Source organism: Eurosta solidaginis, chromosome 2, assembly GCF_040869045.1.
Source record: "Eurosta solidaginis isolate ZX-2024a chromosome 2, ASM4086904v1, whole genome shotgun sequence".
Classification (NCBI taxonomy): Eukaryota; Metazoa; Arthropoda; class Insecta; order Diptera; family Tephritidae; genus Eurosta; species Eurosta solidaginis.
This window is the reverse complement of record NC_090320.1, coordinates 188,617,463-188,761,641: the sequence shown is the minus strand read 5'-3', so window position 1 is coordinate 188,761,641 and position 144,179 is coordinate 188,617,463. Positions and strand designations below refer to the sequence as shown.

Here is a 144,179-nt window from a genome sequence, read left to right as displayed (position 1 = left end):
GGGCAAATACGTCCAAGGACTTCGACATCGACATGTTGTTTTTGACCTGCAAACATATAAAAAACAATCATCATCAAGCCTTCTACGTTTCTTAACAAGTTTTACTTACATTTTTGTTAAAATTCTGTTATAAATTAATAAAAAATAAAAAGAAAATATTTTTCCGCCAACTAATTTGCAACTTAGAAAAAGGGAACTACGATCGAAATGCAGAATACAAAAAATCGAACGATTCGAAGTTGGATCGAAAGAGATTGGAACACAGAATACCAAAATTGCCAAATCGAAAAAATTCCAATCCAAGTCGAATTGCAGAATAGGGCTGTATGTCTTTCAACAACCAAACGTTGTGAACCTAGTTTTGGTTGATTGTAATGAAATAAAATGTATAGCACAGTTAGGTTTTATTAAGAAAGAGTTCAAAGAATTGCGTTGTGGAACACTCAGTAAATCGTAAATAAAATTAAACAATTATGTTAATGCCATTTTTATAGATGCTTAGTTTTTCCCTAAAAGTTTAGACTTCATACCGGAGCCTATATTCTGTAAGTGTGAGTGTAAAACTCACATTTACTGAATCTACCCCGAGGAATCTGATTAAAAATCATGCGTCTTAAAAGCATTGTGAATCAAACTAAGTGTGATATCTTCTGCATAGACGTCAAAATTCCAAAGTGACTGGATCACCCGATTTGCAATTTACTATCGCTGTCTCATTCTGTATCTCTTTCTATCACCTGCTGAAGATAGCCTGCCCTATGCGCCACAATATTGAACACCCTATCAAAACGCTAATAAGTACCCACAAATCACACACAGAAGATTGTGCATTCACTAGTTCAAAATTGCTTCGTTCTGCGCAACTACGTCACACTTGACTGCTTTAGCGGATGAAAGAAAGAGAGAAAAAAAAAGAGCTGAAAGAAAATGACGTAAAAATTGCCCATAAAAACAGCGGAGCTAATGTTTACAAGTGCAATGCCCCACCTTCTATATTTCCATCATGATAAGTAGCCATATTGAACATACTGTCAGGCAGTTGACAGATAAGACGTCATACTTAGTTTGATTCACAACGGACAGGATGTTCAATATGGCTACATATTAGCGTTTTGACAGGGTGTTCAATATATATAGGGCCGGCTATCTTCAGCGGGTGATAGAAAGAGATACAGAATGAGACAGCGATAGTCAATTACAAATCAGGTGATCCAATCACTTTGGAATTCTGACGTCGATGCAGAAGATATCACACATAGTTTGATTCACAATGACAACAACAACGCTGTCATCCTGATATATATCTGGAACAATTTCGGATCAACAGAGTGGCTCTGTTGATTTGCTTTTTGTGGAAAATTTTTGACAGCATACCCCCTATACTTGGTAGCACTTGCATCCGATATTTAATTTATTTTTTCCCTTCGACATCTCATAAATTTTAACTTAAATCCTGAAAAAAGTTACTAAGGCCCCAAAATAAGTACTTCAGATTCATTTTAAATCGATATAATAACTACACATTTGAACCACAACATAATGTGCAATTGATTTTTGCACAAAGGTCCTCACAGAAGTAAAATTTTTAATATCAGCTTTGTGACGATAGTTATATAATTCAAAAAATCTCTTTTGGTACCCCTCCCGACATTTGTGGACGTATTTTAACTGCCGACCTTTTGTTAAGCATTAGTAGGTACTCTAGCTTTTAATAATTGCAAAATCCCATACAATTTTATATGAAAAATATGTCGCACTTGTGGCATGGTTTAAAGAACTATCAATACTAGTTATTTGTTTGTTAATTTGTTTTAACTTTTTAAGTAAAGTTTTATGGAGCGATTCGGGAAAAAAGCTTGAAAAAAAGGTACCATATTATGTGTCCACATTCGTTGAGGGCTGCCAACTTTCACATAATTGATCCTGATCGTTCCGTGTTTGCCCAAAGATCCAACACTTCTCTTCTTAATGCCTCCCCTATATTATCTCCTAGGTGAAATGTCATTGTCCATTTATTGACTGAGCAATTTCTGTGGTAAGAATTCCATTGAAGTAATTTGAAAATTATGCGTGGGTTAACGAATTTGCGAGCAGTATTTTGAATTTTCGCCTCAGTGAAAAAGAAAGGAAAGTACCAAAATCGTAGCTACTGCCTGAAAAGGACAAAAATTGAAAAAAAAATGGACCAGGGGGTCAATTCCCTAACAGTGAAAAACTGAAAATTGTACACTCATTGAAAACTCATTTGCACACACAATTTACACTTTAAATTTCATGCGATTCTGTAAATTATTGTGCACATTGTTTTGCTGAATGAGCGCTGAATGTAAACGTCTTATGCCAGTGAGAAAATATTCATCAAACGCCATGAAAACATAAGTCATTCTGCAACAGTGCGTATGAGTTTTAAATGTCGCAATAGCAACTTTGGCAATAGTGTACACTGGGATGACAACAAAACTCACGAAGTTTTTATCATTGTGAATGATAACTGAGTGTGATATCTTATCTGTCAACTGCCTGACAGGATGTTCAATATGGCTACTTTTTATCGTTTTGACAGGGTGTTCAATATGGCGGCGCCTATCTTCAGCGGGTTATAGAAAGAGATACAGAATGAGACAGCGATAGTAATTACAAATCAGGTGATCCAATCACTTTGGAATTTTAACGTCTATGCAGAAGATATCACACTTAGTTATCATTCACCATGGTTTTTATCAGTGAGTTTTTTTGTTCACAGTTTTGCTTTACAGGGGGCCAATTCCCTAACTGTGAAAAACTGAAAAATGTACACTCATTGAAAACTCATTTGCACACACAATTTACACTTTAAATTTTCATGCGATTCTGTAAATTATTGTGTACATTGTTTTGCTGAATGAGCGCTGAATGTAAAAGTCTTATGTCAGTGAGAAAATATTCATCAAACACCATGAAAACAAAAAAGTCATTCTGCAACTGTGCGTATGAGTTTTGAATGTCAGAATAGTGTACACTGGCTGTCAAGAAAACTCACGAAGTTTTTATCAGTGAGTTTTGTTGTACATAGTTTTGCTTTACAGAATCAGAATTTCAAAGTTTACACAATTTCTTGTGTGCACTTTAAAACTCACACCATTTTTGTTCGAAATGGACCAAAGTGGCAACCGTGGTCATAACATCATATTTGTCATGAATAAAAAAAGATATAAAATTTTACAATAATGCAGTGCATAGTATAATATTAAAATACCTTTATTCACAAAAGCCGTAACAAAGTTTTACATGATAAAAAAACCTAAAGGGATAACCGTTTTTGACATAATTAACGTTTTTCCGTAATGAAATAACTTTAAAATTTTTCTCAACTGCACACACACAAATTTTACTTTTTTCTCAAACAAAAACAAATTTGAATATTGTCACGGATATTACCATCACTAAGTTATCCCATCACTAAGGCGATGCTAAGGCCATGCCAAGCAGTATTTACGTTAATAATCAAATCAAGTATACACATATATAAGGCAGCCCAGAGAGATGTCACACACAGATGCATTTACTTATACGCCTATGTGCGCGCGAGAGACTGTAAACTACAAACATTCACATCAATAATTCAATCTTTATGTATCTACATAAACGAAGAAATAATTGCGTCTACACATATGTACCATGTACGATGTACGAATATAAGCAGCGGAGAGTCAATGCGCAAACACATGCATATATCTGAGAAGTTTCAGAGCTACTGGACTAGTAGATTCTGGAAGCGCCTAAAAGATGTATAAAATTGTGCAATTTTAGTTATAGCTGAGAAGTTTGAGAGCGCATGGACAATGCTAGTACATTCTGGAAAAATGCCAACGAGGAAACCAAAGGGTATAAAAGGCAACAGATGAAGAGGCGCAGTAATTCAGTTTGATTTGAGATTTCGATTAAGCGCTATCTAGCGAGCTATAGCAGAATTATTTTGAATAGTAGAGTTTCATTTGAGCTATCAATCAGTTTGGTTATTAAGCTTGCTATTCGTTGCAAAGTATAAGTGTTATTGTGAAGTACTGTAATAAAGGCCATTTTTAAATTATTCAATATTGGAGTTATTTATTCAATAAATAAAAAATTTAAAAGAAGGTAATTTAAAATTTTGCAAGCTGTAATTTAGCAGTCGTTGAAGATATCATGATAAAATTTGGCAGTATATAAGTAAATTATGTCAACATTCAACTCCAATAATGATATGGTGCAACAAAATACAAAAATAAAAGAAAATTTCAAAATGGGCGTGGCTCCGCCCTTTTTCATTTAATTTGTCTAGGATACTTTTAACGCCATAAGTCGAACAAAAATTAACCAATCCTTTTGAAATTTGGTAGGGGCATAGACTTTATGACGTTAACTGTTTTCTGTGGGCGAAATCGGTTGATGCCACGCCCAGTTTTTATACACAGTCGTCCGACTGTCCTTCCGCATGGCCGATAACACGATAACTTGAACAAAAATCAACATATCTTTAATGAACTTAGTTCACGTGCTTACTTGAACTCACTTTATCTTGGTATGAAAAATGAACGAAATCCGACTATGACCACGCCCACTTTTTCGATATCGAAAATTACGAAAAATGAAAAAAATGCCATAATTCTATACCAAATACGAAAAAAGGGATGAAACATGGTAATGTAATTGGATTGTTTTATTGACGCGAAATATAACTTTAGAAAAAACTTTATAAAATGGTTGTGACACCTACCATATTAAGTAGAAGAAAATGAAAAAGTTCTGCAGGGCGAAATAAAAAACCCTTAAAATCTTGGCAGGTATTACATATATAAATAAATTAGCGGTATCCAACAGATGATGTTCTGGGTCACCCTGGTCCACATTTTGGTCGATATCTGGAAAACGCCTTCACACCACTCCCTTTTAAAACTCTCATTAATACCTTTAATTTGATACCCATATCGTACAAACACATTATAGAGTCACCCCTGGTGCACCTTTATGGCGATATCTCGAAATGGCGTCCACCTATAGAACTAAGGTCCACTCCCTTTTAAAATACTCATTAACACCTTTCATTTGATACCCATATCGTACAAACAAATTCTAGAGTCACCCCTGGCCCACCTTTAAGGCGATATCTCGAAAAGGCGACCACCTATACAACAACCACCACTTCCTTTTAAAACCCTCATTAATACCTTTAATTTGATACCCATATCGTTCAAACACATTCTAGAGTCACCACTGGTCCACCTTTATGGCGATATTTCGAAACGGCGTCCACCTATAGAACTAAGCCCCACGCCCTTTTAAAATACTCATTAACACCTTTCATTTGATACCCATATCGTACAAACATAATCTAAAGTCACCCCTGGTCCACCTTTATGGCGATATCTCGAAAAGACGAACACCTATAGAACGAAGGTCCACTACCTTTTAAAAATACTCATTAGCACCTTTCATTTGATACCCATATCGTATAAACAAATTCTAGAGTCCCCCTGGTCCACCTTTATTGCGATACCTCGAAAAGGCGTCCACCTATAGAACTAAGGCCCACTCCCTTTTAAAATACTCATTAACTCCTTTCGTTTGATACCCATATGGCACAAGCGAATTCTAGAATCACCCCTGGCCCACCTTTATGGCGATATCTCGAAACGGCGTCCACTATGGAACTAAGGATTACTCCCTTTTAAAATACTCATTAACACCTTTATTTTGATACTCATATTGTACAAACAAATTCTAGGGCCACCCCTGCTCCACCTTTATGGCGATATCTCGAAACGGCGTCCACCTATGGAACTAAGGATTACTCCCTTTTAAAATACTCACTAACACCTTTCTTTTGATACCCATATTGTACAAACAAATTCTAGGGTCACCCCTGCTCCACCTTTATGGTGATATCGAAAATACGACCACCTATACAACAACCACCACTCCCTTTTAAAACCCTCATTAATACCTTTAATTTGATACCCATATTGTACAAACAAATTCTAGAGTCACCCCTGGGCCACCTTTATGGCGATATTTCGAAACGGCGTCCACCTATAGAACTAAGGCCCACTCCCTTTTAAAATACTCATTATCACCTTTCGTTTGATGCCCATATTGTACAAACAAATTCTAGGGTCACCCCTGGACCACCTTTATGGCGATATCTCGAAACGGCGTCCACCTATGGAACTAAGGATTACTCCCTTTTAAAATACTCATTAACACCTTTCATTTGATACCCATATCGTACAAACGCATTCTAGAGTCACCCCTGGTCCACCTTTATGGCGATATCTAGAAAAGGCGTCCACCTATAGAACTAAGGCCCACTCCCTTTTAAAATACTCATTAACACCTTTCATTTGATACCCATATTGTACAAACGCATTCTAGAGTCACCCCTAGTCCACCTTTATGGCGATATCTCGAAAAGGCGTCCACCTATAGAACTAAGGCCAACTCCCTTTTAAAATACGCATTAACACCTTTCATTTGATACCCATATTGTACAAACGCATTCTAGAGCCACCCCTGGTCCACCTTTATGGCGATATCTCGAAAAGACGTCCACCCATAGAACTAAGGCCCACGCCCTTTTAAAATACTCATTAACACCCTTCATTTGATACCCATATCGTACAAACAAATTCTAGAGTCACCCCTGGTCCACCTTTATGTGTTTGTACAATATGGGTATCAAATGAAAGGTGTTAATGAGTATTTTAAAAGGGGTGGGCCTTAGTTCTATAGGTGGACGCCTTTTCGAGATATCGCCATAAAGGTGGACCAGGGGTGACTCTAGAATTTGTTTGTACGATATGGGTATCAAACGAAAGGTGTTACTGAGAATTTTAAGAGGGAGTGGGCATTAGGTCTATAGGTGGATGCCTTTTCGAGATATCGCCATTAGGGTGGGCCAGGGGTGACTCTAGAATGTTTGTACGATATGGGTATCAAACGAAAGGTGTTACTGAGCATTTTAAGAGGGAGTTGGCAATAGGTCTATAGGTGGACGCCTTTTCGAGATATCGCCATTAGGGTGGGCCAGGGGTGACTCTAGAATGCGTTTGTACAATATGGGTATCAAACGAAAGGTGTTAATGAGTATTTTAAAAGGGAGTGGGCTTAGTTCTATAGGTGGACGCCTTTTCGAGATATCGCCATAAAGGTGGACCAGGGTTCACTCTAGAAAGCGTTTGTAGAACATGGGTATCAAACGAAAGGTGTTAATGCGTATTTTAAAATGGCAGGGGCCTTAGTTCTATAGGTGGACGCCTTTTCGAGAAATCGCCATAAAGGTGCACCAGGGATTACTCTGGAATTTGATTGTACGATATGGGTATCAAATTAAAGGTATTAATGAGGGTTTTAAAAGGCAGTGGCACTTAGTAGTATATGTGAAGGCGTTTTCGAGATATCGACCAAAATGTGGACGGGGTAACCCAGAACATCATCTGTCGGATACCGCTAATTTATTTATATATATAATACCACGAACAGTATTCCTGCCAAGATTCCAAGGGCTTTTGATTTCGCCCTGCAGAACTTTTTCATTTTCTTCTACTTAATATGGTAGGTGTCACACCCATTTTACAAAGTTTTTTTCTAAAGTTATACTTTGCGTCAATAACCCAATCCAATTACCATGTTTCATCCCTTTTTTCGTATTTGGTATAGAATTATGGCATTTTTACATTTTTCGTAATTTTCGATATCGAAAAAGTGGGCGTGGTCATAGTCGGACTTCGACCATTTTTTTATACCAATACAAAGTGGGATCAGATAAGGGAACGTACCCAAACTACGTGACCCATTTTGTACAACTTTTTATCCCTCTCCCTCCTCTGGGTGACCATCGGTATTATATTTTAAGACCCCCCACCTTTAGCTTTCACGTAGTAGTTCATAAGTATGATTTTAAATTATTTTTTGCTAACTTAAAAAAAATTTTATTTGATTTATATTCGTTTCTATTAATTCGGCACCCGCCGCGTTACGCGAAGCGTGCGTGCATACATATAATTACAAGTTAATAATATTAAGAGGAAAAAATGTATTTAAAAACATATTCGAACAACAACTTAATTTATAAAGTCTTTTTCCTTTTTATTTCTTTTCATCTAATTCAACTTTATAAAGAATACGCTTCCAACATCAAGCCACTGGGATACATCGTAAATTATGGGAGCAGTAGCATCAGCAGTTTCCTCAGACGTGATTATTTTTTCCTCGTTGACAGCCTCGATGTCTATCCACTCCGCGCTTCGCCCCGCGATACATAAGATCTCTTTTGGTCTCCTGGAGAGGACATGCAGAGGCCGCACGCGAGACACGTCGTCCACTGCATTACCGTGCACGTTTTTCTTATAATTTTCCATGGAAATTTTTGACGCGAAATAAATTCCACAAAAAAATTGGAAGATTTTCTAGAGATTATTGACTACGTGATTATTGACTACGGCGACTTTCTTTTTATACCCAGATGTACTTGTACACAGGGTATTATAACTTTGATTGGATAACGGTTGGTTGTACAGGTATAAAGGAATCGAGATAGATATAGACTTCCATATATCAAAATCATCAGTGTCGAAAAAAAATTTGATTGAGCCATGTCCGTCCGTCCGTCCGTCTGTCCGTTAACACGATAACTTGAGTATATTTTGAGATATCTTCACCAAATTTGGTACACGAGCTTATCTGGACCCAGAATAGATTGGTATTGAAAATAAGCGAAATCGGATGATAATATATATATAATAATTTATATATATATAATAATTTATATATATAACATAAACACAAGAAACCTGATTATTTAGTAAATAATACACCTAGAATGTCGAAATTTGACGTGTGAACTGATATTGAGACTCTTGATAAAAATGTGACAAATTTTTTTAAAATGGGCGTGGCATCGTCCACTTGTGTTAAAATCAATTTTACAAATATTATTAATCATAAATCAAAAATCGTTAAACCTATCGTAACAAATTTCGGCAGAGGTTGCCTTTACTATAAGGAATGCTTTGAAGAAAACTTTACGAAATCGGTTAAGGACCACGCCCACTTTTATATAAAAGATTTTTAAACGGGTCGTAGACGAAGAATGGTATTTCATTTCCCAAGTGGATTTATAACAATAAATAGGAAAAACTTAAAATAATGGGCGTGGCACCGCCCCTTTTATTACTAAGCAATTTTCTATGTTTCAGGAGCCATAACTCGAAGAAAAATTATTTCAGAATAGAACCATATGTAAGTTAACACGCTGCGGCACCCAACATATTCCATTCCCACACTCTACCTGTACACGTGCCGCTGTATCAGCATAATTGCAGTCATACCATTTTGCAACCCAACACCCTAATTCAAGGCCAATGATATTTCACCATATACACCTGTGGGAAACTATGTTCATGATTAGTACCACGTACTAATGGTTACGCAATAAGAATCATACCAACAGAGCCAGACAGTAGCGTCAGCAAATTATGTTTCACACGATTGTGAAATACTTGCACATGCCCTCAGTGCATGTCAACCGTGAGAAGCTAGGGTCTAAGCCAGCGTACCAAATACTACGCACCCCAAGGCAGCAGAGCAACAAGTCTATAAAAGGAAGCAGCGCGCATCAAAGTGGCAGTTGCATCGTGGACTACTAATCCGCTTGTTCTATTTCAATAAATTACTGTAAATCTAAATTTTCTGTGTTTCATTGCAGGGCAAGTTGCCCTTTAATTTTTTTTTATTGTTCAAAGACCTTCAGTCCTTTACTGACGCCCGAGCAGGGACCAGTAGTGAAGTGAATTGGAGTGAAGGAAAACCAAGTAAAAAAATTAGCTAAATTAAAGCTATATTTAAAAAAGGAATTAAAAGTCAATAAGTGGAAAAAAATATTAGCTAAATAAAGGCTATAAATTAGAGTGAACAATTAAATGCTAATCCTGGTTACGTGAGTAATATTTCTTGTTGTTTCCATATTTCTTCTCTTTCGTCTTCCAGGATGGATTTACTCCAGGTTACAGTTACAAATTTGACAGGTGCCGTGAATGCACTTATGGACCAAATAAATGGTCTGAAGAGGCGTGTATCGTGCTTGGACACACTCCAAAGCAAAATCGCTTCGATAGAAGCTGCTACCCCGGAGCGAGAAACGGTAGAAGCTCCAGTTCAACCCCGAGCTCCAGCAACTGAGGTGGAATTAAAGGATATCTCGAGGCTTCCGGACTCCGTAAAAGAGTTACAAATTTTTAATGGTAAGGTAATCCAACGATGTTTGTGTCGTGGGTACACGCTGTCGAAAGCATCCTTAAGGATTTGGAGCCAGTGAAGAATAAGCCCATCTATCGGGCAGTTTTACAACACGTTCGCCAAAAGACACGAGGGCCCGCCGATACTGCCCTCGTATCCTATAGTATTTTTGACACTGACTGGGCCGCCATGAAAGAATGTCTATCACTCCATTATGCGGACAAACGTGACATCTGCACCTTCGAGTACCAACTCCACCAACTCTCTCAAAAGGATTCACGGCTCGATGACTTCTTCGGAGTCGTTAATCACCAATTTGCTCTAATAATTAATAAACTTAAAACTGAGAAATAATATCCGGAGACAGTGCGGGTACTTATAGACACATACAGGAACCGCGTGCTGGATGTGTTCATCCGCGGGTTGAATGGGGATCTCTCGAAGATGCTCCTGGTTCAGCGTCCAAATACTCTACCAGAGGCATATTCAAGGTGCCTCGAATTACAAAATACAAACTTAAGAAATTACACGGTGCATACTATATCAACATTCAAGTTGATATTTTAAAAAACTTTTATTTTTGTTTGTAATATAAAATTTATTTTTGTTTATTTTTGAGTTTAGATATTTTCAAACTAATTAGAATTTTCTTTTTTTGAAGTTATTCAAAATTTTAAGTTAACACGAAAACTCAATTAAAATTATTTTAAAAATTAAAGTAAAGAGTACAAAGTAGTTAACACTATATTTACTCCCCCTCCAAGAAAATTTGAAACAAACAAATTATTAATTAATATTAAATGTAACCTTTTTTTGTTTTTTGTTGTTTAATGTATTTGTATTTAAATTAGTGTTAATAAGTATGTTTGCTGGTTTAAGTAAATCAATTGAAATATTTTTAATAGTATTATTGTATTGAATTGTAAATGTTTTATGTTTCTTAGATATAACTTTAAAAGGTCCTTCATAAGGTGATTCTAAATTAGATTTACGAAGAACTTTAACAAAAACATACTCACAATTTTCTAATTGTTTAGGAACGAAAACATTTTCTTTGTTATGATGAAAAACTTTAGAACGAACAAGTGAAAAATATTCTCTTATTTTATGAAGAGCGTCATTAGAAAAATCATGTTCTTTATTACTATTTGAAATAATTAATTCACCAGGTATTCTAAGTGTTTGGCCATAAACAAGTTCAGCAGATGAACATTTTAAATCTTCTTTAATAGAAGTTCGTAAACCAAGTAGAATGAATGGTAAAATGTCAGACCAATGAACCGAGTCGTTTGATGCTATAATTGCTGCTTTTAAAGTTCGATGAAATCTCTCTATCATGCCATTTGCTTGGGGATGGTAAGGAGATGTATGAATTTTATGAGAACCTAAAAGTTTAGTTAATTCTGTAAAAAATTTTGAGGTGAATTGTGAACCTTGATCTACTGTAATATTTAATGGTATACCAAATCGTGGTATATAATTTTGAATAAAAGTTTTTACTATAGTATTTGTTGAAATATCTTTAAGCGGATAAGCTTCAGGCCAACGTGAAAATCTGTCAATAATTGTTAAAATATAACAATTTCCATTTGAAACTGGAAGAGGTCCAACAATATCCATATGAATATGTTCAAAACGACCTGATGGTATTTGAATTTTTTGAATAGGAGATTTAGTATGTCTTGAAATTTTGGATTTTTGACAATTGATGCAAGATGAAGTCCAATCGTTAATTTCTTTACGCATGTTAGGCCAATAATATTTATTTTGAATTAATTTTCTAGTTGTTCTTATACTTGGATGAGATAATGAGTGAATTTTGTCAAATATAATTCTTCTCATAGAATGTGGAACATAAGGTCGAAAAGGTTGTAGAGAAACATCACACCATATATTTAAATTAATAATTGGAATATGAATTTCCTTTAAATTATTTTTAGAATTTTGATCAGAAATGGTTTTTTGTAAAAATGTATCAGTTTGTTGTTCTTTATATAAAGTTTCTAAATTTATATCTTGAGTTGAAATTGCATTTATTTCTGGAATACGGGAAAGTGTGTCGGCAACTATGTTGTCTTTTCCACGTATATATTGAATATCATTTGTAAATTGAGCAATATATTCAAGATGACGTAGTTGACGAGGAGATCTATCTACTTTAGAATTTAGAACATGAATTAAAGGTTTATGATCAGTATAAATTGTAAAAGTTCTACCTTCAAGAAAATGTTTAAAATGTTTAATTGAATTATAAATTGCCAAAAGTTCACGATCAAATGTTGAATATTTAGTTTCTGTTGTAGTTAATTTTCTTGAAAAATAAGCTAAGGGTTCTAGTATATTATTGCTAGTTTGTTGAAGAACTGCTCCAATAGCAACATTTGATGCATCTACTGCTAATGATAAAGTACCGTTTTTGTCGAAATGTGTAAGTAAAGTATTTTTAGCAAAAAGTTTTTTAACATTTTCGAAAGCTGTTGTGGTTTCATTTGTCCAATTTAATTGTTTGAGTTTGTTTTTAATTGCATGTGTTAACATTTCATGCAGAGGACTAAGTTCTGTTGCTAACATTTTAATATATCTGTGATAGTAATTTATCATACCTAAAAATTTTTGTAATTTATTTATAGAAATTGGTTTTTCAAAATTTGTTATGATTTCAATTCTATCGAAAGATGGTTTAATACCTTCGCCTGAAATTTCGTAACTTAAAAAATTTAATTTATTTACACCGAGAGTACATTTTGAAGGTTTGATATTTAAATTATATTCTTCAAGTCTTTTGAAAACTGATTTTAAATGATTTATATGTTGATCTTCATTATCACTGGCAATAAGAATGTCATCAATGTATGTAAATACAAAATCGAAATCAGAAAATACTTCATTAATAAAGCGTTGGAAAGTTTGAGCACTGTTTCGTAAACCGAAAGGCATTCTTACGAATTCAAACATTCCAAAAGGGGTAGTTATTGCAGTTTTATGAATGTCTTCTTCTGCCATTGGAATTTGGTGGTAAGCACGCACAAGATCAATTTTGGAAAAAAATTGTTTGTTTTTTAAATCAATTGTTAAATCGTGAATATGTGGTAAAGGATACCGATCTGGTGTAGTAATAAAATTAAGTCTTCGATAGTCTCCGCAAGGTCTCCAATCATTTGGTTCTTTTTTAGGAACGAGATGAAGTGGAGATGCAATAGGAGAATTTGAGGGTCTGCATATACCCGTTTTAACTAAAAATTCAAATTCAGCTTTAGCAATTTTAAGTTTGATTGGATCAAGACGTCTGGGTTTCGAAAATGGTAAAATACCTTTTGTTTCTATCCTGTGAACCGTATGGTGTTTAACTTTTTTAGTATAATCTGGTTCACAGGTAATAGACGGAAATTCATTAAGTAATTTTGAAAACTTATTTTCGACAATAGGAATTTTGAGTGAGAAAATATCAGAAAATCCAGAAGATCCAGCAACTTTAATTTTTGTAGTAGAATCAATTATTTCTTTATTTTTAATATTGACAATAATTCCGAATTTTTCTAAAAAGTTTGCTCCTAAAATTGGTGTATCAATATTCGCAATAATGAATGGAAATTCAAAATCTCTTCTTAAACCTAAATCAATTTTAAGTAGTTTTGTACCGAAAGTTTCAATTGAAGAACCGTTTGCTGCAGTCAAAGTAAGATCCGAATTTCTTTTATAAATTTTAAATTTAGAAAAAGGAATAACTGATACAACTGCGCCGGTATCGATAAGAAAATTAAGTTTATTGAATTTATCAAATATGAATAGGCGACGAGTAGGTTTAATAATAGTTCCATTATCCGTCACCGTCATAATGGATCGTTTCAGTTTAAATTTTGTTCGTAATTTGAATTATGATTTTGATTAAAATTGCATGGGGGTATACATTTGAGAGCGTTATTCTTAATTTTTTTGTGATACCAACAAATAGTTGTTTGTGAATTAAAATTATGATTGTTTGAAAAATTTCTTGATCCTGAAAAATTTCGAGATTTAGATCTATTTCTATCTTTAGATCTTGAACGGATTTGTAATTGATTAATATCATTCGAAATTTTATTTAAATTTTGATAAATAGCCGTAGTTAATTCAGTTAAATTTTTAACGCATTGTTCTAAAATATTATTATTTATACTTGAGACTACAGGAGATTTGGAAGAATGAGGTTTATTGATTAAATCAAAAAGTTTGTCAGCTAAAATAATAATTTCATCTCTGTTTTGATTATTATTGGAAGTCAAATGAATTTGTATTTCTTGTGGTAATTTACGAATCCACAATTTAAAGAGTAATTCTTGGCTAACTATGGAGGCAGAACCTATAAGTGATTTCATAAATCTGAATAATTCAGATGGTGAACGATCACCAAGTTCAGTTTTTGAAAATAATTGTTCTAATCGTTTTTCTTCGCTAAGAGAAAATCTTTCACATAGAATTTCTTTGATTGTATCATATTTATTAAAAAGAGGAGGAGGGTTAATAACATCTAAAATTTTAGATATAGTATCTCGTTGAAGAGTAATTAGAATATTTTGAAATTTTAAATTATCATCATTGATATTATTAATTTCAAATTGTCCTTCAACAAGTAAAAACCAGGCATCAGGAGAATCTTGCCAAAATTGTGGTAATTTAATAGATTTAGTAGAAGAAAAATTTGTAAAGTTATCTTGTCTTGAAGTATCTTGTGTTATATTAGAGATGATGTTTTGTGTTGTATTAATGTTAGAATTTTGAGTTGTATTGTGAGTCATGATGTTATTTGTATGGTTGATATTTTGATTTTCTGAATTTGTAAATTTACGAGTTCGTATTGGTGAACGTAGAACCATATGAAAAGAAATTTAAATGAAAAATTAGAAATTAAGAAAATATTTAAGATTTTTTTTTGGAAAGGGAGTTAACAATTTAAATAAAATATTTAATTTTATATAAAAAATAAGTAAATTTAAATAACTATATTAAAATTGTTAAAATATAAAAATAATCTTAAAATAAATTTAAAAGTTTAAAAGGTTTAAAATTTTAATTTAAATTATAATTGGAAAATTTGTAATATGATATTAAAATAAAAATTATACTTACATAAAATTAAATTAGTAAAAAAATATTCAAATTAATAAGTATTTGATTGATGATTGTAGAAATTTTGAGGGAATAAATGGCGTTTTTTGGGCGTGATAACAATTAAATTCATTGTTGTTGCTGTTTATGCAATGGCTTTGTTGTTTTCTTTATGAATCTCATCATTTTCATCGTGATGTCTTATACTTTAAATCCGTTCTTGTGTGTATTTTGCGTAAAATTGTTGTAATAGCTCTTGTTGTAGTGAAGTGGAAAACTTAACTATTGTTTTAAGCGTAGTATATTGTTTTTTAGAGTTCTTTATTAATTAACGATTCGTAGAAAAATTTTATTTTTATGTATGTTGCATAAAATTTATAGCATGTCTACTAGTAAATTTCTGCTATAAGTACTTTATGTTTTATTTGATTGTCCGCACTTATTTTTTGTTTTTGTTTCGTATATAGAATTTACAGCGACTGTTATATGCAATATGCACAAAATATTGTTTATTAATTGAAGTATATTTAAGTTTCATTTTTTTTTTAAATCGATGTGCGATTTACAATTATGGTACTGATTTAACTTTTTAATTTTTTTATTGTTTCTTTAAAAGTTTTAACAATTGGTTAAACTATTTTGTTCATCAAATCTGCTAAAATTTGATTTCCGTTTTCGGGTGTTTCCACACAGTCCATCTACGAATGTCTATGGACTTTCACTTATTTTCACAATAGTAAATGTTTTAAGCACTTTCAAAACGAAATATTTTTAAAGTTAATTATAGCTTCGTATTATAATCACTAAATTCATAATTTTTTGTTGATGGCGAATGTATTTCCAAATTGGATTTTAAGTAAACAAACTGATGGCTGTTCGTTTAGTCTGTTTCGCACAACTATTTAAATCGTTGTAAATATGACGGAGTAGTTACTTTAAAATTGCGAAATTTTTTGTTCAAAAATCATTTATCACAAGCACGAGGTATATATATACAAGCACGGACAGATATAGATTTAGATAATAAATGCATTTTAATTAAAAATTAGCGAATGGAAATTTTCGTAATCATTACAGTCATTAATGAAATAAAATATTTGCGCAGGATCGTTGGTAGGATCGCCAATATATCAACATTCAAGTTGATATTTTAAAAAACTTTTATTTTTGTTTGTAATATAAAATTTATTTTTGTTTATTTTTGAGTTTAGATATTTTCAAACTAATTAGAATTTTCTTTTTTTGAAGTTATTCAAAATTTTAAGTTAACACGAAAACTCAATTAAAATTATTTTAAAAATTAAAGTAAAGAGTACAAAGTAGTTAACACTATACATACTACGCGATTCAATAATCGCATCATCGAACCAATGAACACCATGCCAGAACGCATGCATGGCCTAGAGGGCAACAAGACACCTCCGCTACCACCTAGGACGACATGTCGTCGCCAGGAGCGTCGATATCCCTATGAAAAACGAGGTGGATACACGGTACCAAAACGAGATCCTCCAACAACCTCTCAGCCACCCATCGAGAAAATGGACGTACACCAATCTACCCAGTCCCGTAAGGTAAATTACATGAATAGACCAATAGAGTACGTACTCCCTGACGGCCGCATCCTAGATTTTCTCATCGAAACCGGTGCCAATAAAAATTTCATCAGCCAAACGGTCTTAAAGCAAGGTAATCCGGTCGAAAACCCTTTCTCCGTAAAATCAGCTGGCGGAAATATTCTCATAAAAGAAAAAATTAATTTAAACCTATTTAAAGACATAGGTAATGACTATGGGACAACATTCTTTGTCCTCCCAGGATTGACGTCATTTGACGGGATCATAGGAAACGACACACTTAGGGATATAGGCGCTATAGCTGATAGGAAATCGAACATTATGAAAGTAAACAAATAAAAAATTCCATTAAAAACTCGCACATCTATGAATTATACGTATTCCAAAGATCTCCCTCCTAAGACAGAAGGAAAATTGTGTAACCTTATTGATAAATTTAGCGATATTTTCTTACCCCTTAACGGGACGGAATTAGAAGACACTTGCGTACGAGCTGAAATCAAGACAACAACCTCCGAACCCATTTATAGCAAAAGCTATCATTATCCTTCTTGTATGAGGGAAGAGGTCGACCGACAAGTGTACGAGTTGTTAGAAAATGGAGTTATCCGACAATCCAAGAGCCCATATAACTATATTTGGGTGGTTCCTAAGAAACCTAAGCCCAATGGGGAGAAACAGTACCGAATGGTGATAAATTACAAAAGGCTTAACGCTGTAACGATCCCTGACACCTACCCTATTCCGGATATAAACGCCACCTTGTGTAGTCTTGGCAACTCTCGCTACTTCACAACCATTGATTTGACTTCTGGGTGCCATCAAATCCCCTTGAAGGAATCCGACATACCAAAAACTGCTTTCTCAACGATGAACGGAAATTATGAGTTTTTGAGATTGCCTTTCGGCCTTAAAAATGCACCGGACATTTTTCAACACATGAGCAACGACGTATTTAAACAATATATCGGCAAAATCTGCTATGTTTACATAGACGATATCATTGTGTTTGGTAAGGACGTTGAAGATTATTTGAAGAATGTCGAAATGGTATTTTCTCAATTGCTACGATCCAATCTTAAAGTGAATTTAGAAAAAACACATTTCCTGCAGACTGAGGTTGAATTTTTAGGGTACATCATCACTTCCGAAGGAGTTCGTCCCGATCCAAAAAAGGTCGAGGCCATGAACTCAATTTTGCCACCATGCAATTTGAAGGATCTAAAAAGATTTTTGGGAATGACTTCCTACTATCGGAAGTTCATTCGGGACTTTGCCAAAATAGCTAAGCCATTAACAAACCTAACGCGTGGGCATAATGCATAAATAAAGGCCAGTGCATCGAGGAAGGTAGCAATACAACTTGACAGCGCTGCTTTTCAAGCTTTTACTGACCTGAAGCGTGTGCTGATCTCCGCCGATATTCTGCCATTTCCTGATTTCTGCAAGCCTTTTTCCCTAACAACTGATGCATCGAACTACGCAATTGTGCCAGTTCTATCACAGGGGATATAGGTACGGATAAACCAATTGCATATATTTCTCGTTCCCCAAACCAGACTGAAGAAAACTACGCCGCCAACGAAAAGGAGATATTGGCTATTGTAGGGGCATTACACAATTTGTGATTGTATTTTTACGGTGCAACAAGATAAGGATATATACCGATCATCAACCTTTAACCTTCTCCTTAAGCTGCCGCAATTATAATGCGAAATTAAAAAGGTGGAAGGCACGAATCGAGGAGTATAATTGCGAAATAATTTATAAGACAGGGAGGGCTAATGTGGTTGCCGATGCTCTTTCACGTCTGAAGACCGAAGTAAACGCTTTAACGGATTCTTTGGTGGCTCAACCGTCAGGAAGCGAAATTGGAAACAATGATGAGGATGCTGCATCAGAAGCACTCCGCTGAACAAGATAATTCCGATCTGGTACCGCATGTAGAGGTACCCATAAACGTCTTTAGGAATCAGTTGATATTTAGGGTAGGTCAAGAATATCGATGCCATGAGCAACCGCATCACGGTTACAGCAGATATTTTATTTCTTTACCAAACATCGATAGATCGAACCTCATTCCAATTCTTAAGGAATGCCTTAATCCTAATGTCATAAAAAATAAATAAATATAAGGCGCGATAACCTCCGAAGAGATCTAAGACCGAGCTTCTCTTCCAATTTGCGTCGTGCTCCCCTTAATTTTCCCTACAAATTGGCCGGATGGGACCTACATGATTTTATGCCGACTCCGAACGGCATCTGCAAGGCAGATGAGTTTTCACTGAGAGCTTTTCATGGCAGAAATACACCCGGAGCGCTTGCCAAACACTGCCGAGGGGCGACCCCGCTTAGAAAAATTTTCTTCTAATTGAAAAACCTTATTTCTAAAAATTTTGATGTTGCTTTGCCCGGGGTCATAAATGGTATAAAAATCCCTGAGGGATTTATCCAACTGTTGCAAAACGTGTATACGGATAATTTCCACAGGTATAAAATCAGGATAACTCAGCGCCTATTGGAAGATGTAACTATCCCTGACAGAATTTTCAATATAATCCAGGAAGAGCATCGCAGAGCACACAGGAATCCGAAAGAAAATCGGGAACAGGTTTTAGAAAACTACTCCTTCCCAGGTACATCAAAACAAATTAGGGATTACGTTAAGCAGTGCGAAGCCTGCAAGCTTAACAAATATGACAGGCATCCGGCTAAGCCTCATCTCCAACCGACACCGATTCCCAGCTACCCATGTGAGATCTTCCGCATGGATATTTTTGAAATCGAAAAACCAAAATTCCTTAGTTGTATAGACAAATTTTCGAAATTTGCCAAACTGTTCCCTATCAAGAATAAGTCGTCCATTTATATCCGAAAGAAACTTACCGATGTTTTACATTATTTTTCCGTGCCAAAAACCTTGGTCATGGACAACGAGAGGGGATTCCTAACACCACTCGTTCTCAATTACATTAGGTCTGTCGGCATTGAAATCTACCAGACGCCTACACAACGGAGCGAGAGCAATGGCCAGGTGGAAAGGCTACATTCAACCATGATAGAAATTTATCGATGCTTGCCTAATGATCTTCCCAGAATGACTCCCAAGGAGAGGGTGGCGATTTTTGTAGATAGATACAACAATACTATCGACTCTATAACAAAAAGAAAACCGGTGGCTGTATTCTTTAATAGAACAGCTAGAATAAACTATCAAGGCCTAAGAGACTTTAGGGACCAAACGCACGCAAATATCAAGGCTCTCTTATTCCACGCACAAGAGAGTAGAAATGCAAGGAAAAATATAAGCCGCTCGCCCTCAGAACTTTAATAGTGGTGATGAATTATTTATCGCCAACAAACAAATAAAAGGCAAACAAAAGGCACTCTATAAAAAAGAAGCCGTCGCCGAGAACAGAAATGTGACCATTACCACGGAAAGTGGAAAAAAAATTCCACAAAGTGGATGTAAAGAACGTATAAGATAACATTGGTCAAGAGGTTAATGAGAAGCTTAAGATCATCAGAATCCGGAGGTCCGGATGCGAGTGTTAACGCGCCTGTAGCCGTTGAAGTTAAAGTGGTTCAATTCCTTTTTCCTCACTGGTGTGGGATAACTGATTCGGAGGGGTTCAATTCCCCCAAAAATGATCTTCTGCTTGCTTGCGTGAGTAGGTCGTTTGCAATTATAAACGCTTACGAATAAAAGGGATCAGCGCGGACCCATAGTCAAGTTAACACCTATATTCCAATGCAAATGAAAAAATATGCGTCACAAAATATAAATTGCAAAAAAAATTCAAGTATAAGCTGCGAAAAAGGCGGCAAACATGCGTAAAAAGAAACGCAAAAAAAAAATATTATAAAACAAAAAAAGGAATGTAGATTCTCTCTCAAAAAAGAAAGGAAAGACAAAGGAAAAGAAAAAAATTCTTTTGCACGAAATTTACTAACAAATTAACAATTCTAAATTTTTCCATAACCAATAACACTAGTCTAATTAGAAACTTGCAACTAATATAACCAACTACTTCACTACTGGGTTCCCAACTAATGGAAATAGAAAAAGCTTCTTAACCTAATAGACTTCACCAGCTTTTACTAATTCACCTTCCACTATGCAACTCGAATTAGGATAAGTTCCTAGAATATTCTTAAGAAATTTATTGTATGAATGAATGACTGTTTGAAATTTCATAGACCAGCTGAGCAAAATAGACACTAAGATGATTCAATTTTTATTAACATTACTATGATTCATAGCATCTGCCTCTACGCAACCGCGCACTCTTATGAGATATTTAAAATAGACTCACCATTGGCTTCTATACGAGATGGGTACGGTTGGATCATCAATGGACACTTTAAGCTCATTCACATAATAGATCTGGAGCGCCATGACTTGGCAACGGCTCAACTGGAATGTTCATTAATCAACCTCAATGAAACAACAACAACAACAACGGAGGTTCTACTGTTCCAACTAAATAGAATTCACATGCACTTAAACGAGCTAAGAGGGCACAACTTTGCGAGATCGAAGCGATCCATTAATTGGATAGGTTCTGCCTGGAAATGGGTAGCTGGATCACCAGATGCCACTGACTGGGATAAAGTCCTCAGCAACGAGAACTCCCTTAATCAAAATAATAACAGACAATACAAGGTAAACAACACAATCTTGAAGAAAACTAACGAATTATTCCAGAAGCTAAACACCATTGTGACGATAACAAATGACGTCGTTGAGCGGAGAACTAGGGAAAGGCTCGAACAGGATGTCCAAAACAAAATAACCATTCTGAAGGAAGATATAAACGAGCTGATACGCGCCTGCCAAATGGCCAAGGCTGGCATCGTCAACAGCAATCTTTTAAGCAAGGAAGAAGTTAACCAGCTTGTTGGCGAGATCGACATCCTTCCATACAGTAATGCCATCGAAGCCATCGAGTATAGTAAACCCTCGATCTACAATAACAACACGCTATTGCTATATGTTTTATCTCTGCCTTAAGTCACAGAAGAAAGATTCAACCATCTCATCACACGAGCTAATATTCGGAGGGGCCATCGGATAGAATTGGCCTACAAAACTATCCTTATAAGCAAACGGGAGACATATGGCATAAAGGGAGATTGTTTGCACCTATCCTCTGCATTGGTATGCGAAAGGAAATCCTTGGAATTGTTACCGGAGGCCGGTTGTTTGGCGCGCCTCCTCAAGGGCGGAGAAACAAGTTGCCCTTAATTAACAAGCAACGCATCCACCATCGAAATAATCAAAGAGGATACAATTTTCCTGCACAATTTCGTTGGCACCATAAGTTCAGGTAAAACCACTGCTAATCTTAACGGATCCTATATTCTCCAGGTAGACAATGAGACGGTAGTGAGCAACAACCAGATATATTCAAGCATTACCACCTCAGGAGTTCAGGTGCTCCCACCAATCCTAACTAGTGTCACGAACCACACCATATCTTTCAACTTTGGTACATGAAATGGCAATAGACAACTTGAAAATATTGAAACCCCTTAAGTCTGAGACGAATTGGTTCATGCTATCCGAGGGATCAGGACTACTACTACTTAAGATATTAATTTGGTTTATCTGCGAGAAACTCACAGCAAGGATCCACTTACCCCAAATAAAAATCGAGAACCGACTTAGTCGAAGGATCGAGAAACCCCTTTGCCATGTAATCTGCAGGACGCAGATATTTAAAGGGGCAGGAGTTAACACGCTGCGGCACCCAACATATTCCATTCCTACACTCTACCTGTACACGTGCCGCTGTATCAGCATAATTGCAGTCATACAATTTTGCAACCCAACACCCTAATTCAAGGCCAATGATATTTCACCATATACACCTGTGGGAAACCAAGTTCATGATTAGTACCACGTACTAATGGTTACGCAATAAGAATCATACCAACAGAGCCAGACAGTAGCGTCTGCAAATTATGTTTTACACGATTGTGAAATACTTGCACATGCCCTCAGTGCATGTCAACCGTGAGAAGCTAGGGCCTAAGCCAGCGTACCAAATACTGCGCACCCCAAGGCAGTAGAGCAACAAGTCTATAAAAGGAAGCAGCGCGCATCAAAGTGGAAGTTGCATCGTGGACTACTAACCCGCTTGTTCTATTTCAATAAATTACTGTAAATCTAACTTTTCTGTGTTTCATTGCAGGGCAAGTTGGCCCTTTCTTTTATTGTTCAAGGACCTTCAGTCCTTTACTTGTATATATATTATTGCGCAGCATTGTAACACTATTAAGCACGCAAAACAAACAACAACAGCATTTCAAGTGTATCGGCAAGGTTCGGTTTCACCCGAGCTTAGACTTCCTTACTTGTTGTATAATCGGAATATTTTTCTGGAGAACGTTTTGCCTTTTTGGCCATCGGTAAAAATCACATAAAATATTGAAGTAAAATCCCCCCACCACTGGAATCGAGATAGATATAGACTTGCATATATCAAAATCATCAGTATCGAAAAAAAATTTGATTGAGCCATGTCCGTCCGTCCGTCAGTCCGTTAACACGATAACTTGAGTAAATATCGAGATATCTTCACCAAATTTGGTACACGAGCTTACCTGTACCCAGAATAGATTGGTATTGAAAATGAGCGAAATTGGGTGATAACCACGCCTACTTTTGATATATATAACATTTTGGAAAACACAAAAAACATGATTATTTAGTAAATAATACACATAGTGTGTTGAAATTTGACGTGTGAACTGATATTGAGACTATTGATAAAAATTTGAAAACAAGTTTTAAAATGGGCGTGGCACCGCCCACTTGTGATAAAATCAATTTTACAAATATTATTAATGATAAATCAAAAATATTTAAACCTCTCGTAATAAAATTCGGCAGAGAGGTTGCCTTTGGTATAAGCAATGCTTTGAAGAAAAATTAACGAAATCGGACCACGCCCACTTTTATATAAAAGATTTTTAAAGTCATCGTGGACGAATAAAATAAGCTATATATTTGCAAAAAGAGCTTTATATCAATGTAATTTCATTTCCTAAGTGTATTTATAACAATAAATAGGAAAAACTTCAAATGTTAAGAAATGGGATGGCACCGCCCCTTTTGTGACTAAGCAATTTTCTATGCCTCGGTAGCCATAACTCGAAGAAAAATTAACGGATCGTAAGAAAGTTTGGCACACAAATTTTCCCTATAGCAGGAACTATTACTAGAAAAAATGGACGAGATCGGTTAAAGACCACGCCCACTTTTATAAAAAACATTTTTAAAAGAGTCGTAGACGAAAATAATAAGCTATATCTTTGCGAAAAAAAGCTATGTATCAATAGAATTTTAATTTCTAAATTGAATTATAACATTAAATTGGAAAACACTAAAATTTTTTAAAATGGGTGTGGCACCGCCCCTTTTATGTCAAATAATTTTTCTGTTTCGGGAGCCATAACTCGATGAAAAATGAACATATCTTAATGAAGTTGTGTACACATATTTTCCCTATAGCAGAAAATATTTCTAGTAAAAATGGACGGGATCGGTTAAAGACCACGCAACTTAGATATAAAACAAGCTTAAAAGGGTCGTAGACTAGATTAATAAGCTATAATTTAGAAGAAAAAAAATAGTTTTGAATCAATGACATTTCACTTGTTAAGTTTTATTGTAAGCGGAAATGGGGAGACATTTATTTTTTAAACGGGCGGTGCCACGAGTTATGTAGAAAAGTAATTTATCTGAAATGAAATGTACAATTTAAGCTCACGCTGAGTATATAATGTTCGGTTACACCCGAACTTAGACACCTTTACTTGGTTTTCAAACATTCGCCACTTGTATACACTCACAGTAGTTATGTGCATTGTGATTTCATACAAGTGGCGAATGTTTGATAATAACGTTCACAATAGTAAACTGCCTTGATCACTTGTTCAATCGCTGTTCGATTACTCAAATCATTTGCTCAATAGTGTTTTTTAAACCGTTTTGTAGAAAAGCTGATTTGAAACACAAATGAGCAATTCATGGCACTTCAATTTAATAACCGCGAGCGAAAAACAAACCTTTCTCCCATTCTCTGGCCATTCGCGACAGCCGTTCTCCCTGTCAGCTATTATTTGACAGGTAGGTATGGCAATGGAGGAATAGAAAGATTTTTCACTTGTATGAATTCACAATGGGTATGTCCAAGAGAAAAGTGTAAACAAAAGTCAGCAGCTTGGCCAGCTTTCGTCCATTCACAATATATTATTCCGATTTGTTCTACGAAATATTCATAATAATGGATTTAACCGGCGGTTGGTCACCCTGTGTTGGTGAAAATGAAAATTTTAAATGAAGCTATCTGTTAGATTTTTATTGTTCTCCAGGTAAAAACTAACTTAACTGGAGATGGTGAAAACGGCTCGTAATGTGGATATAACTACGCGTCTTTGGATACCCCATTCTAAGGGTCGTTTTCTCGAGCAAAGTACGCAAGGCATTTACGACTCGGGAGTATATAACAAAATAGGAACTCACTTCTATTGTTAGTATTGTCCTCTAAACATTGTTGTGCACATTTACAATAGTGCCCATGACGAGCTGTCCTTTGCCCCCCTTTCATCCACCAGCGGCTTTTCCATATGTGGTCTTCGATGCTAGGCTTTTAGTGCTGAAATTATACACCGTAAATGAGAGGAGATTTAGGCCGAGCTTGTTTTCCAATTTGCGTGGAACCATTGTTTTAATGTTTTCCTGCAAATTCGCAGGCCAGAACCTATAGGCTTGATGTCGTCATAAACGGTATCTGCAATGCAGAAGCATTTTTGTTTAGAAGCATTTTACTGCAGAAATACACTCGGAGCGTTGTGTTGAAGGGTTGTATGTAAATCTTTCAGCATAATTGAGCTGTTGTCCCCTCCAACATCTCCGTCATTGCGCCTTCGTCTTCATTCTGTGCAAAAAAATTAAAAATAATGTATTTTTTGTTCAAAAATTATTTAAATTTATTCAGCTTTTAATATTTTTTTTTAACTAATTACATACTTTTACTTGGCGGTTTTTAAGAACGCAATAACATCTGCTCGTTCTTCGGCTTTTTTTAGTCCGGCAAACACCATTTTTGTGCCCGGTATATATTTTTTTGGATTCTCTAAATATTCAAAGAGTGTATCATCTGACCAAACTATGTTTTTTTTCTTATTTGCATCTGTATATTTGTAATCACTTAGAGATCCTATTTTTCTTCCAATTAAACCATAAAGATTTGGGCCAACTTTATGTCGTGCCCCCTTCTCAATTGGATGACATTGAGCACATCTCTGCATAAAAATTTTTTTTCCATTATCTACACTACCTGCTGGAACTCCCATAGTTGTATCTTGTGTCCGTTATTCAAGGTTTTGAGATTCTGTAAGGAAAAATAAGTATATTATTAAGCTTTTATCATCATAAGGTTCGATCCAGAACTTCGTTCTCTTTCGGGATATAACGCTTCTGCTACTATTTGCTTACAAATTTTTAAAATAATAAGTGAGGGTTGTCTTAGTTCAGGTGTTACAGGAATTATTTACTCAACTGTGAGCTTCTGTCGTGCATTTAATTTGGCTTCAATTGTTTGACACACTGTTAAAAATTTGAGCCAACATTTTAAACCCTTCATCGGCTTACAATTTTTTCAAGTTATGAAAAAATGTGAATTTACTTCTGCGTTTTTAAATATAATTCGGTCTAAATTTGAAACGCTACTGACCAAAAAGTCCAAACAATTTTTCCGTCATTTCAACTTTAGCGGCCGAAGGGCAAAGTTAAAGTGTAGTCAACTTTAAGGGCCAATTAATGGTGACTTATAACCATAACCAGATAAAACAGCTGATCGAACCTACCTTATGGAAATCAATGTAATCGATTAATGATGCCATACCACAACGCTAACGCCATAACCATACCATAGCCAACCAATTGGTTTTTGGTTTCTCGCCATATCCATAACCTAAAAATATGAGTTGGTGAATTTAATAACTTATTGTAGATTTTGTTCATTGTTTTGGATACGTTATGACTAAGAGACTTATTTTTTGTGGAATATGTTTGTAATTTTTTGCGTTTTCTTCATTTTTATGAAATTTTCACGACTCTAGGTTAAGGCACCATTAATCGATCACATTGGAATTGGTTATGGATATGGGGTATGGTTACGACTATGGCGTTAGGGTTAAGGAAGTTTAATTAGCCCTTTGTTAATCATCAGCATGGCTTTCGAAAATCATTGGGGGTGGGGAGGGCGAGGTAGCCTAGGTTTAATGTGGTTATATTGTGGCAAATTTTAGCATCACCATGTTAGTAAATAAAGGTGCAACAACAATAAAGCAAGCTGACACACTTGTATACATGAACACATCAATTTAATCATCATTTACACACATACATGGAAGGCGACGAGAAGTACATGCACAAACATAACCAGAAGCTCGAAGTGAAGAGATATCTCTCACACACACACATGCAATCATCAGCCGAATTTCTTACTCACACATACACACGTATATAGCTGGTAACCAAGCCGAAGATTCTAGAAGGTGAAACGTCTAGACCTTTGGAGAAATATGCGGACAAGGCAACAGAGAGTATGAAAGCAGTGCAAGCTGAGGAATCACTAATCAGTTTTATTTAAACACGCTGTTGTGAAGTACGTGATATTAAGTATAATTGTACTACCCCAAGTAGACTAAATAAAGACCATATTGCAATACAGAATATTGGAGTTATTTATTCAACCGTTCAGCTATTCGAACGTTAGCAGAAGGTTTCTAATAAGCGGAATTTCCCAAAATTCGTTACAATTGGTGTCAGAAGTGGGATTGTTGAATAAATTCCAGAGTTGCAGAGCACAACAAGGACATGGCAAAGTTGAGTGAAGTGAAGATCCAGCAACTGAAGGAGTTGGAGAGCCGTGATTAAATACAACCGGCAATAAATCTGAACTTCAGGCACGACTAGGAGAGTTTATGGAATCGGAAGGAATCGACGTTGATGAACACACTTTTCATCCTGAGGAGAAGATAGAGACTCCAAATCCATTGGCAAGTGTAGACACTAACGCGATACTAGCAGTGCTTGAGCAAATGTCGTCACAAATAGCAACCGATATGTCGGCACAGCTCGAAGTACAGAAAACGTATTTGTCATCTCAACTGGAGGAAAGGAAAACATACATGACATCACAAATGGCATCCCAATTGGATGAACAGAAAACACACATGGCGTAACAAATTGCAGAACAAATAAAAGAATAAGAGGCACGCATAACATTACAACTCGAAGCGCAAGAAGAGCGTATCTCAACGAAGCTGGAGCCACAGGAAAACAAAAGTCTCATCGATAAGCTGGAGGCTTTTAGCGAACGACAAGATAAAATGGAGGCAGAGATGGATGCTTTGAAAGATCGGATTCAGGAGTTACAACTGTACCGTCCAATCACTTCAACGTCTACTCTGAAGGTAAAATCTCCAACGTTTGATGGTTCTGTTCCTTTCCAGGTATTTAAGCTCCAATTTGAGAAGACATCAGCAGCGAACAACTGCCGAAGATAAAGTTGCGGCATTGTTCGTTGCTTTAAAAGGACCCGCTGCTGAGATCTTACAGATCATCCCAGAGTACGAACGTAACAGTTATGAAGCATTGATGGCTGCTGTAGAACGAAGGCACGGAAGCGAAAACAGGAAACAGATCTACCGAATAGAATTGCAAAACCTCTATAAAAAAGCTAACGAGACTTGGCAGGAGTTTGCCTCGGATGTTGAAAGATTTGCTCATCTACACCGAGAGGGTAAAAATCCAGAGCTTTATAAATGGCATACGGGGCGTAGAAACGAAGCGAGCTATATACGCAACCCAAAGCCACCATTTGCTGAAACAGTATCCCATGCACCGACTCAGGAAACTACCTCATTATTGATTAAATCAGCGTACAAAGCCCATCATGTGGAAGTGGAAAGGCCAGATTGGGTAGACACAATTTTGGAAGCACTGAAGGGATTACAACAGAAAAGTGTCGGAGTTATGAAATGTTTTAGGTGCGGCATCCCAGGCCATATTGCACGTCATTGCAGCACCTGTTCTAATAGTTCCAACAACGTGGGTGGCCGTAAATGCAGAGCTGAAGGGGATGAGCAAATCTCCAAGTCCACTCAATCGTTGAACTAAAGCGAGTCAGCCGCAAGGGGCAACAGCTGGCTCCGTCAATTGAATGCCCCATAATCTCTATCCCGCAAATTGGAAGAAGGTCAAATAATCTTACTGTCGGAGGACATGTGGATGGAAAGGAACGTTTACTGACTGTATATACGGGTGCATCTCATTCCATCATTCGATCGGATTTAGTCAACAAGAAGATAAGGCCATTGCATGGAGCAAGATTGCCTACAGCCACTGGAGAGGACACCCAGGTATTTGGAGAAGTAGCATGTGAAGTAGCAATTGGGAACGTCATGGTACTACACAATTTTATAGTGGCAGAGATTGTTGATGAAATCATAATTGGAGTGGACTTCTTAATCGACCAAGGCATCAAGATCGACATGCAAAGCAAGACGATGCGATATAAGAACATGGATGTGCCACTTAATTTCTGTTACGAGAGAGGCTACAGCAATAAACGAGTGCTGGTGGTGGAGAATCAACAAATACCACCAAAATCGGAGGCAGTCATCTGGGCAAAGGTTGGTGGAGATTTTGGGACACACAAATTGTGGCTTGTTGAAGCAGCAAACAAATCAACACCGAACGTACTTGTAGGAAAAACCCTGGCTATGACAAAACAGGATGGACGTGTTCCGGTAAGAGTACTCAATGAGTTCAAGTCATCACTCAAACTGACCAAAGGTGCTATATTGGGAAGATGGCAAGAGCTGAAGTAGTTATTAACTGTGAACAGCTCCAGGAACACGTACGCAAACATATTTGACCAGGATGGTTTCGCACCAATGTTGTGAAACATCAAATAGACACTGGTGAAGCGAGGCCGATTCGCCAAGCTCCTCGTAGTGTTCCGCTGGCGAAGCGGGAAGTTGTGAGTCAAATCATACAAGAAATAAGCGCCATCGAACCGTCAGCTAGTCCGTGGAGCTCACCGGTAGTACATGTAAAGAAGGATGAAAAAACGAGGTTTGGCATGGACTACCGCAAGTTCATCGACGTCAGTAAAAAGATAGCTACCCATTGCCAAGAATTGACGACACGGTACAAAATGGTTTTCCACACTGGCAAGTGGAGGTGAAGGAGGAAGACAAGGAGAAAACAGCCTTCAGTGTCGGAGATGGTCTTTGGCAGTTTACAGTAATGCCCTTTGGACTATGTAATGCACCAGCTACTTTTGAAAGACTCATGGATCAGGTACTGAAAGGACTACATTCGAAAGCATGCTTAGTGTACCTAGAAGACATCGACGTATTGGGAAAGAACTTCGAAGAACATCTGAAAAACTTGGAGGAAGTTTTCCCCGAATGAAACGATAGAAGCAGTAAAGGATTGGCCAAGACCACAGAATATTCATGAGCTAAGAAGTTTCCTTGGGCTGTTCATATATTACCGCCGATTTTTTACCAAAATTTGACAGCGTAGCCCATAGCCTCCACGAGCTTACAAGAAAAATTAATGCTTTTGAATGGAAGAAGGATCAGGACGTGGCTTTCCAAACATTGAAAGAGCGTTTGTGCACTGCCCCAATGTTGGCATAACCGATTCCAGGAGCAACGTTTATTCTAGATACAGATGCGAGCGAAGGAGGAGAAGGTAGTTGCATATTACAGCCGATCAATTGGAAAACCAGAGAGGAACTATTGCGTTACACGGAGAGAGCTGTTGACATTGGTAGAGTGCATTAAACATTTTCACAAATACATCTACGGGCAGCGATTCCGCGTCAGGACATATCACGCAGCATTGAAATGGCTCCTGCAGTTCCGTAATCCAGAAGGTCAATTGCCACGGTGGATCGAGCGACTACAAAGCTATGACTTTTGAACAATGGCGGATACAGGGGGGGGGCGATGGGGCGATCGCCCCCCCCCCCCCCCAGACCTACCTGAATAAATATTGGGCGTGCTTAATTTGCCAGAAATTGAAATGAATTTTTTAGATTTCCGTAAAATTGAGATTGAATGAAATATTTCTTATCTTCTTTTGTCTGCTTGTCTAGCGAAAAAGGGTAAATAATAAATAAGTGAGTTTTGCTTTTTCCGCTTATTGCCGCAGATATGCCATGGTTTGTGAATAAAATAGTTGAAACATGGTGACCTTGCAAAACATAAAAAAATTCTTCATATCACACACCAACTTCATTTTTTTTTATAAAAGTTCCGGAACACACCTAATATGTCGTTTCATTTATGCAATATCAGAGCCACTGATGACCTGATACGAAACTTATATTCTCTCTCATTTCGTTTCCAGGAATGGGGCTCGAAATCAGCTGTCTGTTCATTCAATTGTAAACAAAAGTTCATTCGTTGTAAACAAAAGTTCATTCGTTTCCAAGAATGGGGTCTGAAGTCAAATTATTCATCTCTTTTTTTCCTTTTTTGATTGCTGCAATAGATATAGATTCAAAATAACCCACTTAGTTAAAGCCACAAGTGAAACTCTCTTATCAGAAAGAACTAGCTTCTACCTTTGAGCTGTATAAAATCATTTCTTGATTGTTTTTTGTTCGAATTCTTTCAATTAGTTGAGCTAATTTGAGTGCTTAAAGATAAATTCGATACGTTTATTTGTAATTATGTCAAAATTATGTTCTGAAGTTAATCATTAATTTATATTACTGATTTCCATGGCAAAAATTGATTTTGAGCTTTCGGCCATGATCGCCCCCCCCTCATCTGGAGACCTGTATCCGCCCCTGCTTTTGAATTGAGCATCGAAAAGGTAGTACCCATGGAAATACTGATGCAATGTCACGAAAACCATGAAGTTTGGAATGCAAACACTGTTCAAAAGCTGAGGCTAAGGAAGACATTATAAATGTACGGCTAATGACTATAACGTGTAAAGACGAATGGAACAAGGAACAATTAAGGACGTGTCAGCTAGAAGATACAGATCTGTCACATGTTATGCAAGGCTCGAACGAAACGAAAGACCAAATAGAGAGGATATGTCAGCAGAAATTCCTATTGCGAAGTCATATTGGGCACAGTGGAACAGTTTAGAATTGATATCCGGTTGCTTGCATGGAGTATGGGAGAGTGAGGATGGTCAATGTTAGAGGAAACTGATAGTTTTTCCAAGGAAAACGATTCCTGACTTTCTCAACGAGCTACATAATGGTCCAAGTGGATGTCATCTGGGAATCACGAAGACGATCGAGAAAATTAAGCAGATATTATATTGGGTTGGTTGTCGTCAGTCGGTCAATGAGTGGATTGCCAACTGCGAGGTTTGCAGCAGAGCGAAAGGGCTCAAAACCCGAAGTCATGGCCAGATGAAGCAATATAACTCAGGTGCGCCATTTGAAAGGATCGCTATGGATGTCGCAAGTCCATTTCCTACTAGCAACCGCGGAAACAAATATGTACTGGTGGTTATGGATTATTTCAACAAATGACCAGAGGTATATCCAATCCCAAATCAAGAAGCGCAAACAGTAGCAGAAGTGTTCATATACAATTGGGTTGCAAGGTATGGTGTACCAGTGGAGTTACATTCTGACCAAGGCAGGAATTTTGAATTAGCTGTGTTCCAAGAAATGTGTAAGACATTGGGCATTCGAAAAACACGGACAACTGCATTGCATCCTCAGTCCGATGGTATGGTGGAAGATTCAATAGAACCTTCGAGGAGCACTTAAGGAAAGTAGTAGACAAGTACCATAAGGAGTGGGATACACACATATCATTTTTCTTGATGGTTTACCGATCGGCAGTGCATGAGACAACGGGCCAAACTCCCGCAAAGGTAATTTTTGGCAATGAAATTCGACTGCCAGCTGATTTGAAGTTTGGGATAAATGCCGATGCGGAAGGAAATGCCAAGAAGTGTCTTGGAGGAAGAGATGAGGGAAATACACAATCTTGCAAGACAACGAACCAAGATTATTAGCAACAAGATGAAAGCCAGATATGATAAAGCAATTAATTCAGAAGGTTTTCGGGAAGGAGATTTGGTGCTGCTATACAACCTACAACGGAAAAAGGCTTGCCCCCGAAATTGCAGTGTAATTGGGAAGGCCAAGACAAAGTTGTGAAACGGATCAACGATGTAGTTTACCGCATACTAACTAATGGCAAAGCACGAAACAATATGAAAGTGGTTCATTTGGAAAAGCTGGCAGCGTGTAGATCGGAAAAATTGTCTGATCGGGATGATCCGAATTACATGGAGGGCAGTGTGGCGAACTTTAGCATCACTATGTTGTTAGTAATTAAAGGCACAACAACAATAAAGCAAGCTGCCACTCTTGTGTACATGAACACATCAATTTAATCAACATTTACACACATACATGGAAGGCGACGAGAAGTACATACTCACACTTACACTCGCATATATCTGGTAACCAAGCAGAAGATTCTAGAATGTGAAACGTCAAGACCTTTGGAGAAATACGCAGACAAGGCTACAGAGAGTATAAAAGCAGTGTAAGCTGAGGAATGACCAATCAGTTTGATTTAAACACGCTGTTATGAAGTACGTGATATTGAAGTTTAACTTACTACTCCCAAGTATACTAAATAAAGACCATATTGCAATACAGAATATTAGAGTTATTTATTTGACGGTTCAGCGATTCGAACGTTAGCCGAAGTTTCAAATAAGCGGAATTTTCCACAATTCGTTACAATATTAATCGTTCCCGAGATGGTCGGGCTTGTACCTTAATGGTGCTTTCTTACCGGAACGTACAGGATCTGTATCCGGCAAAGGACCATTAACATCGATGACACTCCACAAAGCCTTCGGTAGTGTCTTTATCGTTAATACAACAACAACAACAACAGAGAAACGCTGATAGCTACTTAGAAAGCAATAGGTGAGCAGCTTGTGTTCTACTCGTCTCCGAAATAGTCGCCGAGCTTAACACTGCAGACCTGTAAAAAATACCGCGTTTAGAACTGCCACTAGATGTCTTCTGTCTGTGTTGGAGGAACTTTTTCAGAAAAAAGAAGACTAGATGGCAAGAAAAAAGCCAAATATACATTTTTAGTGCTAAAACATGCTAGCTCTTTTATTCATAAAAAATGAAAAAAGTTTATCCAGCTCTTATAATTAAAAATGTGTATGGAAATGTCATTTTAAAACGCTTTATAATCCTTTTTTATTTTTTATGAATAAGGTGGTAAAAGTTTAAAGCAACTTTTAAAGCGATTAATGTACAATTTTTTTTCACAAAGAACATAACAGCATACAAGTTTCATATATTCAGTAAAAAATTTATTATTGGGGTGTTCCATCGTCACGGGTGGAACAATTGTACGCAATATTTCATTTTTGCTGAAGCATTCTGATAAAACCCTCCATAGATTTCAGGTTCTAATGTATACGTTGAGACACTTAACATTAAAGCAGTATTGTTATAAAAAAAAAACACAATATCTTAGTATACATGCAAATTAAAATAAGTTTTATAACTTTTGCTGTGGGTGGGGCAAGAAAAAAAACTATCCACTTGTGAAGTTATGTATTAAAAAAACCTACGAATATATAGAAAAAGTTTGTTTAGATGTACGAACGTTTGGGGAATCGAATAGCGTAAAAGTAAGTAATTTTTCTTAAATTTGTTATGATGTAAAATGCAAGTGTCACCGGTGGGACATATTCGAATTAAAAGCCTTCGATGAACTTATTAATAGTAAATAAAGTATTCCAAAGGTTCAAAAATGGTTTACGTAATGGAATCATTTCATGGACTTAACAAATTTAAGTAAGGGAAAATTTTAAGACTGACTCAGATTCAGGACCATGAAAAGACCCCTTTCATAGATGTCGTATTTTGATTAAAATGTCTACTGGACGTAATTAGTTACATAAGGTTTATAAGGCATATTAGCAATGCCTACCCATTTCTATTAACTGTTTCTGCGTACTTCTCTAGGGCATTTTTGAATAATTCCTTAACAACTTCTAGGAGGTCCAAACTGGATCGTTGGATATATTTGAAACGAGTTTCTAACAACTTAAAAAAATATGAAATAAGAGCACGACTTGCAAAATGAAGAAGAACAATTTGCGACTTTTTTGTTACGGGTGGGACAGAGCTAAAACTTTTCGATACATCTTTTAATTAGAATGAATATATGGCTTATATGTGTCTAAATCAGCTTTATTAAATACTGTAGTTATTTATCTTATTAATCACTCGAATGGTAAATCGCAAACTGCTTGACAACTTTTTCAAAGCAAGCTGTTTCAACCTTATTGAAAAAAGGTGTAAGAAATACATTTAAAAACTAACTTTAATATTTTTAGGTTGATTGAAGGTTTTTACAACATAAGTGGTAGGTCATATTGCCTCCAGTTTTATAAGAACAATTATCTCCGCACCAAGGTTCACTTTTTCATGGAAACTCCCTATTATTTTTTATTCCAATTTAATAAAACATAAACGTGACCCGGCCTATGAAAAAGTAGCTTATGGGTCAAAAAAGCCAATGCAAAAGAAAAACTACTAAGAAACTGAAGAAATGCATTGTTTATCTTTAACAGCTGTTTCTTTTTTGAGTCATAAGCCACCTTTTCATAGGCCGGGTCACAAATAAAGAAATTTACAAATGCAATCAACTTTTTTTTTTAAATAAAGCATTTGGCTACTACCCTACTAGGATAACTTTTTAAGTGTCCTTCAAATATTTCAATATTACAGTGTTCTTCATTATATGATGAGTTAGAATCAATATTTGAATACATAGTTCAATGACATCGTTTGTTGTAGTAAAGCCGTGGCAGTACTTTTTCCCCTTCTTTATTCCGTATCCTACATAAAAATTTAATTGAATACTTTTGAATGAATTATACTAAGCTGCTTCATTTTTACATTGTTCGTATATGCAATTTTTTGTCTATCGTATTTGTTTCATTATTTGGTTTTACAGCACTCAGTGCTTTTTAAACGGTTTTATTTAGGTTGAGTTGACTGGCACGAATTTTGTAATTGAAATTTAAGTAACTTCCCGATAAGCTACAAGTTTGAAACTAGGACTATAGTTCAGAACCCGATGACATTGCAATAATAAGAAACAATCGCCGCTAGGTGGCGCAAGGATCGAGATATTCACAAAAATCGTATTTGTGGCCCGATTTGGCTCATATTTGGAACACATAATACATACAAGAAAAGAAAGCGGCCTATGGCAAAGAATCGACGCTAGGTGGCGCAGAGATCGAGATATTCAAAAAAATCGTGTTTGTGGTCCCATTTGGTCCATACTTGGAACACATAATACATATATGAATAGAAAGCAACCTATGATTTCCGATTTGGCTCATATTTGGAACAAATATTACACAGTCCTGTAGAAGTGACATCAAAATATTTTGGAGTTGGAGGAGGGACAAGCATAGGTGGCGCAGAGTCGAGTAAAGTCTTTGGAAGGATTATGTATTCAGGACTTAGATTGTAACAAATTGTCAGCAGAGTCCTTGTAATAATAGCCGTGTTTTTTTATACACGTGTATACGTTTACGTTTGCGCGTAAAAGAAAAACGCCTATCCTCGCTTAGATAATGCTTAGGAGACCCATCTAGCGGTAGTGGTTAAATCACTAACTACAGGCACAGGGTGTACCGAAAAGCGGAGACACAACCCTCTGATGGCCATAGAGTATAACATATAGCTAAATCAGTTGCGATGAATTGTGGACACACATAGAATACATAGAATTAGTGTAGAGGGTGAAACAAAAATACATATTTCAGTTACATCTGAGTATAATACGTATTGAAATTTAGTAGTACACATTTTATGCGCAGCAATTTCAGAGGTGTATTTAAAGTTTGACGCTAGCAGTCCATATAAAGTTTAAGCGTATAGACGTTTACGTGTAAAAAAAAAACACGGCTAATGAGTCACTAAATGAACTAAATAGAATGAGAAATAATAGGCAATTAAATAAAGACTAAAAACTTGAAAATAAAATAATTAAAAAAAAAATGTTTAAGTTAAACGGTTTTATTGAAAACAATACTTACATGAAGTAATAATAATATTACAGATAGAAAATAATTAGGTAGGTCCTAGGTAGTAGTCATCACACTCATCAATATAGGGCGTTGATCAGACAATTAAATGACCCCTTTACTTTGAAAGTGGTATAAGTCATTTCATGTCGTTTAAGTTCAGGGTAATTTGTTGGTATCTTTCCTCGCCTCCTGTTTGTTAGAGTCCAATAGCCAAAAGATGCAATTCTTATTATTAGTATATAATTGTAGAACCATCTATATATGAGTTCGTTGAGAAATAACAATGCGTTTAAGACCATGAGTTGGAAATGATTTATACCACTTTCAAAATAAAGGGCTCAAATAAAAGCGTTGGACGCATCAAATTTCTATTGATAGTCTTATATAAGACCAACTGAACCTCAATAAGGTTATGCTACGCCTCACACTTTTGGAAATTTCAAGTGCCCAACGCTTTTATTTAATTGTCTGATCAACGCCCAATATTGATGAGGAGTGTGATGACTAGTACCTAGTAGAGGTTTACGCCGATCACTTTATCGGCGACGGCGGCGGCGTGGGTGGCGCGCCGGCGTACGCCAGTGTTCTTACTTTAAAAACCTTGATTCCTTCGTCGACGCCACTTTCCTAGAAGCTTTAGGTGTAGCTCCAAAAACTTTCTAGCGGATGGTTTTGCTGCGCTATGCTACCGAGCTACACCAGAGAAACACCTTGAAATGTTAGGGAATGACTATTCGGCCAAGGATGCCGCCCTCTAAATAATAACTAAGTGGATATCATTGCGTAACTCATGGGTGAAAGTCGTATAATCCTCGGCGCATCTACATAATTAAAATTTTACAAGGACCCTGGATAAAATTTTTAAAATGTGGGCCAAAATTTGCAGACGGTTGTGTTCACAACATTGATTTCAATAGTCTTCGTTAAATCAAAACGAATATTTTAGAGCAAAAGTCGAGCGATTTTAAGTTGAAATATGTTAACTGCTGTTTTCCGGCCTTATGATATAAGAGCTCATTATGGATTACCGCGTGACTTCAGTTTTCAGAGTTCGACTGTCCACTACGTTAGGGTAGTAGCACACACGGTCATTAGTTCGATTGTCTTGGGAAAGCTTTTGCTTCACCACTTTGAGTGTTCTTGCGAAGGAACAAAGCCTCACCTGATAAATATATGTGCCTACATATTCACATTTGTAAAAGGAGTCGTAACGTGTAGGTGTGTGATTCACTCCAAGGGACTAGTTTTGGTTAGGGCTGCCAACTTTAGGAAATGTCAAACCGGGAGACTTGGGTGTTGAAGGATGAACTGCGAAAATCAAAATTAACATTTCAGACGCTTTGTATAGCTTCCCAAATAAACAACAGATGTTTGAATGTAAGTCCAAGTGATTTTTCAAACCCTTCTCATACGAGAATATATGTTCCTCAACTTAAGTATGAGGTAAGAATCCATTCAAAGAAGTGTTTATGCCCCTAGAACGTACTAAAGGATTTTGTATCACTGAATGCGCTTATTCTTACAGCCAATCGCAAAATAAAATTTTTAAAAAATCGGCACCTTTTTTGGGTAATTTGTTTTTTTTTTAAGAATTTGAGGACAATTTGAAAACATGTTCGCCTTGAATTCATTGCTCATTATTAATTTTTTGAAAAAAATATGCAAAGTGAGATATAAATTTATTATATAACTTTTCTTTTAGTGTTTTGTTTTAATAAATTGGTGAATTAGGTGATGCAAAGTCCGCCTTAAGCTGACATCGAAAGCGCCTGTTTTTTTTAAATAACTTTTGAACAGTTAGAAAGAGTTAAATTTCGCAATTAGTTTCTTATAACTGGCGGTGATGCGCATCCGTTGATACCACTTTCCACGATATCCGACCAATTTTTGACATGAACAGTAAACGGCCTAAACAGTCTTAAACGAGTAGAAAATATAGTAACGCGCCGGACGCCGCCGCCGCCACCGCGCCGATATTTTTGACATTCGGCGGCGGCGTGCGAAAAACGACAATAATCGGCGGCGGCGGAGCTTATCCGCGGCGTATATCTCTAGTACCTAGGACCTACCTAATTATTTTCTTGTTTTTATACTCAGTTGAGCAGAGCTCAGAGAGTATATTAACTTTGATTGGATAACGTTTCGTTGTATAGGTATAAAGGAATCGAGATATATATAGACTTCCATATATCAAAATCATCAGGATCGAAAACAAAAATTTGATTGAGCCATGTCCGTCCGTTAACACGATAACTTGAGTAAATTTTGAGGTATCTGGATGAAATTTGGTATGTAGGTTCCTGAGCAATCATCTCAGATCGCTATTTAAAATAAACGATATTGGACCATAACTACGTCCACTTTTTCGATATCGAAAATTTCGAAAAAACGAAAAAGTGCGATAATTCATTACCAAAGACGGATAAAGCGATGAAACTTGGTAGGTGAGTTGAAATTATGACGCAGAATAGAAAATTAGTAAAACTTTGGACATTGGGCGTGGCACCGCCCACTTTTAAAAGAAGGTAATTTAAAAGTTTTGCAGGCTGTAATTTTGCATTCGTTGAAAATATCATGATGAAATTTGGCAGGGACGTTACTACTATTACTATACATGTGCTATATAAAAATTAGAAAAATCGGATGAAGAACACGCACACTTTCAAAAAAAAATTTTTTTAAAAGTCAAATTTTAACAAAAAAATTTAATATCTTTACTGTATATAAGTAAATTATGTCAGCATTCAACTCCAGTAATGATATGGTGCAACAAAATACAAAAATAAAAGAAATTTTCAAAATGGGCGTGGCTCCGCCCTTTTTTGTTTAATTTGTCTAGGATACTTTTAATGCTACATGTCGAACAAAACATTACCAATCCTTGTGAAATTTGGTAGAGGCTTAGATTCTAGGACGATAACTGTTTTCTGTGAAAAAGGGCGAAATCGGTTGAAGCCACGCCCAGTTTTTATACCCATTCGACCGTCTGTCCTTCCGCTCGGCCGTTACCACGATGACGTGAGCAAAAATCGATATATCTTTACTAAACTCAGTTCACGTACTTATCTGAACTCACTTTATATTGGTGTAAAAAATGGCCGAAATCCAAATATGACCACGCCCACTTTTTCGATATCGAAAATTACTAAAAATGAAAAAATGCCATAATAATATACCAAATACGAAAAAGGGGATTAAACATGGTATTTGGATTGGTCTATTGACGCAAAATATATCTTTAGAAAAAACTTTGTAAAATGGGTGTGACACCTACCATATTAAGTAGAAGAAAATGAAAGTTTTGCAGGGCGAAATCAAAAGCCCTTGGAATCTTGGAAGGAATACTGTTCGTGGTATTCATATATAAATAAATTAGCGGTACCCGACAGATGATGTTCTGGGTCACCCTGGTCCACATTTTGGTCAATATCTCGAAAACGCCTTCACATATACAACTACCACCACGCCCTTTTAAAACCCTCATTAATACCTTTAATTTGATACCCATATCGTACAAACACATTATAGAGTCACCCCTGGTCCACCTTTATGGCGATATCTCGAAAAGGCGTCCACCTATAGAACTAAGGCACACTCCCTTTTAAAATACTTATTAACACCTTTCATTTGATACCCATATCGTACAAACAAATTCTAGAGTCAGCCTTGGTCCCCCTTTATGGCGATATCTCGAAAAGGCGTCCACCCATAGAACTAAGGCCCACTCCGTTTTAAAATACCAATCAACACCTTTCGTTTGATATCCATATTGTACAAACGCATTCTAGAGTCACCCCTAGTCCACGTTTATCGCGATATCTCGAAAAGGCGTCCACTTATAGATTTAAGGCCCACTCCCTTTTAAAATACTCATTAACACCTTTCATTTGATACCCATATCGTACAAACAAAACCTATAGTCACCCCTGGTCCAACTTTATGGCGATATCTCGAAAAGGCGTCCACCTATAGAACTAATACTGTTTTCACACAGAAACTTAATGATCTCATTTCACCTGCTAATGAAATCGTACATTTTTTGCTTTCACACAGAAGTAACTGCTCGATTAGTATGAAGGATGAGACAGACAATCATGGCGGAACGATACAAGGTGGGAGCATGGTGACATATCTACAAACAAAAAAAATTCCATGTACTTGTAAATTCGATGGACAAATGTCAAAATCGTACTGCGCCGGTAGTTGATGTATCAAATCAAATAAAAAAGGTTATAATCAGCTGTTCGATGCGGCCACCTTGTATCGTTCCGCCATGCAGACAATGACATTTGCTTTGAAAACTAAGAAACGGAAACGGAAGCGGAACGCTGCCAAAAGAGTTGCATTGTGCTTTTGACTTCATTAGGCATTCGATTAGCTACTAATGAAATAATAATAGATTCGAATTTTGTAGGGAAGATTGAGCTCAATAAGCGTCTTAATGTAGAAAATTGCCTTTATTATTCAATAAGCCGTCTGTGTGAAATTAGTATAAGGCCCACTCCCTTTTAAAATACTCATTAACACTTTTCATTTGATATCCATATTGTACAAACGCATTCTAGAGTCACCCCTGGTCCACGTTTATGTTGATATCCCGAAAAGGCGTCCACGAATAGAACAAAGGCCCATTTCCTTTTAAAATACTTATTAACGCCTTTCGTTTGATACCCATATTGTACAAAAGCATTCTAGAGTCACCCCTGGTCCACCTTTATGGCAATATCTCGAAAAGGCGTCCACCTATAGAACTAAGGCCCACGCTCTTTTAAAATACTCATTAGCACCTTTCATTTGATACCCATATTGTACAAACGCATTCTAGAGTCACCCCTGGTCCACGTTTACGGCGATATCCCGAAAAGGCGTCCACCCATAGAACTAAGGCCCATTCCCTTTTAAAATACTTATTAACACCTTTCGTTTGATACCCACATTGTACAAAAGCATTCTAGAGTCAACCCTGGTTCACCTTTATAACGATATTCCGAAAAGGCGTCCACATATAGAATTAAGGCCCACTCCCTTTTAAAATACTCATTAACACTTTTAATTTGATACCCATATAGTACAAACAAATTCTAGAGTCAATCCTGGTCCACCTTTATGGCGATATCTTGAAAAGGCGTCCACCTATAGAACTAAGGCCCACGCCCTTTTGAAATACTCATTAACACCTTTCATTTGATACCCATATCGTACAAACAAATTCTAGAGTCACCCCTGGTCCACCTTTATGGCGATATATTAAAAAGGCGTCCACATATAGAACTAAGACCCACTCCCTTTTAAAATACTCATTAACACCTTTCATTTGATACCCATATCGTACAAACAAATTCTGGAGTCATCCCTGGTCCACCTTTATGGCGATATCTTGAAAAGGCGTCCACCCATAGAACTAAGGCCCACTCCCTTTTAAAATACTCATTAACGCCTTTCGTTTGATACCCATATCGTACAAATAAATTCTAGTCACCCCTGGTCCAACTTTATGGCGATATCTCGAAAGGCGTCCTCCTATAGAACTTAGGCCCACTACCTTTTAAAATACTCATTAACACTTTCATTTGATACCCATGTCGTACAAACAATCTCTAGAGTCAGCCCTGGTCCACCGTTATGGCGATATCCCTAAATGGCGTCCATCTATTGAACTATGGCCCGCTCCCACTTAAAATTCTCTTTAATACATTCCATTTGATACACATGTCATACAAACATATTCCAGGGCAGGCATGCTTAACCAACGAACCGATATCATTTCGTTACGATAATTAACTTTAATAAACGAAACAAAGTCATTTCGTTTCGTTTATTAACGTTAAGAACGTCAAATTAAAGAAATGATTTCGTTTCGTTTTCTGCCATATCAAAACGAAGTCAAATCGTTTATGTTGATTATTAATTTCAAACTATGCTGGTAAAGCTGATTGATTGCGGAGTCATTAAAGGTGAAAGCATTAGCCAAGCTGATTGCAACTTTTCTCATGAATTTTGACAGTACGAACATTTCTCAGAGTATTTTTGACATTACCACCAACGAATTACACAAACAAATTACATGGAGTTTGTGTGTGTAATGCCGCTCGCTGTTACCACGTTACGGTTTCAACATGACTATAGCATTGCCAGCACAATTCAAACATAAAGTATCACGTTTTTGTTAATGTTTTTAACGTTAACGAAAGCTTTTCGTTTCGGTTAAAAACGAGATACAATTTATCTTGATAATTTCTTTATCGATAATATTTCGAAGTGTTTCAACGGAAACTGTGGAAATTTTTTGATAAACGATTAGCTTAACGTTAAGGTGCGTCCCTGTTCCAGGGGGACGCTAGGTTCATTTTACTACGAGGTGATTTTCCCTTATTTTGTCTCCATAGCTCTCAACTGAGTATGTAATGTTCGGTTACACCCGAACTTAGCCTTCCTTACTTGTTAGTATTATTATTACTTCATGTAAGTATTGTTTTCAATAAAACCGTTTAACTTAAATTTGTTTTCATTATTTTATTAAATAGAAATAATAAGCATTTGTTTTTATTAAAAAACTACCAATTACATGCTAACAGATCTGCACCACCTGAGGGGTACCGGTGCGTATACGCAACAATTTTTTTTGTTTCTTGTTACATACATAAAAATTTACAAGCGAAGCTAATATAAAAGTCATTGTGAATTCATACAAGTGAAAAATCTTTCTATTCCTCCATTGCCATACCTACCTGTCAAATAATTGCTGACAAGGAGAACGGCTGTCGCGAATGGCCAGAGAACGGAATAAAGGTTTGTTTTTCGCTCGCGGTTATTAAATTGAAGTGCCATGAATTGCCCATTTGTGTTTCAAATCAGCTTTTCTCTTAAATGTGAATACAAAAATTAGACTACATATTAATATTCATTTCCAAAATCTAGTTAATAAATTTATTTTGAGCAGCCAGCTAAGCAAACATCTTAAAACATGTAAATAACGCAATATACCAGTCGTCTACAAAACGGTTTAAAAAATAATATTGAGCAAATGATTTACGTAATCGCACAGCGATTGAACAGGTGATCGAGGCTGTTGTCAATTATTATTTGACAGGTAGGTATGGCAATGGAGGAATAGAAAGATTTTTCACTTGTATGAATTCACAATGGTTGCTCTATTAATTTAATAGAAAAACTTCTGCTTACTACGTATGTAGGTTTGATACAAAACTGTTTCTGCTTTCTGAAATTTTGACAACAAAGCTAAAAGATTTCTGAAAAATGAAAAATAGAAATTTTTCAAGCTAAGTGGAGAAAAAATATCTAAATCTAGGGTGAAAAAGCTAAAATGGTAACACTAAACGTAACACGAATGTCAACAAAGAATCCAGACAGCAAAGAGCTCCAAAATTACAGAGAGCTTTAAAAAGCTAAAAACTCAATATAAGGAGGGTAACAAAACAAAAGGAGAAACAGATACATATGTACAGATGCATGCACGGTTTGGGACCAAAATTCACGGAAAAAAAGGACCAAATCTCAAAAAAAAGGACCAAATTTTTGTTTTATTTTATTGGTATATAAGGAGGTCGTATTCGTTGTAAAATACAAAACTTTAGGATGTTTCCATGGTTTCCTATATAAAATTTTACTGGACATAATAAATACTTTGCTTAAATTCAAGGAACAAACAAAAATAAAATGTAGTTCATGGTATTATATTTTCACATTTCTAGAATAGGTGTATGTCGTTCACCAACCTAACGTTGTGAACCTAGATTTGCTCACAAAGCTTTTAGTTCCAGCATTATATTGTTGGTTGCAATGAAATAAAATGTATAGCGCAGTTAAGTTTTAGTAAGGAAGGGTTCAAAAATTTGCGTTCTGGTCGAACTATGTGTAAAACTCAGTAGAGCATAAATGAAACTAAGCAATTTTGTTAGTTCTATTTCTATAGATGCTTACTTTTTCTCTTAACGTTTAAACTTTACATCATAGCCTAAATTCAGTAAGTGTGGCATCAGGGTTAATGCTAGCACCTACGGGGATAATTTTACACACAATATTTCTTCCAAAATCAAATCTCTTTTGCATTTGCTTCAAAAGCTGAATAAAAAAATAAATTTTTTTAATCGCATTCGTTGTGCATTTATAAAGTTAATGCCTTCAAGAAGTATTTCTGCCTTCCAGTTAAAATATTTCTTGTGCTGGGTGAAAAAGATTTAAATATCGACGTGCCTTCACAAACTCTCAATATTCCTCGCTAGGCTTGAAGTAAGTAAGTGGCAAGTACACTTAATACAAAAGAAATTAGTTTAATTCTATTACTTAGTTTTCAATTCATTAAACTCCACGCTTCATCAGTTGCAAGCCTTGTCAAATTTCTTAGAGGCGCAAGTGCATTTGAAATACATACTTTTAGCTCTACTAGTGACAAAAATCTTTCACGAAGTGTTTAATAACCGATGGAAATATTTAGTCATTATTATTATAAATATTAAACAAGCGTTTTTTTCATAAGTCGGCTGTGTCATCAACAATTAACGACAGTGTGTTTGCCAACACTTTTCTTTTTAATGAATGCCTCGCCTAAATTATTTCCTTGGTGAAATGTCACTGTTTTCGTACATTTTTATTGACTGAGCAATTTTTTGTGGTGAGAAATCCATTCAAGTAAATACAAAATTATACGTGGGTTAACGAATGTGCTGCACATTTTTTGGGCAATATTGTGAATTTTTACCTGAGTGAAAAAGAAAGAAAAGTACCAAAATCGTGGCAACTGCCTAAAAAGGACCAAAATTGAAGATAATGGACCAGGGGGTCAATTCTCTAACTGTGAAAAACTGAAAAATGTACACTCATTGAAAACTCATTTACACACACAATTTACACTTTAAATTTTCATGTGATTCTGTAAATTATTGTGCACATTGTTTTGCTGAATGAGCGCTGAAAAGTCTTATGTATGTCAGTGAAAAAATATTCATCAAACGCCATGAAAACAAAAAAGTCATTCTGCAACAGTGCGTATGAGTTTTGAATGTCACAATAGTGTACACTGGCTACCAAGAAAACTCACGAAGTTTTTATCAGTGAGTTTTTTTGGGGAAAATTTTAGAATAGCACCCCCCGAGTTCGGGGTAATACTTGGTATCAAATGAAAGAGGGAGTTGTTCCGATCACAAATATATATATATATATTTTAATTTAAGTTCTTTGTTGTTAAAGCTTGCAAATTTAGCAAATTTCTATAGCACTTTAAATTACAATTTACATATCTTTCAAAACCTTAATCCACATACATATCTATATAAATTGGCAACGATAAACTTAAATTGCATTTTTTTATATTTCATATTTCATTTTTGCATTGTTTTTACTTATTATAAATGTTTTTATTAAATCAATCGCGCTTTTGTAGCAACATGCACATTTATATATATATATATTTTATTGATGACATTACAAAGCTGTGCTGCCACATTAACAAAAAAAAAAACAAATATAAATATTACCTTACCACCTTTCAGTTAATAAAGAAAAAGGAAAATATATATTTTTACTACTCATTTTGAGAAGTTGGAACACCTTTTCGCGTAGGCGGCCTTCGGCCGCGCTTGTAAAAAATAACCCTGGGCTACGCCATGCCAAGTCCGGATGTGTGGTATAACCGTGGCTACCGCCACGGTGATGTCCTTCTGCGTAGTACAACCTTCTGCCTTCTGTTTGCCACGGTTATACCACACATTCGGACTTGGCATGGCGTAGCCCAGGGTTATTTTTTATAAGCGCGGCCGAATGCCGCCTATGCAGAAAGGTGTCTACGCAGAATTACTGTGCATGGCGTAGCCGGTGTTGGATCGGCTAACATAACAATAAACAAATTTTCGGTAAATAAAGACTAGAAAAGTTACAAGATATATGTATATACATCAGATGAAAGGTATTTTTATAAGTTATTTTTACATTCTGCACTTGTTCCGTTTTTTAGATGTGGCAGCACAGATTTGTAACGTCATAAAATATATATACGTATACACATATAAAAGTTGTATAGAAATTTGCAAACTTTAACAACAAATAACTTTTAAATTATAAGTTTGCGCACTTTAAAATATATATTTGTGATCGGGAGAACTTTGCTTTACAGAATCAGAATCTCAAAGTTTATACAATTTCTTATGCACACTTTAAAACTCACAGTTAGCGAATAGGGCCCCAGTGGACCAAATGGGGTTGGAAGGGACCATTTTTGGTCCAAATGGACCTAAAGTGGCAACCATGGGTGCATGTATCTGACGAGAGCACGTTGTCTACCTTGGAGGAGAATGAGGGCAAACAATCAATCGTAATACATGCGTACATACTTATTACGTTATTGCTGTTGTTAAAGTTTAGCTGTTGCAACTGCCTCAGACTTAAGTTTTCCAATTCATAACTAGAAAAAAAATGTTTGTATATTTATTTGCTTTTGTCACAATTGAATCTTTGTTTCGTTTGTTTTGTCAATGTTTGGTGGCTTTCCAGTTGTATATGTATGTATATGTAGCAATACTCACGTTTCTCTATTTTGAGTATCTCCGAGTATGGTTGGAAATTTGTGGAACTCTTACCGACCGTCGTCAGCTCATTCAGTCAGCTGACGCAGTTTGAATTGATTGTTCGCGCTAGATTTCCAATTAGCGATTATATGCTTTTGCTGATGTTAAACGTTGCAGCTTGAAGAAAAAAAATTAGATCGAATAGTGACAAATTTGTGTAAAAACAATTGAATAATAAAAGTATAGTAAAAATACATATGTATATTAATTAAAAAACGTCCAAATATTTACACCCAATTAAGCAGTTGTCTCCACTGGGAAACGCACTACATCGTTATCACTGCGAGTAAGTTGGTAGCAATTTTAAGTCACGAATTTACTTTTAAATAATCACGTTACAGACAGTTGATTTTGTATTTTCCGTTTGGAAAAAATTACAATTTCAAAATGGCATTGAAATCGAATTTGAACAATAAGAAAACATTTCAAACGCATAGTGAAAAATTTGTAACCTCGTACTTTGAATGTGTGTGAATGTTATACAATAGGGATGTTCAATGTATCGGAACTTCGCGATTGGGAATTATCTAGTTGTGAATTTGATATCCAAAGTCATTCCTCAATAGCTATCCAACCTTTGAGAAATCTTGCAAAGTTTATAGTTCTCGATTTGATCTCTGACGTCATTCTCAAATTATTATCCACCTTTGAGATATTTTCAGAAATGTATAGTAACGTGTTCCGCCTACCACGCCGAAATTCCTGGATTCGAGCCCCCGACAAAGCAACATCAAAAATTTAGAAACAAGTTTTTCAATTAGAAAAAAAAAAGTGTTTCTAAGTGGGGTCGCCCTTTGGCAGTGATTTGGCATACACTCCTAGTGTTCATATTTCTGCCATGAATAGCTTCTCAGTGAAAACTCATCTGCTTTGCATATGCCGTTCGGAGTCGGGGTAATACATATCGGAGGTTATCGCGCCTTTTATTTATTTTTTTTGATATCCTACTTTGGATATCGAGTTGAGGCGGGTTGAAAAAGTCTTCTCCAAGGCGGTACCACCAGTTGGTAGCAAAAATGGAGCCCATAAATTAAAAATAAATTGTTCGTATTTTTCATTTTCGTGAAAATACTGTAGTATTGGAGTCTTCTATTTGAATCCAATTAGAGAACCACACTTGAGTTCAAGTAACATTTATGCTTATATAATTTTTTTTCTGAGAAGGCTATGATTCTCAAGTTGAGCCACTGTTTCGAAACAACTTGAAATTTTAAAAGTATGCTATCTATCAACATGATCCCTAATGGTACTCAAGCCCTAATGCTTGTTGGGTATATTCGATGCCATTGTGAAGAAACGCAAATAGCTTATAGGTTAACTAGCTCAGCTTAAATTTCAGTCGAAGTAGACTTAAAAACTGCAGGATAAGTTTAAGCGTAGTTTAACTGACAAACTGAGTTGAACTTGTTCTCAGAAATTGGGCCTTAGGCCAAAGGTCCACACTAGGCGACCTCGGCTATTCAGACAGCTTAGAAGTGAAATATATAGCTGACCAAAATGATGCAATTGCATGGAGTACCCACCAGCCCGGTGTGGAGTTCTGAATGCTTAAACAAACAAATATTCCATTTAAGCAACAACACTGCACAACATTGAAATAAATATACTTTCAGCGATACATTACTCAAGTCTAGTCTAGTCGAGTTGGAAGAACAGTTAAACGTCATTTTCGTACTACTCAAAAAATCTCCAGTTTGTTTTATATGGAAAAGCGAAAACAATATTAAAGATCTTTCGCCGTAACATCCTACCAATAAGGGTTTTCAAAAGAAACCAACAGTTTATGAGCTGCTTCTATAGCATAATTCAGAATAGCATATTGATAAGTTGCAAAATATATGAATAGAAAGCAATATTTGGTGTTGATTTTGGTGAGCTAGCAAGCTCAATAATTTTCACATTACATTGAGGTGAACCATTTTCAAATCGAGCTAGAAATAGCAAGTTATAGCCAATTTAGTAAAGTTATATAGCTTCATTTGGTATATCGACACTACAGCAAATTTTATCGGAAAATTATAGGAATACTCGTGTGGATTTTATGTATCAAGTTTCGATTGATGTTTTGTACAGTATCAATATGCTTAATGAACCCTCACCATTTATGTATTTAACTAGCTATAACTTTACCATCTTTTAACCGATTTGTTGAGTAATTGAACAGATATGATCTGGAATTGAGTAAGCTTTAATATCAAATCAAAATTTAGGCAAAATACTTGCTACTTATTGAGATATTTTGCAACGAATCTAAACTCTGCTCTATTATCCGCATAAACGCACGAATATTTTCTAAGCAATTTTGATGTTAGGGCGAAAGAAGATCTTTAATGGGGTGAAAATCGTTTTCACAGTTATGTACCAATATTGGGGATTTTATGGATAGTACGAAAATGGCATTTTCTTGTTTTTCAAGTTCGATAACTTCCCGAAATCTCAGACCCAATACATTGTTATTGATTTTTACCTTCATAATCTAATGTTTCGAGTTTTTTCACGTAATTAATGATTAACAAATAACGTTTTTCAATTATTTTATATAAACTTTTGCATATGGTTTCAAACATTTTCAAGAGCAACGTGGCAGTTCTAAGGGTTATCCAATTCGGCTGAAATTTTGCACAGCTTATTTTTAGATCATAATTTATTATACTTTTCTCGGCAAAGCAACCTTTTTTAACGGACGCCTTAGTGTACAAATTGTTAATTATTTTAAGAAATGTCAGAGAAACCTTATAAAATATTTCATCGAAACTTGAAATTTTTGCATAATTTTTTCATATAACGGATTGCTTACCTATTTTATTCACATGTATTCGAAGAGCAGGCACAGAAAATTGTAATGAGAACGCGACATGAATTTTAAAGATTCATTTAGGTTTAGTTAAAGACGCGTAGAAATAGAAATACAATCGCCAATTGGCTGTTTTCGTTCGAACAATACAAGTATGTGTTTGTCGAATAAAAAAGGTCAAAGTAGAATATAAGAGCCGAATTTATTATTTATAGTCGCAGATTTCTGAATACAAAGTTTTTTGCGGTTTTTTAATGAACACTATGTATCTCGTATAAATATAATAGCAAAGGAAACACCTGCAAACATTTAAGTTTTCGGTTTATTAATACTATGTACTGTGGTGCAATTTACCTCCATCTGCAAGTCAGATATATTTTCACTGAGAAGCTTTTCATGTCAGAAACTCACTCGGTGTTTTTAAAATCACTTCCGAGAGGCGATCCGGATTAGAAAAACTTATTTCTAACTGAACAAACTTTTTTCTAAGTTTTTGATGTTACTTTGCCCGGGAGTTTTATGTACATCACTAGTGGCGTACAAATGTCCGCTTTTCATTGACATAAAAGTCTTGTTTGTAAGATAAATACATACATACATATTGTAGTTATATGACAATACAGTGGCGTAACTTTACCATGAGGGGCCCGTGGCAAATTCTTTTCATGGGACCATATCACTAAAAATCGTCACGTACTCAGTTTAATTTTAATAAAATTGGAGATATCAGCGTACTCAGTTACACGTTGTATATGTCCACTAAAGGCCTCCTCTCTTAGACAAGAGAGAATGGTCTGTAGTCCATGCTAGCCCAACGCCGAAACATGAATGCACTTACAATGAAATAAAAATAAAGATTTAATTCCAATAAGATATATATTTAAAAAAATATTTTTTTTCGAGATTTCTCTTCCTCAAAAGTGTCATAACGTCATAAAAGTTTAAAGATCGAGGTATAGAAAATAGCCAAGTTACATAACTTATCTTGACTCATAGAGTTTCTTTAGTAGGTTTTTATCAATTTTAGTTTTGAAAATGATCGTTCAGCACTAGCTCTAGTCACAGGAATTGTAAGAAATAAAAGTAATGCAGTGCATACTTCAGGAAAGCTGCAACACATAAAGTGATTTTTTATTACTAATAAATCAGCGAAGTCTCTAATACTTGACGATTTTTCTATTTCGTCTCTGAAAGTGGGTCGAAAACTGAGAATTTCTCTGCAAAATGATTAAGATTTGTCTTTTTTATAAATCTTAACAAATTCTAGAGCTTTTTTTTAGAAGATCAGTGTCATTTAAAACGTTTAAAGTGGAAGCCTACACAAACTGGAATTTGCAACAATTTCATTCATTGCGGGATTTCAGTTGGTTTATAATAATGTCCAATACTCGAAAAAATATGTTCACTTTGAGCAAACTTTCCGGATCTTGTAGACGCTCATCTTCGCAAAGGTCATCAAAATTGCTATTTACCATCCTCTGGCGAGTTTTAGAAAATTCAGGGGTGATGGATCATTTTTCCGCTACACTAATCGCCTCCATTTTTACATTTTCAATACCATGTCAATACCTTTCCAATTCTTCTAGACAAATTTTCAAACGTTTTAAGGCATTTGAAAGATCGGTGGCATAAGACTGAAGTGTATTAGAGGCTGCATCGATAGTAAGTAGGATCTTGCAATGGAAAACCTATAACATAACAAAATTGTAGTTTTCGATTTGCTTTTTGAGTGAAACAGTTTCATTTATTTTTTTTTGATTTTCAATTTATCAGACTGTTTTCGTTAGCGTTTTTTGGACATCAAGAAATCGAACTTTTAAAGCAAAAACGTCCTGACCATCTAGTAGGGCTTAATGTTTTTAATGTTATTGAAGTTAAAGACTCACTTTCTTTATTAGATATAAAACTTGATAAAATATTTCATCTTTTGATAATATTCCCAAAAAAATTATAAATTTGTTGAATTGTTTCAAAAAAATTTTGCATATCAATAACTTCTCCGGAGGTAGCCGACGTCACCACGAAGGTGTTAGACGAGGGCCAACAGCCAAACGGTGCTGCGAGTCGTACGGAGGAACACCCGGCACAGCATTTACGAAAGGCTAAAGGGGGCCTCGAATACTCTAAACCAAAAAGGGCAAGGGGAGGACGATGACGTTACGACGAAGGTGCTGAAGGGGGACAAACAGCCCAATGGTGCTGCGAGTCTTACAGATAAACCTCCAACACAGTAAAGTGGAGCGAACTCCTCTTAATCCTTGAGGAGGGTTCGTTTGACCTGGCGCTGATACAGGAGCCGTGGCTCTCATCAGGCGGAAAGGTTTCTGGACTCAGCACACGCGGATTTGGCTTTTACTACGCGCAAACGGAAGGACGGTGCGAGCTGTAGTCATGGTAAGCAAACAGCTGCATTCATATATGCTGCCTAATTACACTACTGAGGATCTAGCAGTGGTGGCCGTTGAGCAAAAGAATAAGCAGACATTTATCCTGGCATCCTGCTACATGGCCCATGCTGCGGATGTTCCACCGATGGAGTGCAAGAGGCTTGTACAGGACGAAGGGCTGTTGGTCATAGGGCATGCGCGGATGCAAATGCGCACACAATGCGTGGGGAGAAGGAGATACGGACGTGAGAGGCGAATCTCTATTTTGTTACATCTTGCAAACCAATTTGCAGATAGCCAAAAGGGGAAGAGTCCCTACATACATTGGTCCAACATCCAGTAATGTTCTTGATATTACATTGACCTCCGAACGTGATATATCAAGGTAGGATTGGATGTTTCGCGACAGACCATCCTTCTCCGAACATGTGTATATCAGCTTAAGCATCCTCCTAAAGAGGATAGAGAAGGGAGGAACCTTTAAAAACCTTAGCTCAACGAAATGGACTAAATTCCGGAAAGTGGTAAAAACCAAAACGGGACAACCCAAAGAGGTGGCCAATGTGGCGGAACTGGAGGAGTCTAATGTATTCCTAGCAAGGACGCTTATGACTGCGTATAACAGAGCTTGCCGTCTAAGAAAATTCAGAGGAAAAGCAAAGCCGCCATGGTGGATCAATGAGCTGAGTCTTCTAAGAAGACAGGTAAAAGAAATGTTTAAGCTAGCAAAAACCGCGGAAAGCGAAGCGTGTCGGGACGAGTACAGGGATCTACTGAGGATCTACAAGCGTGACATTTCCAGGGCGAAGAGAATCTCATGGAAAAGATTCTGTACGGACATAGAGTGCTCCAGCGAAACAGCACGGTTGAAAATAGTCCTAGCAAATGGACTCTAATGGCGGACGAGGCAATACATGTGTACACAGATGGTTCCAAAATATTGGAAGGAGTAGGGTCTTCATAATTTCGCTAAAGTACATAGTTGAAGGTGTCAGCATGTTGTGGGGGTAATGTGCTTTGTTTTAATGCAAAATAATTAATATTTTGAATTGAGTATTACTTTGAATAGTGGAAAGAAGTCCTAACATTAACTGTGGGTCATGCAGTTTGGGTTGGATCGGCCATAGTGTACAAGTACAAGTGTGTTGACTTCTTTCTGACAGACACTCGCTTAAGTGAGCATAACGAGAAAATCTGGGTTGCCATTGTTGTTTCGGTTGAAAACGGTCTATTAGGGTTCTGTGCAGAGACCACAGCATTTTAATTTTATATCATGGCGAAAAGTGTTCAGGTCAGAGTTATTGATTTTCATTAAAAGTTTAATTTATTACGGAGGGTTACTCCTTTAAGTGTAAAAAGCAGAGAAAACGTAGAGTTTTTCAAATTATTGTGAAAAACTTTTTAATTTGAACTTCTGTACCCAAGTTCAATATATTTGTGTAACACAAGAATCTGGAGGTCAATTCCTTAACTATGAAAAACTGAAAAATGTACACTTATTGAAAACTCATTTGCACACACAATTTACACTTTGAATTTAGTTGTGTTTTTATGCACAAAATTTTGAAACTAAAAACAAAATCTTCATTTGTCAGAAAAAATAAATAAAAACAGCCTAATGTCAAAAAACCCTATCGAAATACAAACTGGCTTGTTTGTTTTTAATGAACTACGTTGTATTTTTCTTGTATTTCGTTAGTTTTTTTTAAATATAGTTCACACCCTTATACCAGTACTGAAAACTTATTGGCTGCCTCGACAAAAAATATAAGAGAAAATACATAGAAAATAAAGTAGTGTCATATAGGAGTTTGATTTGTTTGCACTCACAGCACAATTTTAGTTGCAGGAGACTCAAAGCTACAAAAATTAAGGCGGATTTACACAGACTCTTTGGTTGTGTTGCATTCATTAATTCATCTGTCGGGCGAAGGGAGCGTGTCATTATTCTGTATTACAAAATTCTGGGTGACAAAATTCTGCTTGAACAAAATTCTGCTTTTTTAAAATTCTGCTTTTTAAAATTCTGCTTGGCGCACTTTTTCAAAATAATTACATGACCTCTTTAACAATGTTAACATTATATTTTAATACAGAATTTTGTAATACGGAATTTTGAAAGCAGAATTTTATAAAGCAGAATTTTAAAAAAGCAGAATTTTAAAAGGCAGAATTTTGTTTTTAGAATTTTGTACATACAGAATTTCGACACCAACCCTCGGGCGAAGTATTGAAAAATTTACATAAATGCTTTGGTTGCGTGCCTACGCTTTGACAACGCCATATGAAAAACAAGTAAGGAAGGATAAGTTCGGGTGTAACCGAACATTACATACTCAGTTGAGAGCTATGGTGGCAACATAAGGGAAAATAACCATGTAGGGAAATGAACCGAGAGTAACCCTGGAATGTGTTTGTATGACATGTGTATCAAATGAAAGGTATTAAAGAGTATTTTAAGAGGGAGTGGGCCATAGTTCTATAGGTGGACGCCTTTTCGAGATATCGCCATAAAGGTGGACCAGGGGTAACTCTAGAATGCCTTTGTACAATATGGGTATCAAACGAAAGGTGTTAATGAGTATTTCAAAAGGGCGTGGGGTTTAGTTCTACAGGTGGACGCCTTTTCGAGATAGCGCCATAAAGGTGGACCAGGGGCAACTCTAGAATGTGTTTGTACGATAGGTATCAAATTAAAGGTATTAATGAAGGTTTTAAAAGGGAGTGGTTGTAGTTGTATAGGTGGTCGCCTTTTCGATATATCGCCATAAAGGTGGACCAGGGGTGACTCTAGAATGCGTTTGTACAATATGGGTACCAAACGAAAGGTGTTAATGAGTATTTTAAAAGGGCGTGGGGCTTAGTTCTATAGGTGGACGCCTTTTCGAGATATCGCCATAAAGGTGGACCAGGTGTGACTCTAGAATGTGTTTGTACGATATGGGTATCAAATTAAAGGTATTAATGAGGGTTTTAAAAGGGAGTGGTGGTAGTTGTATAGGTGGTCGCCTTTTGGAGATATCGGCATAAAGGTGGACCAGGGGTGGCTCTAGAATTCGTTTGTACAATATGGGTATCAAACGAAAGGTATTAATGAGTATTTTAAAAGGGAGTGGACCTTAGTTCTATAGGTGGTCGCCTTTTCGAAATATCGTCATAAAGGTGGACCAGGGGTGACTCTAGAATATGTTTGTACGATATGGGTTTCAAATGAAAGGTGTTAATGAGTATTTTGAAAGGGCGTGGGGCTTAGTTCTATAGGTGCACGCCTTTTCGAGATATCGCCATAAAGGTGGACCAGGGGTGACTCTAGAATGTGTTTGTACGATATGGGTATCAAATTAAAGGTATTAATGAGGCGTTTAAAAGGGAATGGCGGTAGTTGTATATGTGAAGGCGTTTTCCAGATATCGACCAAAATGTGGACCAGGGTGACCCAGAACATCATCTGTTGGATACCGCTAATTTATTTATATATATAATACCACGAACAGTATTCCTGCCAAGATTTCAAGGGTTTTTTATTTCGCCCTGCAGGACTTTTTCATTTCATTCTACTTAATATGGTAGGTGTCACACCCATTTTACAAAGTTTTTTCTAAAGTTATATTTTGTGTCAATAAACTAATCCAAATACCATGTTTCATCCCTTTTTTCGTATTTGGTATAGAATTATGGCATTTTTTCGTTTTTCGTAATTTTCGATATCGAAAAAGTGGGTGTGGTCATAGTCCGATTTCGGCCATTTTTTATACCAATACAAAGTGAGTTCAGATAAGTACGTGAACGGAGTTTAGTAAAGATATATCGATTTTTGCTCAAGTTATCGTGTAAACGTCAAGCGGAAGGACAGACGGACGACTGTGTATAAAAACTGGGCGTGGCTTCAACCGATTTCGGCCTTTTTCACAGAAATAAGTTATCGTCCCAGATTGGAAGGATTGGTAAATTTTTGTTCGACTTATGGCATTAAAAGTATCATATACAAATTAAATAAAAAAGGACGGAGCCACGCCAATTTTGAAATTTTCTTTTATTTTTGCATTTTGTTTCACCATATCATTACTGGAGTTGAATGTTGACATAATTTACTTATATACTGTAAAAATATTAAATTTTTTGTTAAAATTTTACTTAAAAAAATTTTTTTTTAAAGTGGGCGTGGTCGTTCTCCGATTTTGCTAATTTTTAATAAGCATACATATAGTAATAGGAGTAACGTTCCTGCCAAATTTCATCATGATATCTTCAACGACTGCCAAATTACAGATTGTAAAACTTTTAAATTACCTTCTTTTAAAAGTGGGCGGTGCCACGCCCATTGCCCAAAATTTTACTAATTTTCTATTCTGCGTCATAAGTTCAACTCACCCACCAAGTTTCATCGCTTTATCTGTCTTTGGTAATGAATTGTCGCACTTTTTCGGTTTTTCGAAATTTTCGATATCGAAAAAGTGGGCGTGGTTATAGTCCGATATTGTTCATTTTAAATAGCGATCTGAGATGAGTGCGCAGGAACCTACATACCAAATTTCATCAAGATACCTCAAAATTTACTCAAGTTATCGTGTTAACGGACAGACGGACGGACGGACGGATATGGCTCAATCAAATTTTTTTTCGATCCTGATGATTTTGATACATGGAAGTCTATATCTATCTCGATTCCTTTATACCTGTATAACCAACCGTTATCCAATCAAAGTTAATATACTCTGTGAGCTCTGCTCAACTGAGTATAATAATGAAACGCCGTACGTTATCTTTGCTTTAAAGCGACCAAAGCGTTTATATAATGTTGCCCTTATGCATTTGTGTAAACAGCCTTAGAAGTGAAGTTTTTCCATGTTTTGCTTTCCGTTTTCCACATTGTTGCAGGCTACAAATCTTCTAGTATTCTTATTTCCGCGGAAATATATGCAACTATTTCATCTGTAAATTCTACAAAGTTTTATTAAACTATCAAATGCAACTCAGCTTGAAGAACTCTTACGTACCAAAAATGCAACTCTAGACCTGAGATTTGCATCAGGTGAGCGAGGCTGTTTGTAGTTTTGACGTTTATCGCTTAGTTGACACACTTGTATAGGTACACTATGGGATCGGCTCATCGCATCTTTTTTAAGCGCTGCCGAGTGCCGCTCCACGAAAAAGTATTTTACGCAGACATTTTCGTACTATTTTTTTTGGAAATCTAATTTTTGTACTTCTACAAAAAGTATAAGGCTCCGGAAGGTGTGGTTGGTATATGTGGAATCTGTACACTCTCCCCTACGCTAACAAACTTTAAACATTTTCGAAATCCTGGTTTCTTAATGGAAAGTCTGTCCATATCCTGGTTCAGTAAAATGAAACAGAAAATAGATTTAAACAATAAAAAAATACCCCTGATGAAGCTAAAAAGTTATTAGCGAAACATTGGGTTAGAAAAGTGGAATATTGTAATTTTATTTCGCACTTTAAAACACTTAGACCGCAAAAGCCTAATACTATACCTTCAGATTCAACAAGAACTGGTCGGAATTACATAAGTAATATAACAGAAAACAATTGAGCAGATTCTGTCCGTCTTCAGCACACAACAAATTGTATGAAAAATTTACATATTCGCAACATCCATAGGATGTATGCTTATGTACGAGTATGTATGTTTATGTGCCTACTACTATTCAATAAAAGTGTTGTGGTATGCTGATAACCGTGTTGTCGCAAAGGACATCCGAACAAAAAAGGCAGCAAAATACTGAAAATTTGATTTTTTACAATAACAAATAAGTCATTGGCACAACTGTGCATGCTTGCATAATAATCATACATCATTCACTGTGTCCAAAAATAAATGACCCTAATGGAAGATGGAAAAATTGCATATATGAATTCGAGTGCACTAAAGACACGATGGAACGGGAGACAATTTCTGGCAATTGTAAACATAATAATGTTGCATTGCATTTAGTAGTCGAGTACAACTGTACATGTGGGGTTATTTGGATGTCTTTTATTAATTGACTCAACAAATAGGCAAGGCGAACGAAATTTCTTCAATACAACTTGAAAGGTCGTAAGAAAACGTTCAAGAAATATTTCTTGCAATATAATTGTAATACCTATTAGACCAGGTTTTAGACTTAAAGTTAAACTCACTTATCAGTTAAACTACGCTTATGTGACGTAGCAAATGCATAGCAGTATGTTTTGTTAATGTAAAGGTATGTAGACACATTACTACCCTTTCAGTGTGAAAATGTAAAAAAAGATAAATCTTAGGGAAATCTTAGGGGAAAACCCAAATGTATGGTTTTTAAATGGTGGCAGGCTTGTTCATTTTTTAAAACCTTATACCTATTAAAATTTGGAGGGGGGGGTTAAGTTTTGTGTTTTCCATTTATTTACATATTACTTTTTTGATGAGTATTCGAGAAGCGTTGCTATAATATAAATAAAGATAGAAAGCTATTAATATCCTTTCTTATGGAACATTTAAAAGTTTTCACAGTGCCAGAAACATTTCAGGCTTGTAAAATATATGAAAATAAAAATTGCTTCTCCCCTAGCATAGCTTATAGCGAGCGTTCTGCCGTCAGCCTAGATACAAATCTAGAGAGGTAGTTCCACTTCTTCTTCTTGGTTGGTATTGCCCCCTTTTGATATAAACTGTGATTTGACATTCCTCTTTAACAGAGCGGTACCATATCTTCAAAAAATAAATATCCCAAAATGAAATATAATGAAGCACATGGAAGTCAGTTATTGAACTCAACACCGGCCCAAGAATAGGCATCTACTGCATCCCGGACCTGACACAACTGCAAGCAGACATCATAGTTTTTGTTTCACTATCGCGTCTTAGCCCTAGTTTACATATAACGAAATTATATTAATTTTCGTACTTAACTCCTAATCGTTAATTATATCAATAGATTTTCCATATAAATTTTTCCCCTCGATAATCGGTAATTATGAAAAAGCTTTTCAGATGCGTTTTTTGCATAGAAAAAGTTCCACCTCTATAGAGTGTGAGCTCTAATTGGAAGCACAAAATTAAGGAGAAACGTAAAAACTTGACCGACAATAATCTAGTTGCCAGGGATGGAACCAGGTCCGTCGAGAAGGGGAGGGGGATTCCCCGGGCCCGGGGTTTCTCAGGGCGCCCGCGATTTAGAGGTACTTAGACATTTTTTTTTAATTCAGGAGAGTCTTTAGTTTTTCCATGTGCAAATTTTAAGTCGAATTTCAAAAGAAACGAATATTGATAATGATCTTTTGCCTGGGCCTGAGGAGACAATAAAAACATCAAACAAAAATGTGTTTCTCAGGGGGCCCGCGATTTAGAGGTACTAAGGCATTTTTTTTTAATTCAGGAGAGTCTTTAGTTTTTCCATGTGCAAATTTTAAGTCGAATTTCAAAAGAAACGAATATTGATAATGATCTTTTGCCTGGGCCTGAGGAGACAATAAAAACATCAAACAAAAATGTGTTTCTCAGGGCGCCCGCGATTTAGAGGTACTTAGACATTTTTTTTTAATTCAGGAGAGTCTTTAGTTTTTCCATGTGCAAATTTTAAGCCGAATTTCAAAAGAAATGAATATTGATAATGATTTTTTGCCTGGGCCTGAGGATACAATGAAAACATCAAACAAAAATGTATATTTACATGAATCCGAAATCGTAAAGTTTTCGTGGCGACACTGATGCAGGTTCATCTTCAAAAAGTCTTCCAAGAATACCACCAACTCTGTATCAAAGTCCAGATTATTTAAACGACTTCGACATCGGTACCGTGAATAATGAGTTTTTGCGATCTGAAGAAGTCAACGAAATAATTCGTCGATGTCATCAAAAGTGTCCTGTTATTTTGCCACGTGCTCGTCATGACGAGGCATTTCCTACCTCGTTGTTAAACAGAATCTTGCCAAATGGAGAGAAAGTGGAGCGTGACTGGTTAGTGTGGAGTGCCAGTAACAATGCTTTTTATTGCCTACCATGTCGTCTGTTAAGCACCAATACTTTCCCAATCGACCTAAAATTTGTTGTGCGGATATTCGAAATTCCAGGTATGGAAGAAGCTATACGATAAACTGCCATAACGCGAAAATACTCAAGATCACATTAAATGTTATATTCAATGGCGATCTTTACAAGACCTAATTCAAAAGGAGGCTACAATTAATAAACTTATCAATGACCAGCTAATCACTGAAACTCAAAAGTGGAAAGATATTTTATATAGAATTTAGGACCCTATTTTATTTTTGGGTGGAGGAGGCCTAGCTTCCAAAGGCGAAGGTATATATCTTGGTGAACGCAACGATGGACGTTTTTTGGGCATCTAAGATCTCATAAGCCAATATGATCCGATATATAGAGATCATTTGGAGAAAGTTTGGATTTCACAACAGGAGCACAAACGTTTACAATTTCACTATCTTTCCCCAGAAATTCAGAACGAGTTTATAGAAATTTGTGCAAAGCACGTGGGGGAAGCTATATTAGATCAAGGCAAGAAAGCCAAGTATTTTGCTATTATCGTTGATGCCTATGCCTGATGCTAGTCACGTTGACAGCGTTCATTTTGCGCTAACTCCATTTCAATTCGAAAGCAACACATTTTACAATGGGTACGATAACGGCGCCAATATGAAAGGAGCTTACAACGGAGCATACGTCACATTCTCGGCAAAAACTCGAATGCTGATTACTCGCCTTTTGCAACCCACAGTCTCAATTTATGTGGCGTTGATGCTGCAGAATGTTGTACGGCTGCAATTACTTTCTTCGGAGTTGTACAAAAATGTTTTACTATTTTCAGCATCACTCGACAACGATGGGACATCCTCAAAAAAAATGTACCGAGCTCTCTTCATAGTCTTTCATCCAAAAGCTAAATTTGACTGCGCAAGCATACGGCAAAGTTACCGGCATTCTCAAGTGCATCAACTAGTTCGAATGTATCTTGCTGTCCTCAATTTGTTTCAAAATACTGACTAGCATTAATGAAAGAAACATGTTCCTCCAAGCTAGAGACGCCACCATACATTTTGAGGTCCGACATCTAGATGCCTTATTAGCTGATTTGAAGTTGATCAGGAACCAATGGGAAACAATTTTAAACGAATGCAAAACAGTTGCTATTCAATTGAACATCTCGCCAAAGTTTCCGGACATTCGAAAGAGAAACCCCAAAAGACGTTCTGAAGATAATTTAAATGAGATGATTACGGATGATTCGGAGTCTGATTTTAAAAACAATACATTCCTGGTGATCGTTGATTCGGTAATCACTGGCATTACTGAACGATTTGAAGCTATGAGAAATTCGAGTGAGACGTTTTCCTTTTTGTGGCAATTTGAAGACATGGATGAAACTACGGTTCGGGCGAGCGCATCAAAATTTATCGAAAAATACAAGATATGTTCCAAATCTGTATACGATTTTCCGCAACATTTGTGTTGCTTTGCGTATCTTTTGCACTATACCTGTCACTGTAGCTAGTGCAGAACGTTCCTTCAGCGTCCTTTCAAGAAGCAAAAACTTTCATAGATCGTGTTCATCTCAAGAGCGAGTTTCAGGACTTGCCACGCTTTGTGTTGAATCCGTTTTGGCAAGACAGATAAATTTTGATATTATTATAAAAATTTTGCATCGAAAAAAGCAAGTAAAGTCACTCTTTGATATTCAAACTTTCTATATTGAATAATTAAAATTTATAATCATCATTAAATTTATCAGAAATGTATTAAAATGTTACCAAATAACTAGAAAAGATTATCTGAAACAATATGTGGCTGTTAAAAGAGAATTTTATTTCTACGTTACAATATAATCGTATAAATAGTAAATGTTCTGTGTTAATTGTATTGTCAGCTCTTAGTCCAAAAATCATTTAGTTGATGTGGCAAAAAATTGTTTGATGTAATCCATCAATAATGATTCAAGAATGAGACGTCATTAATTCAAGTTAATCAAATGTATTAGTGGATTTTTTATAGGGGGCCCGGAAATTGTTTAGTCCCGGGCCCGGATTTTCTCTCTACGGTCCTGGATGGAACTTATGTAAACACGTAGATTATCTATTGAAGATTTATTGTAGATTAAGGCATGTTTAAACGTGGTGTTATACCTATATTCGCAAATTTTAATAAGTTTCAGACGCCTTTCAGAATAATCTGTGTATTACATGATTATGTATTTAATTTTTATTGATATTAGAGAAAATTTATAAAATGTGTACACGAAAATCGCTACTGGGACATGTTTCTGAGTTTCATTTCTTCATCAGCTAGCTTTTCGGGAGCTGAGTTTTGAACTGGAAATCTCCAACATTCATACTTCATACTAGTGTAAAAGCAGATGCCTCTATTCAGCCCCCATACCAGCAAGGCCCCCCCCCCCCTGCACGCTTTTTAGTTGGTTTTGCCTTTTTGTTGTTATTTCCTTACATGTACAATTCGGTACATATATATATATATATATATATATATATATATATATATATATTAGAACGGGTCAAATTTTTTTCCATCTGGAGTATAGCAAAAACTTAATCTACAGAAGATTCTAAGAAAAATTGCTGAAGACACCATAGCTCTAAGTCAAATTTCGAGGTCCCGATTTTTGCAAAAAAGATATTTTGCCATATGAATGTAGAGTTTGGCCCAAAAATCTTCATAGCTTCTGATAGAATTATAGGAAAAAATATCATATTGGGCTTACTTTAAAGGTATTTTACATATATTTCAGAATCTGTATTAATATCTGTAGTGTTTTTGAATTTTAGTAGAGATATCAGGCTTAAATTATGAGAAATTAGCCTAAAATGAACTTTTAACTACTATATTATCACTTTTAACAAATTTCTTATGGAAATTTTTTTTTCTACAGCTAAAATAAGTTCAGAAAATTTCCAACAACTTTCATTCAGACAGTTTTTCTTTTTTCGAATTCGTTTTAGTAGAAAAAAATTTTCAAAAAAAACCTATATTTTCAAGTAATAAGTAAAAAAACACAATTTTTATAATTTTAATGTAAGTTATTAAAAATTATCAATTAAATTAATTTTTTACTTAGAATTGACCATTTTGACGTATTTTTCAAAATAAAGGTAATGTTATGTTATTATTTTTTAAAATCTTTTTTGCTCTCCATTCGTGGTTGTTTTTCACGACTGTCTGCTGTAACAGCCATAACACCTTCACGTTTCTTTTTATATATGTGGAATATATATTCATATTACTTTATAAAATTTTTGTTATTAATAGAGAAAAATTACAAAATTTTCACAGGGCGATGATTATTACATCTTTCTGAATTTCACTTCTACATCAGCTAGCTGTCCGGGATCTGAGTTTTCAACTCGAAATCCCCAACACCCATACTTCTAAACTTAATTAAATGTATTGGCGCATAGTCATAGTCAAAAAAAAAAAAATAGGTTTTACATTTAGTTGCAGCTTTTTTGACAGATAACTCATAGTAAATTATGTCAAAAAAGTGCAACTAAATTTAAACATATTTTATTTTGGCTATGACTATCCTCCATTTAATTTAAATAGCTTTTAATCATAAGACCCTGAAAGTGAAGATAAACAATGTTGCGAACGCTTGATACACGGCTTTACACATTAACCGACGTTATGTAAAGATGTATGCATACACTATCTATCCTTACATGTAGATATGTATTACATATGTATGTATCATTAGTCCTTTTCTCGTGTAGTCAGAATGTCCTCGTTGTTGTGTATTTTGGTTGGTGCTCATTTCTTTTCGATTTCGTGCGCGAGCACGTGTACAATACTAAATCTTTATACATATGTATGTTTGTTTGTAGTTTTTGTATACTGATGCAGTGTTTTACGTAATCATCAGTACTTTAAATACTTACAAGGCTAAAGTTGACTTTTATATCTACGTACGTGTATAAATTAGAATGGTTCTTAAAAGTCCGTAACCATTTGTAAAATGCTACTCGAAGCTGGACCCGTTTGAAGGCGCTTTCTAATTCCAGTTTATGACAAGGTTGATCCTCACGTAATGTACTCAAAGTAAACAGACATTAACGGACTAACATTCTAAGCAATAGCAATACCTTTAGGTTGACAACGTTTCTCGCTTTAAAAAAAATCAAACCTTATGTATGTATATGTAAATGTGCTAAGCGTGCCCGCATGCATTGTGGATTAAAGCCCAGTAACTTAAACAGTTTTTCATATATGACGATGCCTTTAACGCAATCCTATGCGTGATAAATAGATTGCATGAATTCTTATGGAGAACGGCAGATCGAGCGACACTGGCGCCATCTGACATTCCAACGATTGTTGCAAGCAAAGCATAAAAAGAAGAATTCGACATTTGCTTTGGCCAATGCATAAATTACACTTTTCTTTTGTCTTGGATTTGAAGCTTGAAAAACTGACGAAACTTTATCGGACATCAAATTACAAAAACAATTTCGCACAAGAGAAAAACATTCCCCTAAAATAAATGATTTTGACATTCTATTGTTTAACTTTATTTTTCATCAAATTTGTATTACAAAATAAACAATGCAAATAACACAGAAACATTATTTTGCGCTCCCCTGGTCATTGTAAATCTTACCAAGTAGCGTAACTAACAGCTGATCGCTGAAAATCCCCAACACCCATTACATTACGGATTCGAAATTGTGCCATCGCAATATGCCAGTAAATGTTTCCTTCTTTTCAGTTTTTCCCAATAAATCCAAAAATAATAATTGAATAACAATTATCATTTATCGGTGTTATACTAGGTTCAAACAGACACCAAATTGGCAATTTGTACTATTTGGGCAATTTATTACGCAATTTGTCATATAATAAATTGTAATAATAAATTGCCAATTTAAAAAAAAATTGCGTAATAAATTGTTTCAAACTGCAAATGCAACATTGTAAAGTGTGTTTTTTGAGTATATTTTAACGTCAGTTACGCATGGCTGAACTATGTGGTTGGCTCATCTCATCAGCTGATTTTATGTCTTTCATTTCACTGGAGTAGGGATTGTCAAAAGAAGATGGCAAACTTAAAATGAAACCAAAATATTGAACACATTTTCTTACAACACACAAAAATTTCAAAATTTTATGTTTTCATTATAAGGCATATTTGTTTTATTAAAAGAAGCTTTTTATTTATATTGAAGTTTTATATCAACTTTATTTTAACAATTTCAAGCGTTTTTAAAGCATTTTCGTGCATTGATGTACAACCATGTGCATATACGTTTTGACATTACATTTCATACACATTCGTATTTGCCCATCTCGTTGTTTCTAAACTCGTAAATAATGGCTGTGGAAATTTCTGAATTGTGATTTAAATTCTATTATTCTGGGTGTTTTTTAAACGGTTTTATTTAGCTTGACTCTGTGTAGTGAATTTTTTGTGTGAACGAATTTTATAATTAAAATTTAAGTAACTTCCCGATAAGCTACTTGGAATATAGTTCAGAACACGATGACAATGCAATTATAAGAAAAAAACTCCGATAGGTGGCACATGGATCGAAAAATTTCGAAAAATCGAATTTGTGGTCCGGTTTGGCTCATATTTGGAACACATAATACATACATGAATATAAAGCGACCTATGAAAAAATCGCCGCTAGGTGGCGCAGGTATCGGGATATTCAAAAAATCCTATTTGTGCTCCGATTCGGCTCATATTTCGAACACATATTGCATACTTGTAGATATAGAAAGCGACATATGAAAAAAATCGCCGCGAGGTGGCGCAAGGATGAAGATATCAAAAAAAATCGATTTGACTCATATTTGGAACACGTATTAAATACAGAAATAAAAATTGCTGTATGAAAAAAAAATCCCACTAGGTGCGGCAAGGATGGAGATATTAAAAGTACTGGTATTTGTGGTCCGATTTAGCTCATATATGGAACAGATATTATATACAGTCCGGTAGAAGTGTCATCAAAATATTTTGGAGTTCGAGGAGGGACAAGCATAAGTGGCGCAGAGTCGAGTAAAGTCTTTGGAAGGAGTATTGAGGACTTAGATTGTAAAAAATTGCCAGGAACGAGTCCATGTACTAATGAGTCACTAAATTAACTAAATAGAATGAGAAATAATAGGCAATTAAATAAAGACTAAAAACTTGAAATAATCTAATAAAAAAATGAATTTAAGTTAAACGGTTTTATTGAAAACAATACTTAAATGAAGTAATAATAACATTAAAAGCTAGAAAATAATTAGGTAGGTCCTAGGTACTAGTCATCACACTCCTCATCAATCTAGGGCGTTGATCAGAAAATTAAATAAACGCGTTGGGCGCGTGAAATTTCTCAAAATGTGAGGCGTAGCATAACCTGATTAGGGTTCAGTTGGTCTTACTTATGACTATCAATAGAAATTTGATGCGTCCAATGCTTTTATTTAATGGCAATGATCCTAAAGATTTATTTTCTTAATGATGCATCTCGATCACCTATGCTGCATTCGTCGGTGCCTGTTGCGTAGTTAGCTGCAGCCTAAATCGAACTTTTGCAGCTGCTGACGATTTTAGACGAAGTGATGGCGGAGTCAAGCGTCATGAGCGCTGCTTGAGTAAGTACTCAGGTGTGTTTTTAGGTGCATTTTTTCTTTGAACATGATAAGACCCCAGGACTACTGCTTGGAAGATACTAGCCGAGTTTAAAAGACAGGCTGACAGCGACAGATAAAATTGCTGAGAAGCTTTCAGCTCCTAAACCGCAGTCCATATATCATCCATATTAGGATTTATCTATGACGCGTTATGCACACATCATTTTCCCTCAGTGTCAAATGTGACTAACAGGTTGTTTATTACGGCCACATTCTCTAACAAAGCCCTTGGGTAAAGCTTTATCAATCGTCATGTCTCAAAAGGAGATTTTTGTCGAATTTGTGCCCTTTTGAAAAAAGGGATTTAATTTTTTCCCTCTTCTTCTTAAAAACAACCATGAGTGCGGATTGTTACATATTGAAAAAAGCCGCATGCGAAACCTCGTGTGATTGAATCATGTGTGAAAATATGATACAATGACGTATACTTTATTTTTGTTTGTTCAGCTCGAATTAAAGCAAAGTCTTCACTATGTTTAGTAAAATTTTAAATAGGAAGCCAAGGAAACATTCTAAAATTTTGTATTTTACAACATATACGACACTCTTGTGAATTGCAGAATTGTTTGTAAAAAAAATAAAACAAAAATTTGGTCCTTTTTTCGATGCATTTTGGTCTCAAATGAAAACATGATGTGGCAAACGTGATACATATACCTCGTGTTCCAACGAAACGTTAACCAGATACGGATAGAGAATTAACATGCAAATGCAACAACAATCTTAAACATATGGATCACATTGTTGTTGCATTTGCATGTTAAATCTCTATCCGTATCTGGTTCATGTTTCTTTGTAACACGAGGATAGTTATCAATGGTAGAAATCAGGAACCAATAAAGAGATTACGCATTAAAAAATGAGAAAACAAATAAATTTGTTCGGAGTGATGTCACGCTTTCAACAACATGTGTCATTGCTGACGCAGTGTTCAGACTTTTTTCCAATCGGTCCAACCCGCTACTACAGTTTTTTATCTCAAACTTGTATTTGGGTCGAGTTGAAAACTAAATAATATAATTTGCTATTTTATATATTTGAAGTTGAAGTTTCATTGCATACGTATGAAAAGCTGATTGTTTACAAACGACGATTGCTTGAAATTTTGTTTGATGAATTGATTCTTCATGTCTTAAGACATGTTTGCTTACATTTTACTCACAGTTTTTGTACTTTTTTCGAATGGAATGAGAGTAGAAGGGGTAAAATGTGCCCGAACACGACCTGTAAGTCGAGCCAAAATTCAACCGGTTCTATTGCCAACAGTTATTAGGTAGTTTCGCTTTGGCTAGTCGTCAACCGGTTCCAGTTCGAACAGTTCTGATGACCTAAAAGTGATTATCGAATTTCGGAAGTTAAAAAAAAATGTTTCCGGAACCCTCTCCACATAATCTTCTCTTACAGCTTTTTGTGTGACCCAGTGTAATGTATTATGTACCTACAACAAAATTCGCTTCAATTTCTGGGGTTCATCAAAAAAATTTTTGGAAACTAACAATTTCTCCTATTTGCCGCATGTGCTATGCGTTAATAAAATCTTTTATTGGAAACCATGGAAACAGCTCAAACCTTAAATATTTATCTGAATACGACACTCTTGTGATTTCCCCAATTGTTCTAGTCTGTAAGTTGCTGTTTACAAACAAAGAGTTTTTTTGCTGGGTATCAGCAACTTCTCCTTTCAAGTGCGTATCATATTTACACACGGCGACTCTTTCTAAGCAAGAGTTCGACATTTTATTTCAATTCTTTCTAAAAGTTTTTTTATTTATTGAAAATTTAGGATATTAGCCGTGTTTTTTTAACATGTATATACCATACATCTACATTTGGGACCAAAAAAAACGCCATCAATAAAAAAAATACAAAAACCAGAATTTGACAACGGAAGAAAAGCAGGTCGCCGAGCGCAAGAAACTTGGCGCCCGTTCGCTTTCCTCGTCACTCCCTCTTTTTCAAGTGTCGAGTTTCAGCAACAAAAATATTTGTGTGTAAACAGTGACTACGGTATTTTGTAATGTAGACCCAAATTAAATAAATATTAGATTTGTTTCATATCGGCCCTTCAAGTGTTTTTGTTCGATAACTCCAACCTTAAACGTTGCTGAAAATTTGATTCATGCGTTTCGCAACTCCGTTTTGTTCTGGTGTATAAGGTGCAGAAAATTTGATTTTCAGACAACTTTTTCCAATTTACCTCATAGTGCGCCGCCGGCGATAATATAATTGGCGGTAGCCTCTACTATATTAATTATAAAAACCTTATTTTAGGGCTTATCGCTCATGGGAGCAAGTCGTTGGCGACGCTGTAAAAGCTGCTAACTCCATCCAAAGTTGGACATCATTCGAATAAAGTTTTATTTAGATAATTATTCGAATAAAAATTTATCTTGAGAAAACAAATCAAAGTTAATTTATTCATTTAATTTTGGTCCCGCCCCATTGGCGGAACGGCCAGGGTAATTTTAATAAAGAAAAGTGCTCTGCGCAAAAATACTATGGCTTCGGAGGAGCCCGTAGTCATTCCTCGATTTTTCGTTAATATTCTTTGAACGACTAAAAATTTTTGTTTTCGGTTTTCGGCTGCGCGATCCTGGATACTAGTCCAAACGCGACTTTTGACACCCCCCGGGTGTTTTTGGACGTACATACTTGTATTAAGAATGTCATTCAACTATGAAGCATTAAATAAAAATAAGCATTTAATAAAATAGTTGTTATATTAAAATAATAAATAAATTGTACCCAACTCTGACTCCGTTCAAAATGTTACAGTAAAACGAAAGAAATCAATTGTATGAAACGTTATTCAACATTCTGAATTTCAAAATATACTGAAAATATATGGAGTTAGTAGCCCTTCTCAATTATGTTGGAGTTAGGAAATTTTTAACGGTTTTGGATAATAAACATGCACTATTCTTTTACTACCATGTGCAGAAATTTATCCCTTTCCATCAGCATCAAAAAGTCGTTTTGAGTAAAAAATGAAGTTACCAGGGCCCGTAATACGTTTCACGATCAATAATTGAAGGCCGTTTTCACTCAAACGGTAACTACGCAACTGTCAAATTATTTTTAAAAATTATAAGTTATGGATCTTAAGATTACTATTTTTTGCTAGTTCACATATGTTTTAATCTGATCCACCATTTCAGAGCTATTGTTATTTAAGAAATTAGTTTCGATCACTGATCATAAAACGTAATACGGGCCCAGTTTTACCTTGTCGTCGACGAAGTGCTGCTGCAGTTGTTTCTTATTTTGGCCTTAACAAATAAAAGTCCGAGTTTAACTAGTTCTATCGGACTCAAAAAATAAAAATCCGAAAATAATTTTTATCTTGATCCATATATATTTAAAGTCCAAAATTAATAGTTTTGCAAGGACTTCTATTATAAAAGGAATAACAGTTTCAGCCCCTGATCCAAATTGCACTAAAGAACTATACACAATATTGCTAGTATTTGATAAAAAAATAAACTGCCACAAGCTTTAAAGAGCTTCGAGTATATCGAAAAAGGTACTTCTGTACTATCGAAAAAGGTGATAAAATTGTACTAGAAGCAACATGTAGAATTTCTGACAGCGGTTAGCGTCGAGGTGCTAGGGAGGAGCTTTAAACTTGCTTCCTTCTACCTAGCGCACGATCACTAAGGATCACTACCACCGGATAATTTCAGGGAGTTCGTGAGAGCAGCAAATCCATGAAATGACTTCATTCTACTCGGAGGCGACGCCAATTCTCACCATGCCCAGTGGGGCAGCAGTGATACAAATGACCGAGGTGGGTCTTTATTTAACTATCTTTTAGGCACTAATCTAAGTATATGTAATAGGGGAAATGACCCCACCTTCATTACGAGGAACCGACTCCTTTTCTGCCCATAGATATATAAACTTTTCTATATCGCAGGCGCACACAAGTCCTAAGTACATACAAAATATTAGAAGAACGAACTGGGGCTACTATAAGAAGATAATAGAAAAAAAGCTATCTGAAGAGGTGCGAGTCCCAGAGAGCTAGGAGGAGCTGGACGTCCTTGTAGATAATTTCAGTCAAAAATGTAGGAAAGCTTTAGATAAGGCTTGCCCGACTAAAAAGGTTATGGTAACTCATAAACCACCATGGTGGTCGTCCGATCTTGATAAGCTTAGGAAGTCATGTAGGGCGGCCTTTAATAAAGCAAAGCATGACGGACATGAATCCTCATGGGCTGCTTATAAAACGAAAATAAATATATATAAAAAAGCAATCCGAAATGAAAAGAGATCCTCCTGGAGGGGTTCCTGCGGCAGGATTGAATCCACATCCGCGGCCTCCCGCTTAATGAAGGTGCTATCGAAATCTCCAACTCAGCTAAGTAACGTCCAAAAGCCGGATGGGCACTGGACGGACCCCAGCGCTGAAACCATAAACTTACTTATGGATACACACTTCCCAGCAAGCGCGGGCGTGTCTTCAAATATTGTTAGCGGAGGGTCACCTAATGATCAGCTAATAAGCGAAATCACAGATGATAAAAGGATTGGTTGGGCTTTACAGACCTTCAAGCCCTATAAATCGCCGGGGCCGGATGGAATTTTTTTGGCTCAGCTACAGTATACTGCCGAACTTATAAGGCCCTGGATAAAAGGGATGTTTATAGGTTGTCTTAGGCTCAATTACGTACCAGCATCGTGGAGAGAAGTCAACTTGGTCTTTATCCCCAAGGCAGGGAAAACCTCCCACTCTAAACCAAATGATTATAGGCCTATAAGCTTATTATCTTTTCCGCTTAAAGCACTCGAAAGACTCCTAGAGGACTACATCAGGAAGAGGATTGAGCCATCGCTTCTTTCGCAAGCTCAACATGCCTATACTAAGGGCAGGTCAACTGACACGGCCTTGCACTCACTGGTATCCGTTATCGAAAGGTCACTTGACCTCAAAGTATACACACCGGTGGTATTTCTAGATATAGCGGGTGCCTTCAGCAACGTTCCCACGGAGGCCATCACCTCGGCGCTGACCGATGTGGGAGTTGACGCGTGCCTGGTGGAGTTTATATACAATCTGCTTACGCGTAGGCAGATTAAAACTGAGGTACATAGGTGGATGCGTGATCCGCAGACCGGTCTCCCTCAGCTGCTTTGGGTGGTTACCGTCAACCAACTACTACGCCTGATGGAGGCAGAAGGTCACCAAATGATCGCGTATGCAGATGACATCTGCATCACCATGCGGGGGAAATTTCCGCAAACTCTTTGGAACCTAATGGAAGGGGCACTATCCAAAATTTCTCACTGGGCCACAGCCACAGGTTTGGAAGTCAACCCGGATAAAACCAAGCTTGTCCTCTTCACGAGGAGGTAGGAAGTCAAGTATTTGGGAGTCATTCTGGATAGGAAGCTATTGTGGAGTGACCATATAGTGGATCGATCCAGGAAGGCAGCAGCAGCGCTGTTCACCTGCAAGAGGGCAATTGGAACCTCCTGGGGATTCTCCCCTAAGGTGGCCTACTGGATTTACACAGCCTTTGTGCGCCCGATTCTTCTTTATGGTGACGTGGTCTGGTGGCCTGTACTAGCTAAAAGTACCTATCTTAACATGCTTCAAAAGGTGCAACGGAGTTCAAAGCTCTACATTACCGGGGCTCTCGGATCCACTCCGTCTGAAGCACTCAACACAATGCTATACCTTCACCTCTTGACCTGTGGTGAAGGAAATAGCGGTTATCGCCGCTCTACGCATAAGGGAAACAGGTCTCTGGTCAAATGGATCTAGTGGAGACGCAACAATCCTGGGCACGAACGCCCCAGTCCCAATATCGGTATGCACTGACTACTGCACGCCAAAGAACGTCTTCGTTAAAAACTATAGTATATATATACCATCGCGACAAGACTGGAATACCAGACAACATACGGTACCGGATGCCATCAACATATTCACGGATGGTTCTAAGCTTGACGGAAAGGTGGGAGCAGGCCTCTTTTCGTCGGATCTGGGTCGAGAGGTCTCTTTTCGCCCACCAGATCATTGTAGTGCTTACCAAGCGGAAATGCTGGCAATACACAGGGCTGTGAATCATCTCGGGTCTATGTCTAAGGATGGTAAACGGGTGTTTATTTTCTCAGACAGCCCGGCCGCATTAAAGGCCCTGGACTCATTTGTAGACAACGCAAAGTCGGTCACTGAATGCCGCAGATCTCTTAACGAGACGGCTCAGCACTTAAGTATCAGCCTTATATGGGTACCTGGGCACAGGGATATTAAAGGCAACTGCAGAGTAGACGAGCTGGCCAGAAGAGGCACCACCGACCATATCATTCCGGGAAATGATTCGGTAGGTATATCCATGGCCACTTTCAGGCTTTGTGTGAACACAAGCACTATAAGAATTGCAAATAGACTATGGTCAGCCATATCATCGTGTGAGACATCCAGGCTAACCTGGCCCCATACGATAAGGGGCGCACAAGAGCGCTTCTGTGTTTAAATAAATCAGTTCTGTCGTCCCTGATAAGTGTTCTAACTGGGCATTGTTTAATAGGCACGCATGGTGCTAGAATGGGGGTAACGACCTTCGACTATTGTCGCAGCTGCAGATGTACAGAAGAGGAGGAGAGTGTCCTGCACCTTCTCTGTCATTGTCCAGCGCTTAGTAGGCGTAGGTTGGCCATCCTTGGTAAACCGTGGTACATGAACTTGCTGAGGTCTCTAGCTATGAAGTTAAGGCTCTAGCAAAATATATAAATTCCACGAAGTGGTTTGTTCCGCCTTAGGCAGGGTTGGGGTCCTCTTTGAGATCATATAGGGTATTACAATGGGCCCATTGGTGGCCTAAGTATTAAGCTGTTACCATAGTGTCCAGCTCAGCTTCGCAACCTAACCTAACATGTAGAATTTCTGTCCGGTTCGGAGCCAACCAACAAAAAAACTAGGTCTATATTGTAAATTTCTACACTAGTTCGAAACTATCGATATAGTTCCAATCAAACAACAAGTTCTAAAATGGAGATACATATGTACCTAGTTCGGAAATATAGAAATGGTAATGCAACGGGGACAATTTCTACCGCCAAGGCTGAAAGCATGTAAAAGAGATAGAGAGCGAACTTAATGGTGGTTCCAAAAGCACTAGAAGTGCACCAGTTTAGAGATTTTCCTACAGGGCTTCTGTTGATGTTGGAGTATGGTTGGCAATACAACAACACTTTGTTAAGCATTTGAACATTAAAATCCATACTTTATATTTACGGAGCCGGGTGCTATAAAAGTGAGCTCTATAAACCTTTAATTGTGATAGGGACTCTTTCTATGCTCTCTCCGAACATAGTAAAATTAGGGTGTTCCCGTCTGTCGGCTTATGGAGTTTTGTTTTTATTATACTCACCACACAGGGTATATTAACTTTGGTAACATAATGTTTAATTGTACAGGTATAAAGGAATCGAAATAGATATATACTCCAATATATCAAAATCCGACCGTTTCACAGTGTACTACTTTCATGTTCTAGAAAATATTAATTAAAACAAGTAAGGAATGTTAAGTTCGGGTGTTACCGAACATTACATACTCAGTTGAGAGGTATGGTGACAACATAAGGGAAGGTAGGTAGGTTGAACTGGCCGGTCCATGAGGACCTCACATAGACTGATTGAGTCCGTAGTGTTACCAGAAGTTTGTTTTAACGACCAAACTGAAAAACCCTATCAAAAACCAGGACCTATGTTATAAAATAACTCCGTCCTCTTGGCAAATACTAGAAGCTTCCTAGGACTTAAGCCACTTGCTGCTTCTAGATCTGACAGCTGTATCACTCCTAATAGCTGGAGTCTTAGCCTGGCAAGTGCAGGGCACGAGCACAGAACGTGCTCGATCGTTTCCTCCTCCAACCCGCACTTCCTACACCTGCTATCACTGACCAAGCCTAATTTAAAGGCATGTGACGCCAGAAGGCAGTGTCCAGTCAGAATACCCGTCATGAGTCTACAGTCCTCTCTTTTTAATGATAGAAGCAACTGTGTTAGTCTAAGGTTGTAAGACCTACACATAATCTTCGACACTTTACAGCCCCGCGCTTGAACCCACGCCTTTTCTGCTTGGTGGATCATGTGCACCTCTCGCCTTCGCTTAATCTCGCCCAATCTAATTGGGACGTCTACGGAGCAAGCTTCAAGGGATGCGCCCTTTTTAGCTAATTCGTCCGCTTTTTCATTCCCATCTATTCCCATATGCCCTGGGACCCAATATAGATGTATGCTTCTCCCTGTCCCGATTCTCTCCAGAGACTGCTTACACTCTAACACGCATTTAGATGCTGTGCTATGCGAGATTATTGCCTTAATTGCTGCTTGACTGTCAATATAAAAGTTAACACGGTTGCAGCTTAAGCTATTCTCTTCCAGGGTTTCTACTGCTTTGGTTACGGCTAATATTTCCGCTTGGAAAACGCTACAGTAATCCGGCAGCCTGTAGGATCTGCTTAATTCCGGATCAGCGCAGTATACCGCAGACCCTACTCCTTCCACTATTTTGGAACCATCGGTGTACACATGTATCGCCTCGTCCGCCATTTGCGCACCCTTGCGCCAACCGTCCACCTCTATTGTGGCCTTGAGATCTCCCTCAAAGTGCAGGTAGGGAATCATGTAGTCTGTTCGTCTTGTGACTGAGGACGCTATACTACTATGGCCATATGGTCGGCGCTCAAGCTGCCCCGAAGCATCGAGCCTGGTTGCGGTCGTTAACGCTTTGTTCTTTGCTACCAGGTCTACAGGTGGAATGTGCAGAATGGCATACAGTTCAGCCGTCGGGGTTGTTTTCAGGGCTCCCGTAATGCAAAGCATCGATAGTCTGCATACCCCCTCTAATTTTTTGAGGTATGTGGTTTTTTGTGTGGCTTTCCACCAAACAAGAACTCCATAGTATAGAATAGGGCTTACAATCGCTGTAAAAACCCAATGAGAAATAGAGGGCGATAGGCCCCACGTACACCCCAGCATTCTTTTACATGCATAGAGTGCCGTTGAGGCCTTCTTGACCCTCTCCTCCACGTTGAGCTTCCATGACAGCTTACTGTCTAGGATGATTCCTAGATATTTTGTGCAAGGTTTCTCCTGTAAGGTCACCGCTCCTAACTTAGGCCTGGTCCAATTTGGGACCTTGTACCTCTTTGTAAACAAGACCATATCCGTCTTCTCCGCATTGACTTTCAGCCCGACATTAGATGCCCAGGTATGAATATCCCGAAGCGCCCGATCCATCAAAGAACTAATCGTTGGAAGGCATTTTCCACTTATGACAATTGCAACGTCATCTGCGTAAGCCGTAAGTTTTACGGGTCCCTCATCGAATTGCCTGAGCAGTTGGTTGATGACCAGTGTCCACAGCAGAGGTGATAGCACCCCTCCCTGCGGCGTGCCCCTGTCCACTGATTTCGTGGCGTCGTACAATCCCCATTGTGATGTAATTTTTCTGCAATTTAACATGCAGCCGATCCATCTGATTAAGGCAGGATGTACTTTAATGTAATTAAGACCATCCATAATCGCCAATTTTGCAACATTATTGAAAGCCCCGGCAATGTCCAAGAAGACTCCTAGAGCATACTCCTTATATTCCAAGGATTTCTCTATGCTTATTACCACCCTATGCAATGCGATGTCTACCGACTTGCCTTTGGTGTACGCATGCTGTGTTGTGGAGAGCAGCTTTTCATCCACGTTGGACTTTATGTACACATCTATCAGCCTCTCAAAGGTTTTGAGCAGAAATGATGTTAAGCTAATGGGTCTATAGTCTTTGGGATACACGTGACCGATCTTCCCCGCCTTTGGTAGAAAAGCTACACGAGCAGTTCTCCAAGAGTGCGGTACATGATTCAGTCTTATGCACCCATCGAATATTATTTTAAGCCATTCCACGACCGCCCTACTTGAGACTTGTAGCATGGCCGGGAATATACCATCTGGGCCCGGCGATTTAAACTTAGAAAACGTCTTCACTGCCCACTCGATCTTGGTATCGGTCACCAAGCCCGGCACCACTAGCTCCGTGATCGAAGTGTGAGTGATGTCTGCTGGTTCTTCCTAACCGTCTTCCGATGGGAAATGTGTATCGAGAAGCACCTCAAGGGATTCCTCACTATCACGTGACCATTCCCCGTTCTCTTTCTTTATTAGTCCCTGGACTATGTTTCCCTTTGCTAGGACTTTTTTCAACCGTGCTGTTTCACTGGAGCACTCTATGTCCGTACAGAAACTTTTCCATGAGTTTCTCTTCGCCCTGGTAATTTCACGCTTGTAGATCCTCAGTAGATCCCTGTACTCGTCCCGACACGCTTCGCTTTCCGCGGTCTTTGCGAGTTTAAACATTTCTTTTACCTGTCTTCTTAGAAGACTCAGCTCATTGCTCCACCATGGCGGCTTTGCTTTTCCTCTGAATCTTCTTAGAGGGCAAGCTTTGTTATACGCAGTCATAAGCGTCCTTGTTAGGAATTCATTCGACTCCTCCAGTTCCTCTACATTAGCAACCTCTTTGGGTTGTCCCAGTTTCATTTCTACATGTTTCTGGAATTTAGTCCAATTCGTTGCCCTAGGGTTTCTAAAGGTTCCTCCCTTCTCTACCCTCTTTAGTGGGATGCTGAAGCTTATATACGCATGGTCGGAGAAGGATGGTCTATCGAGAACCATCCAATCATACCTTGATATATCACGCTCGGAGCTCAATGTAATATCCAGAACATTGCTGGATGTTGGACCAATGTATGTAGGAACATTTCCCCTGTTGGCTATCTGCAAATTGGTTTGCAGGATGTAACAAAATAGAGATTCGCCTCTCTCGTTCGTATCTGCTCCTCCCCACGCATTGTGGTGCGCATTTGCATCTGCGCCTATGACCAACCGCCCTTTGCGCCCTTCCTCCTGTACTAGCCTTTTGCACTCCATCGGTGGAACCTCCGCAGCATGGGCCATGTAGCAGGACGCCAGGATAAATGCCTGCTTATTCTTTTGCTCAACGGCCACCGCTACGAGATCCTCGGTGGTGTAATTAGGCAGCATATATGAATGCAGCTGTTTCCTTACCATTACTACAGCTCGCACCCGTCCTTCCGTTTGTGCGTAGTAAACGCCAAACCCGCGCGCGCTAAGTCCAGAAACCTTTCCTCCCGATGAGAGCCACGGCTCCTGGATCAGCGCCACGTCAAACGAACCCTCCTCAAGGGTTAGGAGAAGTTCGCTCGACGCCACTTTACTGTGTTGGAGGTTTTTTCCCTTAGGCTTCTGAGGTCCTTTTCGACTTCGCCCACTTCCAGCGTGTTAGGATTTTTATCCTCGGGACTTCTTTTCCTGAGTCGCATGTAAATTTTGCCAGTGCCAAAGGACATTTTGCCAAGCTGCGTGTACAAAATATCCTCCGCCTGCTTGTTTATTTGGAAGATGTAGAACTGACCATCCTCGGTAGGCCGAGATACAGTAAGTACCTTCCAATCCTGTGTCGGTATGTTCGGATTCTGATTCTGCAGAAGTCGCAGTGTATCCTCCGACTTCATCACGCATGGTATCCATACCTTAACTTTTGGTACCGTGGGGATTTGCGCTTTATCCACCACCTCAAACCGCGCGTTCGTGCCTTGCCTTTGGAGGTTTGGAACGACTTCCTCCAGCCACCGCAAGCTCGCGATGTTGTCGCACGCTATCATCTTCACACCATTATACCATCCCCCCGAATCAAAGGTTGGAAGGGGCTTACTTGGTTGTTCCCGCATCATCTTAAGCATTAAGCTAATAAGCTCCCTTTCCACAGATCTCCATCCGAACGGACTGCTACGATCAACCAGCGCCACAGTCAGTGACTGCTTTGCCACATCACTCATCTTCTCGGGAAAAGCAGGAGTCTTAGTGTTATCTCCCTTTGGAACCTCCGAGAACACCGGAGTCTTCGCGTTAACTCCCTTTAGCGCCTCCGAGAAAGCCGGAGTCTTAGCGTTATCTCCCTTTGGCTTATCTCCTACTTCCGTAGTTGGAACTTCCCTCTGACTGGCAGCTTTCGAGGTAGTTGCTACCTCGCTATTGGAACCCATCTGTCTTACAGCTTTGGGCCTACTTGTCTTGTCTATGCGACTGCCCTGCCTCGCGGCTCTAGGACTGGGTCCTTTCTGCCTCTTGAAAGCAGGCTTGTCGCCTTCTGCCGAACGTTGCCTCTTCATTCTGCCATTCGACGCTTCTTCCTCCTCGTACCGGTTGCAGAACCGAGGGTTTCTCGCAGCAAACCTTTTGAACTGCTTTCGACCTACTTCTACCACTTCATGGGCCCATTCCAAGCGCTCGATCTCCACTTCTGTTGGGTCGACCACTGCTCCCAAGCGTTGTACAATTCTTAGTGCTGCACGGTACTGCGAGAGAGCTCTTTTACTTCCTCTGCTCCGTACCCTTCTCCACTCTTCTACTCCGTTTTCATTTGTGTGCTTCTCCAACACGGAGTTCATTGAATCAGCACTACTCTCGCTCCCCGAGTCCGACGCATCGCTTAATTCGTATTTGTCGTCCTTGGATTGCGACTCAGTCCTCCTCTTTACATCCTCCTTATTACATTCAGGTAATGGGTTGTTCATCTTGGTCGTACGACCACCTGCCCGACAAGGCGGGCTCAGCGGTCCAGTATTATATACGGGGAAAGAACCGTCCGCCACAGCAGCGCCCCTTACTGCGGTAAGGCCATAAATACTTCCCGAGATGGCCCGGTATCGGGAAGGCTCCGTTCGAATACAGCCGAATTTATCCCCTGGCTGCAAATCATCCAATAGGCACGGTCCGCATAACACCCTGGATTAGGGGGTTGGCAGTTCTTGGTCACCGACATCCCGCCGCCCTCCTATGAGGCGAAACGGCGTAGATGTCAGTCCTAAACAGCTCCGCCTCATAGTCGGGCGCTATGGAGTTCGGCTAAGCCCTCACACCAACGACAAGGTGCCTACCCTAGTGAGGGCAACATAAGGGAAAATAACCATGTACGAAAATGAACCGAGGGAAACCCTGGAATGTCTTTGTATGACATGTGTATCAAATGAAAGGCATTAAAGAGTATTAAAGAGTGGGCCATAGTTCTATAGGTGAACGCCATTTAGGGATATCGCCATAAAGGTGGATCAGGGTGGACTCTAGAATTTGTTTGCACGATATGGGTATCAAATGAAAGGTGTTAATGAGTATTTTAAAAGGTAGTTCCATAGGTGGACGCCGTTTCGAGACATCGCCATAAAGGTGGACCAGGTGTGACCCTAGAATTTGTTTGTACAATACTGGTATCAAAAGAAAGGTATTAATGAGGGTTTTAAAAGGGAGTGGTTGTAGTTGTATAGGTGGTCGCCTTTTCGAGATATCGTCATAAAGGTGGACCAGGGGTGACTCTAGAATAAAAAAAAAAAAAATAAATAAATGTAAGGCGCGATAACCTCCGAAGAGATCTAAGGCCGAGTTTCTCTTCCAATTTGCGTCGTGCTCCTCTTGATTTTCCCTACAAATTTGCCGGACGGGACCTACATGATTTTATGCCGACTCCGAACGGCATTTGCAAGGCAGATGAGTTTTCACTGAGAGCTTTTCATGGCAGAAATACACCCGGAGCGCTTGCCAAACACTGCCGAGGGGCGACCCCGCTTGGAAAAATTTTCTTATAATTGAAAACCCTTATTTCTAAAATTTTTGATGTTGCTTTGCCCGGCGTTTGAACCCAGGGCATCCGGTGTGGTTGGCGGAGCACGCTACCATCACACCACGGTGGCTGCCTTTGTACAATATGGGTATCAAACGAAAGGTGCTAATGAGTATTTTAAGAGGGAGTGGGCCTTAGTTCTATAGGTGGAAGCCGTTTCGCAATATCGCCATAAAGGTGGACCAGGGGTGACTCTAGAATGTGTTTGTACGATATGGGTATCAAATTAAATGTATTAATGGGGGTTTTAAAAGGGAGTAGTGGTAGTTGTATAGGTGATCACCTTTTCGAGATATCGCCATAAAGGTGGATCAGGGGTGACTCTAGAATGCGTTTGTACAATATGGGTATCAAACGAAAGGTGTTAATGAGTATTTTAAAAGGGAGTGGGCCTTAGTTCTATAGGTGGACGCCTTTTCGAGGTATCGCAATAAAGGTGGACCAGGGGTGACTCTAGACTTTGTACGATATGGGTATCAAATGAAACGTGTTAATGAGTATTTTTAAAAGGGAGTGGGCCTTCGTTCTATAGGTGGTCTATTTTTCGACATATCGCCATAAAGGTGGGTTAGGGATGACTCTAGAATATGTTTGTACGATATGGGTATCAAATGACAGGTGTTAATGAGTATTTTAAAAGAGCGTGGGGCTTAGTTCTATAGATGGACGCCTTTTCGAGATATCTCAATAGAGGTGGATCAAGGGTGACTCTAGAATGTGTTTGTACGATATTGGTATCAAATTAAAGGTATTAATGAGAGTTTTAAAAGGGAGTGGTGGTAGTTGTATATGTGAAGGCGTTTTCCAGATATCGACCAAAATGTGGACCTGGGTGACCCAGACCATCTGTTGGATACCGCAAATTTATTTATATATGTAACACCTGCCAAGATTTCAAGGGTTTTTTATTTCGCCCTGCAGAACTTTTTCATTTTCTTCTACTTAATATGGTAGGTGTCACAACCATTTTACAAAGTTTTTTCTAAAGTTATATTTCGCGTCAATAAACCAATCCAATTACCACGTTTCATCCCTTTTTTCGTATTTGGGATAGAATTATGCCATTTTTTTCATTTTTCGTAATTTTCGATATCGAAAAAGTGGTCGCGGTCATAGTCGGATTTCGTTCATTTTTTATACCAAGATAAAGTGAGATCAGATAAGTACGTGAACTAAGTTCAGTAAAGATATGTCGATTTTTGCTCAAGTTATCGTGTTAACGGCCATGCAGAAGGACAGACGGGCGACTATGTATAAAAACTGGGCGTGGCTTCAAATGATTTCGCCCATTTTCACAGAAAACAGTAAGCGGCATAAAATATATGCCCCTACCAAATTTCAAAAGGATTGGTAAATTTTTTTTCGAAGGGCGAAGCCACGCCCATTTTGAAATTTTCTTTTATTTTTGTATTTTGTTGCACCATATCATTAATGGAGTTGAATGTTGACATAATTTACTTATATACTGTAAAGATATTAAATTTTTTGTTAAAATTGTACTTTAAAAAAATTTTTTTTTTAAAGTGGGCGTGGTCCTTCTCCGATTTTGCTAAGTTTTATTAAGCGTACATATAGTAATAGGAGTAACGTTCCTGCCAAATTTCATCATGATATCTTCAACGACTGCCAATTTACAACGTGCAAAATTTTTAAATTACCTTCTTTTAAAAGTGGGCGGTGCCACGCCCATTGTCCAAAATTTTACTAATTTTCTTTCTGCGTCATAATTTCAGCTCACCTACCAAGCTTCATCCCTTTATCTGTGTTTGGTAATGAATTATCGCACTTTTTCGGTTTTTCGAAATTTTCGATATCGAAAAAGTGGGCGTGGTTATAGTCCGATATCGTTCATTTTAAATAGCGATCTGAGATGACTGCTCAGGAACCTACATACCAAATTTCATCAAGATACGTAAAAATTTACTCAAGTTATCGTGTTAACGGACGGACGGACGGACATGGCTCAATCAAATTTTTTTTCGATCCTGATGATTTTGATATATGGAAGCCTATATCTATCTCGATTCCTTTATACCTGTACAACCAACCGTTATCCAATTAAACTTAATATACTCTGTGAGCTCTGCTCAACTGAGTATAAAAAGTATGTATATCTTTGAATTTCAAAAATTCTTTTGAAATTCTTTTTAGAAATGCATAATTAAGCGAAAAAATAATAAAACTAGGAAATTTGAACTAAGCTGAATCGACTAACGGAGCTTTATTTGGAAGCATATCAATTGGGAAAAAGCTTTAACTCGACTTTTTGCCATTGAATGTGAAAGTTTAAATTGCTGGCCTGCTGTGATTTATACTTCAATTGGTAAAATATAATATTGTGTTTATTTTCTGAGGTATGCTAATTTTAGTAAATATAAATTTTTGCGATTTTAATTGAACAGGAATTAGTTTTTCATGCAATTGTGGGATAATGTTAAATTAAGTAAAATTTTTGAAATTTTTTGACTTCATAAGACCAGCAATCTCGTTAGCCGCCTTTATCCGATTTAATTTTTATCTAAACTTGTTTGCTACTATTCGTAAAACTAAAATAATACAACTTTAGCTGCAGGAAAATGCAGGTTTTCATGTAATATTTTGTTTTCCGGAAATATAGCAATTTCAAGGGCGAACCTTTCGAGATTCGGTATAAGCAAAATAAAGCAAAAGAAAGAACGACAGCTCAAAGTTGACTCCAATAAAAAAGCAGTTTCAAAATTTTTGAGTGGAAAAGTTGCAGACGTATTTTAAAAGAAGAACGGATGACCAGTGATATCTTTTTCGGAGGCTAGTCATCAGTCGAGGGTGGAGCCGTGTGTAGAAGTCCACGAAAGTGAAAGGGAAAGCTTCTGACCGCCATTCACCTGGGAATGGCCAGAGCGATTCTTTTGCATGCGGTTCAAGCAGCTCACTACTGCCGATCGCTTGCGGCCAAGTATCCTCTGGATAGCCGTTAAACATCCGTTTAGCGGTGAGCTAATGTGAGAAGGCGACAACCTGGCTGGGCCACTCTGACATAATCGGTTCAAGGGCTAGCCGGGAAGATCTCATCGGCAGCGTCTGTACACCTCTAGGTGCGGCTGCAAGCGGGCGTCTGTCTTGGAGCAAGCGGCTCGCTATATAAACGTGCAAGTAATATTTTCACCCCCGCTGAGCGGGTTGTGCGCTGGGCTTGGGACCCGCCAGGTAAAACAATACTCCAATGAAATATACCAACAAGCCTCGGGTAAATACACTCTCTATTGATGACGACCATGGCAAACGTTGGAAGGACAATGAATTGAGGGCATGCACCTGGAACGTCCGCTCCCTGAATGGGATTGGTGCAGATGCCCGGCTGGTTGATGTCCTCGTTAAAGCAAAATCTGGCATCACCGCCATTCAAGAAATGCGTTGGACGAAGCAAGGAAGAAAGAAGATCAAAAATTGTGACATCTACGGGAGTGGCCATACTAATAAGCGCAGTTTCGGCGTCGGATTCGTGGTGGGAGAGAGACTTCGTCGCCAAGTTCTGGCGTCTCGCCGCTAACCGAATAAAACCAAATTTTTTAATATATCATTCACCTGCGCCCATACGCCAACAGAGGAGAAAGACGATGAAGTGAAAGACACTTTTTATGAACAATTAGAACGCACATACGAGCGCTGCCCCCGTCATGATATAAAAGTCGTGCTTGACGACTTTAACGCCAGGGTGGGCAAATATTGTGTTTTTGGCCCTACAGTCGGAAAGTTCAGCCTACACAATGGCAATCAGATCGATCACGTTGTGATAGACGGGCGGCATGCCTCCAGTGTTTTAGATGTGCGCACGATCCGAGGACCTAACATCGACTCGGGCCATTATCTCGTTGCAGCCAAAATACGCACCCGCATCAGCGCGGCTAAAACCAAGGAACAAAAAACACAAGGAAAGCTAAATCACAACAGGGTGTGTGATCACGATCGTCTGCTTTCGCTTTTCACTCACTAAAATCAACAGTGAATGCAAAAGGAAAAGTCCATGCTTCTTTTTGGGCACATAATACAAACAATATGCTGCAATGTTAAAATGGCTTTTAATACGTTTTAGTTAGTATTATTAAGTTCCTTTGAACATACATATTAATATTGACAATTTAAATATTAATTATTTATAATTTATTAATTATTAATAAATATTGACAATTTAATATAAGTATATTTTTATACGTTCTACTTAGTTTTATTAATTTTCATAAATTTTTTTTTATTGAATAACTTTATGTTTTGAAAATATATATTTCTATCTTCACATTTACTTTGTTTTATAGTTCTTTCTTAATGAATTTTTTAAGCAAATTTTGCATTGAATAAACACGATACCTTCTTTTATAAAAAAGTTTCATCTAACTAGCTCGAACTCCGCGTTCTTAGTTGTATGAATATAAGTAAATATAGTCAGGATTAGATTGAAATCAAGTAACCAAAGTCCTTTTTAATTTCAAACTTCACAGTCCACATTTTCTTTTAGCACACTGTGGGGAGTTGTCACTCAATTTTTACACACACTTATGCAATTGTTTTAGTATTTGTGTGGCCGGCTCTGATTTATAGCAAAGCCGGCCAAAAGTTGCACATTGTGCAATTTGAGTTCGTATTTTCACACCGACACTAACGATGTGTGATCACGATCGTTTGCTTTCACTTGTCACTGACTAAAATCAACAGTGAATGCAAAAGGAAAAGTCCATGCTACTTTTTGGGCACATAATAAAAACAATATGCTGCAATGTTAAAGTGACTTTTAATACGTTTTAGTTAGTATTATTAAGTTCCTTTGAACATACATATTAATATTGATAATTTAAATATTAATATTTAATAACTAATAATAATTAATTAATTATTAATAAATATTGACAATTTACTATAAATATATTTTTATACGTTCTACTTAGTTTTATTAATTTTCATACATTTTTTTTATTGAATAACTTTATATTTTGAAAATATATATTTCTATCTTTAAATTTACTTTGTTTTATAGTTCTTTCTTAATGAAAAAGTGATTTTTTTTAAGTAAATTTTGCATTGACCATACCTTCTTTTATAAAAAAGTTTTATCTGACTAGCTCGACCTCCTAGTTCTTAGTTATACGAATACACATAAGTAAATAAAGTCAGGATTAGCTTGAAATCAAATAATCAAAGTTCTTTTTAATTTCAAACTTCACAGTCCACATTTTCTTTTAGCACACTGTGGGGAGTTGTCACTAAATTTTTACACACACTTATCAATTGTTTTAGTATATGTGTGGCCACTCTGATTCATAGTGCATACAAAGAACATTTCATCTCACCATATTCACTATATCACAAATCACACAAGAAGATTGGCATTGCGCATGTAAACATTAGATCATCTCTTTTTTATGGGTAATTCTACGTCATCTTCCCTTAGCTCTTGTCTTGTTGTCTTTCTTTCATTCGCTCAAACAGTCAACTGTGACGTAGCTACGCAGAACGAAGCAATTTTGAACTCGTGAATGCGCAATCTGGTAGGTGATCTGCACTCATATTAACAGAGTATATGTGGAACTCAAGAGCGAATTGAGAGTTTCACAGAGTTGCACTGCCACACCGCCATTTTATACAGGGTAAAAGTGTAACGCTTTTGCGTTTCGAACGGGCAACAATTTTCACAAAAGAACGAAATACCCCGTAAAGGCGTTGCCTGTTTTTTAGAATAGAACAACAACCCTTGCGCGGCGTACAAAAAGCGTAATACTATAGCCAGAAAAGAAAACGCTATAAGTGTTCTTTGCTCAGTGCACAAGAAGTGGATACTGCAAAATGCACCAACTATCGTGGAATCAGCCTTCTGAATATCGCATATAAGGTCCTTTCAAGTGTATTGTGCGAAAGATTGAAGCCCAAACCGGCTGATTGGACCTTATCAGTACGGCTTCAGACCTGGTAAATCTACCATCGACCAGATTTTCCCAATGCGCCAAATCTTGGAAAAAACCCGTGAAAAGAGAATCGACACACATCACCTATTCGTCGACTTTAAAGCTGCCTTGGACAGCACGAAAAGGTGCTGCCTATATGCCGCTATGTCTGAATTTGGTTTCCCCGCAAAACTTATACGGCTGTGCAAAATTACGTTGAGCAACACCATCAGCTCAATCAGAATTGGGAAGGACCTCTCCGAGCAGCTCGAAACTAAACGAGGTTTCAGACAGGGTGACCCCCTATCATGCGATTTCTTTAATTTAATGCTGGAGAAAATTATACTAGCTGCAGAACTTAACCGCACTGGAACAATATTCTATAAAAGGGTGCAATTACTGGCATATGCTGATGACATTGATATCATTGGCCTAAACACCCGCGCTGTTAGTTCTGCTTACTCCAAACTGGAAAAAGAAGCAGTAAAGATGGGTTTGATGGTGAATGAGGACAAAACGAAGTACCTGCTGTCATCGAGCAAAGAGTCAGCGCATACGCGCCTTGGCAACCACGCTACTGTTGGCAGCCATAATTTCGAAATAGTAAAAGACTTCGTTTATTTGGGAACCAGCATCAACACTAGCAACAACATCAGCACTGAAATCCAGCGAAGAATCAATCTTGCCAATAAATGCTACTTTGGGCTAGGTAGGCAATTGAAAAGTAAAGTCCTCTCTCGGCGAACGAAAATCATACTCTACAAGTCACTTATCGTACCCGTCCTGCTATATGGGGCAGAAGCATGGACCATGACAACAGCAGATGAAGCGGCTTTGGGAGTGTTCGAGAGAAAAGTTCTTCGAAAGATTTATGGACCTCTACGCGTTGGCGATGGCGAGTACCGAAGAAGATTTAATGATGAGCTGTACGAGCTATACGCAGACATCAACATAGTCCAGCGAATTAAAACGCAGCGGCTGCGCTGGCTAGGCCATGTTATGCGAATGGAAGATGATGCTCCGGCCAAGAAAGTGTTTCTATCGGAACCCGCCTATGGAAGCAGAGGTAGAAGGCGGCCCCCACTCCGTTGGAAGGACCAGGTGGAAAACGATTTAAACTCCCTTGGTGTGACCAACTGGCGCCGGTTGGCAGAGCGAAGGAGCGACTGGCGCGCCTTGTTGGACGGCCATAACCGTTTAGACGGTTAAGCGCCAATTAAGTAAGTAAGTAAGTAAGTCATCAGTCGAAATGGAAAAAGTTATCACATTTGATAAGAAACTATTCAAAAGAAGAGTTGGCTTTTGCAACTGCTTCTAGCTTGAGGTTATCAGGTCAGCGGTATGCAGCATTAATGGTAGAAACCATCACAAAAAATTCAGACGCAACTAAAATATAACATGCCCTTACTCTTCCAGCATCAGTGTTAGTTGAATATACTCCAGAAGAGGCAGTAGCTCTATACATAAATCGAAAGTTTATAGTTAAAACGTATTTAGAAATACGATCTGGGGCTAAACAAAGACTTGCTGGCATTTACCCATCATATAAATTTATTAGAAAATAAAAAATTGCATGCTATTCTCCAAAGGAATCCATTCTTATAACTGATCTGTCAGCGGAAGTCCACTTGAAAACGTTGGTGGACAAAACTTTTGAAGAAACGGAAAAAAGCAGGCATGCTTAACCAACGTACCGATATCATTTCGTTACGATAATTAACGTTAATAAACGAAACAAAGTCATTTCGTTTCGTTTATTAACGTTAAGAACGTCAAATTAACGAAATGATTTCGTTTCGTTTTCTGCCATATCAAAACGAAGTCAAATCGTTTATGTTGATTATTAATTTCAAACTATGCTGGCAAAGCTGATTGATGGCGGAGTCATTAAAGGTGAAAGCATTAACCAAGCTGATTGCAACTTTTCTCATGAATTTTGACAGTACGAACATTTCTCAGAGTATTTTTGACATTACCACCAACGAATTACACAAACAAACTACATGGAGTTTGTGTGTGTATGTCCGCTCGCTGTTACCACCTTACGGCTTCACCATGGCTATAGCATTGCCAGCACAATTCAAACATAAAGTATCACGTTTTTGTTAACGGTTTTAACGTTAACGAAAGCTTTTCGTTTCGGTTAAAAACGAGATACAATTTATCTTGATAATTTCTTTATCGGTAATATTTCGAAGTGTTTCAACGGAAACGGTGGAAATTTTTTGATAAACGATTAGCTTAACGTTAAGGTGCCTCCCTAAAAAAAGATTGAAAGAGATAAACAAACATTTTAAAGAAGGCAAGTAGATTTTCCAAAACAAGGCTTTGGGACGACCAATGATGGCAACACAGCCATACGTTTTTTCCAATGCCCTTCAAAATGCTGCGGAAATAACGGGAGTTGACGAAAGTTTAATTAAGCGATTTGCTGTCATACTTCAAACTATATCACCGAATCCACACGGCGTTGATTCAGAAGCATTTCGTAAGTATGCCATTTTGACCACAAAAATGTTTGTAGATTTGTACCCATGGTATTACGTGCCATCGAGCATTCACAAAATTTTGATTCATGGGGCAGACATTATTAAAAAAGCAGTACTTCTAACAGGAAAGCCCTCAGATGAAGCACTGGAGAGTAGAAACAAAGATTTTAAGAGCCACAGGCGAAATATTACAAGAAAGATGTCTGTAAATATACAATGGAAGATTTATTCAATATATTATTTTTGTCGTCCAATCCCCTAATATACTCTATTTCAGAAAAGAACTCGAAAAAAAAGTACTTAAACCAATGCCAAACCCAGAAGCGAATTTTGATCAAGGCTCCCACATCTCAGACCTAGATAAAGACTTCGACTCCAGTTTCAGCTTAGATTTTTTATCGACTTAGATTTGTTTGTTATACTCAGTTGAGCAGAGCTCACAGAGTATATTAACTTTGATTGGATAACGGTTGGTTGTACAGGTATAAAGGAATCGAGATAGATATAGACTTCCATATATCAAAATCATCAGTATCGAAAAAAAATTCGATTGAGCCATGTCCGTCCGTCCGTCCGTCCGTCTGTCCGTTAACACGATAACTTGAGTAAATTTTGAGGTATCTTGATGAAATTTGGTATATAGGTTCCTGGGCACTCATCTCAGATCGCTATTTAAAATGAACGATATCGGACAACTTGGTAGGTGAGTTGAACTTATGACGCAGAATAGAAAACTAGTAAAATTTTGGACAATGGGCGTGGCACCGTCCACTTTTAAAAGAAGGTAATTTAGAAGTTTTGCAAGCTGTAATTTGGCAGTCGTTAAAGATATCATGATAAAATTTGGCAGGAACGTTACTCTTATTACTATATGTCTGCTTAATAAAAATTAGCAAAATCAGAGAACGACCACGCCCACTTTTTAAAAAAAAATTTTTTTAAATTCAAATTTTAAAGGAAAAGTTAATATTTTTACAGAATATAAGTAAATTAAGTCAACATTCAACTCCAGTAATGATATGTTGCAACAAAATACAAAAATAAAAGAAAATTTCAAAATGGGTGTGGCTCCGCCCTTTTTCATTTAATTTGTCTAGGATACTTTTAATGCCATAAGTCGAACAAAAATTTACCAATCCTTGTGAAATTTGGTAGAGGCTTAGATTCTAGGACGATAACTGTTTTCTGTGAAAAAGGGCGAAATCGGTTGAAGCCACGCCCAGTTTTTATACACGGTCGACCGTCTGTCCTTCCGCTCGGCGGTTAACACGATAACTTGAGCAAAAATCGATATATCTTTACTAAACTCAGTTCACGTACTTACCTGAACTCACTTTGTATTGGTGTAAAAAATGGCCGAAATCCGCTATGACCACGCCCACTTTTTCGATATCGAAAATCATAAAATTAAAAAAATGCCATAATTATATACCAAATACGAAAAAAGGGATGAAACATGGTAATTGTATTGGTCTATTGACGCAAAATATAACTTTAGAAAAAAACTTGGTAAAATGGGTGTGACACCTAGCATATTAAGTAGAAGAAAATGAAAAAGTTTTGCAGGGCGAAATCAAAAGCCCTTGGAATCTTGGAAGGAATACTGTTCGTGGTATTAAATATATAAATAAATTAGCGGTACCCGACAGATGATGTTCTGGATCACCCTGGTCCACATTTTGGTCGATATCTCGAAAACGCCTTCGCATATACAACTAAGGGCCACTCCCTTTTAAAACCCTCATTAATACCTTTAACTTGATACCCATATCGTACAAACAAATTCTAGAGTCACCCCTGGTCCACCTTTATGGCGATATCTTGAAAAGGCGTCCACCTATAGAACTAAGGCCCACGCCCTTTTAAAATACTCATTAACACCTTTCATTTGATACCCATATCGTACAAACAAATTCTAGAGTCACCCCTGGTCCACCTTTATGGCGATATCTCGAAAAGGCGTCCACCTATAGAACTAAGGCCCACGCCCTTTTAAAATACTCATTAACACCTTTGATTTGATACCCATATCGTAAAAACAAATTCTAGAGTCACCCCTGGTCCACGTTTAGGGCGATATCTCGAAAAGGCGTCCACATATAGAACTAAGGCCCACTCCTTTTTAAAATACTCATTAACACCTTTCATTTGATACCCATATCGTACAAACAAATTCTAGAGTCACCCCTGGTCCACCTTTATGGCGATATCTTGATAAGGCGTCCACCTATAGAACTAAGGCCCACACCCTTTTAAAATACTCATTAACACCTTTCATTTGATACCCATATCGTACAAACAAATTCTAGAGTCACCCCTGGTCCACCTTTATGGCGATATCTCGAAAAGGCGTCCACCTATAGAACTAAGGCCCACGCCCTTTTAAAATACTCATTAACACCTTTCATTTGATACCCATATTGTACAAACGCATTCTAGAGTCACCCCTGGGGCCCTATTCAGTAACTGTGAGTTTTAAAATGTACACTTTTTCGTTATATAATTTGTGTGAAAGAAAAATGTACATTTCAAAACTCATAGTTACTGAATAGGGCCCCTGGTCCACGTTTATGGCGATATCCCGAAAAGGCGTCCACCCATACAACTAAAGCCCACTCCCTTTTAAAATTATCATTAACACATTTCATTTGATACCCATATCGTACAAACAAATTCTAGAGTCACCCCTGGTCCACCTTTATGGCGATATCTTGAAAAGGCGTCCACCTATAGAACTAAGGCCCCCTCCCTTTTAAAATACTCATTAACACCTTTCATTTGATACCCATATCGTACAAACAAATTCTAGAGTCACCCCTGGTCCACCTTTATGGCGATATCTCGAAAAGGCGTCCACCTATAGAACTAAGCCCCACACCATTTTAAAATACTCATTAACACCTTTCATTTGATACCCATATCGTACAAACAAATTCTAGAGGCACCCCTGGTCCACCTTTATGGCGATATCTCGAAAAGGCGTCCACCTATAGAATTAAGGCCCACGCCCTTTTAAAATACTCATTAACACCTTTCATTTGATACCCATATTGTACAAACGCATTCTAGAGTCACCCCTGGGACCCTATTCAGTAACTGTGAGTTTTAAAATGTACACTTTTTCGTTATATAATTTGTGTGAAAGAAAAATGTACATTTCAAAACTCATAGTTACTGAATAGGGCCCCTGGTCCACGTTTATGGCGATATCCCGAAAAGGCGTCCACCCATACAACTAAAGCCCACTCCCTTTTAAAATTATCATTAACACATTTCATTTGATACCCATATCGTGCAAACAAATTCTAGAGTCACCCCTGGCCCACCTTTATGGCGATATCTTGAAAAGGCGTCCACCTATAGAACTAAGGCCCACGCCCTTTTAAAATACTCATTAACACCTTTCATTTGATACCCATATCGTACAAACAAATTCTAGAGTCAGGCCTGGTCCACCTTTATGGCGATATCCCTAAATGGCGTCCATCTATAGAACTATGGCCCACTTCCTCTTAAAATACTCTTTAATACTTTCCATTTGATACACATGTCATGCAAACACATTCCAGGGTTACCCTAGGTTCTTTTTCCCTTACTTTGTCTCCACAGCTCTCAACTGAGTATGTAATGTTCGGTTACACCCGAACTTAGCCTTCCTTACTTGTTTTTGATTACATTTATTTAAGTTTATTGCAATTACTTATTACTACATACAAAAATATGCTGTACTTCACGATAACACGTTTTCTGTAATGAATTTTTCTAACTTTGATATAACCTTTCTTGATTTAAATATATTTAGCTCAATAAAAACTTAAAAAGTGGTGAAATAATAATAAATGTTAACAAAAAATATATTTATTTTTATGTATAGGCCTTAGTTGGTGAGTAGAGCTAGAAAAATTAATTATTTATTCCAATCGTGACTTTATATCAGCTAGGTTGATGATATATCACACTGTGCGTCTGTCCGTCGTTAACACGATAACTTGAGCAAATATTGAGATATCGTCACCAAATTCGGTATACAGGCTTATCTGGACCCAGGAAGAGATTTGTAGTGAAAATGATGAAATCGGATGACAACGACGGACTGATATTGAGACTCTTGATAAAAATTTAAAAACAGGTTTGAAAATGGATTGAATTTTACAAATATTATAAATCATAAATCAAAAACCGTTAAACCTATCATAACAAAATTCAGCAGAGTGCTTGCTTTACTATAAGGAAGGTTTCGAACAAAAATTAACGAAATCGATCAAGCTCCACGCCCACTTTTATATAAAAGATTTTTAAAAGGGTTGTGGACGAACAAAATACGCTATATCTTAGCAAAAAAGAGCTTTGTATCAATACTATATCTTTTCCCAAGTAGAATTATAACAAGAAATAGGACGATATCCGATATACACAATTATCTGGAAAAATAATCAACATCGGTAGCATATTGTAACGATCTTTGGGGGATTCCGATTATTCTGCCCCTTCTGCTAACGTTCGAATTGCTGAACTACTTTGGGAGTAGAACTTCACAATTATACTTCACAACTAATAGCGTGTTTAAATCAAACTGATAATTTATTCCTCAGCTTGCATTGCTTTTATACTCTCTGTTGCCTCGTTCGCATATTTCTCCTAAGGTCTAGACGTTTCATCTTCTAGAACAGATGTATCTCCTGCTTGGTAATTTAGCTATATGCGTGTGTATGTGTGAGTAACAACTTCTGCTCTTAGCTGATGACTACATATGTGTATATGAGATAATTTATTTGCTTTAAGCGGCAGTTACCCACCGACGTGTGCCGTACGTACGGACGTTTGTCGTACGAAACACGTTTGACCGAACCCTCAAACCCGTAGGAATCAATGTGTACGTCTGTGTACATGTACATAACATATTTGTGTGTGTGTATTGTTTACAGCAAAGCACTGTTGCCATTGACCAGTTTGCATGCATGCTTATGCAAATATCAACTTTTGGAATTACAATTTTTCATGGTGCAAATGGCAGAAACAAATACTGAATAAGAATTTCTAGTTCATTTATTTGTATCCTCCAATTTTATATAATAATTTGAGGATATTTCAACAAAATTTTAAACAATCATTAGGCCTTTTTGTATAATAACTGCAATTGGTCCAAACATAGCACACAAAATATTTAATAGGCAACTCTGTCTTGTGAGAGAGCGATCAGCTGACACGTTCTTATGGAAAAAATCAAAATTGTTTTGATTTCTACGCTCCGGGCTACGTACGTACGTGCGTCAAACGTCGGTGAGTTTTCGTTTACATTGCACACTCATAAGTTAGGTCGTGTCAGCTGAAATGTTTTTTCTACGTACGTTCGTGGGTAACTGCCGCTTTAAGCTGCTGGTTCTTCTTCGCCTTCTATGCATGTGTTTAAATGGCTTAAGGCGGTGACACAATGACATTTTTCATATAGATGCGTTTAACACAAGATTATGCATTCCAATAACATCGCCACAATCAAGCAAGATGTTGCGTTTGTAAATATGAAGGAACTTCAGGCTTGGCATTTGAAGTTTATTACGCCTTGCCCATTCACACACAAAATTTCGCGAAGCACTGTTATCTATAAACATTTTCCCTATACAACAAAAATACTTGCTAACATATTTTGTGTCGTTTTCGATTGTTATTTTGCAGTTTTTAATTGTAAAAAATTTTAGAAAATTTACCAACCAGTGGGAAAAATAATTTCACTTGCAAAGTGTGCCAACACCCTTAGCCAAAGCAAATGTCAAATTCTTCTTCTTACGATTTGCTTGGAACAAAATTGGGGAGTTGGCTACTTTTCAATATCAGATGGCGTATAATATATAAGTACTAGCTTATGACCGCTAATGACCGTCCTTGAGCTTCATTGATAGGGATAGGAAATTTGAGGCATTAAAAAATGAAATGGCGTATCTATCGGTATCAATGGAATTCTTGGTTTTAAACTTTTTTGTTTTCGAATTTTTCCGATAAAATTAATTGCTTCAATGACATTCGTAAAAGTTTTGTGATGAAAAGCCTTTTGCAACAACATAAGCGCGGAGAATCTAAATAACGAAGCATAAATATTATGGGCCCTTTTTTAAGAATCAATCGATGGAGAGGAATTAATGATGGCTCAAGAGAGTTAAGAAACTCAACCGGATATGCACAGCTTGGGATTCTTCCACGACTGTGTTAATAGAATGATAAGTTGCCTCGGTTCTAGTGATATTAACATCCTCATTTTAAGGTGCCAAAAATGCACTTTCTTGAAGCCATATATAGTTTGTAAAGATAGATTAAATATTTGGAAAAAACATTAGCTATTAAAGTTTCAGGCGATGTCATAATTTCGCAAAAACTTGCAGGAAAAGAAATAAATCTGATAGTAAAGGGCTATTCTAGCAAGTAAGAGGTAATCACAACCCTTTTGATAATCAGTACACCTCAAATCTTTAAGGGTTCGGCCTAAAACTTGCAGCGACTGTTTATGAGTCATGGTGCACACATCCCACACACTCACTTTGGTCTGACCGTTTGCTTATGTTGCACATCGGTGTATCGGATGTTTGCAGACAGTGGCAATTTGAATGCGGAGTGAGCTGAACGTCCACCACACAAAGGATATCCGCGGTACCTGTAGAAGCAACTGCCATCGTGATTTCTCTTTTTGCTCTTACATCAATTAATATCAAATTTAGCAGATATGTCTTTTTCCGGGTCCTCCAGGCGTATCCAAAAATACCAACCCTAAAGATGACAAACCCCAAAAGAATACTAAAGGAATAAAAGCCAAACCTAACCTAAGTTTCACGGCAGCCATAGTTATAAAAAATCCCATTTGTCTTGTTTTTTTCAATTACATATATTACTGGTGCTGTTAGGGCTTAACGTCATATAGCCCCTTACCAATTTTCATTATTCTACCATTACTAAATCCAGAGATATGCAGTATGAAATATTCCATTTGCATGGGAGGTGCCACGCCCCTTATTACCCACACCTTATTTTCTTAATGGTGTTAGGGATTGATCTCATATAACTCTTTACTGAATTGTAATGTTCTTGCATGAATACTTACATAGTTATGCTGTATCAAATATTTCATTTGTATGGTAGGTGCCACGCCCCTTTCGTATATTGAATTTATGTTTAGCCTATGACCATCCTTGGAAGGTTTCTAGTGGGTGATTCAAATTTGGTATAACAAAAATAATATAATATACATAATTTAAATTTTATATATGGGCAAATCCCAAAAACTTTTACTTTTTTGGATACTCGGGTTTTACACACGGGCAAAAAACTTAATGCCAGAAAAAAGTACAAGGACATTAAGTTTGACCTTTTGACTATCCGATCTGATGATTATAAAAATCAAGAAGGTTGATAGTAAGTTTTTGCAGAACTTCGAAAAGTAAAAAAAGTCGATTTTTACACTTTTTCATGCGATACCCTTGAATTTTTTGTTTTTTGAATTTTTCTATAAAATTTTGAGGCATCGCTGAAACGCTATTGAATTTAAACTGAATGTTGTTTTTGAGACGGAGATTCTAAAAGTATGAGCAAAATTAATGTGCCCCTCCAATACTCAAAACTATCATCAATCAAAGTAGCGATACTTTTTTTTCATTTTCAATATTGACAGTTTTTTGCTTATAGCTTTTTGAGGCAACTGAGTATAGAAATTTGGATTATGCACGATAATAGCCTATCAGGGATTAAAAATACCTGGGGCTTCAAATTCGATATGCTCCTTTCAGTTTTAAAGGTAGAGGCAGAAAAGTGGAAGAACTTGGTTGCGTAAATTTTTTTCAGGATCATGTTTTTTTGTGGGCACAGCTACAATTTTACTTTTATCACTTAATACCCGTTTGTTAATTTTTTCTCTACACCACAGTGGTATGCCATCAATTGCCTCATCTTGGAATATTCACGAAAGGAAAGTTATTGATACGATTTAACAATTGATTTAAAAAACAAAATTTTTTTTTCCAAAATTGATCTTGTGCGTGCTTACCACCAAATTCCAATGGCAGAAGAAGACATTCATAAAACTGCAATAACTACCCCTTTTGGAATGTTTGAATTCGTAAGAATGCCTTTCGGTTTACGAAACAGTGCTCAAACTTTCCAACGCTTTATTAATGAAGTATTTTCTGATTTCGATTTTGTATTTACATACATTGATGACATTCTTATTGCCAGTGATAATGAAGATCAACATATAAATCATTTAAAATCAGTTTTCAAAAGACTTGAAGAATATAATTTAAATATCAAACCTTCAAAATGTACTCTCGGTGTAAATAAATTACATTTTTTAAGTTACGAAATTTCAGGCGAAGGTATTAAACCATCTTTAGATAGAATTGAAATCATAACAAATTTTGAAAAACCAATTTCTATAAATAAATTACAAAAATTTTTAGGTATGATAAATTACTATCATAGATATATTAAAATGTTAGCAACAGAACTTAGGCCTCTACATGAAATGTTAACACATGCAATTAAAAACAAACTCAAAGAAATAAATTGGACAAATGAAACCACAACAGCTTTCGAAAATGTTAAAAAACGTTTTGCTAAAAATACTTTACTTACACATTTCGACAAAAATGGTACTTTATCATTAGCAGTAGATGCATCAAATGTTGCTATTGGAGCAGTTCTTCAAAAAACTAGCAATAATGTACTAGAACCCTTAGCTTATTTTTCAAGAAAATTAACTACAACAGAAACTAAATATTCAACATTTGATCGTGAACTTTTGGCAATTTATAATTCAATTAAACATTTTATACATTTTCTTGAAGGTAGAACTTTTACAATTTATACTGATCATAAACCTTTAATTCATGTTCTAAATTCTAAAGTAGATAGATCTCCTCGTCAACTACGTCATCTTGAATATATTGCTCAATTTAAAAATGATATTCAATACATACGTGGAAAAGACAACATAGTTGCCGACACACTTTCCCGTATTCCAGAAATAAATGCAATTTCAACTCAAGATATAAATTTAGAAACTTTATATAAAGAACAACAAACTGATTCATTTTTGCAAAAAACCATTTCTGATCAAAATCCTAAAAATAATTTAAAAGAAATTCATATTCCAGTTATTAATTTAAACATATGGTGTGATGTTTCTCTACAACCTTTTCGACCTTATGTTCCACATTCTATGAGAAGAATTATATTTGACAAAATTCACTCATTATCTCATCCAAGTATAAGAACGACTAGAAAATTAATTCAAAATAAATATTATTGGCCTAACATGCGTAAAGAAATTAACGATTGGACTTCATCTTGCATCAATTGTCAAAAATCCAAAATTTCAAGGCATACTAACATGAACATATTCATATGGATATTGTTGGACCTCTTCCAGTTTCAAATGAAAATTGTTATATTTTAACAATTATTGATAGATTTTCACGTTGGCCTGAAGCTTATCCACTTAAAGATATTTCAACAAATACTATAGTAAACACTTTTATTCAAAATTTATACCACGATTTGGTATACCATTAAATATTACAGTAGATCAAGGTTCACAATTCACTTCAATATTTTTTACGGAATTAACTAAACTTTTAGGTTCTCATAAAATTCATACATCTCCTTACCATCCCCAAGCAAATGGCATGATAGAGAGATTTCATCGAACTTTAAAAGCAGCAATTATAGCATCAAACGACTCAGTTCATTGGTCTGACATTTTACCATTCATTCTACTTGGTTTACGAACTTCTATTAAAGAAGATTTAAAATGTTCATCTGCTGAACTTGTTTATGGCCAAACACTTAGAATACCTGGTGAATTAATTATTTCAAATAGTAACAAAGAACATGATTTTTCTAATGACGCTCTCCATAAAATAAGAGAATATTTTTCGCTTGTTCGTTCTAAAGTTTTTCATCATAACAAAGAAAATGTTTTCGTTCCTAAACAATTAGAAAATTGTGAGTATGTTCTTGTTAACGTTCTTCGTAAATCTAATTTAGAATCACCTTATGAAGGACCTTTTAAAGTTATCTCTAAGAAACATAAAACATTTACAATTCAATACAAAAATACTATTAAAAATATTTCAGTTGATTTACTTAAACCAGCAAACATACTTATTAACACTAATTTAAATACAAATACATTAAACAACAAAAAAAAAAAAAAGGTTACATTTAATATTAATTAATAATTTTTTTGTTTCACATTTTCTTGGAGGGGGAGTAAATATAGTGTTAAATACTTTGTATTCTTTACTTTAATTTTTAAAATAATTTTTAATTGAGTTTTCATGTTAACTTAAAATTTTTGAATAACTTCAAAAAAAAGAAAATTCTAATTACTATGAAAATATCTGAACTCAAAAAAAAAACAAAATATAATTTTTTAAAAATAAAATAAATATTTGGTTAACTACCAAAACCTGGTTTCATATTTTTGCCGGTATCTCTGAAACCGGGTTTAGGGTATCAACAAAATTTTACCTAAATATACCCCACATAGATATATGTACATCCCGAAAAAATTTCAACACAATCGGTTAAGAAGTGTTTAAATAAGTAAAAAAAATGAAGGTTTTCCGGGTTTATATTTTTATCAATATCTCTAAACCCGGATCTCGGGTATTAAGACTTTTTTACCTAAACATACATCGTTCACATATCTATATGTTTTTAAAGTTTCAAAAGAATCGGTAGAAAGGTGTTAAAATAAATGTGTTGCAAACTTTGCAGTAAAAAATATTTGGCGGTTATTCGGTTTTATATTTTTACCGATATCTACAAAACCGGGTCGCGTGTATCAAAAAAAATTTTACATAGCTAACAGCTGCATATATCTCCATATTTTGCTAAAATTTCGATATAATCGGTACAGAAGTGTTGAAATAAATGTATATTTAACATGGCGACCTCAATTTATATATATTTTGCTCGATCTTTTGACTATATCTTTTTGAGGCATTATGTGAGACGAGTAACGGCGATGCACTATAGCTCCAATTTACCCCGCAATGTTCCTAACAAAAAGATATTTGCGTGATACCATGTTTCAAAAAAAATTTTTTTTCTCCAAAAAAACCAAAGATTGGCGGAGTTCCCCATATATGCGCCGCTCAGTGCACACATCGATTAACTCCATTACACGAAAAGTTGAGAAAAGCGATAATGTAATGTATGTATATTGTTTTTAAAAATTCCTCTGATAATATGAATTCAAATATATAATGTAGAATGCATAACTGCAGATATAGCTTTCATCTTACGGTATATAAAACAAGTAAGGAAGGCTAAGTTCGGGTGTAACCGAACACTACTACTCAGCTGAGAGCTTTGGAGACAAATTAGGGAAATGTGTTTGTATGACATGGGTATCAAATAGAAGGTATTAAAGAGTATTTTAGAAGGGAGTGAGCCATATTTCTATAGTCCACCTTTTCGAGATATCGCCATAAAGGTGGACCAGGGGTGACTCTATAAGTGTTAATAAGATATGGGTATCAAATTAAAGGTATTAATGAAGGTTTTATAAGGGAGTGGCCCTTAGTTGTATATGTGAAGGCGTTTTCGAGATATCGACCAAAATGTGGACCAGGGTGACCCAGAACATCATCTGTCGGGTACCGCTAATTTATTTATATATGTAATACCACGAACAGTATTCCTGCCATGATTCCAAGGGCTTTTCATTTCGCCCGCAGAACTTTGTCATTTTCTTCTACTTATTATGGTAGGTGTCACACCCATTTTACAAAGTTTTTTCCAAAGTTATATTTTGCGTCCAAAAGCCAATCCAATCACCATGTTTCATACCTTTTTTCGTATTTGGTATAGAATTATGGCATTTTTTTCATTTTTCGATATCGAAAAAGTGGGCGTGGTCATAGTCGGATTGCGCCCATTGTTAATACCAAAATAAAGTGAGTTCATATAAGTACGTGAACTAAGTTTAGTAAAGATATATCGATTTTTGCTCAAGTTATCGTATTAACGGCCGAGCGGAAGGACAGACGGTCGACTGTGTATAAAAACTGGGCGTGGCTTCAACCAATTTCCCCCATTTCCACAGAAAACAGTTACCGGCATAGAAGCTATGCCCTTACCAAATTTCACAAGGATTGGTAAATTTTTGTTCGAATTATGACATTAAAAGTATTCTAGACAAATTAAATGAAAAAGGGCGGAGCCACGCCCATATTGAAATTTTATTTTATTTTTATATTTTGTTGCACCATATATTTACTGGAGTTGAATGTTGACATAATTTACTTATGTATATACTGTAAAGATATTCAATTACTTGTTAAAATTTGACTTTAAATTTTTTTTTTTGTAAGTGGACGTGTTCGTTAGCCGATTTTGCTAATTTTTATTTAGCACACACATAGTAATAGATGTAACGCTCCTGCCAAATTTCATCATGATATCTTCAACGACTGCCAAATAACAGCTTGCAAAACTTTGAAATTACCTTCTTTTAAAAGTGGGCGGTGCCACGCCCATTGTCCAAAATTTTACTAATTTTCTATTCTGCGTCATAAGGTCAACCCACCTACCAATTTTCGTTTATTTATCCGTCTTTGGTAATGAACTATCGCACTTTTTCGGTTTCTAGAAATTATCTATATCGAAAAAGTGGGCGTGGTTATAGTCCGATATCGGTCATTTTAAATAGCGATCTGAGATAAGTTCCCAGGAACTTACATACCATATTTCATTAAGATACCTCAAAATTTACTCAAGTTTTCGGGTTTACGGACGGACGGACATGGCTAAATGAATTTCTTTTTTGCCCAGACCATTTTGATATATAGAAGTCTATATCTATCTCAATTAGTTTATGCCGTTACGGATTACCGTTATGCGAACAAAATTAATATACTCTGTGAGCTCTGCTCAGCTTAGTATAATAATTTACAAAAATATAGTGTATTTAATCAAAGTAGATAACCCTATAACTGCTATACTAACTACCGTTGGCATTGTGCTTCTTTTTATCTGTTTACCGATGCGATTTTGTTACGAATCATACATATATAATTTGAATTTCATATATATACTAGCTTATGCCCAGGGTTCCACCCCACGATTCTATAAAAATATGCAAAATAAATAGCACAAATTTTAAACTTATTTTAAGGATGTGTATTTGCAAATTTAGGTACTGCTGAAACCATAGGATATACAATATTTTTTGTAAATTATTTAGAGTATAAATAAAAAGATTTTTCGATGATCCAGCTATGGAGCAGGCTACCTATAATTGGCCATGGGTGAAACATGAGGTGGTAAGATTGACTCCTACTACAGCTAATGACTGTCCTTGAGCTTTATTGATAGACATTACGACAGCTAACCTAATAGGAAATTAGAGGCGTTTAATCGAATCCTTGGTATGAAAACTTTGTTGTTTTCGAAATTTCCAGGTAAAATCATTGCTTCAGTGACATTGGAGCTTTGTGATGAAAAGCCTTGTCCCAATGCGTAAGCGCGGAGGATCCAAATTACGAAGCATAATTATTATAGACCCTTTTTTAAGGATCATTCGATGAGGAGGAATTCCTGATGGCTCCAAGGAGTTAAGAAACTCAACCGTACAATACACAGCTTGTGATTCTTCCACGACTGTGTCAATGGATTGATAAGTTGTATCGTTTGTTTGAATTTTATACAGATATAGAAGATGTAGACAGACTGAAATTAACAAAAAGTTTTAAAGGCGGCAGATTACATGCACAAGGAATAACAGCTAAACTCAGTTCTGCAGTGAAACTTTAGCTGTTAAAATAACCTAAATTTGTACGGCAGCCATAGCTCTGAAAAATCCCATTTGAAGAGAGGGTGCCACGCCCCTTTTCCCCAATTCCAGATTTTACTGTAGGTGTTAGGACTTAACGTCATATAGCTCCTTACCAATTTTCATTATCCTACAATTACTACATTCAGAGACATGCAGTATGATATATTCTATTTGTATGGGAGGTGCCACGCCCCCTTCTCCCTCACCCCACATTTTCTTGGTGGTGTTAGGGATTGACCTCATATAACTCCTTACTAAATTTCAATGTTCTAGCATGAATACTTTCAGAGTTATGCAGTATCAAAGATTCCATTTGTACGGCAGGTGCCACGCCCCTTTTATATATCGAATTTTTTTTTAGCCTATGACCATCCTTGGAAGGCTTCTGGTGGGTTGTGCAAATTTGGTTGTCATCGGTCGATCCGTTTAGGACGCAACCCGATCTATACCTACATACATAATTTGAATTTTATATATACAGATGGATAGATAGATAGAATATGCGAATACGCTGAAGTTAACAAAAAATTTTAACGGCGAAAGATTACTAAACATCCAAAAGAAATAACAGCCAAACAACTCTGTAGTTAAACTTTAGCTGTTATAATAACCTAAGCTTGTACGGCAACCATAGTTCTGAAAAATCCCATTTTAAGAAAGTGACACGCCCCCTTTTCTCCAATTCCACATTTTACTGGAGGTGTTAGGACTGCTAAAATCCCGCATAGCACAGTATCTAAAAGTGTGTTAGAGTGTAAGCAATTCCTGGAAAGAATCGGGCTAAGGCAAAGCATACATATATGTTGGTTCCCAGGGCATATGGGAATAGATGGAAGTAAAAAACGGATGAACTATCTAAAAAGGACGCATTCCCTCGAAGCTTGCTCCGTAGACGTCCCAATTAGATTAGGGCTAGATTAAAAGAAGGCGAGAGTTGCACATGATCGACCAAGCGGGAAACACGTAGACCCAAGCGAGGGGCTGTAAAGTATCGAAGATTATGTGTAGGTCTTACAAACTTAGACTGACACAGTTGCTTCTATCATTAAAAAGAAAAGTCTGTAGACTCATAGCGGGTATTATGCCTGAACACTTCCTTCTGGCGGAAGGTTGTGGGCTGGGCTTGGGACCAAATACTGAACTAGTCAAGAAAGTACCCAGGTACCAAATTTCAAGGAAATCGTATCATAAGTTAATTTTACTTAGAATAGGTCGACCCTGAGTCACTTTTCGGAAAAAAATTAAGTGGTGAAAATCACCTTGAACACACACACAAAATTCCATGAAAATCGGTCCTGTCGTTTAGGAGGAGTTCAGATAAACACACGCACAGAAGAAATATATACTTGATATATAGATTTCGTTTAAGAGGAGATCGTGGTAAGAGAGGGATAGGTAATGGGAGTGTAAGAGGGAGTTGGATTAAGATTGGAAATTGGAAAGGGAATGGGAAGTTTATTTGGAGTATAAATGGGTTTAGCAGTAGCGATGGGAGTGGAATTGGGATTGGGAATGGGGTGGGGAGTGCGGTGACAAATGGAATGGAAGGGATGGAAAAGAATAATAAGAAAAATGGAAGATTGAGTAGAAGAGATAGATAGTGAAGATGGAAAGCGAGGCTCCATTTTTAAATGCAGGCAAACGAATTTTCGGGCAGAACAAAGTTTGTCGGATACTCCAGTAATTTTATAAAAACAAAGTACATATATTTAAAAATTAATGAGCCAGGTGTGAAGTAGGAAGCTATTATGTTTTCATTAAAAGTTAGCGAGACAAAGTTAAAGCTGTTTGGAATACTGAACTGGTATGAATTAACCCACAAAATTCTAGTTAATGAAGTATATAGAATCTGTGCTGCCAGTTTAGCTTTTCACTACCGGGTTAACTTGACATTCATACATATGTGAATATGTAGCACTGACCCAGTTTTAAATTTCATTGCTATAACGAAACCAAAAACAAATAAGTAAGTAAGTATTATCGCTGACAACCAATAGCAAATGATTGGATTCGCTCTTGAAATCATCTACACGTTTATTCTAATTTCTCATCTAGCATTGCTCTTGCGCTGTATTTTAAAGAGATAACAACACGTCATCTTTGACACTTACTTCATAACCACGATTGCCATTTCGTCCATTTGGACAAAAAATGGGCCTTTCCAACCCTATTTGGTCCGCTGGTCCCTTTTGTTCAATTTTGGTCCCTTTTAGGCTGTAACCAGATTTTGGTACTTTTTTTTTTCACTGAGGTAAATGTTCAGCACTCCACACAAAATTTTCCACACGTTCATTAACACTCATATAATTTTCAATTTACCTCAATGGATTTCTTACGAAAAAACTGCTATCATAAAAATAAATCGCAATTCACCTAGCAGATAGTTCAGAAAAGTGTTGGATCTTGAAGCAAACCAATTTTTGTTAATTGTTGATGAAATAAGCGGCCAATCAGAAAATTTTGTTTTGGTGGCTAGATATTTCGATGGGTTATCAAATACTTTTCGTGATAGATTTATGTCACTTTGAGCTCAAAAACAGTTGTAGCAAATGCACGTGTTCCTTACAGAAATTTGAAGGAGTTTGCCACTGATGAAGCCATTCTTGAATTGAAAACTAAATCAAAGCATGAAACTAATTTAATTTATATAGTGCAAGCATACCGATAGTTATAGAGTGTTTGTGAAACAATATATCGACATGCCAAACAAAAGGTGACTCTTAAAAAATTTGTACAAAGAAATCCTAAGTAAAAATTTTGAAAGCGTTGCTTTTCGTTTGGGATATCGATATTTAAATTTTTCTCATACAGCCCAAGACAAATTGATGAGTTTAAAGATTTCCAAGACTATTATGGAAAGCGTCTTCCTGCGTACGCTAAACAGTGCGATACGGCTATATTTTCTATCTTTGTGTCTGGAAGTTAATAGCGTTTCTGTTACACACCTGTCATATCCAATATCACTTTCAGCATTAAAAGTATGTATATATTTCCGGCCTGCACTAAAGAGCTCAATCAGAAAAAGTTTGTATGTCGATATTGTACCATCAGTACGAAGCGCATTTGAAGTAATTTTAGGTACAAGGATTATATCCAAATATTGGATATTTAAAAAATTCAGTGTACATTATTCCATAAAAATAATACTAATTATTTTAACCCAAGGAATATTTTTATTGGAATTAAGCAGAAATATTTTTTGAAAGCGATAACTCTACAAATGCTCAATGTAGATCTGATATAAACGCTTTTTGCCAAATTATTTACGTTGGAGAGCAGAACCCCAGAAACTTTAATAATTTTATTGTTAACTGATTTCTCGTACCTAGTTAAAGGTGATCAAAATTTCAATACCACACAGTTGACACTTTTTAGACTTCTCAATGGTTAATCTGAGGAATGTGGCTAAATTCAGGAAATGTGAGTTTTGAAATTTAATTTTTTTCTAACGCAAATTATATGTAAAAAATTGTACATTTCAAAACTCGCAGAGTAAAGAATGAAATTAAAAAAAAAAAAAAAATGGAACACCCAGCTATTGGAAACAATTTTTTTTTTTACCTTTTAGGACGGATTTTATGAAAATTTAATAGTTTAAAAATAAGACTTTTATGTAAATAAAACTGCACTAGTTTGGCTTGTGGTACGGGTTTTCCTCTAAGGGGTTTCGTTAAAACATATATTTATATAAGCCTTTTTGTTTTGTTGTTATTAGCAATCTTTTTTTTACTACTTTTATCATTTTTAAACTTTTTTCTATTTTTAACAATGGAGTTCTCTGTCTGCTTAGTCGTTTTTGAAACCACTTTTCAGTTCTTTCTGGCCTACGACATTGAATATATGTTCATAGCATTTCGATCCCTCACTACTGCAAAATTTTATTAGAGATCTCATATCTTCTACTTTGTCAGATGTCAAAACCGCAGGAATAATTTCACCCAGATTCTTTTCAATACTTGAAGCAAAAAACGCATATTTCCATATACGAAATGTTGCTGGTTTAAGCTGCAGACATTGGTGCTTTGTTCGTAACCGTATCGGTAACCTTATAACAGCTGATTCGACCAAACTTATGGGAATCAATGCAATCGATTATTGGTGCCGCTAAGGTCGTAACCGTATCGTAGCCAACCCAATTGGTTTTTGGTTTCCCGTCGTAACGATAAACAGCTGATTACGTTAGGGATACGACTACAGCGATACGACATGCGGCACCAATGACTCCCGCTTTATGCGGCAGTTACCCACCTACGTGTGCCGTACGTAAGGACGTTTGTCGTACGAAGCACGTTTGACCGAACTCTCAAGCCCGTAGGAATCAATGTGTGCGTCTGTGTACATGTACATAAGATATTTGTGTGTGTATTGTTTACAGATAAGCACTGTTGCCATTGACCATTTTGCATGTATGCTTATGGAAACATCAACTTTTTCCAATTTAATTTTTGATATTGTAAAAGGCCGGAATACTATTAAATAAGTATAAATAGATTAAATATTTATAATCAGCACTTTTACATAATTATTTCGAATTATTTTCACAATTTTTCAAACTTTAATTAGGCGTTTTTGCATAAAATTGCAAACGGTCAAAAATTAGCACACAAAAGTTTACTAGGCAACTCTGTCTAGTGAGAGAGCGATCAGCTGACACGTTCTTACGGAAAAAATCAAAATTGTTTTGATTTCTACGTTCCGGGCTACGTACGTACGGTCGTTGCACGTCGGTGAGTTTTCGTTTACATTGCACACTCATAAGATAGGTCGTGTCAGCTGACACGTTTTTTCTACGTACGTTCGTGAGTAACCACGGCTTTGGAATGTTCATTCATTAATCGCACGGAATGCTGTTCACTTCGTTTTATAACGTCGTCGCGTCAACTGCGTTTCTCTCCATAACTCAACCGCGTGATATAAAAGTACGCTATTCATGTGATTGAGAATAAAATGGCGAATAGTGCGGGAATCGAAATGACAAAAAATTAAATTAAAAACATTTAAAAAACTAAAAAATTTATCGTACTTGGAGTAAACCATTAAATCAGAATATATCTAAATATATAATAACCTCAATTACGCAGAAACCTACGCACATGGTTCTGGCCTTATGCGGCAATTACCCACCGACGTGTGCCGTACGTAATGACGTTTGTCGTACGAAGCACGTTTGACCGAACTTTCAAGCCCGTAGGAATCAATGTATGCGTCTGTGTACATGTACATAACATAGTTGTGTGTGTATTGTTTACAGATAAGCACTGTTGCCATTGACCATTTTGCATGTATGCTTATGGAAACATCAACTTTTTCCAATTTAATTTTTGATATTGTAAAAGGCCGGAATACATATTAAATAAGTATAAATAGATCACATATTTATAATCAGCACTTTTACATAATTATTTCGAATTATTTCCACAATTTTTCAAACTTTAATTAGGCGTTTTTGCATAAAATTGGAAACGGTCAAAAATTAGCGCACAAAAGTTTACTAGGTAACTCTGTCTAGTGAGAGAGCGATCAGCTGACACGTTCTTACGGAAAAAATCAAAATTGTTTTGATTTCTACGTTCCGGGCTACGTACGTACGGGCGTTGCACGTCGGTGAGTTTTCGTTTACATTGCACACTCATAAGATAGGTCGTGTCAGCTGACACGTTTTTTCTACGTACGTTCGTGGGTAACTACCGCATTAGTGTATTACCTGTGTGTTGCTGGAGCAACTGTACAGCAATCTAAAGACAGCAAACTTCTGAATATATAACCTGGTGTTATGGATTAAGACCAATAGAGGGATAACCTGGTGTTTTAATAATCTTACGCTTTAACCATTTAAACTAATAATCAAAAAAAAAAAAAAAGGAATGCTGTTCTGATATTATTTACTGTAGGTCAAGTGTATTTCATTCAATATTCACATGTACATACTTACGTAGAACTTTTTCGTTTGTACTGGTTACAAATGAATGTTGCTTTCTTTGTGTTTATTTTGAATAATGGTATAAGTCGAGTTATACCTTTTTTCCATATATGAAGCTAATATCATTGTTTAAATATCACTATTATTTTCTAAGATTAATATGGTATGTGTATGCAATCGTGCTCTTTTTAATTAGTTGATTTATGGAAAAACGGTGTAACTGGACTTATATCATTATTCCACACATCCCCTCAATTGAAACGGAAAATGCCGCTTGGGCACATGTAATGATGGTATTCAGGCCCTGCGAAAAGTACTCCGTACGCGACACAGATATATAATATATATATATTAGGCCGGGTCGATTTGTGTGGAGGCAAAAAATCGCCCATTGCTCTGTGAATATCATATTCTAGGGATCAAAATAAGAAACTTTGCCGAAGGAACCATACCTCTAAAACGAATTCTGATGTTCCTCCCTTTGGGTCGTGGGGGCAAATTTTGAAAAATCCCACTTTGAAATGCCTATGTTTTTTCTTTTTGGAGTTTATTTTTCTCTTTAGAAATTTATTTAGTCAGAACATATGTAAATGAAAAAATGAATTTAACTTAGTAATAGAAAAGAAATTAAAAAAATTATTAGAAATAAGCGTTTTTACAACCCCCTTTTAAAACCAAGGCATCACTGTGACACAATTGCAGATCGTAAAATTGCTTGTGTTGTTTTTTTAAGCCACCACAAGACACAGCAGGTAGAATTGAAATTGCCCCTACCCAAAAGTTCGACCCATAGGGGGGGGGGGGGGGGGGGACATCAGAATTCGTTTTATAGGTATGGTTCCTTCGGCAAAGTTTCTTATTTTGATCCCTAGAATACGATTTTCACAAACAATGAGCGATTTTTAAATCGACCCGCCCTAATATATATATATATATATATATATATATATAAACATTTAAAATTGAAAAAAGTTGTTCACAATCTATAGCTTACTAGCAGACCCGGCACACGTTGTTCTGCCCTAAATTTGGTATATCTGCATATGTTTTAATAAGCTTTTTCCTTCTAACTCTGCCCTCGCCCCTCTACACTTTTTCCTAATCTTTGTACTCACTCCTCCCTCTGCATTTCTCGCTTCATCTATCTCCATCATCGTCTCATTCTATCTCTTTCCAGTCTCCTTCTCTCTTTTCTCTTCTCTCAAGTTTTTCTCATTCTTCTTCATATCTTATTGCCAGTCCCAGAGGGTGGTATGTATTTTGTTCCAGTCCCATTCCGAGTCTCAGCCCCAGTCCCACTCCGAGTCTCAGTCTCAGTCACAGTCCTAGTCCTAAGCCCAGTCCCAGTCCGTCTCTTTTCTACTTCCCGGAAAAAAGCATCGTAAATACTAAAATAGGCAAATTTATATAGCAAATTTCAAGCAAATCGAATAGGACGTATGTAAATAGGTATGTGGGTATTATTAATTCATGTCTTTATTTCGGCTTCGCATGCATATTTATCCGTTTTGCCAGGTTGATGCGACTAAATCGAATATCACAATGAAAATTACTTTAAAACTCTCAGCAACAGCTTTCATTTGATATCCATAATTCACACATTCTAACGGTGTAAAACTTACTCTGTACTAAAGCACACATCAACAGCTTCAATTTGATATCCATACTGTAAAAACACATCCTAGGGTTACCCTGATCCACGTTTGGCCTATATCTCGAGACCCTAGTCACCAATAGGTATGAAAACTACCCTGTACTAAAGCACTCATCATCAGCTTCAATTTGATACCCATAATGTAAAAACAATTTAAAGGCGTTCACGGGCGCACGTTTTGGCCTATATCTCGAGACCCTAGTCACCCAGGGGTATGAAAATTACCCTCTACTAAAGCACTCATAAACAGCTTTCATTTCAAGGGGCAGAACTCCTTGAACTAAGAAACTTTTCGTAATTTCTGCCCCATTTTAACAGATAGAAGCTTCGAATTTCAAACAATGCTGACATATCTTACAAAAAATGTTGTCTAAAAAAATCATAGAGATCGGTCATATATATAACTTATATCACATGTTTGCAAAGCATCAACAAGAATAAACGGTTTTTGGGGTTGCGTATTTGCCATAACGTAGCAAATGCAAATCCGTATATAATTTTTTGGAGAATGCAATGCTAAATATCTATTGCTTTTGGAAAGCATGTTTTTTGATCCAAATTGTCTGGTATATTTACAGGCGCGCATCAACAGAGCCTAGTTACATTGAATTTTTAGCAGCGCTTTATTTAACAATTAAATTTTATTTAAAAATTACTTAATCGAATGCAAGTTTTGCTTTCGAAAACCATTAAAATCATGTTAAAATGCTTATTTCTCTAAACAAAGTAGCTGTATGTGTCAATGCCGTTTTGGGCTCGCTCAGATTACGTGTTAGTATCAAAAACATTTCAATTTATATAATATTTATATACAGGCCCAACGAGAGGGGTGCGGGGGGGGGGGGGGCTGAGGGAGTCATTTACCCCGGTCCGGGGCTTTGGAGGGGCCCGGGAATCTCAAAATGCTATACAAGCTTTTTGCTTACAGAAAATAAACAAACCACACCTTTAATCACCTTTCGTAGATAGCAATTATTTTAAATTTCAACCAATTTTATAAATCTCTTAACGTACATATCTGCACCACGCATAAGGTGTTGTTGGTTTTTGGCGTCGGTTTTGTAGCATAAAGTTGAATTCGTTTTTTGTTGCAGCAGAAAAATTCGGTAAATACAGCAAAAAAATGATGGGATATCCTAGGCATAACGTTCCAAGCTCTCTCCATAAACTTTCAGACACAAGATGGTCAGCTAGAGTTGAGGTAGTTAAGCCTTTTGCAAATCATAGCCAAGGATTGAAACAGGCACTAAACGAGTTACTTGGGCTAAATTTGACAGCGGAAACATATGGTGATGTTAATGGCATTCCTCAATACATCAGCAAGTTTGAATGTATTTTGTTATTCTATATTTGGCTCAAAATTTTGAAAGCTGTTAATGAAAGAAACATTATACTGCAAGCCAGGGTTACTACGATCGATATCGAAGTTATAAACTTAGAAAGTTTGATCTCTGATTTAAATCTGATCAGAAATTAATGCGAAAACATTTTATGCGAATGCAAAACAGCCGCCATTGGATTGGGAATCTCGCCAAAGTTTCCTGACGTTCGAAAAAGGAATCGCAAAGGACATTTTTATGAATGTGAAGAGAACGAGACGATCAACGACGATCACGAGACTGATTTCAAAAATAATACCTTTTGGTGACAGTTGATTCGGTTATTGCAGGTATTACCGAACGATTTGCTGTCATGGAAATTTTGAAGAACGCCTTTTCTTTTTTGTGGCAATTTGGATACATGGATGAGGTTTCAATACGAGAAAATGCCGTTCAATTTGTCAGCGAATACAAATTAGACGTTTCCGAGAGTTTAGGAAGCACTTGGAGCACATTTACTCAGCAAATTTTAACGAAAATCTGTCACCATTGTATTGTTGAATGCTATCTGTGCTCTAGATCTGGCTACAATTTTTCCTAACATTTGTGCTGCTCTACGTATTTTGCACCATACCTGTTACAGTAGCCAGTGCTGAACGTTTCTTCAGTGTTCTTGCAAGAACTTCCATCGATCATGTTCAACTCAAGAACGCCTTACAGGACTTGGCATTCTCTGTATTGAAGTACCAACACCGAGACAGTTGGATTTTGACACTATCATAGATAATTTCGCAGCTGTTAAGGCCAGGAAAGCCCACTTGTGTTAATTAAACACTTTTAATATACCAAATTACTACCAAAAAATATTTTTATTGCAATTTAAAGAAATTTATTTCATACAATTAATGCAATATTTAAATATAACTCTATAAGTAATAAACTGTACTTATTATACTCAGTTGAGCAGAGCTCACAGAGTATATTAACTTTGATTGCATAACGGTTGGTTGTACAGGTATAAAGGAATCGAGATAGATATAGACTTCCATATATCAAAATCATCAGTATCGAAAAAAATTCGATTGAGCCATGTCCGTCCGTCCGTCCGTCCGTCTGTCCGTTAACACGATAACTTGAGTAAATTTTGAGGTATCTTAATGAAATTTGGTATGTAGATTCCTGGGCACTCATCTCAGATCGCTATTTAAAATGAACGATATCGGACAATAACCACGCCCACTTTTTCGATATCGAAAATTTCGAAAAATCGAAAAAGTCCGATAATTTATTACCAAATACGCATTAAGCGATGAAACTTGGTAGGTGAGTTGAGCTTATGACGCAGAATAGAAAACTAGTAAAATTTTTGACAATGGGCGTGGCACTGCCCACTTTTAAATGAAGGTAATTTAGAAGTTTTGCAAGCTGTAATTTGGCAGTCGTTGAAGATATCATGATGAAATTTGGCAGGAACGTTACTCTTATTACTTTATGTCTGCTAAATAAAAATTAGCAAAATCGGAGAACGACCACGCCCACTTTTAAAAAAAATTTTTTTTTTAATTCAAATTTTAAAAGAAAAGTTAATATCTTTACAGCATATAAGTAAATTATGCCAACATTCAACTCCAGTAATGATATGGTGCAACAAAATACAAAAATAAAAGAAAATTTCGAAATGGGCGTGGCTCCGCCCTTTTTCATTTAATTTGTGTAGGATGCTTTTAATGCCATAAGTCGAACAAAAATTAACCAATCCTTGTGAAATTTGGTAGAGGCTTAGCTCCTAGGACGATAACTGTTTTCTGTGAAAAAGGGCGAAATCGGTTGAAGCCACGCCCAGTTTTTATACACAGTCGACCGTCTGTCCTTCCGCTCGGCCGTTAACACGATAACTTGAGCAAAAATCGATATATCTTTACTAAACTCAGTTCACGTACTTATCTGAACTCACTTAGTATTGGTGTAAAAAATGGCCGAAATCCGACTATGACCACGCCCACTTTTTCGATATCGAAAATTACGAAAAATGAAAAAAATGCCATAATTATATACCAAATACGAAAAAAGGAATGAAACATGGTAATTGTATTGGTCTATTGACGCAAAATATAACTTTAGAAAAAACTTGGTAAAATGGGTGTGACACCTACTATATTAAGTAGAAGAAAATGAAAAAGTTTTGCAGGGCGAAATCAAAAGCCCTTGGAATCTTGGAAGGAATACTGTACGTAGTATTACATATATAAATAAATTAGCGGTACCCGACAGATGATGTTCTGGATGACCCTGGTCCACATTTTGGTAGATATCTCGAAAACGCCTTCACATATACAACTAAGGGCCACTCCCTTTTAAAACCCTCATTAATACCTTTAATTTGATACCCATATCGTACAAACACATTCTAGAGTCACCCCTGGTCCACGTTTATAGAGATATCTCGAAAGGCGTCCACATTTAGGACTAAGGCCCACTCCTTTTTAAAATACTCATTAACACCTTTCATTTGATACCCATATCGTACTAACAAATTCTAGAGTCACCCCTGGTCCACCTTTATGTCGATATCTCGAAACGGCGTCCACCTATAGAACTAAGGCTCACGTCCTTTTAAAATACTCATTAACACCTTTCATTTGATACCCATATCGTACAAAAAATTCTAGAGTCACCCCTAGCCCACCTTTATGGCGATATCTCGAAAAGGCATCCACCTATAGAACTAAGGCCCACGCCCTTTTAAAATACTCATTACCACCTTTCATTTGATACCCATACCGTACAAACAAATTCTAGAGTCACCCCTGGTCCACCTTCATGTCGATATCTCGAAAAGGCGTCCACCTATAGAACTAAGGCCCACGCCTTTTTAAAATACTCATTACCACCTTTCATTTGATACCCATACCGTACAAACAAATTCTAGAGTCACCCCTGGTCCACCTTCATGTCGATATCTCGAAAAGGCGTCCACCTATAGAACTAAGGCCCACGCCCTTTTAAAATACTCATTAACACCTTTCATTTGATACCCATATCGTAAAAAAAATTCTAGAGTCACCCCTGGCCCACCTTTATGGCGATATCTCGAAAAGGCATCCACCTATAAAACTAAAGCCCACACCCTTTTAAAATACTCATTAACACCTTTCATTTGATATCCATATCGTACACACAAATTCTAGAGTCACCCCTGGCCCACCTTTATGGCGATATCTCGAAAGGGCAACTACCTATAGAACTAAGGCCCACTCCCTTTTAAAATACTTATTAACACCTTTCATTTGATACCCATATCGTACAAACAAATTCTAGAGTCACCCCTGGTCTACCTTTATGGAGATATCTCGAAAAGGGGTCCACCTATAGAACTAAGACCCACGCCCTTTTAAAATACTCATTAACACCTTTCATTTGATACCCATATTGTACAAACGCATTCTAGAGTCACCCCTGGTCCACGTTTATGGCGATATCCCGAAAAGGCGTCCACCCATAGAACAAAGACCCACTCCCTTTTAAAACATTTATTACACTTTTCGTTTGACGCCCATATTGTACAAACGCATTCTAGAGTCAACCCAGGTCCACTTTTATAACGATATTCCGAAATGCGTCCACCTATAGAACTTAGGCCCACTCCCTTTTAAAATACTCATTAACACCTTTCATTTGATACCCATATCGTACAAACAAATTCTAGAGTCACCCCTGGTTCACCTTTATGGCGATATCCCTAAATGGCGTCCATCTATAGATCTATGGCCCACTTCCTCTTAAAATGCTCTTTAATACCTTCCATTTGATACACATTTCATACAAACACATTCCAGGGTTACCCTAGGTTCCTTTTACAACATGGTGATTTCCCTTACTTTGTCTCCACAGCTCTCAACTGAGTATGTAATGTTCGGTTACATCCGAACTTAGCCTTCCTTACTTGTTTTTTCATTAGTTTTCACACCGATTTTTAAAGTGTAATATTGTTCGCAATCAATATAATAATTTATTTTCTACAAATATATTAAAACTGTATGAAGAATATTTATATTTCTATGTAAACATATTTACTCATATGTTGATCTGTGTGAATGTGTAGATAAATTAAAAGTTCGTAACTATATATTCATTGAATATAATATACATGTATATGCGAATGCATCTAAAATATAAATTGATTTTGAGAATTTGTTCATTTTAGTATGGGGGCCCGTATTTTTTTGCCCCCGGGCCCGGCTTTCTCTTGGCGACCCTGTTATACATACATACATACATACATAAGTATTTTAAAATAAACATGCTTCTAGTATTTTCGACTTATGTACGTACATATATCAAGAATTTAATTAAGCAATTCACAAGGTCGCGTATTTAAATACATACATTCGTAATAAAACTCATGATAAAACGCATTAACAAATCTAAACTTATGATACCGTTATTATTTTAATCATAAAATATTTTTATACCCAGTGTGTATTCGTACAATTAAAAAAAATATTTCGATTCATTCACATCCGTTCGTTCGTTTGCACGATAACTTGAGCAAAATTGTTGATACCATTACGAAATTCGGTAGCTTAGGTTGGTATTTAACAGGGGCGAATGCGAACGATAACCCCCCTCCCTCTTTTTCGATATCGAATGAAAAAATAACAGACCAATAATATGATGAAACTTGATATTTGGGTAGACTTTATGACAAGAAGTGGAAAGTTAGAAAATTCGAAAATGGGCGCGAAAAAAAGTTATTCGGCCGATCAAGCAAACTCATGCGTTCCTGAAGATGGTCGATCAAGCAAACTCATTCGTTTCTGAAGATGACTTCAGAGTGAAGTCGGAATATCGACCAATTAAACGTTTTATACAAAAACAAAAATTGTGTTTTACTTTTTGGCCTAAAACTTATCAAAAATATCACAGTTATTCAAGCCGTAAATCAGAAGCCCTTAAAGATGTAGTGTTGAAATTTGGCATGGAGATTGTGATTGCTACAAGATATACGCGTTGTAAAAATGAACAGTATCGGTTGGCGACCATTAAAAAAAACGTCGTCAAAGGGAAAACTGCTTTAATTCATTACCAAAGACCGATTAAGTGATGAAAGTTTTTATATGCATTACCTTATAACGCAAAATGAAACTGCAAATTTTTGAAAAATGAGCGTGGCATCGCCTACAATTAGCAGAAGAAAACTTACGAGTTTTGCAAGCTGTCAGTATCACTTTGCAGTTTTGCCTAACTATGATCCTTAACATTATATATACATAGATCCAAGTATAATTGATTATCGATTACGCCCACTTTTGAGAGATGTTTCTTAAAGTTGTAGCTATGAGAAAATTGGCAGTATAATTATTTATGGCACGTAACTACGTTATCACTATAGACATATTAGTGCAAAGTACACAAATTTTAAAAGTATTGTATATGGGCCTGATCCTCTGTTTTTATTTAAGCCCTCCACAAAACTTTTAATACCATATTCGAACAAAAAGCATCCAATTTTAGTAAGAACATTGTTTCTTTGGCAGTACGGAATACAATATTTTTATATGGCTAAGTAGTATGTTTCATTTAATGTTCTTCGCATTTCTCTTTAAATGTATGCTTAATATATTTGTGACCAGAAAAACGCGTTTAAAGATTTTCTCTTGTACTTAACTTAACTTTTCACTTGTACTTTAAATGCGATTTGTCAAAAAAATACGAAAGATAAAAAACTGCGGTTCCAGTAGAAAGAGCGTTAAATTTTCTATGAGAATCACTCAAAAAAGAAAACCGGTATTTTCGCTCAACAGGGTTTTATAATATAATTTCTTGCAAAACTATTAATTTTGGACCTTTGATATATTTTTTTAATTGGGATAAGCCGTTTCTTTGTTATCAAGCCGGACTTTTATTTTGGCCTTAAAAAATAAAAATTCGGATTTAACTTTTATTTCCGGACTTTTATTTTTAAAAGTCCGAGTTTAACTAGTTCTATGGGACTCAAAAAATAAAAATACAGGTTTTACTTTTATATGTGGACTTTTATGGAAAAGGTTCGAAAAATAAAAAGGATGCATGATTCGACATGATATTGCTATAGGGATACCTGGGAACTCAAACATTTTTATTTTTTTTATTTATTATTTTTTTTTATTTATTATTTTCCGTCCCTGGCTTTGCACAACAGGTGACATATGCATACATGGCAGCACACAGCTGGAATATAACGTTCGGTTCATTGTGAAATCCTACAAGTGGCGAATGTTTGACAAAAACGTTCACATAGTAAACAGCCTCGATCACCTGTTAAATCGCTGTTCGATTACTTAAAATATAATTTAATTTTTGCCCAATAGTGTTTTTCAAACATTTTTGTAGACGACAGGTATATTCCATTATTTACACATTTTAAAATGTTTGCTTAACTGGCTGCTCACATTTAATCTATTAACTGGATTTTAGAAATTAATATTAATATGTAGTTTGATGGAGGAGGGTGGAGCCGTGTGTAGAAGTCCACGAAAGTGGGGAAAGCTTCTGACCGTCATTCACCTGGGAATGACCAGAGCGATTCTTTTGCATGCGGTTCAAGCAGCTCACTACTACCGGTCGCTTGCGGCCAAGTATCTTCTGGGTAGCCGCTAAACATCCGTTTAGCGGTGAGCTAATGTAAGAAGGCCACCGTGGTGTGATGGTAGCGTGCTCCGCCTATCACACCGTATGCCCTGGGTTCAACTCCCGGGCAAAGCAACATCAAAATTTTAGAAATAAGATTTTTCAATTAGAAGAAATTTTTCTAAGCGGGGTCGCCCCTCGGCAGTGTCTGGCAAGCGCTCCGATTGTATTTCTGCCATGAAAAGCTCTCAGTGAAAACTCATCTGCCTTGCAGATGCCGTTCGGAGTCGGCATAAAACATGTAGGTCCCGTCCGGCCAATTTGTAGGGAAAAATCAAGAGGAGCACGACGCAAATTGGAAGAGAAGCTCGGCCTTAGATCTCTTCGGAGGTTATCGCGCCTTACATTTATTTTTTTTTAATGTAAGAAGGCGACAACTTGGCTAGGCCACTCTGACATAATCGGTTTAAGGGCTAGCCGGGGGAGATCTCATCGGCAGCGTTTGTACACCTCTAGGTGCGGCTGCAAGCGGGCGTCTGTCTTGGAGCAAGCGGCTCGCTATATAAACGTGCCAAGTAATATTTTCACCCCCGCTGAGCGGGTTGTGCGCTGGGCTTGGGAACCGCCACGTAAAACCATACTCCAATGAAATATAACACCAACCTCGGATAAATACACTCTCTATTGATGACGACCATGGCAAATGTTTGAAGGACAATGAATTAAGGGCATGCACCTGGAAGGTCCCCTCGCTGAATGGGATTGTTGCAGATGCCCGGCTGGTTCATGTCTTCGTCAAAGCAAAATCTGACATCACCGCCATCCAAGAAATGCGTTGGACGAAGCAAGGAAGAAAGAAGATCAAAAATTGTGACATCTATTGGAGTGGCCATACGAATAAGCGCAGTTTCGGAGTCGGATTCGTGGTGAGAGAGAGACTTTGTCGCCAAGTTCTGGCGTTCACACCTGTGGACGAACGGCTCGCCGCTATCCGAATAAAAGCAAAATTTTTTAATATATCACTTTTTATGAACAATTAGAACACACATACGAGCGCTGCCCCCGTTACGATATAAAAGTCGTGCTTGGTAACTTTAACGCCAGGTTGGGCAAAGAAGGTGTTTTTGGCCCTACAGTCGGAAAGTTCAGCCTACACAATGAAACTTCTCCTAACGGACTGAGGCTGATTGACTTTGCCGGTGCTCGAAACATGGTCATATCCAGCACGAGGTTCATGCATAAAAAGATACATCAAGCTACATGGCTGTCTCCTGATCGAAATACTAGCAATCAGATCGATCACGTTGTGATAGACGTACGGCATGCCTCCATGCCAAGGAACAAAAAACACAAGGAAAGCAAGACGTCGAAAAGCTTCAATCGCAACATACTGCCAATGATTTCGCAACTCGATTCTCAGACCTGCTCTCTGAGAGCACAACTCATCCTGAAGGAACGCAGGAGTAGTGGGAGCATATTTCCAAAGCACTTCGTACTGCCGCCGAGGAAAAAATTGGTTACCGGCGACCACGAAAATACAAATGCCGCGTAGCAAGTGAAAGAAAAAACGCGGCCTACAGGGCTACGTTAAAAGCGAGCGCGACAAGAGGAGTGTGTGAACGCTATCGTGAGTTGAAAAAGGAAGCGAGACGCCTTTTCAGGAAGAAAAAAGCAGAAGCAGAAAGGCGTGAGTGCAAGGAGCTTGATCTGCTAGCCACCAGGAATAACGCCCGAAAATTTTACCAAAAAATACGGCGACAGACGGAAGGTTTTAAGACCGGGGCAAACTCCTGTAGGAACGAAAACGGCGACCTTGTAACTGATATCCAGAGAGTGCTTAGATTATGGAGTGAACACTTCTCTGTTCTCCTAAATGCAGACAGCAATTCACCGCGAAGAGATGAAGAACCCGATCCCGCAATCGATGATGATGGAATATATGTCCCCCCGCCCGATTATGACGAAGTTAGAATAGCAATAACTAGATTGAAAAACAACGAGGCCGTGGGCGCTGATGGATCTATTCAAGACCGGCGGCGAGGAGTTGTTAAGGCGCATGCAGCAGCTTCTTAGCAAAATATGGGCGGAAGAGTGCATGCCCGACGGTTGGAATCTAAGTGTTCTTTGCCCAGTCAACAAGAAGGAGGATACTGCAAAATGCACCAACTATCGTGGAATCAGCCTTCTTAATATTGCATATAAGGTCCTTTCAAGTGTATTGTGAGAAAGATTGAAGCCCACCGTGAACCGGCTGATTGGACCTTATCAGTGCGGCTTTAGACCTGGTAAATCTACCATCGACCAGATTTTCACAATGCGCCAAATCTTGGAAAAAACCCGGGGAAAAAGAATAGACACACATCACCTCTTCGTCGACTTTAAAGCCGCCTTCGACAGCACGAAAAGGAGCTGCCTATATGCCGCTATGTCTGAATTTGGTTTCCCCGCAAAATTTATACGGCTGTGCAAAATGACGTTGAGCAACACCATCAGCTCAGTCAGAATTGGGAAGGACCTCTCCAAGCCGTTCGAAACTAAACGAGGTTTCAGACAGGGTGACCCCCTATCGTGCGATTTCTTTAATTTGATGCTGGAGAAAATTATACTAGCTGCAGAACTTAACCGCACTGGAACAATATTCTATAAAAGCGTGCAATTACTGGCATATGCAGATGACATTGATATCATCGGCCTAAACATCCGCGCTGTTAGTTCTGCTTACTCCAAACTGGAAAAAGAAGCGATAAAGATGGGTTTGGTGGTGAATGAGGACAAAACGAAGTCCTGCTGTCATCGAGCAAAGAGTCAGCGCATATGCGCCTTGGCAACCACTCTACTGTTGGCAGCCATAATTTCGAAATAGTAAAAGACTTCGTTTATTTGGGAACCAGCATCAACACTAGCAACAACATCAGAACTGAAATCCAGCGAAGAATCAATCTTGCCAATAAATGCTACTTTGGATTAGGTAGGCAATTGAAAATTAAAGTCCTCTCTCGGCGAACGAAAACATACTCTACAAGTCACTTATCGTACCCGTCCTGCTATATGGGGCAGAAGCATAGACCATGACAACAGCAGATGAAGCGGCTTTGGGAGTGTTCGAGAGAAAAGTTCTTCAAAAGATTTATGGACCTCAACGCGTTGGCGATGGCGAGTACCGAAGAAGATTTAATGATGAGCTGTACGAGCTATACGCGACATCAACATATTCCAGCGAATTAAAACGCAGCGGCTGCGCTGGCTAGGCCATGTTATGCGAATGAAAGATGATGCTCCGGCCAAGAAAGTGTTTCTATCGGAACCCGCCTATGAAAGCAGAGGTAGAGGGCGGCCCCCACCCCGTTGGAAGGACCAGGTGGAAAACGATTTAAACTCCCTTGGTGTGACCAATTGGCGCCGGTTGGCGGAGCGAAAGAGCGACTGGCGCGCCTTGTTGGACGGCCATAACCGTTTAGAATGTTAAGCGCCAATTAAGTAAGTAAGTAAGTTTGATTTTCTGTATACACATTTAAAAGAAAATCTGTGTTAAATCACAAATGAGGAATTCATGGCACTTCAATTTAATAAGCGCCAGCAAAAAAAACCTTTCTTCCATTCTCTGGCCATTCGCGACAGCCGTTTTCCCTGTCAGCTATTATTTGACAGGTAGGTATGGTAATGGAAGAATAGAAACATTTTTCACTTGTATGTATTCACAATGGTTCGGTTTTACCCGAAATTAGATTTCTGTACTTGTTTTTGTTGTTATTTTATATTTATGAAAATAATTTTATATTTCTACACTAGGGTGGTTTTAAAAAATCGATGTCGGATTTTTTTTGGGGTCACTCACCTAAAATGTTTCAGATTTTAAAATTGTCAAAGTTTTAGCACAATTGGAAGATGTTAACCCGTGCCACTGGGACCTCAAAGTTTGAGGTTGCCAGTGATACATGAAAAAATCGATGTCGGATTTTTCTTTGGGGTCGACCCCAAGCTTTGAGGCCCCAGTGGCATGGGTTAACATCTTCCAATTATGCTCAAACTTTGGCAATCTTAAAATCTAACAAAATGGAACATTTTACGGGCGTGCCCCATAGAAATTCCGACATTTTTTTACCTTATGAGATAAAACCACTCTATTATACACACCCTAAACACAATTTCTAAACGCTTTTTAGTTAGTTTGAAAGAATTTTGTAATTAAAATTTAAGTAACTTCTCGATAAGCTACAAGCTTGAAACTTGGAATATAGTTCAGAATCCGATGATAATTCAATAATATGAAAAAAAAACCTCCGATAGGTGCCGCATGGATCGAAATATTTCAAAAAATCGTATTTGTGGTCCGATTAGGCTCATATTTGGAACACATATATGGCACACATGAATAGAAAGCGACATATAAAAAAATCTCCACCAGGTGACGCAAGGATCGAGACATTCAAAAAAATCGTATTTTTTGTCCAATTTTGCTCACATTTGGAACAAATATTCCATACAGTCCGGTAGAAGTGACATCAAAATATTTTGGAGTTCGAGGAGGGACAAGCATACGTGGCGCCGAGTAGAGTAGAGTCTTTGGAAGGATTATGTATTGAGGTCCTAGATTGTAACAAATTGTCAGGAAAGAGTCCTTTAAACAACGATACTCCAAATGAACTAAATAGAATGACAAATAATAGGCAACTAAATAAAGACTAAAAACTTGAAAATAAAGTAATTAAAAAAAATGTTAAGTTAAACGGTTTTATTGAAAACAATACTGTGACGAATATTACCATCTCTTAGGTTATTAAATAAAGGCACTACAACATTTAAGCAAGCTACATAAACACATTAATCATCATGTACACACATACATACAAGCAGCAGAGAGATACTCACAAACGCGTGTCATCATCAGCTACTACTTCGATTACATATACACGCGCGTATGGCTGGTGAAAAGATAGAGAAGAAGCGTCTAGACATTTGGGCAGAGAGTATAAAAGCAGCAGGAGCTGATTAGTCCGTAATCAGTTTGATTTAAGCACGCTATCAGTTGCGAAGTGAAGTTTAATTGCGAAGTATTTTCAAAGTAGTCTAATAAATACCATTTCGTAATACAGAATATTGGAGTGTTTTATTCAACAATTTAGCGATACGAATGTAAGCAGAAGGTTGCAAATAGGCAGAATTTCACTAAATTCGTTACACTACTTACATTAAGTAATAATACCAAAAGCTAGAAAATAATTAGGTAGGTCCTAAGTACTAGTCATCACACTCCTCATCAATCTAGGGCGTTGATCAGACAATTAAATAAAAGCGCTGGACGCGTCAAATTTCTATTGATAGTCATAAGTAAGACCAACTGAACCTTAATCAGGTTATGCTACGCCTCACATTTTTAGAAATTTCGCGCGCCCAACGCTTTTATTAAATTGTCTGATCAACGCCCTAGATTGATGAGGATTGTGATAACTAGTACCTAGGACCTACCTAATTATTTTCTAGCTTTTAATATTATTACTACTTAATGTAAGAATTGTTTCCTACTTGTAGACCTGTACTATGATAATCGACATTGATTTAAAATCAACCAACTTATTGCATGCGTGAATATAATAAATTCAGGCGTTTGCTCGTTTACCTCAACCGCGATTACATTCATCGGAATGAAAAGGCAAATATGAAAACTCCATGCGTCTGAATATTTGCATGATTCTTCTGTCCTTACGTCACGGCGACAAGCTACATATAAACATTGCTTACGGTTCTTTTTGTTTGCCGAACTAAACGATACTAATTCTCGTGCTTTGATTTTATTCTTCACATTTAAGTAATGTTAAATTTACAGCATTTTTTCGAAGTACACATTTCCTACTTTGAAATATAATGCAAATTTGAATTATTTTCCATGTGGAAAAAACATTATTATAATGTAATATCTACATTTTTTTTCATATCAAAAACACATCTCAAAAATGTAAAATTCAAATTATTTGATAAATGAAATTAGTGTTTTTTCCGTGTAGGTATGACTTTTTTAAATTAAATTTTTTTCTATTCGATCAGTTTCTTTCTTTTGAATTTTATATACGTATACGTTAGATCTCATGCATAGGCTCAAAAAGCATGAATTCTACTTATTCCTGAAGGATGTACTTCGGTTTTTTTTATCAATTTATCTATGATTAATATTACAGGAATGTGATTCTGTGGCTTTTCCTAATGTTCACACGTTGTTTAAAATCTTGTGTACGCTTCCAGTAACAACGTCAACGAACGAGAAATCTTTTTCAACTCTTAGGCTGATTAAAAACTATTTGAGAAACACGATCAGTGAAAATCGTTTGAATGGCTGCGCATCACTAAGCATCCACCGTGATCAAATTGTTACCGTTGATGAATTTTTTGATGAAATGGCAAAGAAAAGCCAACGCATGCGATTGAGTTTTTAATGTAACTTTTTTCATATCATATTCTAAATACACGTACTTAAAAGTGTATCCTAAAGACAACATTTATTTTATTTATTTAACTGAAAAAAAAAAAATTTTTTTTGAACCCCCCAAGGCAATTTTTTGGCACGCCCCTGTGCCACCCAATTTTCTTAAATTCGAATTTTTTCCTATTTATTGTCATAAATCCACTTGGGAAATGAAATACCATTGATCTCTTTTTTGCAAAGATATAGCTAATTTTATTCGTCCACGACCCTTTTAAAAATCTTTTATATAAAAGTGGGCATGGTCCTTAACCGAATTCGTCAATTTTTCTTCAAACCATTATAGTAAAGGCAACCTCTCTGCCGAATTTTGTTGCGATAGGTTTAACAATTTTTTATTTATTATTAATAATATTTGTAAAATTGATTTTATCACAAGTGGGCGGTGCCACGCCCATTTCAAATTTTTTTTTTTTAATTTTTATCAAGAGTCTCAATATCAGTGCACACGTAAAATTTCAACATTCTAGGTATATAATTTACTAAATAATCAGGTTTTTTGTGCTTTCCAAAATGTTATATATGTATATAAAAGTGGGCGTGGTTATCATCCGATTCCGCTCATTTTCAATACCAATCTATTCTGGGTCCAGATAAACTTGTGTACCAAATTTGGTGAAGTTATCTCAATATTTAGTCAAGTTATCGTGTTAACGGACAGACGGACGGACGGACATGGCTCAATTGAATTTTTTTTCGATACTGATGATTTTGATATATGGAAGTGTATATCTATCTCGATTTCTTTATACCTGTACAACCAACCATTATCCAATCAAATTTATAATACCCTGTGTACAAATACAGCTGGGTATAATAAAAAAGACTACATATTTATATTCGTTCATGAAATCTAGTTAATAGAGAAAATATGATCAGCTAGTCAAGCAAACATTTTAAAATATGCAAATAATGCAATATAACAGTCATCTACGAACATCTTTGAAAAACACTCTGGGCAAATGATTTAAGTAATCGACCAGCGTTTTAACAGGTGATCCAGGCTGTTTACTCTTGCGAAGGGTTTTTTTTAAACATTCGCCAAATGTATGAATTTACATTGACTGAAACTCACTTCGTGACACTGAAAAATGTGGAGCTCTGTGCTAGCTTTTCGCTATGATTTTCAAAAAAAATTTAGTTACCATACTCACAAAATGTGCCTCCCTACATAATTTACGAAAAAACATTTAAACGTCGGCTGAAATTTTGTATTTGCCCCTTTTATCCTAGGAAGTTGGGAACATATAAATTTCAATGACGTGCCTCCTTGGCTTCTATGTTATATATAACAAGTAAGAATAGGTTGTGCGGAAGACTTTCATAAATGGAGCTGATCAATAATCTTACCCCATTCGTAATATCCGAATAATCTACTGAATAAGAAATTGTAACGAATTATGGATAAATCTGATTATTTATGCACCTTCTACTAACGTTCGAATCGCTGAACTGTTGAATAAATAACTCCAATATTCAGTATTTCAATATGGTCTTTATTTTAGACTACTTTGGAGTAGTACAATTATACTTCGCAACTTAATTACTAGCGTAATTCACTAAAAGCGTGTTAAAATAAAACTGATTACTAATTCCTCAGCTTGCGCTGCTTTTATACTCTCGGTTTTCTCGTTCACCCATTTCTCCTAAGGTCTAGTAATTTCCGCGAAATCTGTTCGAGAACAGTTGTGTCGCATACTTGGTTAGTTAGCTATATCCGTGCAGATGACATCACTGATCCGCTTCACAACTTTGTACGGGCCTTCCCAGCTACACTGAAATTTTGATGGAATACCTTTCCGCCGTTGAGGGTTGCATAACAGTAACAAATCTTTCTCCAATAAACCTTCCGAATTGTTGTTCTCGTCGTACCTGTGTTTCATATTACTACTCATTATCCTAGTTCGTTGTCTCACACTCTGTTCTTTGGCCACTGAAATACTTCGAAGAGCTTGAGCTTGGCAGATTGGCTTTGAACAATCAGCATCGTTCCGATGTGTGATACAATTATCACAGGACATTCAATAGTTGGAACAAGTTCTCGATATTTACATCTGGCTCGCTCTTGCTCAACTCCTCCAGCTTTGTACTTAAGACCACCTGCTATTGGAACCACTAGGGTACGGTTGCCAGACGTACTGATTTAGGCAGGACAGTACTGAATTTTCACACGCTGTCCTGAATTTTCACAATTCGCAATTCAGTACGCAAATGTCCTAATTTTTTACAATTCTGTCCTCATTTGTACTGATTTTTCTATCTCGACATATTTAATCGCAAAACTTCTGAAGTTTGTTCACATGATTAAACATTTTTTTTTGATTTTCATGATCAGAGTCGCCCTGTTCTGTTTTACAAATGTTCTATTCCACTTCGTTATCATACACATAAATACTAAATAAAGTAAAAAGAGTTGCAAACGCTTTGAAATACGCGAAGTGCTTTGCAAAAAGCAAGTACATTGGAAAAAAAAAGTTATCTGGAAAAAAAAATTCCAGTACAATGATAATAAATTTGAAAAATTGAAAGTATTTCGTTTAGGGAACGAAATGAATTTCTCTCAATTCACGGAAATAATTAATGATTTTTATATTAGAGACATCGATTTAAATATGCTGTTTGATGAATTTGTTGCCTTAAAAAATTTCTTACAAACGACACAAATAGTTCAAGTTTTGAAAATAAATGGATACCATTTTTCAGTAGTGGCTCTTTTCCCGTTTGAAAAAATTGTTAACGTTATTTTCTCAATTTCACATTCCAATGCAGCTGTTGAGCGAATTTTTAGTTTAATGTTTGCAGCGTGGAGTAAAGAAAGAAATCGCCTTTTAGTTAAATCAATTGAAAGTGAACTTCAAATAAAAGTAAATTTTAAAATGAATTGCGAGGAGTTTATTAAATTTTTAAAAAACAATGACGGCCAACAACTAATCAAAATGGCACAAAAATCAAACAAGTATTAGGAAAAAAGCATATCCGTATGAATATGTAGAAAATATTTTAATTTTATTATACATAAATATATGCTGTAAATGTTACAATGTATGAATCAATCAGTATGTGGATATTCATACGTGAATATAATGGAACTTATTGATCTCTAAATAAGTATAAGCGTACAAGAACGCCGTACATGAATAGTATGTACCTAAATATGTAAAAATTTATGTATAATTTCTTTTTTAATGTATGCTTAATAAAACTCGCTGTGAATTATAGATATTTTGTTCTTAGCAAAAGTGTACTGAATTGTACTGATTTTTTAGAGCTGAAATAGGCGAATGTACTGAATTTCCCCTAAAGAAATCTGGCAACCCTACACTAGGGTCAAGACCGCAATGAAGCGTAATTTGACCTGCTTCCCACATTTGAAGCATTTGATAACTCTTTCACTCCGCTTTTGCGATCCTTTCAGTGCCTCCAAGATTGTGTTCACCCAGTCTGGCCTTTCTACTTCCACACGGCGTGCTGTTTCCTGAGTCAGTGCATGTGATAACGTTTCAGCAAATGTTGATTTTGGATTCGCATATGTAGCTCGTTTCGTTTCGACATCCCGTATTCCATTTATAAAGCTCTGAATTTTAACCCTCTGGGTGTATTCCACGGAGGCGTCCGCATTGGCGAGATGAGCCAATCTTTCAACATTCGACGCAAACTCCTGCGGTGTTGCAACTCAGTTTGGTATATCTGTCCTTTCATAACGTCTCTCGACAGCAGCCATCATAAATCAATGCTTCATAACTGTTCCGCTCGTACTCTGGAATAGTCTGTAAGATTTCAGCTGCTGGCCCTTTCAAAGCCACGAACAGTGCAGCAACTTTATCTTCAGAATTCCAGTTATTTACTACTGACGTCTTCTCAAATTAAAGCTTAAATACCTGGGAAGGAACAGAGCCATCATAAGATGGAGTTTTTATCTTCGAACTGCTTGCTGAAACAGCTGGGCTTCAAGTTTTGCAGAGATCTGCGATGATACCTGTGCTAAAATTTGTCCCGACATTTCGAATATACATTCCTCCTGTGCTTCAATCCTGGATGCTGTTTATGACGCCATTTCTGAAAAACGTGCCTCTTGTCGTGTCTCCTGTGTTTCCATTTTGGATGTTAAACGTGTCTCATGCGATTCCAGTTGTGATGTCATATATGTCTTCTGTACTTCGAGCTGTGCTGGCATATCGGTTGATATTTATAACGACATTTGCTTCAGCACTGCTAGTATCGCGTTAGTGTCAACAGTTGCCAATGGATACGGGGTCTCTATCTTCTTCTCCATTTTAGTCGCTAACTGTTCCACATCAGGATGAAAACTGTGTTCATCGACGTCGATTTCTTTCGATTCCATACCTTCCCTTATTCGCGTTTGTAGCTCAGATTTATTGCCAGTAGTATTCAATCCACGGGCTTCCAACTCCTTTTTCCGTTGCTGATTATTCAATTCACTCAACTTGGCCATGACCTTGTCGTCCTCTGGAATTTATTCAACAATTCCTCTTCTGACACCGATTGTAATGAATTATGGGTATTTCTGATTACACTGGATCACAAATTCCAACTTTTTTCTGCACCAGGGACGCCATTATGAAATTCCTATGTAAAATCATCCCCTGATTCCGAAAATTTTATTTTTAAGTCTATAGTAACGTTTTTGAGATATTTGCGAATTACCATTAAAAAAAAAAATTGGTCACTTAATCATATATATCTCAAGAATGAATTGAGCCATTCCAAAAGAGTTGTAAGCTTTTAAAAGGTAATACAAAATTCTATAAACTGTGCATACAACACTTTTTGCTAGGTCCTGCAAATTCAAAGATAACGAACAATCATTACGGATTTTTTCAATTTATTTTGTAAAAATATAAAAAAAATGTTTCTCTGCGAGGAAAGATTTCGAAAACTTTTTATTTTTTTCTCTCTAAGCTCTGTTTTATTACAAAAAAAATAAGCTTTCGTTCAAATCGATGGACTAATAAAAAAGTTATAAGCATTCAAACAAATATATCCATATAGTAAAACTTAAGTACCCTACAAATAATAGCATATGTACATATGATTCTGTCTTAACTCTATGAGCTTATTTTATAATTGAAAAAGTTATGTGCCTTGTTTTGACGCTTATTTAGATTAGCATCCGTTTCTCTAATGAGAAACCAACAGTAGTCACCCATCATAGCGATATCCCAGAATCCTTGATACCGACTTTCAATCATTTTCATTTGCTGGTGAACCCTTTCGCCATGCTCGCCACTTTCGTCGCCAAGATTTTGCGGGAAAAAATTTAGATGGGAGTGTAGAAAATGAATTTTTAAAGACATATTTACTCCTGAAAGAAAACAAAAAAGTTAATTAGATAAATACATAGGTGACACATTAGTATATAATTTTCTTAGGCTGGATTTATCTTTCAATTCAGAACAAATGTTTTGTTTACATTTTTCTCGTTCTTGTTTGTTCGGAACTGGACGATGAATTCAGATTTAGGGCTATATATTCTCATGTAAATTTAAAAATTTTAATACACATTTTTTGTTTATCGGGCAGATGGGTTTTATAGTTAACTGAGAAAACGGTCTTAAATATGTTTCTTTATTTACCCATTTCCGCATAGTTTTTGATTAAGTCGTTCACTATCATCTCATATTTAAGACTTTTGGGTTTACCTAAACGAGAAGTAACGACCTTTTCAAAAGAATCCCACGCTGCTTCCTCCACTGGTGTCTTCAAGTGATGAAAAGCTTCGCCTGCTTTGTCCAAAGCCTGGACAAAGTTTTTGATAAGGCCGAGCTTGAAGTGGAGCGGAGATAGAATTATTTTTTCCTTCTTTATAAGTGGGGAGTATTTTATGTTATCCACCCCAACTTGGAACTGAATTCGTTCTGGCCAATCCTTTATGATGTAGTGGTCTTGACGAGCTCGGCTATCCCATTTACATAGAAAGCAACAGTATTTTTTGTATCCAATTTGTAGACCACATAGCATTCCAACGACTTTAAGATCGGCACATATTTTCCAATCATGTTCTTCGTATTTGATTAATTTGAGCAATTTTTGCATTATCTCATACGTTTCCTTCGTATTTACTTCATGCGCGATCGGGATAGATGGTCTTTGGTTGCCAATATGCAATAACACGGCCTTTAAACTTAATTTATTGCCGTCTATGAACAATCGCCACTCTATTGAATCATATGGTTCACCAAACTGTTTGAATAGACCAACAATGTCTTTGCAGTAACAAACACTGCTGTCCTCCTTCGTATAGTACTCGGAAAATTGTTCGTGACGAGTTCTATAATATGTTACCTTAACATCGGATGAAACAAATGTAAATTGTTGCATACGAGAGGCGTGTAGTTCGGCCTTTCCCTTTCACAATTCCAAATCCTTTATCCAATCATTGAGTTGTGCTTGTGACAAACAGTTTCTTTCGTTTTCCGTTTGAAATCCAGTACAACATAATGCCGCGTAATCAGATACTTCTGTTGACAATGAAACTGGATTCGGAACTAAAGTTAAATTTGATTCTGGCAATGTAGCTTCCGTTGAATTTAGTTCTGGTAATGATACTGTAGATACGCTCGCATAGGTTACTTTTCTTGAGTTTCCAACCCCAAGTACTTTTGTAGTACAAATATAGCAGTCCGTTGAATGGCAAGTTGGTTCCCTCCACTGCATTTTTGTAATAAATTTCATATGTCGCCTAAATAGATAGTTTCAGAAATTAGTCAGCTATGCATTAAAAGGGAGCAAATTCCTTATTTTTACAACGCACCTTGTTTCGGTTTCCGATAAAATCAATTCGCCTCGACATGTGGTGCACACAGTATTCGGTGTCCATGGTTTTTCGTTGTTTTTAGGATCAATTCCAAAATACTTATAGTATGTAACTTTCAAAGGATTTGAAAACACACATCGCATCCTTTTAACGATAAATTGACCGCAGATGAAACAACATATCTGGATCATTTGTACACTCAAACTCTCGCACACTTTCATTCATATTATGTTTTTAAGTAAATGACGATTTATAAACTGCAATTATAAAGAGAACAGTATCCGGCGAGCCTTGCAGTTATGTAGGAATAGTAATAAGAGTAGGATTAATAGAAGAGAGTAAAATACTTAAAGGCGGCAACCTTGTTAAAAGGTGCCGAAAATAAAGAGAATTGGTAACCTTGTAACTGGTCGAAGTAATATCGAAGCGTCGGTTGGCAGGTTCAAACAATACCGACGATTAAGTTAAGTTTTTTTTTCTAATGTAACCACCGAAACGACCGTACGCTAATATGGCCGCGTAGTAATAAGTTAATAAATTCAAATGTACAGTTTTTTAAAAGAAATGAATTCCATTAAACATTCAAACTGCATACGTAATCGGTTGTGTTTTATTGAAAATCCTACATATATTATGAATGAACAAGGCGCATGTACTATTATTTATACTTAGATCAAGTAAAAATTCAAGCCTACCTTTACAAAAAGGTTCCCTAGCTCTACAAAGAAAACACTACCTGTCTTAAAAATATGCTCTCGCTTGAAAAGTACCTGGGTTTGAGAAAACGACACTAACAGTTGTTTGTATCTAATAACCCTTCGAAAATCTACCTGTTAGTTAACATAGATATACGAATACTAACACATATGTACCAGTGGGGTACTTAAGTATTAAATGGATATATTTATTTATTTATTTATTTAAGCCAATCAGCATACAAATCTTATAGGCTATTTAGACATATATATATATATATATATATATATATATATATATATATATATATTAAACAATAATACTACATTTCAAATACTTTATTTATAAAGAGTAGTTAAAGAACTTAAAAAGCGATCTTTCGAACCTGAAAAATCTATCTCGATAAATCTAGCAATTCTGTTGAACTCAATTAAAGCTCTAGTAATTGGAACATTTTTCACATAAAGAGCTTTAGAAATACCAACATGAAAGAACTCGGAGCTACGCAGCGCTCTAGCTGGAATGTTTATTAGAATCCTTTCAAGGAGCACGGGACAATCAACTACACCCCGAAACCAATCAAAAATGAATGACAGCGACAAAATTGTTCTCCTGCTCTGCAATGATTTTAAACTAATCAATAAGCATCGCGCTTCATAAGTCGGAATAGGCTCCGAGAAACGTAACTTGCGTAATGCAAATTTTAAAAATACCTTTTGGATGCGTTCAATTCTTACAAGATGGATGAAGACCAAATGAAGCAGGCATACTCAAGCTAGGAACGCACAAATGCCGAAAATAACTGCTTGAGCGTATAAGGGTCGGCAAAATCCGAGCTATGACGTCTAACAAAGGCCAGCATGGCATACGATTTTGAAATGCAAAGGTTAATATGGCTTGAAAAAGTAAATTTCGAGTAGAAAATTACTCCTAAGTCTTTAATTTCACTTACCCGCGACAAGGGCGTATTAGATATATGATATGAGGTATCAATGATATTCATACGTTTCGAAAAAGTAATATGAAAACACTTACTTATGTTGAGTGTTAGCCGATTATTTTTACACCAGTTACTTAATTTATCCAAATCTAATTTCATCAATTCGGAATCATGAAGGCTATTGATTATAGAATATATTTTAAGGTCATCCGCTTACAGCAGAAATCTTACTGTAAAAAAGCAAGAGCAAATTTCATTGATAAACAAGACAAAGAAAATTGGGCCCAGAATGCTTCCTTGTGGAACACCGGAGCAGGCACGAACGGGAGAGACCTAACATTGTCAACCACCACCATACAGTGACGATTGTATAAGTAGGATTCAATCCATCTCAGGAAGACAGAATGGAATCCCATCAGGGCTAGTTTTTTAGTCAGAATTGAATGTGCAATCCGATCAAATGCTTTAGAAAAGTCAGTATACACTGTGTCAACTTGACATCCTGACTGAAAGGCTGCGATGCAGTCATCAGAGAAAATAGCCAAGTTAGACACAGTTGAGCGTCCCGGAAAAAAGCCATGCTGTTCTGGACATTCAATATTCTTGATAAAGAAAAGTTGTTTCTCTTGAATAATGCATTCAAAGAGCTTTGCTGTGGCGGATAGTTTGGAAATAGGCCTATAATTGCTAACGTCATTTTTATTGCCACTCTTGAAAATAGGTGAGATCAGAGCTAATTTCCAAGCGTTACTTGAATGGTTATAACTTTTGTATTATTCCATCCAATTTGTTGAACGAAAGCTAATTTTTTTTGTAATAGTACAGAGCTTAGAGAAAAAAAAACAAATCTGCAAAAAAATAAAAAGTTTCCGAGATCCTTCCTCACAAAGTACAAATTTTGTTATATTTTTACAAAAAAAATTGAAAAAAATCCGTAATGATTATTCGTTATCTGTGAATCTGCAGGGCCTAGCAAAAAGTGTTGTATGCACAGTTTATAGCAAATTTTATTACCGTTTAAAAGCTTTACGTTTTGGAATTGCTCAATTCGTTCTTGAGATATACATGATTAAGTGGACCCATTTTTTTTTTTTTTTTTTTTTGAAAAAACAGTTCTTCGTAAATATCTCAAAAACTTTACCATAGAATTAAAAATAACCTTGGATTTTCGGAATCAGGGGGTGGTTTTACATAGGAATGGCTGTAAACCAGTGTAATTTTGCACCTTCTACTAACGTTCGAATCGCTGAAGTGTTGAATAAATAACTCCAATATTCAGTATTTCAAAATGGTCTTTATTTAGACAACTTTGGGAGTAGTACAATTATACCTCACAACTTAATTACTCGTGCTTCACTAAAAGCGTGTTTTTCCTAGGGTCTAGTAATTTCGCGAAATCTGTTTGAGAACAGTTGCATCGCATACTTGGTTAGATAGCTGTATGCGTGTGTCGGTGAGAGGAACAACTTCGGCTGATGACTACATGTGTGTATGTGAGCTGCTAGTTATGTTTGTGCATGTACACAAGTTTTGCTGCTTACTGTATTTGTTGTTGTGATTATTTACTAACAGCATAGTGATGCTAATATTCGTCACAATATGTAGTATATAGAGAACGTATAATAAATCGGTAATCCTCACACAAAGTGTCACGTTTCTTGTTCTCTGTATGAGATACATAGCTGGTACCATGAATCTCTTATCTGAACAATAGGTGGTATGTAGAGATGGGATTGTCCGGGTATATACCATTTTTATAGGTAAATACCAGGAAAATACCCGGAATATTCCTTTTTGGATATTTAAAAATCTCTTCAATCGAGACTGCTTGGAATTACAATTCAGCAATTAAATTTATACGTCATTTGAAATTAAAAAAATTTCGTTCAGAATCTGAGAAAAACGTAGTTTTGAAAAATCTGCTGGGTGGTGCCTTGGTTAATTAAATTAACGATATGTGTATATACATGTACACTTCGTGAATCACGTTATCTACTTTAATCTTAGTACATACTACATGTATTATAATTCATAAACTTATTTTACCTTTCTGTTTATATTATTTTAGATCCTACGGAGTCAATCAACTACTGCCCAGAACAAAAATCCATGAAAATGGGCTCACCAGCAGTTAAGCAGCACAAGCGCCCAAGCAAGTCGTCGAACACTTCAGGGGTCAGTATGACCACTTGTCAGGTCGAAGAGAGCTTCGTAGAATCGAAGCTATTTAGTTGGATGAGACTGTTTCGGTTTGCCTCTCTACTGTGTCGTGTGGAATAAATGGGTTCAATACAAAATTATTTATTTTAATACAAAACATATTCATAAACCATTTGCCACGTTTGTGGAAATGGAAATAAATACTAGAGTAAAGAATATATCTTACATATTGGTAACGAACCAATACGCTCCTAGTTGTTTCCCATATGCATAGTATATGGAAATTATATATTACTTAGTAATCTAAAACAGAGTAGTAGAGAACCTTTTCTCATCGAATTTCACTTTATAAATTCGATATTAGGAAAAGGTTTTTAGTATTTGTTGAAATAATATTTATTGTTACAAAAGATAGACGCAAACGCAAATATATTTACATATTTATTGTAATGAATAATACCTACATACAGTAGCGCTTCTCTGTACCTTAATTATGGAAAACCTACTTACATATCGACCTATCCTAATAAGGTCGCAACTTTTAAAAGTTTTGTTAACAAAGACGTTTCTCAGATATTCTATTGATAAGCTCGTATCTCATCAAGCCGGTTAAAAAGTTGTATATGGCAAAATAAATTGTCTGTCAAAAGCAATATGAATTAAACCTAATTTTTTCCAAGATCGCGTGTTCGACAACAACAAAACTCTTAATTCATTTCACAATTCGCAAAGGATTTTAATGTACTTATAAAATACAATACAGATTTATATGTCTGTTAAAGCATAGATAGTTTATCCTCTTAGAACCGTTTTCACCATCTTTATTTAGTCACTTATCCTTAATCTATAAGTTATCGGAATTTTCGTTTTCTCACTGCTAACTGAAGTTTCGCGTATCAGTTAAGTAAAAAATGTTCGAAGATAAAGATGTTGCATGCGCGAACTTCAGGGGAAAGCAGCGGAGTTTCACAAAATTCTAGTAGGTCACTTCCACCACACAATTTAAGCACACAAAATACACTGATTGGAGTTTTAGAGTGTAAAAATTAAAATTATGAACAGATTAGCTAATAAAAAGTGTACAAAGAATTGTTAAATAATAAATACAGACAGTGTTACACTACATTCTGCTGTGGTAAGTGGTGAATGTGACCTACTAGAGGTTTTGTGAAGCTTGCTTCACACTATTTTTCGTCCCTGCAACATCTCTATCTTAAAATTGTCTCTGGTTAAGTGCAAGGAAAAAGTGTAGGCAAAAGTCAGCTGTTTGGCTTGTTTTCGTGTATTCACAATAAATTTTTCAGATTTGTTCTACGAAATATTCACAATTATCGTTTTAACCTTTGATGGTGAAAACGAAAATTTCAAATGAAGCTATCTGATAGATTGCAGGTAAAATCTAACTTAACTGGATATGGTGAAAACGGCCCTAAGCTCTTTACGAAATGTGAAAAGGAATTAAACTAAATTGAATTCATACCTCTTTTAACTGGTCTGAGATATTAATGGCTTCGTTGAGATACGGTCTTTTTAACAGAATGTCTGATTTATGTCTTTGTTAACAAAACTTAAGTTACGATCGCTCTATTAGGGTACCATAGATCGATATGTTAAGAGGTTCATAGTACAAACATGTATGTAGGTATGTATATGTGTTCTAAAATAATTTTTGAATTTTATCAAACTTATCAAATCAATACAAACTTAAGATGCTTGTTACCTTATACCAAGGCTGTATAATAACGTTATTTTCATCAAAAAATATAGAAATAATTGTGTTTTAATTTGTCGTCAATAGTTTTAACGTTATATAGTCCCGTTTATAAGTCAACCACGTAATTATACTTATGAGAAAATGAGTTTTATGTGAAAACAATCATAAGGCATTGACAAGGGAGAGGTGATGGTCAGTTTTTCAGAATAAGTTACCTTTATGGTTTTAAGCTCCATCATTTACCACATATCTAATTTTTTCGTAGATATTCAAAATCCAAGTCGTTAAAGTAGTTTGTTTTTTCGTTATTCGAAAAATGCTTCAATTGTAGATACATGGTTTACGAATAAACGGGACGATATGTCAAACGAGAAAACTTCGTTTTCAAGTTTGAGTATATTTTTGCACTCTTAAGCCCGGGTTTTCAGTGCGAGTTTAAACTTCAGTTAAAGTTGACTAGAATTTAACCTTGCCACTTTGTTCAATAACATAAAATGTTGCTGCTCATCTCAGCTTAAGCGGCGAAAGTGGCAAGGTTAAACTCTAGTCAACTATAAATAAAAATAAATAAATTTAAGACGCGATAACCTCCGAAGAGATCTAAGGCCGAGCTTCTCTTCCATTTTGCATCGTGCTCCTCTTTATTTTTCCTACAAATTGGACGGACGGGACCTACATCTTTATGCCGACTCCGAACGGAATCTGCAAGGCAGATGAGTTTTCACTGAAAGCTTTTCATGGCAGAAATACACCCGGAGCGCTTGCTTAGAAAAATGGTCTTCTAATTGAAAAACCTTTTTTCTAAAACTTTGATTTTGCTTTGCCCGGGGTGTGAACCCAGGGCATACGGTGTGGTAGGCGGAGCACGCTAACATCACACCACGGTGGCCGCAACTATAACTGTAGTTTAAACTAGCACTGAAAAACCGGGCCTAAAAAGCTCAATTTTCGTTTTCAGTATTTTGAGTATATTTGTGCAATCATAAAAGGTCAAACTTAGAAATGCCAAAATAAAAAATTTTTACAAGGTGATGGCAAAGCGAATTCAATCCAACTCGCCGAGCAGAAGAATGTCCAGTCAAAAGAAAATTTGCATTGATTTGGATTAACTGACATATTGTTGTTGGTACCAAGGCGTTGTGTCGAAATAATCTAAAAGAATCAATCCTGATGGGACAACACCTCGAACTGAATTCTCTTTGCATATTTTAAATCCATTTTTTATACCTCCAAAACAGATTTTCATTTTGAAATCTCTTTGCTAGCATTGAAAAAATTTTATTTACGACGTTGTGCAGCTCTACATTATACTAAGTATTTTATTATTGTCTCGAATGAGTAACCATCTGTTGAATACACGTTGGAAATTGTTACAAAAACTTGCCTAAAGTTCGATACCTGTTAGAAGACAATTACGATGAAGCCTTTAACATTTCTCTAAAATATTTGTAATGCTATTTAACTCCATAAAAAAAAACAAAGTTAATAATAAGCTGTTATACAACAAACATATTTATTTTTTGTTTGTTCTCCAATCAATTATTTAAGATGCAAATAAACACTCAATTTGATATGTTACAAGAAGCAATAAAACTACTAACAGTAACTAAGAAGCACTTAGTCCACAGTTGCCATTTGTACAATAAATAAAATTATAGCTTAATACAGTGGTTAACCTCTAATAAATATTCAAATGCAAACGCACAAGAGTAGCCGAGATCATTTTTAAGAAATAAACAAATTAATATTATTTCAGAACAAAAATTTTAGTTAAAAAAAGATTGAGTCACAAAGGCCAGAAAACTATAACGTCATACATCATATACTTAAGGAATGTTTGCCAACTAATATTTAGCCTTTGAGTGCTTTAATGATATGTAAATAAAACTATTAAGATAAACACAGATGCATAGTAATTTAGCTGCAGCATTTTGATATAATTTGCTGTGAATCCGTCAAAAAAGCTGCAAATAAATTTAAAAACTTATTTTAGTTTGGCTATACGCCATTAAATAGCTTAAAATAGCTTACAGTTGTTCAAATTTAAAACTGGAAATAATAAAACTATGTGAAAATCGGTAATAGTCTTATTTTAGTAAGGCTAGTGTTTTTGTGGTGTACGGCTTTTTATAACTGGTGGTTGTACCCACCTCAACGACTGCTCAACATTTGTGCTTCCTGAAAGCGCCAATGGTTAATGTGCACAAAATAAAGATAACTGTCCAGTGTTAAATAACAAACAAAACAAAATTTTGATGTTTTATGTACGGAAGCTTCCTAATTTTTAAATTTAAGATATAGAACAGTGGCGGTCAGCGCTCACTTAACACATTTTCTTTGGTTTAGTCGTCGCTGAACAAGTGCTGAACCATAGTACAGGTCTACAAGTAGGATATGTAGCAGCACGCACATACACAGCCACGCTCACCTGATAAAATGCTTGTTCTTGTTCGTTTTTTTTGTGGATGCTATTTGGCACTGTTGTACTTCTTAGGACCAAAAAAGTTTAGTAGCTGCTATCGAAAACTGCTTAAAATTTTTATTGTTATATTACAAAGAAATATACTTGCTATGCTAAAACACGACCAAAACAGTCGGGGGAGGAATTAATAGACGCGTTTTTGCCTCGCTTTCAATAATTCGAATACCTTTTCTCTTTGGACTATTGACAACAGGACAAAACGCGTCTTTTCATTTCTCTTTCCACATTTTTGGACGGGTTATTGCATTCGACCACGGTTTCAAACTGTTTTTCGCGGAGAACTTTTGAACGGGTAGAAAAACTTAGCCCCCGTGTTTGTATTCTTAATGCTGGAATAACTACGCGTTCTCAGATACCCCAATTCAAGACTTTTGTATAATTTTCTGTAGGACCCATATAGGTGCACTAAATTTTCATACTAAATTGGTTCCAAAAAATTTACCATCACAGCAACCCATATCTGACATTCCGCTCCATTTTTTGTTTCCCTGTGTCGCTTTCCACGACCATTGTGAATGATAAATAAGTGTGATATCTTCTGCATAGACGTCAAAATTTCAAAGTGATTGGATCACCAAATTTGTATTTGACTATCGCTGTCTCATTCTGTATCTCTTTCTATCACCCGCTGAAGATAGGCGCCGCCATATTGAACACCCTGTCAAAACGCTAAAAAGTTGCCATATTGAACATCCTGTCAGACATTTGACAAATAAGATATCACACTTAGTTATCATTCACAATGTCCACGACAGCAACCCCGGTAATTTTGACACTTCGTTCAGTATCAAACGCAAGTTCCACGCAGGTTCCACTGAGTTCCACAATAGTTTGACACTGACCGAAGTTTCAAACTGCAGTGTGTTAGAAAGAGAAAGGAATTGCTTCTGTCTCATACATATAATACTTGTAAACCTGTACTATGTGCTGAACAAGCAGAGTGGCAATATCGGAGAGGGCTTTTGTTTATTTGCGCATTTCCGAAAATATATTTTGCAGACAAACGCTCATGCGCAGAAGGTTTTCATCACTTATCTACCACAAAATATTTCTACAAAACTTTGCCTCTTTTATAAATTTTAATAAGTTTTTATCAGCTTACTTGCTGATTTATTTGAAAATAATGAAACCGAACGGATTTCTTGGAGTTTTTTTGGCGTATTTTAAGCAACTCTATAGCCATCTGATGTTCAAGACCCATTCTTGGAAACGAATGAACTTTTGTTTACAACCGAATGAACCATTGTTTATAATCGAATGAACTTTAAGACCCATTCCTGGAAACGAATTGAGAGAGAATTAAAGTTTCGTATCAAGTCATCAGTGAACTAAACCACTACCATTGTTTACTATATAGCATGGCCGAACTATACAAGATGGAGGCAAGGTAACAGCTGATTTGTACTTTTTTAATATGATTTGATACATCAACTTCTGGAGCAGTACGATTTTGATATTAGTCCATCGTATTTACAAAACTAAAGTACATACAACTTGTATTTATGTTTGTAAGTAAGTCACCATGCTGCCACCTTGTATGGTTCTGCCATGCTATATAGTTTGCATAGTGGAATCACCAAGTGAAGTGAATAAAAAAAAAACAGAAGATGTGCGCTATCTAAAACGGCAGTGATGTATTTTCAACGGTCAGAAGAGGGTAAAATTTTTACTCGCTTTGAAAAAATAGGGGTAGAAAAATAAATACCTGGCTACGAAAGCCATTACAGAAACTAGGGGGACTCATGTAACCGTATAAATGCCTTATAAAGTGTGTAAACGTATAAATTTATCTAGTTTACGCAGGAGCTGTCAAATTTTGTATGAAAAATCATTTACACAATTTGTATAAATTTACGCGCACATTTCATTCTGTAAACGCGGTAAACTCAAAGGAATGCAACCTTGCAGACATTACAGACGGCATTTTCATCAAAAATCTCCAACATCAGCAAGTAAAGGCGTTTTAGTTTTGATTTTTCACTTAATCTTGGTATTTTTTAATTTGTATAACAATCAAAAAAATTTTTTTGGCAATAATACAGCTGAAAAACAATCAAGTTTATCAAGAGTATTACTAGGTGCGTTCATATAACCGCGTGTGTAAATGGATATAATTTTACACCTTATAAGTTTATATGCTATCATGAGTCCCCCTACTGTTTTTTTCAGCATATCAGTGCTACCTAACACCAATGCAGAAGGGATACACATGACCAGTGCGAGTTTACATTACTTTTGGCATCGAATAAAGAGAAAAAAAAACTTAAAAAGTGATGAGCGGTAAAATTCAATGAACCCAGCAAACACAGTTTCTAACGTTAGAGAAATATTGTAGTTTTACATTAGAATTCGTATGTAGTTCTCTAATGCATTTCGAATCGAAAAATAGGTTAGAGAACTATGCTAGAATTCGACTGTGAAGCGATTCGAATAACACTAGAAATGCGATGTTATGGTTATTGTCACAGTTATCGATTATTTGCACGACATGATCAGTCATCCTTAGTGTTATACAAACATAATAAAAATAGTGAAAAGTTGTGTGGAAATATTATAAGCTGCGAAAGAAATTTATTTTATTTATAATAATAAATGAAATGGAAAAGTTAAAAAGGGAAAGCGGACAGATTATTGAAGTGCTATTGAATGACAGGAAGAAAACGCTTCCTCATCCGCACCTCAAACCAATGGCGAGCTCAATCCTGGGGAAATAAGTGAAAGCGAAAATTTTAACACAATAACTAGTACTGAAATCTGTGAAATATACGATAGGATTTTTAATTATTTTTATTTTATTATAATTTATAAGCTTATAACCAAATAAAAGTATTTGAAACAATGAAAATTTCGCTGATTTTAAATAACTGAACTTAATTGCGCATCACTTCAAAATTCTCATTAGAAACCCATTAGCAATTGACATTAGAATTCGATTAGAATTCCAACCCTTTTCTCGATATCGAGAACGAAGTCCACTTTTTGTCGAGATTGGTATAATTCGTGACAGTTTCGCAAATCGTCCTCTAACCTTTTACCTTAAAGAAATACATTAGAATTCGATTCGCTTTCTAATCGTTTTCTAACCTAAATGTTGGTTGGGAATGCGTCTAAAGTAAACTGACCTCAACTTCAACTGCAGTTGAAACTTTCATGGAAAAACCGGACATAAAAGGAAGAGGTGTTATCCATTATTTAGCTGAACTGTAGAAGCTTTGCGCACTTAAATGGTCTTCGGGTTTGATAAAAAGTCTTACATGCCCAATTGGAAGTGATCATAATAAAACATTTAAATGCGTTTCATCCCTAAAAATGCGTTGATATTGTCATATTGCCTTGTTGATTTGTCGTTGAGAGTCGGAACTAAAGCACGGCATATGTTTATACAAACTTGACCAGAAGATCCCCCAAAAACTCCTGACAGTTGAATTCATGATGTATTACTAATGTTACCAAGTTATTAATTACTAAAATATGTCAGGGGATATATTAGCCCCGCGGCATCGGCCTAGAACCAGAAGATGCTGATCCGATCGAGCCGGATTCATATATTCTATATTGCAATCCACAACTGTAACATTCCTCTTATCTTACATACTTACTTAATTGGCGCTTAACCGTTTAAACGGCTGTGGCCCTCCAACAAGGCCCGCCAGTCGCTTCTTCTCTCTGTCGACCGGCGCCAATTGGCCCTCTTATCTTAGTGGTTTGATTTTTAGGGCAAAACAACAACAGTGAGTTAAAATTTGTTGTAACTATATTCAGAATTCCAGTGTTTTAGCGAAGTTTTAACATAAATAAGGTGTAATACGACAGTTTTGGTGTTCTTGTTGTAGGAAAGACAAAAACATTCCTCGAAAGTCTTCAGTAGCGCTAAACAGCCTAAAACACTTAGTTGGATATGACGTAAATACAAATTGTTTGTTTTAACATTAAATTTTTTTGGAACCAATTAAATATACGCATATAGACGTAATATTTTAGCACGGCATTACTTATGGAAGCCAACACCATAGGTAACCAAATGATGAAAT

General features: G+C 36.6%; 2 protein-coding genes across 7 annotated transcripts; one reads left to right on the top strand and one right to left on the bottom strand.

Moving 5' to 3' along the window:
- Positions 1 to 25,849: 25,849 nt before the first annotated feature.
- LOC137240392 (cytochrome c-2-like) lies at positions 25,850 to 50,958 on the bottom strand. Of its 3 annotated transcripts, XM_067766603.1 has the most exons (4): positions 50,458 to 50,775; positions 47,619 to 47,777; positions 25,954 to 26,317; positions 25,850 to 25,861 (listed from the first exon to the last, which is right to left on the bottom strand). In XM_067766603.1, exon 3 carries the CDS (start codon positions 26,277 to 26,279, stop codon positions 25,956 to 25,958), a length of 324 nt encoding a protein of 107 aa, XP_067622704.1. In that variant the 5' UTR covers positions 26,280 to 26,317; positions 47,619 to 47,777; positions 50,458 to 50,775; the 3' UTR covers positions 25,850 to 25,861; positions 25,954 to 25,955. The 3 variants fall into 3 exon arrangements, with proteins under 3 accessions (XP_067622704.1, XP_067622705.1, XP_067622703.1); XM_067766604.1 differs by lacking the exons at positions 25,850 to 25,861; positions 50,458 to 50,775 and adding an exon at positions 50,809 to 50,958 and having other exon boundaries at positions 25,889 to 26,317; XM_067766602.1 differs by lacking the exon at positions 25,850 to 25,861 and having other exon boundaries at positions 25,889 to 26,317.
- Positions 47,680 to 139,748, top strand: LOC137240393 (uncharacterized). 4 transcript variants are annotated; one of them, XR_010949713.1, is made up of 3 exons: positions 47,680 to 47,946; positions 135,861 to 137,727; positions 138,039 to 139,748. XR_010949713.1 is itself a non-coding variant. In XM_067766605.1 (2 exons), the coding sequence occupies exon 2, from the start codon at positions 135,902 to 135,904 to the stop codon at positions 136,070 to 136,072; it is 171 nt and encodes a 56-aa protein (XP_067622706.1). In that variant the 5' UTR covers positions 47,680 to 47,946; positions 135,861 to 135,901; the 3' UTR covers positions 136,073 to 139,748. The 4 variants fall into 4 exon arrangements, 3 of the variants coding, with proteins under 3 accessions (XP_067622706.1, XP_067622707.1, XP_067622708.1); XM_067766605.1 differs by having other exon boundaries at positions 135,861 to 139,748; XM_067766606.1 differs by lacking the exon at positions 47,680 to 47,946 and adding an exon at positions 109,078 to 109,291 and having other exon boundaries at positions 135,861 to 139,748.
- The last annotated feature ends 4,431 nt before the right edge of the window (positions 139,749 to 144,179 follow it).

Coding starts and splice junctions, on each gene's coding strand:
- LOC137240392 (XM_067766604.1), bottom strand. CDS start 26,279: ATGGGAGTTCCAGCAGGTAGTGTAGATAATGGAAAAAAAATTTTTATG.
- LOC137240393 (XM_067766605.1), top strand. CDS start 135,902: ATGAAAATGGGCTCACCAGCAGTTAAGCAGCACAAGCGCCCAAGCAAG.